This window comes from Osmerus eperlanus, chromosome 11, assembly GCF_963692335.1.
Source record: "Osmerus eperlanus chromosome 11, fOsmEpe2.1, whole genome shotgun sequence".
NCBI classification, from domain to species: domain Eukaryota; kingdom Metazoa; phylum Chordata; class Actinopteri; order Osmeriformes; family Osmeridae; genus Osmerus; species Osmerus eperlanus.
The window spans coordinates 10559493-10703671 of record NC_085028.1 but is presented as its reverse complement, the minus strand read 5'-3'; the positions used below and the strand labels follow the sequence as shown (position 1 = coordinate 10703671).

General features: G+C 42.4%; 4 protein-coding genes across 15 annotated transcripts in view; 3 read left to right on the top strand and 1 right to left on the bottom strand.

Moving 5' to 3' along the window:
• Positions 1-39705, top strand: part of myo18ab (myosin XVIIIA b) — an 84025-nt gene extending 44320 nt beyond the window's left edge. For 7 of the 12 annotated variants that reach the window (XM_062473825.1, XM_062473824.1, XM_062473823.1 and 4 more), the window contains 32 exons: positions 1-104; positions 337-427; positions 701-893; positions 1268-1354; positions 3236-3377; positions 3496-3655; positions 4056-4242; positions 4752-4959; positions 5154-5263; positions 6471-6536; positions 9489-9617; positions 14081-14224; positions 14867-14956; positions 15141-15260; positions 16378-16489; positions 17615-17742; positions 18686-18840; positions 19210-19333; positions 19527-19727; positions 20092-20202; positions 22845-22949; positions 23194-23340; positions 23573-23686; positions 26447-26563; positions 26907-26990; positions 28580-28717; positions 29882-30067; positions 30373-30512; positions 31396-31440; positions 34944-35066; positions 36206-37720; positions 38906-39047. The exon at positions 1-104 is cut by the window's left edge and continues 70 nt beyond it. In XM_062473825.1, coding sequence (XP_062329809.1) covers positions 1-104; positions 337-427; positions 701-893; positions 1268-1354; positions 3236-3377; positions 3496-3655; positions 4056-4242; positions 4752-4959; positions 5154-5263; positions 6471-6536; positions 9489-9617; positions 14081-14224; positions 14867-14956; positions 15141-15260; positions 16378-16489; positions 17615-17742; positions 18686-18840; positions 19210-19333; positions 19527-19727; positions 20092-20202; positions 22845-22949; positions 23194-23340; positions 23573-23686; positions 26447-26563; positions 26907-26990; positions 28580-28717; positions 29882-30067; positions 30373-30512; positions 31396-31440; positions 34944-35066; positions 36206-37712 — 5368 coding nt within the window. In that variant the 3' untranslated portion in view covers positions 37713-37720; positions 38906-39047. Of the gene's footprint in view, positions 105-336; positions 428-700; positions 894-1267; positions 1355-3235; positions 3378-3495; positions 3656-4055; positions 4243-4751; positions 4960-5153; positions 5264-6470; positions 6537-9488; positions 9618-14080; positions 14225-14866; positions 14957-15140; positions 15261-16377; positions 16490-17614; positions 17743-18685; positions 18841-19209; positions 19334-19526; positions 19728-20091; positions 20203-22844; positions 22950-23193; positions 23341-23572; positions 23687-26446; positions 26564-26906; positions 26991-28579; positions 28718-29881; positions 30068-30372; positions 30513-31395; positions 31441-34943; positions 35067-36205; positions 37721-38905 lie in introns of all 12 variants that reach the window. The other 5 variants (XM_062473828.1, XM_062473819.1, XM_062473817.1 and 2 more) reach the window with 4 other exon arrangements.
• Positions 39706-47043: 7338 nt separating this feature from the next.
• On the bottom strand, positions 47044-60058 carry pipox (pipecolic acid oxidase). The gene is made up of 9 exons (XM_062473423.1): positions 59960-60058; positions 59732-59917; positions 59238-59386; positions 56403-56616; positions 54293-54475; positions 52601-52753; positions 50935-51084; positions 49603-49678; positions 47044-48144 (listed from the first exon to the last, which is right to left on the bottom strand). The coding sequence occupies exons 2-9, from the start codon at positions 59837-59839 to the stop codon at positions 48014-48016; spliced, it is 1164 nt and encodes a 387-aa protein (XP_062329407.1). The 5' UTR covers positions 59840-59917; positions 59960-60058; the 3' UTR covers positions 47044-48013.
• Positions 60059-70058: 10000 nt separating this feature from the next.
• On the top strand, positions 70059-132087 carry sez6b (seizure related 6 homolog b). Its single transcript, XM_062473453.1, has 18 exons — positions 70059-70421; positions 99326-100066; positions 100902-101035; positions 111304-111496; positions 118301-118486; positions 119369-119537; positions 120468-120634; positions 120734-120928; positions 121049-121187; positions 124376-124572; positions 125466-125660; positions 126096-126287; positions 127509-127703; positions 127874-127912; positions 128117-128225; positions 128332-128431; positions 129332-129340; positions 132058-132087. The coding sequence occupies exons 1-18, from the start codon at positions 70349-70351 to the stop codon at positions 132085-132087; spliced, it is 3063 nt and encodes a 1020-aa protein (XP_062329437.1). The 5' UTR covers positions 70059-70348.
• Positions 132088-134296: 2209 nt separating this feature from the next.
• On the top strand, positions 134297-143513 carry LOC134029198 (PHD finger protein 12-like). Its single transcript, XM_062473229.1, has 15 exons — positions 134297-135085; positions 135604-135785; positions 137233-137305; positions 137746-138211; positions 138401-138521; positions 138642-138774; positions 139071-139223; positions 139329-139472; positions 139710-140376; positions 140539-140646; positions 140847-141008; positions 141260-141358; positions 141455-141537; positions 141748-141886; positions 142058-143513. Exons 1-15 carry the CDS (start codon positions 135020-135022, stop codon positions 142429-142431), a joined length of 2970 nt encoding a protein of 989 aa, XP_062329213.1. The 5' UTR covers positions 134297-135019; the 3' UTR covers positions 142432-143513.
• The last annotated feature ends 666 nt before the right edge of the window (positions 143514-144179 follow it).

Below are 144179 nucleotides of genomic sequence, written 5' to 3'. Positions count from 1 at the left end.
GGAGCTGTCCTCCTCCATCTTCAAGCACCAGGCTAAGGGGGCGCTGCAGAGGTCCACCTCCTTCCGCCAGGGGCCCGACGATGCAGGGAGCGGAGACAGCTCAGGTAGGGAAGGGTTCATGGAAAATAGTCAAGGAATGGGTGAAGTCTAAAAAAGTCACCAAAATGAATACAATCCTAAAAGCCTGGAAAAGGTTATAGAAATGCGTGTGATTAATTGAAAAATTTCCAGTTCACAGCCGCATGAAATGATGCCTAATTTTCACAAATTCCTATTGACAATCTGTTTTGGAGGACAGCAAACCCTGTAATTCCTTGACCTCTGTTTCTCCCTCAGGTCCAAAGATCACAGCTCTGGAGTGTCTGGAGGCCATGGCGTCAGGCCTGTACTCTGAGCTCTTTACACTGGTCATCTCCCTCGTCAACAGGTTAGTCAGCTCGCCTCTCTTCCTCTCTCCCGGTGTCTCCTTCTCACTGTTCATTTCACTCCCACTGCTTTGCCTGTAATAGTCTCTCCCTTCTCTGGCCCCCCTTATTTTCACCCCTTCCTTCATTCATATCTCATTATCTCTTAACATCCCCTATTTTTCCCTTTGTATCTCAACCCATCTTTTTTTCTTCTTCTTCTTTCTGTTACCATTCTCATTTGCTCCTTGTGACCCCCCCTCCCCCTCCCCCGTACCCCTCCCACCCACCCCCAGAGCTCTCAAATCCAATCAGCACTCCCTGTGCTCTCTGCTCATCGTGGACACGCCAGGCTTCCAGAACCCCCGCGTGGCCAAGCGCCAGCGAGGCGCCACCTTTGAGGAGCTGTGCCACAACTACGCCCAGGAGAGGCTGCAGACGCTGTTCCACGAGCGCACCTTTGTCCAGGAGCTGGAGAGATACAAGGAGGTGCAGACGGCCACACACACTAGCCCACAGCACACGCAGAGAAACAAGCTCCAAGCTTTAGGATGATGTTGATTTTGGAGCTACTAGACGAGTGCTTCTTCCTCTCTCTGTTTCTTTTTAAACCGACGATAATGACATATCTGTGCAGTAAATGTGTCTGTCTTTGTTAAATTACAAAATTACTATATTTTCACTGTACAGCAAATCAAGATGACAGTGTATAATTTTAATCATATTCTATTGTGATTTCAAGAATAAAAAAAGAAATTATCCCGAGAACAACCCTCACAGTAACCTGATCCACTTTACATAACTTTGAGAACTCACGGTAATCCTACTGTAGTCAACTAACCCAACCCTCTGTTCCCATCTAGGAGAATATAGAACTTGCATTAGATGACATAGAGTCCAGTACCTCACTGTCTGTAGCTGCTATTGACCAAGCCTCCACCCAAACCCTGGTAAGGAGAAGCTCTAATCTGAGCGTGTGTGTGTTTACCTGTGTATGAGTGTGTTAAATCTGAATTGGGTTGCAAGTGTGACCTCTGCCCCTCGCAATTCTTTCTTATCAGCGTACTCATTGTGACGTAACAGACATTTATTTTTTGATGGACATGAATCAGGGACACGTAGAACACACTAGGTTGCCTAAAGATGAGTTTAGCATTGATTACACCTACCTGAAGAATGACAAAGGTTGTTGTATTCTGTGCATGCTTTGATGATGGAAGAGCTGTGCTTCACACAAAATCCCAAGCCAGTTACAAACCCATGTGTTCTGTCTCACACTTGTTGTCCTCTCAGTATGTCTGTCATATAGCATATTTCCTATCAGGAGGACAGTTTGACATTACTGTACACGTTCAGAACCGGTTATTGAATATCTTCACCCTCAACCCACTTATGAGGCTCCCCTTTAAATTGAGTCAACTCGTGACACAGGCCGACAAATTACTCTTTGTAAGCCGTGTCATGCCCGTTACCTCCTGCCAAGTTACTTAGCTTTTTGATTGGTGTCATTTGTCGTTGTGTTAATTCTGCCAATTCTTGCGTTTTGGAATTCAGCCCACATCAGGGGTATTAATTGCAGTCAAGTTTTGATTCATTTCCCCTTGTTGAAGCTTTTTTTTGAGCCGGGGTTGAGCAAAGCCATCCAATTAAGTTTATTTATGAGATGAGGCTTTTGCATAGCATGCTCCCGTTTCAGAAATATGTTTCATTGATGTGTATTGGCCCGAGAAAGTGGCATTAACAAGTATTAGATTCAAACTGAATGTGAATGGGGTTGTGTAAGAATTGATTGAACAGGCAAGGATACATTTAATTTGTGTTGCAGTGCGCACATGTGTATGTAACTGTGCTTTTATGTAGCTGTGTACAGTATGCTTGTGTGTCTGTCCATGTGTGTGTGTCAATGTATAATATATGTGGGTGTGGGTGTATTCAAGCGGGCCACATAGCTTTTAACTCTGCCAACCCAAAAAAATCCAACAAACAAAACTAGTGAGTCGTCGGCATGCCGGGAACAGAACCTGCAGAGGTGGATCGATCTTAAAAGAACAACTTACACATCCCAGATGTACTGTGCCGGAGTAGTCAACACAAGTAATAACTTGGGGTCGTTCACCCTTCGTCTGCTACTGTGTTTTGGAAATACAGGAAGCAATGAGCAGTCTCTTTTGGATTTGAATAAGAAATATCTCTTTGAAAGATCTTCAGTTAAACCTGACATTTCAGCAGCACTTAATTAGTTGACTTCTACGGAAAGAAGCAACACAATACTGAATGTCCTCCACTGCTACCATGGCAAAAGGCCTTCAATATGTAGACAGTTGTTTGTTGATCAAATACTCTTTATTTAAGTCCTTCCACCCCAAACCGCAAAGTGATTTAAGAGCAACAGGGCCACGCTTCCATTGGTGCTAATTACCCCATTCACTACCTAAGCAGACAGTCAGAGTATACGGTTTAGAAAGGCCAGCCTGCCCAGGAGCAAACGTTAATTCTAGCACGTTAATGTGGAAGCTGAAGGTTAAAAGGGAAATGTTTCTATTTTCATTGCTTCTTAATTCAAAAATGGCCCGGTTACGAAGGTGAAGTAGTCATTTAAGTCAGTAATGCCTAGCCGAGTATTGAGGCAGGTGTGCCACTTCAGCCGTTCAATCGTGGCAGACATTTTTACCGTGCTACATGTTATCTGGCGTGTGTATGTTTGATTGTTTGCGGCTCACCCTGTTTTTGAATGTCTGGCTGCCACTGCCTCTCTTCATTAGTGTGTGTACATGGATGAGAGAAATACCGTTTGCAAGGCCTCAACACTGTGTGTGTTTGGGGGTTACCAGGTGCGGACCCTGGCCCGCACAGATGAGGCGCGGGGGCTGCTCTGGCTGATGGAGGAGGAGGCTGTGCAGCCCGGGGGCACAGAAGACACCCTGCTGGAGAGACTCTTCAGCTACTACGGCCCCACGCAGGGAGACAACAAGGGTGAGACAGGAGGCTCAGCGGGCGCTGCCCACACACCGCGCCACCGGCTAAGCCGTGGCCCCGAGCATAACCCTGAACGTCAACAGGGAGGATTTGATCTTCTTGTGTCTTTCTGCAGGACACACTCTGCTCCTGAAGAGCGAGAAGCCGCATCACTTCCTGCTGGGCCACAGCCACGGGACGGACTGGGTGGAGTACGACGCGCAAGGCTGGTTGAGCCACGCCAAGCAGAACCCTGCCTCCCAGAACGCTGCCACTCTCCTGCAAGACTCCCAGAAGTAAGACGTTTTTTACAAATGTTCTCGTTTCTCGCGTCTAGTTACTTCACTTTGCATTCACATTCCCTTTGCGATCTTTGGACTAACTCTCAGAACCTTGTGAAAACAAGAGTTCGAAAGCTAAGCTTTTGACAGTACACTTCTATATTGTATGATTGAGCTGTAGCTCTGTATGGTTCTATTTATTGATTTGGAGGATTCAGGTTCATCAAGATACTTCATTTCAAAGATACATCGTTGTTCTTTGATGAAGGCAGCAGGGAACTAAATAGTCAGAAAAACTGGCATGCTGGGCTCTCAGAAATGCAATTTAAGTATAGCATGACATCCAATTCTTGAATCCTCTTGTACTCTTCTCTGAACGTATTTCTCCTCTATCTGCCCCCCTCCCACACAAAAGGAAGAACATCAGCGGCCTGTTCGTGGGTCGTGGCGGGGGGGCCACTGTGCTGTCAGGCTCCATCGCAGGGCTGGAGGGGGGCTCCCAACTGGCACTGCGTCGCGCCACTAGCATGAGGAAGACCTTCACCACGGGCATGGCCGCTGTCAAGAAGAAGAACCTCTGCATTCAGATCAAGTTGCAAGTGGTGAGTGGAGGGTGGAAGAGGAGGGAAGGGGGAGTGAGGGAGTAGGAGACTTACATTTATTCATTTTTTTTATCCAAAACGCTTTTATCCAAAGCGACTTCCAAGAGAAAGCTTTACAAAAGTGCATAGGTCACTGATCATAACAACGAGATAGCCCCAAAACATTGCAGGTAGTCAAAACATGAAGCATACAAAGCAAATAATCCCAATGGGAAGAACCCCAAGAGACTTGGGGGAGGAGAGAGTAGGGAGGAAGTAAAGAAGGAGGGAGGCGGGAGAGGATGGAGTAAGTGGAGAGGAGAGAAGGAAAGATAAAAAGAGGGAGCAAATGGATTGATGGATGGTGGGGAGAAGGGAAGACAAACTGCAGATGACTCGTCAGTTCCAGCATGAAGCCTTATGATTAGTCAGTGAGTTAAGTGGACCTTCATATCAGCATGTGCAGGGCCAACAATAATAATAATGTGTTGGAGTGTGCTTTCCCTTACCCTTTCAATGCTGCTCCCTAGGACGCTCTGATTGACACTGTGCGGCGGTCCAGGGTCCACTTTGTCCACTGCCTGCTTCCCAAGGTGGAGGCAGTGGGGCTGGCCGGCGAGCCCAGGGTGGCCCACAGCGAGAGCTGCGACTCGGGCCTCATGCAGCTGGACGTGGGCCTCCTCCGGGCTCAGCTTCGTGGTTCCAAGCTGCTCGACGCCCTGCGCATCTACAGACAAGGTGAGCGCTACAGATGCTTTCAAAAAACACTTGAGGGACCGGCCATTTTGACCGCCCCGTCAGCAGAGTAATCACCAAGGGAATCGTTCCGAACCTGCAAGCTTGAAAATAACGTATTGTCGTAATGTACGCATGTTTGCATCTTGGCGTATGTCCGTATGATCTCATTGTAACCCCTGTCTCCTTCTATCAAGGTTACCCTGATCACATGGTCTTCTCAGAGTTTCGCCGGCGCTTCGACGTGCTGGCGCCCCACCTGACCAAGAAGCACGGCCGCAACTACATTGTCATGGACGAGAAGAGGGTGAGTGTCGAGGCGTTCCCTTTCCTCAGCATACATCCCCCCCCCCCCCCCACACGCATAAAACAAGGCATAGGAAAGTGTCCTCCCCCACCCTCCCCCTCCAAAAGCCGCTGTGGTGTGTAATTAATTATGATTACACGGGCTGGCAGCATACGGCCGCTGTTCTGATTAATTACATGCAGTGAAGAGAGCCCTCCTCCCTCCTCCTCACTCTTTCTCTATTTGACACTCTCCCTTTCCTCCCCTGTTTTTCTCTATCTCTTCATCTTCAGTGAATCTGGTTTAACAGTTTAGGAACAACCCTTGCGTGTAATTAATCAATGTTATGCATATATAATGTAGGCAGTACACGGTATACCCTAAATGGGAATAGGTATCACTATGGACAGACCAGTGTGTGCTGTTAAATATGGAGATAAATATTGCCTTGGACACTCGGTATTGCACATTTCCTCTCTAACCTTACTCAAGTAATTAATAGATGAAAATGCGACTTGTTCTCTGGGGATGAAAAGAGTAATGAAGGGATGGAATGAGAGAGAAAGTGGTAGTTAAGTGAGAGGTGAAAGGCAAAAGAGAGGGAGGCAGAAAGGATCTCTTCTCCTACTGTTTCAGCGTGTTCGAAGCATCTTCTTTTTCTTTTTTGTGTGTGTGTGTGTGCTAGGCAGACTTCAAACAAAGCCGCTTCTCTCAGTTGGTCCTGTCACTTTCTCTTAGCACAGGAGGTGGCCTTTAAGCCTTCATCCTCCGCTGAGCCTGTTTACCTGCGAGGCCCTGTACACCCGCTGAGAGCCTTTCAGTCTGAACCCCTTAAAATACACTGAGCTGTGTTCTGCTCTGTCCCTATGAGACACCAGCCTTGCCAGAACTTTTATTTGGTGAAACTTTGAGGTTACCTCAAGTGTATTGATGCATAGTCTACATTTAGACTAAGCTGACGGCAGGGTGGAGGGTAGCTACTAGCTTGAAAGTGCTACGTTCTGATTGCTGATATACTGTGTGCCTTGGGGTAGCTCTACTTTCTTTAGCTGTCCTATTGGATTCTGACATCCCTGGGCTGCAGTAGCTGATGTAAGTGAAGGAAGCTTATTGACGTAGTTGAACTGTTTCGGCCTTGACAGACAATGCTTGAGAGGGTTGTTCTTTGCAGCATACAGTTTTTGAGTGGTTTGCATCTGTATCTTGTTTATTTACCTTCTTTTTTTAGGCTGTGGAGGAGCTGTTGGAATCACTGGAACTGGAGAAAAGTAGTTTCCACATGGGCCTTAGCAGAGTGAGTACAACACACACACACACACACACACACCCCAACATAGAATTTTACCCTATTACTAATGTATACGTGTGTGAGTACTATGAAAAGAAAGAAAGTCATAGTTATTGACTCAAATTTGACTTGCCCTCAAATGTTGCCTTATTCCAAAAAAATGCTGGTGAAAGACAAGTTGCATGTCTTAAGCTTTGTTTTCAGTTTACGCTCTTTAAATCCCCTTTCCCCAAACGTCATTGCCTGCATTTAGTCAACCAGACACCTTGTTGTCACTTGCTCTGTCTGGGACAGCTGTTTACCCAGCATGCCCCACACACACACAAAGTCGTATCTGCCACGCGGCGCTGGCACGTAGCTACTGGTGGCTCCTTGGCAGTCAGGGTTTCTATCTCAACAAAGCCGACAATTAGGCACCTCCCCAAATCCCCTCACACACACACACTCTTTGTTTTCCTCCCTGTCGCCCTGGCGATTGATTTTGGCAGACGACGTCTGGCTTTTGTTTGCGGGCTTTACGTGTAATTGCACCCCGATAACCTTCGATAAGACACCAATCACCTAGTGAGCCTCAAACCTTTTCACCTTTAACCATGAGAGGGGGGGGTGTTTTTCCCCCTTCTAAATGTCTTTGAATGTAAGGACACTCATCATAATAAACAGTGTAGATGTATTTTCAGGGTTACATTGGCATTGAGGCTGGCACAATGTGCGTATCCTTGAGTGTGTGTCTGTGTAAATCTGGAGGTGTTCGTTCAGGTCATGTTACTGGGACGGTGGACTGAAACAATGTGGCAGCCTATTTAGTCCTAGATATTTGAACACCATCCAGAGATATGATTGGTCAGCCCATAATTTGCATTGAGATTCATCCTGAGGAGGTTCACCAGTTTCAACCAAGACCCTGTCTCATTATGATGGGTCATATCCTGTTAGCAAAGACAATGTTTTCAGTATCTGTATGACACACCATGGTCACAACTGATACATGAAAATGTCAGCCAATGGAAATGCCCCCTCTTGTGAACTTTACTGACCTTAGGAGAAACAAAGGGTCCCAATATATCCCCTGTGTCTCTCTCTCACCCACACACCGACATTGGCATTCAGAAGGGCACCCCTACTACGGAGGGAATGTGTGCGCCTTTGTAAGTGGCACAGCCCAAAACCATTGCTCAGTGGTTGCATCACCAGCACGTCGTGGTGTGTGCTGAGAGAGTGCGAGACATGGAAAATATTCTCTTTGCACTAGATTATTGTGCCTTAAGTAAATCGAGATGATGCTTGACCACAAACAATTGAGGGTCTGCTGAACATCTTCCTTTGGTGTGAATGTGCAAAGTTGGAAAGGCAGGTCTGTGTTTAGACAAAAAGTATGAATGCCAAATATTTTCTAAAACATCCATTATTGTTGGACTCCCCACAGAGCTTTCCACCACTGTATTCCTGAACCGACACAGAAACTAGATTCATAAAATGATATAATACTACTCTCTTATCACTCATATAAGGTATCAAACATGAAATATCCGTTAGGGATTCATTATGAGCTAGTATGGGGAAAACAAGAAGAAAATGTTAAGAGATATCCCCATTTAGGTGTAGTCATAATGAAAGGCAAGACTTCTGCCAGTGGGTCTGGTAATAACTTGTGCCAATGGTTAGTCCAATGTAGTCAGCAGAGACTGATGGGTAATGTGCTGGCTTTGAAGTGATGAGGTATATGAAATACTAAATTATTCTGATAAGCCGGACCCATAAATAAATAAAATGTTGAGTTTTTGTGATGTTAGAGATCCCTCAGTTGGATATCTGTCCCTAAGTACAGAAGGTGTTTATGCATAATGTGCTTATGTGTGTGTGTGAATGTTTGTGTTTATTGTTGCATACAGTATACCCTCTGTTTGCTCAACACCCACAGTTTTAACGCAATATTGAAACTTACACACTTTGTAAAGCACTGTTCTCCCTGCTACAATTGTCATGGGTGAAGTCATTTTTTCTTATCCCCGCCATCTCTAACTGGGGATAATAGGTTGTTAAGGGCCCTGGAGTAGTTCGCTAGATCAATGCGGACGCGACGTGATGCAATCGCAGCACAACACCCACACTCTCTCGTCTCGAGAAGCTGTTAATGAAATTTGAACAAAACACTCTGTGGAATTATGCACTAGGTTGTTGTTGAAATAAAATAAAGCTTTCACCAACTTTGGGTTAAATGGCGAAATAGAGCTTGCCATGAAACTTGACTTCTTGCATTGACATTGCTCAGACAACCTTCTTTTTTTCCTGTTAAGTTTCCATTTCAGCGCTGGTAGCTGAATACATACACTCGACTCAAGGGAGTTTTAATTAGGATTTTGTGAAGTTAAGCATAGCTCTTGCTACCACTAATAGCATGCTAATGCAATTAGACTGCATTCAAAGTTTCATGAGCTCTCGCCGGAGAAAAACAGTTTGAGTCCACCAGCTCCCCAGTCTCCCAGAGTAGATCAGAAAATGGAAATGACTGTAGCCTTCGAGTTAATCCAACTCAATTAAACTCCCCCGCCAATAAACGGCATTAAAATGTGCAGGAAATGGAGGACGTGAGACGGTTTATAGAAAACCTGTTGAGTGGTTTCATGAGTGCAGTTTTTACTTTTTATTCTGTTCAGGTCAGCAAAAATAGTTGTTTGGGCAAATGCAAAAAGGCAAACTCCTTCCGTGTGCCTGCTCTGTTGACAAATGAATTGGTATGCCACAGTACACTCCAGCTGCACAGGCAAGCAATAAACAGCACACTTTTAAGCTCTACATAAACAAGTCTCTCTCACTGTCTTTCTCTTTCCACACTACCAACACACACACACAAACACACACGCACGCGCGCACACACACACACACAGTTTCTCTTCTTTCTCCCTCATCTGTTCATTCACTCCAGCCATTCACCCTTTCTCCGTCCCACCCCTCTAGGTGTTCTTCAGAGCGGGCACCCTGGCCAAGCTGGAGGAGCAGAGGGATGTCCAGACCAGAAGAAACTTTACCCTCTTCCAGGCCGCCTGCAGAGGATACCTGGCCAGACAGGCCTTCAAGAAGAGAAAGGTAAAAGCTTTCTAGGTTGCTTTGGATTAAAGCCATTATAGAAATGGACAAACAACAAACCTCAACAAACTTTACCCACACAGCTTACAGTTTGTTGCAATGTGATACTGCAGAACAAATTTCCTGTGCAAAGTGGCAATGGTTTTCCTCTTGGTATATAACATGTTACAAAAGTGTCTGTGTCAAGGGACTGACTTTTAGGCTTTGACTTCTGAACTTTCAAGACCATAACCTTGAGAGAACACCAAATGGTCTTTTTCTTCCATTTTGATTGGCTCAATCAGCCGGTATAAAAAGTTGAGGTTGTTTTACCTCCAGGGAAATTCTTCAGCACAGGGACACAGTGATTCCCTGTGGAGACCCAAGATGGATGGACCCAGTGTCCTGCTCCTCTGCTGGAGGGCTCCACATCTGTCCACTGCTTTAGTGCTCACTAAATCAGAACTTCATCAGAGCACAGCCGCTCAATCAATCCATCAGGCCCCTGGCCCTCAGCCCAGGACACATGGCCTTCAGCCGGCTCCTCTTCTGGGACACTCCATTCCCCCTGTGGTCCCCTCCATCACTGCCCTCATCGATTATTGCACCAGAGTGCCTCTTTCATCCCTTGCCCCTGTTTGCGTGCTGTATCCCTCTCACTTTTTCTGATGCATCCTCTTTTTTTTTTGTCCTTTTCTTCTTCTTTTTTTTTTTACCTCTGTTTCTATCGGATACTCGCATTGTCTGTCCTGCTTTTTTGCTTTCTATCTATCTAATCATCTCTCTTAGTGTTTGTTCACATGGAGGGTAGGGGGCACTGCAAGGGGGGTAAGTAGGCGTGACACAGCTTGCGGCCCTGGCCCCTCAAGAGCATGTGACTGGTTAGAGACCATGTCATAATCCCAGCTCATAGTCATGAGGAGGGGGAGACGGACAGCAGCAGCACAGAGTCTGTATGTGTTTGTATGTGCTAGCGCCCTGGCTCATAATGGACCTTCACACACACCCTGCATGCCCCACTAGTGTGAGCATGACGACCAAGAACATCGCACCTTTCTCTGAGTGACTTCAAACTCACGGTGGGGAACTGTTCAGCTCTTTTTTTCTATTCTGTGATTGTGTGTGTGTGTGTGAGTGTGTGTACGTGTGTTTGGTGATAGTTATAAGCGTGCTCATGAGAATGAACCCCAACCAGGTTAGTTTGAGGTGTGAGTTTGAATGCACACTGTACATGTGAGTTGTTAAGTGTATGTGAGTGTGTGTGTGTGTGGCGGTTTGTGTTCGGTGAGACTGGGCCTTGACCGTAGTTTCCCTGTCCCACAACACTACCTGCTAGTAAAGTGATTTGCTGTTGTCGTACTTAGCTGCCTGGCAGCCAGCTGAAATTGCTTTTCAAGGACAGTGGAGCTTTGCTTTATTGCCTTGCCACCCTTGATGGGCTGCTGTCCATTCAGTTTGAACCTTGTCTGTCACTGTAAGTATTACAGCCCGCCGTTTGGTTTGGTTTGACTTACCGTGGGTTTGCACCTGCTTTGAATGCGGTTAGCTATTTGTTACACTGTTAACGGTGTTCTTCTTAGGGCAATTGGAATTCCTTAATGAGCTCTGGCAGGGTGTCAAGATGTATTGCTTGTGTAATGCAGCCTTGGGTGTATCTGGACTTTGTGCTCCAGAGAATAAGTTTTAACTGAAACTCTCTGAACACTCAACTCTTACATGTCTTTACGGCATAGTAGGTACATTGTTTATTGTGTTGTTCAACATGTTTGTGTTGAAAGTAGTAGGTATGTCTGTAAAACATGAACATTAATTTTAAGCTGAGACCTAACTGCTGTTCTCAAAAATAAACAGCAGAAAAAAAATCACAGCAGAGGACCAAATACTTTTTTTTAATAGCAGAATAAAAAGGTTAGAGGAATCATTTCCTAAGAGAGAAATCCTTAAAACCCTTGTATTTTTGCTTTACTGTAAATTCTTTATTGGGGATTCCAACTTCCTATTTTCCCGTTTTGTGAAAGCAACCTACAATATTCAGTGGTGTAGCTCTTCTAGTAAAAATGTTCAGACGTGACTGCAAGTGCCCTGTTGACCGAACATCAGAATACAGTGAGTGCCAGACTGTCTGTCTTTACCAGTTGAACCTCATTCCAATGCCTCCTCTTTTCCTGATGAAGACCATGAAAGTGTTGACTGCATTCTCTGAACCACTGACTTCCTTTTGGCCTAAAAAAAAATCTATTAGTTTGTTCCTGCCGTGCTCTGTTTGATCGCTCAGAGGGAAGCTCCCCACCCCTTGAAGTCTTCTCCACTGGAGCCAACTCTCGCAGGGAGGTGATTTCAAAGAGGGGTGAGAAGAGAGAGAACGAGGGAGGAGAAAGAGAAAGAGAGAGACAGCGAGTCAAGAGGAAGAAAAACTATGCCCCACCATTGGGGAATAGACAAATAGAATGGATCCGGCGCTGTTTGAAGCCCTGCAGCATCCCTCCTCTCTCTCTCTCTCTCTCTCTCTCTCTCTCTCTCTCTCTCTCTCTCTCTCTCTCTCTCTCTCTCTCTCTCTCTCTCTCTCTCTCTCTTTCTCTCTCTCTCTCTCTCTCTCTCTCTCTCTCTACCCCCCCCCCCTTCTCCTCTCCTGTTCCTCACCCTCATCTATTTGACATTCATGGCAAACTGCAGAGAATGGAGACGCGTGGGGGATTCCGTCCGTCCGCCAGTTAGCCGATGGTGTGCCTAATTAAATCGTTGCCCAAAGACTTATTTTCCTCCAACTGGGAACAGGTGTGTGAAAGCTTGCAGTAACTGCTGCGTCTTTCTGTGTGTGTGCGTGTGTGTGTGCGTGCGTGCGTGTGCATGCATCTTTGGTGAGACTGGGCCAACATCTGTGTTCAGGCTCAACAAGGACCATGTAGCTGCACAGTCACTCAAAGGGGAAGGCTAAAAAAAGATATGTCGGGGGCAAAGAGAGAGTTGTATTAATTTGCTCCCAAGACTCTCCTTTTGTCTATCCATCACTGCCAGACACACACACACTTTTTTAGAGAGATCCCATGTACCCTGAAACCAAGTTGAATTTCCAGTACAGATGTGAACAGACCTATTATTATCCTCTCAATGGAGATCCCTGTAAATATTTACTTTTCCACAACAAGCAGCCAAGCTGCGGCAGAAACATAACTGTGTTTTTTTCTTTTTCTAAAGAAAACCTTAAAGCAGGACAACTGGGAGAGATGCTTTGAGAATTCAACCCACGGCCAAAAGGTGCCATACATTGTATTCAAAAGCTTCTGAAAGCATGACATGGTGTACAAACTCCATGAAATTCAACCGGCAACCCTGTTCAGCCCATGCTAAGCTGTATTTATAGGCTTTACCAGCGTGGCTAATGCAGGGCCGCTGTTCTCAGACATGGCAAACCAGTGGATGTGTCCAATGGTGTCCCTGTAATTGGGTTGCCAGATTACCTGCGGGTATTGGAAAAGCCCATGTTGTAGCAGCATGTAGCTCTCTCTCCTCCTAATGCGTTTCTAACAGGCTTCCTAAGTGGTATTGATGCTGGATTCTTCTCTCAGTGGAACTCTCATTCGATGCTGTAATGACATGATCGGGCACACTTTTTGATTCTCTTAATTCTTGTCCCTCAGAATTGCTGTATTCTGGCGCAGAACTGAGCGGGTGAAAATGTAGCCGGGCTTTTCACTTTATTTAACAGATTTGTGCTGCTATTTATCAACCTAACATTTAGCTTTGACTGCTGAATATTTTTCATTTTACTTAACTATCATCAATTTCAGTCTGTTAAAGTTTCACATTTAGGGTAATCTTAGAATCATGATGATGTTTACTTATATAAAGAGCTTGGAGTCTTCTATAGCTATTTCGTCAAAGAGTTTGCTCTCACAAATTATTGCAAAGTAATCTTCAAATATCAGTAATTTGTTAATGTGCTATTAGTCCCTCTTAATGAAAATTTGCAGTTGATTTACTCTTGTGGTTTGTTATTGTTAGGACATGGGCCATGACAGACGGTGGTATGGTACTTTCCACTTAACCCATCTCCTTGACTACAACACCAAGTGCCCCTCTTCTACAGCATAAAAGGGATCATTCACGCGACCCATTCCCCAGAAAGAGTTCCCTTCCCTGGGCCCCTTTGAGTGCTGTAGCCCTTCCTTTCTGTAGTCCACTGGGCTGGTTGTTCTTATGCCTCTTCCCTTACCCTGTGGAGAGGGCTGTGTTTGAGTTAGGTACTGAGCTAGTGACAATTGTTGTTCAGTTGTTCTCTGGAACTGCAGGAACAGTGGTTGGTGGGGGTTCGAGAGAGAGGGCATTCTTACAGTCTCACACTTGTGAGCGCACCAACACACACGCACAGAAAACAAACCCATACACTGGAGCTCCACACAAGCTGAATACAATTGCATAAACAGACACACATACACACAAGCGCTTGTCATAAACTCGCTTCTTCTTCTCCGGGTTTTCCTCAGATTCAGGACCTGGCCATTCGCTGCATCCAGAAGAACATCCAGAAGAACCGCGGGGTGAAGGGCTGGCCCTGGTGGAAGCTCTTCACTACTGTGCGGCCACTCATTGAGGTGCAGCTCACCGAGGAGCAGATCCGTGGCAAGGATGTGAGTATTTGAGAAGTCAAAACTCATGAGCAGTGTCACAAAGGCTCGATAAATCTGTACCGTAACCAACCTAAAACCCTCAAGGAAGAAAAGGACAAACACACCACACACAGTTACAAATACACAACCACACTCAGTCATTACTACACGCACACTCAGTGATAAATATAGTAGCTGCATGCACATTATTTACACATCCTTCCCTAAAGCTGTGTGAACTTCTTCCACAGGGTGTGTTACCTCAAACTGTTTGGCGAAAGGAAATGCAAACACTCGGCCTGTCTCTCTGTCTCTCTGTCTGTCACTCTGTCTCTCTCTGTCTGTCTGTCACTCTGTCTCTCTGTCTATGTCTCTCTGTCTGTCTCTCTGTCTGTCACTCTGTCTCTCTGTCACTCTGTCTCTCTGTCTATGTCTCTCTGTCTGTCTGTCACTCTGTCTCTCTGTCACTCTGTCACTCTGTCTATGTCTCTCTGTCTATGTCTCTCTGTCTGTCTGTCACTCTGTCTCTCTGTCACTCTGTTACTCTGTCCCTCTGTCCCTTTGTCCCTCTGTCTATGTCTCTCTGTCACTCTGTCACTCTGTCCCTCTGTCTCTCTGTCTCTCTCATTCATTCTGTTTCCTGATGTCTGTCTTGTCCCCCAGGAGGAGATCCAGTCGCTGAAGGGGAGGCTGGAGAAGGTGGAGAAGGAGAGGAACGAGCTGAGACTCGGCAGCGATCGGCTGGAAGGCAGGGTGAGACAGCGCACACGTGTGTGCACACACACACACACACTGTACTTGCAGTCTGCTAACATTTACGTTTTTTTTGACGGAACTGAAAAGTCAGGTTGACGTGTTGCACACTGTGAGATTCAAACTCTTTTAAATTGCAATGTGAGTGTTTGGGTTGATTTTGTGTACTTGTGTGTGATATTAGATCACAGAGTTGTCGTCGGAGCTTGCAGACGAGAGGAACACCGGCGAGTCCGCCTCCCAGCTGCTGGAGTCCGAGACTGGAGAAAGACTCAGACTGGAGAAAGAGATGAAGGACCTACAGGTGAGAACACACAGACGCACACAGACGCACACAGACACGCACAGACACGCACAAGCACTGTTGATCGTTCTTTTTTTTCGTGCCTGCTATAGTTTGCGTCTCCCGCTAATCTCAAAGTTTCCCCTGAGTTAATGCACCATGCTCATCCTGAACATCTCTCATACACCAGATCAAAGCCCTTAAATACCTTTGGCATTCTCGTTCCTCACACCGGGGACAGTGACTTTACAGGGGACTGAACTGAGATCAGTGGAAAGCTTCTTTTTTTCCATTCTCTCTTGAAGAGTGTTTGATGCTGGAACTGTCCATGTTTGCCCTGCCAACCAAACCGCATCATAGGATACCAGGTGGACGTCTGATGTGTGGTGCTGAACCCCTATGGGGTTGGTGTCTAATGATGTGGTCTCTTTCATGGACACAGAATACTGTGTTAGAGACAGTGGAGTAATCTTCTGTATTCCATGGGGGAGGCACTTTGATGCATCCAACTTGGCTTATTGAGCACTGGGTTCAAATCCCCGCGAGGTAGATTCCTCTCCTTCCCATGCCTTCCTGTTTTCTGTTTGTTTCCCACTTACTTGGCTTTGGTCATAGACATTTGTATTCATATCATATCCATATTGTGCTCTGTAATCATTTCCTAGCCCTCAACTAACCATGACTATTGGTTAGCATCAAGCCACTTTCCATTCACAAACTTGACACCACATCAGGTATCACCACATACGGTTCTGCAGGCCAGACTGGGAAGTTATGTTGTCAGCCTCTTCCCCCAAGCTTTTAGCTTCATATTTGACATTTTGACAAGGGTGGTTGTTTGGGATGCCACTCCAAATAACTGGAATAGATTTTTTCCAATGACTGCACCATGCACACTGATGCACCATGCACACTGATTGTGCCGGACTGGAAGCAAATTGCCCTCACGCTAGGAGGGAGTGTGAGTTTTTATAGTGCCTGCTACATTAATAAAATGTCAAAATCAATTTATATATATATGTTTGTCACTTTGTGCTGTTCATTAGCGTGTTCATGTCTCCATGTAAACATTTGGGGACCACTCTGTGCATGCATGATTCATGTCATTCGGGTAATGGCCGCCGCAATTCTCTCCCAGACAAAGTTTGACTCGATGAAGAAACAGATGGAGTCCATGGAGATGGAGGTAATGGAGGCACGACTCCTCAGAGCCTCTGAGCTGAATGGCGAGTTGGATGAGGATGACACAGGTCAGGAACACACTCACCCACACATCACCATGGTAACAAGCAGCAGATAAATTCTAGAGATGTTTCCCTATATCACTTGTCATAAATGTATTTATTCAGAGTTAAAAAGTGCGAACTATCTTTTATGACTATTGTTCCATTTGAAAATGGGATTCATATCTCTAATAGGCTCAGTTGAATTGCCTTAATGCCCTGTGTTATACAGATATCTGAACAATACAGAACAACACACACACACACACTGTCAAGACTAGGATCCAACTAGGATCCATTGGCACATTACAGGGTCTCGTCAGTGGCAGTATTCAGTTTTTGTGGTCGAACCCAGACTCTGTAACTACAGGTTTCTAAAAATAAATTTAAAAAATCTAATCAATGACCAGACAAAGGAGCTCTCCAGGAAACAGCTCTCCAGAAATGGATTTCATGAAATGGCTAGAATCCGTGACGGAATAAAGTTCAACTTTACATTATGCTCCAAAAACATCCAGTCAGGCAGCAGTAATCGTTTAGAAATGTCTGAATGCCAAATATCTTTTCAACATGTTTTGTGCGTAAGCATTAACCACCCAATCTTTCACACACACACTGTGTCGAGGGCAGAGCCACGACGGTGGAAAGAGACTTTATAAAGAACTACCTCTTTTTTAAGACTATATAATATAACACATTTAGGCACAATAAGAACTAAAATATAAGACTGCATATACCTTTCCAATCAATGCATTTCCAATCAATGTAGTTCATATGAAAAATCTGTTGCATGATGTGCCACTCTGATAGGCGCTACCATTTTGCAGCACATTAGGGTTTAGAAATGTCTAGAAAGACGCCATGTATATTCAACACATTACATATAAAAAGGTTGCTTACTAGACAGACTTGCTTACTAATTGCTCCAGTGTTTTGCCCCAGAGGCTTTCTAAGAGCGGTGTGTTTTGGAGTTGAGGTCCATCCCATCCTGTTTCAGAACCAACACTGAGGAACCATGTGTAATAATACAGGTTTTGTGGTTCTTAAAGGGAATTACACAATGTTTTCAACAGATGGAGGTATTGAATTGAACAAAACCTAGCTGCCCGCACTCTGTTCATTTGACTTTTTTTCTGACTTGTTTTTTCTCAGGGGGAGAGTGGAGGCTGAAGTACAAACGGGCCATCAGAGAGATCGAGTTCACCAAGAAGAGACTCCAGCAGGAGTTTGATGACAAACTGGAGGTGGAGCAGCAGAACAAACGACAGCTGGAGAGGAGGGTAAATGTCACATGCTCCTTGTACAAGTCTCTGAAGCAAGTGCTTGTTGACACACACAGGCACGCAAAAACACACACACACACACACCTTATTCTTGTTTCAATTTGTATTTGTTTCAAACATTTCTGTCTTTGTCTGCTTGAGAGGAGGATGGAAAGCTCTTTTTGATGGCTTCTCGGCCCGTTCTCATCAACTGATAATAAAACTTTAGGTTCCCGCAGAGTTCAACCAAGTAAGACATAAAATAATCCATTGAGCAAAACTTCCTTTTCATAAAATGTTCCTCCTTTTTCTTTCTCTGTTTCACCTGTCTGAGCATTCTGGCAGTCACACTGTCAAAGGCCAACACACACTTCCATTTCTTTGAAGTTCCAGAGCAGAAATTGACTGATTTACCTGCAAGCTGCTGGTTGTTGAACAGCACGTTTGACACGTGTACAATTTTGTAACATTATTTTCACAGGACACAAGACTGCGTTCGCATGCTCAAATACACCACAATTATCCTGCATTGTCCTGTGATCAAACGTTTATAGCCCCCTATAATGCCTTGGGGGGAATTTGTGATTCGTTTAACAACCAATCACTTTCAAATAGCTGTACTCAGTCCTGGGCCTTGATCAGCAGAAGTTAGAATCCCTTTAAATTTCGTGTGATGAAACCATCAGTGCTGATTGAAAATGCCACTGAAATGGTAGGGTGTTGTTGGAGTAGCGAAAGGCATTCATATACCTTGGTTGCAAGTTTTTTAATTAAATAATGCATTATTTTAAAGGCATTCACTGTAAGGGACTCTGAGGAAAAACGTGTTTCTCAATCACAATGAAAATCTTGTGGAAGAATGTATTTGACTGTCTCTCTGTTGATTTATGTATCAACGTATCTACATCCCCTCCCTCCCCCTCCTCCTCTCTGGCTGTGTCCATGCCTCTGCCCTGCATAGCTAAGTGACCTCCAAGCAGACAACGAGGAAGTGCAGCGGACGGCGCAGCAGCTGAAGAAGAAGTGCCAGCGGCTGACGGCAGAGCTGCAGGACACCAAGCTGCACCTGGAGGGCCAGCAGAGCCGCAACCACGACCTGGAGAAGAAGCAGAGGAAGTGAGGACAGTTCCTAACACAGTCACTCAAACTGCATAGACACTATCCACATGACCCACCCCCCCACACACACATCCCCACCCCCACGAGAGATGTCAGAAACACACTCCCTCCAGACTTTGTCAATAGTCTTATTATTGCAGACCGTGGGGAGTCTGGCCACGTCTGGGCTGGGTAGAGGCCCTGCTAGCTAAGCCCCTCTAAACTCCTGGGTAAACATGTGGCCGGTACCTGTCACTGCTATGGGAAGTGTACAGCCTGTACGTGCACATTCACTATTTCTTCAGGGGAAGACGGATTCAATCCGTGTTTTTATTTCTCAAGCATCGGAGGAGCCGTGTGTGTACATGTCCATGGTTTGTGTTCCAGGTTTGACTTGGAGCAAAGCCAGTCCCAGGAGGAGGTGCAGAGAGAGAGGACCCAGAGAGAGAAGCTGAGTCGGGAGAAGGACATGCTGATTGGAGAGGCCTTCAGCCTGCGACAGCAACTAGAGGTAAACAATAGTGCACCTGTGTGTGTGTGTGTGTGTATCCACATGTGTGTGAATTATAATGTGCCCAGCAAGGACCCGGAAACATGTCAAAATCCTGGTTGTTCCAACTGAAAAGCTTGTTTAGGCCTATACACACCCACTCACACACAAACCATGCATACACTCCTATACCTATGCATCGCCTGCCTTCTAGGACAAGGACCTGGAGATGTGTGCTCAGAACCTGAAGCTGGAACAGCTAGACGCAGAGTTGCAGGACCTGTCCTCCCAGGAGACCAAGGACGAGGCATCACTTTCCAAGGTCAAGAAGCAGCTCCGTGACCTTGAGGCTAAGGTCAAAGACCAGGAGGAGGAGCTGGACGAGCAGGCTGGAACCATCCAGATGCTGGAGCAGGTACACGTTGTCTACCTTAACCAGAAGCCACACGAGGGACCAAGGTCACATCCGCCCACATAACCTTGTACTGTTTGAAAGTAATGGATGACAAGAGGGCAGTTGCACAGACATTTTACAAATCTGTTTTTGAGTAGTGCTATTTGGAAAGATAACCAGGTATGCTCTACATATGTATAGTTAGCTATATTTTGAACACACTTTACGCAGTACAGTAGAAGATATTCACCCTCAGCCGCAACTGTATGTACGGTAGTTTCTCAATATCCAGAATTACACATGACATGAGAAGAAGCCTGTTCTGATGTGAGCCGCAGTAGAAGGGGAGGAGTCACATTGTGGTGGTGGTCTCTGCTCCCTGCAGGCAAAGCTGCGTCTGGAGATGGAGACTGAGAGACTCCGGCAGACCCACTCCAAGGAGGTCGAGAGCAAAGACGAGGAGGTGGAGGAGATCAGGCAGTCCTGCAGCAAGAAGGTGAGCATGCCCTCCTGGACTGGCTGCTACACAGTATACACACACACACAGCAGAGCAAACCAAACGCTCACTCACACACTCGTTAAAGCACTCATGTTTACACGCAAACACATGCACACAAACACATTCACACATCCCAGAATTGAATGTGTGTGTTATACAGTTAGGTCCATAAATATTTGGACATTGACACAATTTTCATCATTTTGGCTCTGTATACCACCACAATGGATTTGAAATGAAACAATCAAGATGGGCTTTAAGTGCAGACTTTCAGCTTTAATGTCAGGGTATTTACATCCAAATCAGGTGAACGGTGTAGGAATTACAATACATTTTATATGTGGCCCCCCCCTTTTTAAGGGACCAAAAGTAATTGGACAATTGGCTGCTCAGCTGTTCCATGGCCAGGTGTATGTTATTCCCTCATGGGAGTTCGTTATTTCATTGACAAGGAGCAGATAAAAGGTCTAGAGTTCATTTCAAGTATGGTATTTGTGTTTGGAATCTGTTGCTGTCAACTCTCAATATGAAGTCCAAAGAGCTGTCACCATCAGTGAAGCAAGCCATCGTTAGGCTGAAAAATCAAAACAAACCTATCAGAGAGAGAGCAAAAACATTAGGTGTGGCCAAATCAACTGTTTGGTACATTCTTAAAAAGAAAGAACGCACTGGTGAGCTCAGCAACACCAAAAGACTCGGAAGACCACGGAAAACAACTGTGGTGGATGACAGAAGAATTCTTTCCCTGGTGAAGAAAAACCCCTTCACAACAGTTGGCCAGATCAAGAACACTCTCCAGGAGGTAGGCGTATCTGTGTCAAAGTCAAAAATTAAGAGAAGACTTCACCAGAGTAAATACAGAGGGTTCACCACAAGATGTAAACCATTGGTCAGTCTCAAAAACAGGAAGACCAGATTAGAGTTTGCCAAAAAACATCTAAAAGACCCTGTACAGTTCTGGAACAACATCCTATGGACAGATGAGACCAAGATCAACTTGTACCAGAATGATGGGAAGAGAAGAGTATGGAGAAGGGAAGGAACTGCTCATGATCCAAAGCATACCACCTCATCAGTGAAGCATGGTGGAGGTAGTGTTATGGCGTGGGCATGTATGGCTGCCAATGGAACTGGTTCCCTTGTATTTATCGATGATGTGACTGCTGACAAAAGCAGTAGGATGAATTCTGAAGTGTTTCTGGAAATATTATCTGCTCAGATTCAGCCAAATGCTTCAGAACTCATAGGACGGCGCTTCACAGTGCAGATGGACAATGACCCGAAGCATACTGCGAAAGCAACCAAAGAGTTTTTTAAGGCAAAGAAGTGGAATGTTCTGCAATGGCCAAGTCAATTACCTGACCTAAATCCAATTGAGCATGCATTTCACTTGCTAAAGACAAAACTGAAGGGAAAATGCCCCAAGAACAAGCAGGAACTGAAGACAGTTGCAGTAGAGGCCTGGCAGAGCATCACCAGGGACGAAACCCAGCGTCTGGTGATGTCTATGGGTTCCAGACTTCAGGCTGTCATTGACTGCAAAGGATTTGCAACCAAGTATTAAAAGTGACAATTAGATGTATGATTATGTTAGTTTGTCCAATTATTTTTGGTCCCTTAAAAAGGGGGGGGGCACATATAAAATGTGTTGTAATTCCTACACCGTTCACCTGATTTGGATGTAAATACCCTGAAATTAAAGCTGAAAGTATGCACTTAAAGCACATCTTGATTGTTTCATTTCAAATCCATTGTGGTGGTATACAGAGCCAAAATGATGAAAATTGTGTCAATGTCCAAATATTTATGGACCTAACTGTATGATAAATACAATAGTGGCTATATGAAAAAGGGGAAAAAAGGCAAGCCAAATCACCACAACGCTCATGGTAGGCGATGATTCCCTACAAGCCTCTTTTAGTTTTAAATGAATCACATTAATTTGAAAGACCGGGCTGGCTCACCGTTGCACCCCATTGGTGCGTTTTCATGTCTACTTTATTTATACCTTGAGAATGTGTCCCCTCCTGGGTGTGTGATTGTGTGGGAACAGTTTTCACTAGCCCGATATTAGATTAATATGCGTTGTTTTAATTTTGTTGTCCCATTTCCGTCACTTGACCTCCCACCCTCCCAACCAATCAAGCCCCCCACCACCACCACCAGCAAAACCCATTATAATCTCCCTTCCTACGCTTAAATTAACATCCTTGTGGTTGCATAAACTAGGAACAGTGACTGTAGAGGTTTTAAGAATATATTAGCGCAGTGATTTATTACGCTGAATAAATGTTTTTTATGAAATGAGTACTCGTATAAAGGGGTTGAAGGTTGAGCTTTGATAACCCTAAAATATGGACTACTGTTCGTGAACTCTCATTAGTAATGCAAAAAAACTCTTATACCCAAGAAGAACAGAAGTTTTCTTGCTTATTACAGTTATTATGATAATCAGATAAACCATTTGTGCACTTACACCTTTACTTATGAGTTGGCTTTTGTATTATTTATGTATTCATTAAATTGTATTTTCCATGCAACTTCCGCCTTGTCATTGGTTTTACAGTATATCTTTTTTATTTGACTTTATTTGTCTTCCCCTTATGGAATAATAATACTGTTGGGTGTGCATTTTCAGCTCAAGCAAATAGAGGTCCAGTTGGAGGAAGAGTATGATGACAAGCAGAAGGTCCTGAGAGAGAGAAGGGACCTGGAGGCCAAGCTCCTTCTGGCTCAGGACCAGGTGAGACGCCATGATGTCATCAGACGCTGTGTCACATCACAGCGTCAGCGTGTTGTGTGCTGTTCCGTATCAGTGCATTCATTGAGGTTGGGTGTACCGTACCAGTCAAAAGTTTGGACACATTTTCGAAAATGTGTCCAAACTTTAGACTGGTACTGTATCTGTTCCCCTGCTGCTTTGAGGGGACTCTATATCAAAGCCCCTGCCACCTGGTTGACCCCTGTCTCAACCCCACCTTCCCCAGGTGTGCCACAGAGACGTGGACACTGAGAAGCGCCTGAGGAAGGACCTGAAGCGCACCAAGGCCCTGCTGGCTGACGCCCAGATCATGCTGGACCACATGAAGAACAACGCCCCCAGCAAGAGAGAGATCGCCCAGCTCAAAAACCAGGTGCAGTATCGCTCATCTCCCCCTCTACTGACCTACCGACATAAAGAGGTCCACATAGATAACTGGGAAACGTAAGATCAAATAAGGTGATCGCATGGGATTTAATAGTGTTGAAGTCAGCTATTAATGTGGCAGACTTCGCCTTTCTTTACCTGAGGGGCTCAAAATACACCTTTAATCAAGTTGTATTCATGACTCGCTCCTCTCATTACTTTCTTACTGTGTGTTTTAGCTGGAGGAGTCTGAGTTCACATGCGCGGCTGCAGTCAAGGCCCGGAAGTCCATGGAGGTGGAGATAGAAGACCTGCATGTACAGATGGATGACATCTCCAAAGCCAAACAGGCTGTGAGTGGCCTGTTGTCGCCTAAACTCCACTGGTCTCTTATTGTGTAATATGGATTGGAATGAAATAGGTTTACCGCGTACGTGTTATTGAACACGTTAAATACTGAGTTCAGTAACGTAGGTTGAGATTTTAATCTGGTTTCAACATAGATTTAACTGAAGCGGAATTAAATGCCACGCCTATAATATTTCAATATAAAATCAAATATAAGTCAGTATAATAACTCAAGAACACTTAATATGGAAGGTAAACCACTTAAACGTGTCCCCCTAAATGTTTTTCTAGTCATGTGGCTAGTCAGTGTTGTTAGAAGCCCTTTATCAGAGCAGTCCCATCTGTGGTCTGCACACTGTGGCAGCAGATATGATGCCCCAAAGCTAATAGTCAGACAGGGTAAAGGTCACAACTGTCCCTTCATCCTTCTTCTCCTCCCTCCATCTCTCTGTTCCCTCTTTTTATCATCCCTTATCTCTCCTTCCCTCCTTTCTGACCGCCTTCCTCTTTCAGACAGTCTCCTTGTTCTTCCTCCACCTGTCCTTGCACCTTTCTCCCTTTCTTTTCATCTCACTCCCCCTTTTTTTCTCTCCACCTCTCATCTCTTTTGCTTGGGCGAGCTGGCGCGCCGCCTTAATCTCTCTGCCGTCCCTCTCTCCCCGACCTTTCCTCACTCCTCTGTCTTTTCGTCCAGGAGTAATCTGGGTCCCTACCCATTTCTAGTTTATCTTTCATTTTCCCCTCTTCCCCAGTCTTCTCTCTCTCTCTTTCTCTCTTCCCCACCCCCTCTCCTCGCCGTGCCGACTGCAACCCCACCGCCACTGTCCTTCCACATCAGCGCTTCGTATTGTAATTATTGACAGCGGGGGGGAATCATTTGAGCTCCATAATGGCATGTTTCCGAAACCATTTCTAATTTGAACAAGATGCATCACCTTGAAATGTGTTACAGATTAATGCTGCCATGATGAATATTATCTCCTCAGCAGAAGGGGTAGCGGAAGGGACAAAGGAGAGGGATAGATAATTGAGTTCCTACAGCAGCAGGAAGATGTTTGGGGGAGATGGAGGGGAAGATGTTTTGCATACTGGGATTGTGTAACGTTCTGTACATTATGGCTGTGCTCACACACACATTTTTCATCAGTCTAAATGTAAATTGACATGGAACTGTTTTCCGAGGCATAATTTTACTCCTGGATGTGTGGGACAAATAAACAGCCCCATACTGCAGATATTCAATTTAAGATATCATAGAAATGAGGACATTACTCAAAACTCCTCTCAGGTAAACCCCAACGGCAAATGGTTAGACATGGTTTATTATAATTTAAATGTTTTCATTCTAAAATTATAGGCAAACTTTTTATTTAAAGGAATAGACAAGAAATTATTTCTGTAGAATAGTTTCTGTAAACACCAACTGATGGTCTCTAGTCAGAATCTTCCAGTGCTCGATGCATTTTGAATGTCCCTCTTGCTGCCACTGCTACACCTTTTTCATGATCTAATGGTGAGGTAAGAGGACATTTTTGTAGGATGCTGACAACAAGAATAGCTATTACTGTGATGATGAGGCATCAGATGTACATCCATGCCACTACTGCTACAGTCATGCAAGATGGATCAAATCATGTAAATAGTATTTCCCTCGCGGATTCTCGGCTCTACTTTGTCCTCCACTGTGATTGCAGCATTTTTGGAAGATTGTTTTCCGTAGTTTGACAGCTTGTTTTTTATCATTCTCAACCCGGGCCTTTTTGATCTTTGAGACAAGGTTTTTGGGTCACAGACTGATGGAAAGCAAAAAAAAATGGACTGAAAAATAGGTTTAAGATTGGAGTGACAGGGACATATTTGGTGGGGCTTTGTAGCTGTCAAATTGTACTGGTTCTCAAGAGCCATTCACCCCCCCATCTGGGTGTTGCTTTGTCCATAAGCAGTTTCTCACAAACAAATGTGGTTCAATAAAAGGCAATTAGGAACAGGTTTTCTGTAACAGATTGCATGGGGATTGTAGTTAACTAAAATAATTAATTTGCATCCAGATGTCTACAATTAAGAATTTCCAATTTAAAAGAAAATCAAGTCATCTTTTTCAGATCTGGGGTAAAATAATAGAACTGCCTTCTTCATATGAAATAGTAAAAAAAAAAAAATCTCAAGCATGACATTAATACCTTGATGACATTGTTCACTTGGACACTCATTCTAAGAATCCTTGTCTATTCTGGTAGAATCCATCTTTGGAAGTGGTCATTATCCTTTCAGCAGTTCTGTATTTGCTCCGTGTTAATAAGATGGATGCCGCCGTGTCAGGGCGCCTTACAAGTCCTCTCACATCCCAGCTATGTACTAATGGATTCATTAGCCTTTTCTGATATCCACATTATTCATCATTTATTAATACAGCCCTGTCCCCCAGCTTCCCTCCCCTCACAAGCCGCCCCTCTGATGCACCAAGGAATTATGGAAGTAGGATTAGGCCTGTGTCGCTTCCCATAGAAGTCTGCTTCTCATGTGCAGCCTACTACTAGCTTTAGCCTCTAATTGGAGAGGATGATAATGAATATGACCCTGCTGTGCCCTTAGTATCAAGAGATACCTTGTGTGGGAGGGACAATGCGTCAGACTTCAACGCAGAGATGTCTTTCTCCCATCACAGTGTACACATACCTTATACGGAACACAATCTTGCGGGAGGGGGGGGGGGATATGTTTTCCTGTCATTGTGCTTAGAAAGCTCTCCCCCTCCCCTCCCCCAGCTGGAGGAACAGTTGAGCAGGCTGCAGAGGGAGAAGAACGACCTGCAGTCTCGTATGGAGGAGGACCAGGAAGACATGAATGAGCTGATGAAGAAGCACAAGTCAGCTGTTGCCCAGGTAACATGCTGTACACAAACACATCCATAGTACTAGTGAGTTAAATCCAGTGATTAACTGGAGAAGGAACGACATGCCATTAATGGCAGTGGAAATGGCCCAAAGTTTCCTAACAGTCTTATTGGTATTTGTCCAATTGTATTTTTTTTTAAAATGTTTATGTTGTTTAAGAAGTTGCTTGCAGATAAACACTGCTGAAGAAAACTGCAACACAAATACAATTGTAGGTGATCATAAAGAGAAGAGTGCTTTATAAAGTGAAAAACTAAGCTCCAACATTTTTTTAATAGTCTTATAGAAATTGCATTTATAGATGAGCTTTTGGTGTGTGTGTTTGGTGTAGTCCACCCAGAACCTGGCCCAGATCAGCGACCTGCAGGCCCAGCTTGAGGAGGCCCTCAAGGAGAAACAGGAGATCCAAGAGAAGGTACAGTACTTTTGTTTCAGACAGAGAAGGCAATTTGTTTGCAGATGCACTACTTACCAAATACTTAATTTAACTTAAAACGATAATAGAGGCTGGATTGACCATTTTAGGTTAGAGTTTCGAGATGGAACAATTCCCTTAACAGTAGTCCAGTGGTTGTGAATGCAGACTTGGCAACACATTATTCAACTTCAGAGAACCCCCATTCTACATCCCCTTTTTCACCAACTTGTGTTGATGTAATTGATGTGTCAATCTTGTGAGATTTGCAGTGCAAAGACATGACACAAATGATCCAGGCCATTACACAGGGTCGTAGCAGGCTGTAACATTTTGCATGACTCCTCTGGAGAGTATTAATGGTTTTGCCATAGTAGCGTGCATATGCTGTATCTGCTTTTAACACCATCAAATCAAGCTCATTCACCAGGGGGATCAGCCCTGTAATACCTTTACCTTTAGCTGTCACCGCGTTCACGACCCTGCTGACGAAAGATTATGTCACCGCAACACTTGCCGCACGCACTCCATTCTGGCGATAACCATCAGAGACCCTGGCTCAGGAACAAGTCTCCTTGCTTTCTCTCTTTCTCTTACCTTCTTCCATTTACCGTCCCGTCCCCCTCTCTCTCTCTCTCTCGCTCTCTCTCGCTCTCTCTCTCTTTCTTCGCTAGCAGACACGCTTATTACAGCAAGTTGTTGTGTTGTTGATCAAACTCCGAGCCAGGTCTGTAAGCCACTGTGGAGAGTCCTCTTCAAGCTTTAAAGAACATTTAATCCATCTAAAAACATTTAGGAACAAATTAATTGTCCAATCCACAGTTACTCGATACAGAAACTAATTTCAAAATTCTCTTTACATCCTCCTCAATTTTCTCACAGAAGTTAAGTTGTTACACAGGCATTTAAAATGTAAAAACATTTCTAAATACAAAAATGTATTTATATATTCTTTCCAGCATATCATTTTCTACAAGATTAAACAAAAGGTTGTGCAGCTACTGTACACTGTTATCCAACTCATCATTATTCAGAGTCTGCCTACTTTGAAATAGTAGTAGAACTTTTGAAAGAAATTAGTTTTGAACCTAATATAAATGCTTTGAATAATGGAAATGAAGAGGCCTGGTTATACGTTTTTGAAGGCCTGTCCTGCTTTGAACTATTGCTGTAGGCTTTGCGCAATAGAGATTTATGCCTGGCTACTAAAAAAGTTGAAGGTTAAACCAGGCGAATTTGTGTGTCTTTTTACTACCCGGCCATCAGTGAAATTTCCCCCCGACCCCCGTAGAGATGTGATGTGTTTTCAACTCTGTTGACTCAATGGTGAGAACAATGATGAAAAGCTTATTGGAGGTCAAGTGGTTGATCCCTTAAAGAAGAATATCTCCAGAATTGTGACAGCCACAGTTTATGAGGACCAGAATATTGTATATTTGGAGACGGAGAGCATGTGTCAGCTCTGAACGGTGTTTGCTCTTTAAAGATGCACTGCCAAAATAAGGGTCATCCAACCTTATGTTCAGCCTTATGGTGCATTCATGAAGATGTGTGTGTCTGTGTGTGCGTCTTTCTCTTCCCGACCGTAGCTCCAGGCCATACAGAGCCAGCTGGAGTTCCAGGAACAGTCGATGGTGGAGAAGTCCTTGGTCAGTCGGCAGGAGGCCAAGATCCGTGAAATGGAGACCAAGCTGGAGTTTGAGAAGACACAGGTCAAACGTCTGGAGGTGAGGTTAGGGCAGGAAGCTGTGAGTGTGTGTGTGTGTGAGTTCTCCCACGCCTGTATGTATGTGTATTAGAAGGTTTTGGATGGCTTTTTTTTCTTGAAGTCTTCAATTTACAGTTCTGCCATTCCCTTGGCTCTGCAAAGCCATCCCATTGTTCACAACACAAATCCTCCTCCATTTGTTCAGTCTACACTACATGGGATCTCTCCCCAGCTATCATGCAGTAACAATCACAAAATGCCCCCTGTGTCCTCCAGCTTTTTATTACTTTCGCTCCACTATATCATTTGTTATTCTGTCATTTTCAAATTACCTTCCAGTATTTCCCAAGACAAAAGTTTAAGTGAAGGATACTATAAATGTCCACAGGCTACATTACCTGGGTGTTAAAAAACAGATAAATGTGTTTATACTGGTTTTGGCACTTTTAATGCACGTTTAATGATTACAAGCTATGGAAACTTTTAACTTGTGAAAAGAAAGTAAAACAATGGGATTATGATGAATAAAGTATTGTTGCAGAATACTGTTTGCTGTAGGATTGATGGTTAAAAGTAAAGTTTGATGGAGTATCTTGGTAACCCTTAAGAACATTGGCCCAGTAGCTAAATATTTCAGGTGGCCAGACAACTAGATCTCATCAAAACCTGAGGTGCTGGAACTCAATCAATACAGATCTGAAGAGTCAGGGAGCACACCCTCTCACAGTGTGAAATATGGACATGGACGGCTGTATAATGATATACAGTAGCTTTAAAAAAGTTTTCAGTTGTCAGTTTCTTCAGTATTAGTATAGAGCCATAGTCACTCTTACAAGTCACTGGTACCATGAGGTATGATATTATGGCATCATTGGTGCACGTACCACTGATCAAACAGTATTTTGCAGGTAAACATAAATGCCTTTTGTCTTACTGATAAATAGTACCTTCTGCCAAAGCAAATTCCTTGTCTGTGCAAACTTTCATGGCGAATAAAACCCATTCTGATTCTGATTCTAGTTGGATTTTCTTTTGTGCAATAATTGAGTCGATAGGACCCTTTAGATGTCTACCATTAGTTTGACCATGGTTTACCGTACTTGCATTATTACAGTGTGCGTCTTCTTGATCTCTACTATACTTCTGCAACAATCTAATCTGGTTCTTCCCTGTGGCTCCACAGACCCTGGTAGCACGCCTGAAGGAGAACCTTGAGAAGCTGACAGAAGAACGCGACCACCGCAGCACCAGCGAGAACCGAGAGAAGGAGCAGAATAAGCGTCTTCAGAGGCAGATCCGGGACATCAAAGAGGAGATGGGAGAGCTGGCCAAGAAGGAGGCTGAAGCTAGCCGCAAGAAACATGAGCTGGTAAGGAAACTGTTGTGGCCATGGGCTGCAAGGACTTTGTATGTCATGGTAATGTTCTAGTATTGGCTGGTTTCTTCCTCTGTTTGGGTTTGGATATTTTAGTAGTAAATAATCAATAGCTAAAGTGCTATATCAAGCTGAATTTATACAAGGCTGTAATACTTGGCTAGCTTTAAAGTTAGGCTAGGTTTAGAGTCAGTCTCTTTTATAGATGCCAACCGATAGAAACCAAGCAGCTTGATATTAAATGAAACTTTTGTCTTTTGTGGTATGTTAGCTTATTCTGCCTTTCATTTTTGCAACAGGAAATGGATATAGAAAGTTTGGAGGCAGCCAATCAGAGTCTGCAGGCGGATCTCAAGTTGGCTTTTAAAAGGATTGGTGACCTTCAAGCTGCCATTGAAGATGAGATGGAGAGCGACGACAATGAAGACCTCATTAACAGGTATAGGCTGTTTATCTTTACACCTAAATGTATTCACTGTTAATTGTGAATAAATTGGATACTTTTTTATTCATAATACCCCAATTATGACCCTAATTGTTAATAGCACACATCCAGCTTATATAAGCAGTAGCACAGCTAAACTTCATATCAACCCACCACAGGGGAAAGGAATATGAAAGACAGGGAGGGGAAAGGAGAGAGAGAATCATGAAGTTAAGGATGGATGTTCAATTGAAAGGGGCTTTGGATAAAGCAATCAGCACAGAACTTTCCCCAGACTCGGTCATATCTTATTCACACACACTGAAAGATTTATGCACTGAAAACTGCTGTGCTTAATTTTTCTTGGCCTTTTTATTTAAATGATCTCCCCCCTATCAATGAGATATGCTAGCTAAAACATCGATGGTGAAATGTAGTTCCTCATCTCCACAGTTTCTTATTTATTTCCTAGTTTTCTGATTCTTGCCAAGCTTTGTCTATTTGTTTACGAACACAGTCCCAGAGAGAACACTTTCTTCCTTCTGCCTCTCCGCAGTAAATAGCTCAGTGAGTCAGGACTCGTTAGTGAACTATGCAGTCTCTCTTCGCTACACGTGAAATAAGGGGATCAGAATGAGGTGGCTTGCTGAGTCAGTGGCCCCTAAAAATGTGCAATGGTTAGATCTTTACCCCTCAGGTGATTCATATAAAACAAACGGTTATTGCAACGTCCACCATGATATACACTGTGATTTATATCCTTTGAGCGTTGTTCATCTCTTGTTTATTTTTTATGTCTTAGTATCTTGACTGTACAAACACAATTTCACTTTTTCTTCAATGTTTTTGTTTGCTTTTTTTGTTTTATTTTGTCTGTCATCTCCATCTTCATGACCAGTTTACAAGACATGGTGACAAAGTATCAGAAACGAAAGAACAGAACGTGAGGACCTGAATTTTGTGATTGCCAATATATATATATGTTTTACCTTTAACTGGAGAGGATGCAGTATTCAGTAGCAATTCAACATTTACTGAAAATAATAGTAATAATAATAATCTGATTATTGTTTTTTTAAGACATTATTTTGGAAATCTCTAAACAAACAGTAAACAATTATATCTCTAGTCTATGAACTCATGGTCTGTGTGTTGCTACAAAAGGGCAAACAGCATAGCAGCAACAGACTAGCTCAGTGATACTGCATCATAGCTCTCAACAATCTCTCTAATTTGCTCCACTTTTCATTGCATGATGCCACATGCTCAATTGCACGAACCACTGACATGCTTCTTCAACCCAAGTTTTCCCAAGATATCCATGTGTTTATCTACCCAGTAACCCTCTTTCCCAAGAGCAGCAGATGTAACATATCGTGGTTGTTAATTTAACTGATGGGATTGTTTGCTTTAGCTGAGTAAGTGTGATGCTTCTGGGTCTTTGCCCTTGGCGTTCCCCAGGGTTGTGTGCTTGGACCCCTACCACTTTTCCATGTGAACTCTACTCGCTTTCTCCCCCTATCTCTACTGCTCCACTGTGTCCTCAGGGGAATGCTGTCAGACACCTCTGTGGCTTGTATGAACAGGGTTCTGTGCCACTCGCCCCTCCGCTGAATATTTCAAAATGCTCCTCTGGTAGTGGACGTGAATGCTTCAGTGGACCTACAGTGACTACCTTCCAAGAGAGGAAAGGGAGGACATGTTCCTCATCAATATTTCACTTCCACTAGCTAAATAATGCAGAAACCTCAAATGTCCTACAAAAAGCTCTGTTGCCCGCCTGGCAAGTGGCTCTCATGCCGTGCTAACCTCTGGCTTTGATCCATGTCAGTGTTCTGTATATTGGCCCAGACTGCTGACTCTAGTCTTGGTCTTTGTTATGGGTTGGAAAGAGGACAGAAAGCTAATGATTGGCTATTACAAAATCTATGTATTGTGGTTTGTAGACATTTCAATTGACATATTTTAAACCAGTTATAGTAATCTAAGAATAATATGCTGGTGGCCATTACTAAAAGTATTTACTGATGCAAAAAAAAGAGATGAAAAATGAAACTATGAAAATCAAAGTTTGATATTCCGAGAATTGCTCAAAACTTAAGTTAGTATTCCCAATATTCTTTGAACTCATGCAGAAGTCTGTATCTGTGTAACTCCATATACTTTTCTAGGCTGAAGTACCTTTAAAACACCTCAACCATCCTGTAAACAATGCAGTCTGTAAGACCCGGGGACACTGAGCAGGTCCAACAGAGCAGGAAGATCCATAGAAGCTAATGATGAATGTAATAGTGTGTAACAGAGATGTACAACCAATGGCGGCAGATTGTCACAGACAATTAATGTCTCCCTCCACACTCTCTTTGTTTGTTTGCTTCCCCTGGGCTTTCGGCAGGGCTTAACTAATGGTATGGCGGTCAAGGACATAAATTGTGGGTGACACCAAGTGTGAAGCGCTCGATTACAAAGTGCCCGTCGTTGTTGTTTAGGCCCTGGCCAGGAGAGCCTTCTCAGAATGCATCATTTCACTGTTTATCCATTCACTCCTTTTAGAATTCACAAAGAGAAAATAAACAGTGAGAAAGCTCAGAAAGCCAACCTAAAATACTTTTCTTATGTGTTAAGAGCTTTGAGAAACTCGACTGCTGCCATCATTATCTCAACGTATTATCACTGGCCTGTATTCTGTCTGTGACCAGCCTTTTGCCTATTTTAGACACTGTTGTTTTGGGGGTGTACATGTCTAGTCTTCATGGATTGCATCATGTTGACAACATGTCGGTGGGGGTGGTGATTTGCTGCATTGATTATGTGTATACACAACTAATAGGATTTGTTCCTGGTGACTCCAGTAATGTCACCAAGGTCAAGGGAGGAAAACATGGCATCCAAATCTTTCAAAAACCAATTTCTTCCCCTTTTCCCTGCTCTAAACAACGTCAGCCCCGTTATTATTCCCAAGGCTGGAATCGTAATTCAAAGCAGTGCATTTCCAGATAAGTGAAAGGATAAAAGACTAATCTTTAAAGGCTTGGGTAAGTGTTGACTCGCAAAACCCAGACAAACGCATAAATCCTACGAGGTTTTATCTTTAAGGAGAGGAGATGAGCAAACAACCCTGGAATTGTCTAGCACGGCTAGCTAATGCGCGCGCTGGCTCTCCCGGGGCCCCTTTGGCCGTTGTTTATCTCGTCTTATTGACAAGCATGGCGTGCAAAACAACAAAGCGCTCAACCTTCACTCTTTCACAATAACAATCAGTGCCACCACATCCTCCGACTGTCTTAATAGAATGAGCTGGCCTAAAAAGCTAATTAAAGTTTGAAGAGAGAACAGCTTTTGTACATCCTTCCCAGCTCTCTTCCCTGCCTTCTAAAACAATGTGTATCCCATAGCCTTCCTCCTTTCAACGTTATTGCACATTTTATGATGGAGCAGGGTATGCACTTGGGCTTTATGGACCAGATTACCATTGGATAGCTCCCTCTCCCTCCAGGGGAGCTTTTGTTTTTTGCTCCCAGTGACTACCGTGTTTAGCCTTGCCCTGAATTAAGTGCTGGAAAAGAGAAAGCTCTTTGTGACCCCTTTCATTGTCAAGTAGATTTTGTAAACAGATGTGGAGATTTGGAGGCCTCACCCCCCAGCGTCTCAGTAGAATTATTAAACTGTAACAGCTTAATTTCCCAGCACCACACGAGCACTGGGCTTTGATGGCACATAATGAGTGTTATGCTCTTCTCATTCTTGTCAAATTTTGTGACAACCCCTCCATTTGTCCTCTATCCTCACAGTGGTCTGTCGACACAGGATGATAATTTATAGAGAAAACAATGCGGTGCCCAAGCTGTGCACCAAATCATTTTGTCAAGAGCTAAAATCAATTTTAGGGCGTATGTTCTCAAAGTGGAGAGATGTGAAAACTCCCTTTTGTACCCCCTCTCTCAGTACAGTATATCCTCTCTAGTCCATTTCAGTGCTGGGGCCTCAAAGTGGCTTTGGAGGAGAGTGATTTCAGCCCTCCTTGGAAGCTTCACACTGTTCCCCAACGCCAACTAACTACAGGACCACACTGATAACACTCCCTCTAACAGTGACAACAAGGGTGTCAGTGTGTATGTGTGAAGCATGGTGTGCTTATTTGGAGCAGAGTGTGCAGAAAGGGAGGGGTGGGGGAGGGGGTCTGTTTGTGTGTGTCGACCAAGGTTTCTGTGATCCAGTGCATGTGGCCATGCTGTTGAGTTCCCTACCAAGCAAAGATGTGGTCCTCCCGCGGCTATCCAACTAACACGTCTGAAACACAATCCTCTCTTTCTGATGCCCTCATTACTCTCCGAAAACACCAGTTCTTCTCCTCACCTCTCTCCCTCCTCTCTGTTTCCCCTTCCTTCTGCATGTGTCTCTCTCCTCTCCTCATACTGAAATGCTCTCTCCTTCCCCTCCACACAGTGAGGGTGAGTCAGACACGGACTCAGAGGTGGAGGGCCGTGTGGATGGGGTGAAGTCCTGGCTGTCCAAGAACAAGGGGTCTGCCAAGAACCTCTCAGATGACGGCAGCCTCAAGAGCTCCAGGTTAGTACCCCTTCTCCTCCTTTACCTTGGTGGCCCCATGGAGATACAGCTGTCTAAACTTGGGTTGAGTCGCTCGAGTATTTATTCCCCCCCCCCCCTCATCCATTATGGATGGTTTAGGTCCACTTCTGGAGGCAGAAAATAGCGAGAGTTCTTAGCTGAACTATCAGGATTGTTATTACCAAGTCTATTCTCCAGCCGTTTGGTCTTTATTGTCACTACCTTGATGACAGGGGCTTCTTTTTTTTAAGAGCCACCTCCCTGGCAGATTTATCGACGCACACGGTGGCCAGCTGGCATAGCCTACCTGCACACCCCCTTTCTCCCTGAGATTAATGGATGTGTCTGCCAGCTGACAGCTTCGATTGCCCTAGATTTGTCTCCTTACCAGAAGATTTAACTCTACCCTCACACTTGAGTCTCTCCCAACTTTGGAAAGTTTTTAAATTCTCCCTTAGCCGCGAGACTCCACCAATACCAGAGTTTGTATCCCACTTTGTCCCTGGCTCACACACATACACACATACATACACACTTACACACACAGGAAGTGCACATTCACACACACTACGTATGCACACGTGTACACACTAAAACGTTACGTGTCGAAGCTTAACTTTCTCGCTCTCATGCACATACACACACACACAAATGCATACATGTGAACAGCCCTCCTGCAGACTCGCTCTGAAGATTTAACCACAGTGAGAGGCTTGGCTAGAAATATAAAATGTCCACTTGAAACTCAACTTTGCATACTTCCATATTTGCATATTTCCTGGAAGCGTATACTTTTGTGTTAGAGATGGTCAGCGCATGCTTCAGAACTATGTACTTCTATAGTTTCATCTACCAGAGTAGATGAAAGAGAGTCCGCAAAGTCACCCCTACAATACATCCATTTGAATCATTTACTGTATTTTTTATTTTCTTTCTACTCAGTTCAATCTTCATTCATCTTGTCATCTTATTCCTGCTGAAGTATCATTCATCTCTATCCTATGTTTATAATTCATCCATCATTCTCTCTCTCTTTTCTCACCTCCATCCACATTGATTTTTCACTCTCCTGAAATCCTGCCTGCCTCCTTTCCTCCGTGTCTCCCGTCCCTCCCGTCCACTCTTTCCTCTCTCTGTAGATTTGCTGTAAACGTAGACGCAAAGGAAGGGAAAGAGTGGAAAGAGGGTAAGGAATGGAAAGAGGCTAATAAAGAGGGCAAAGAGGTAGAGCAGGGCAGGCCTGTGTCTGTGATGAGTTCCCTGAGCTACAGGAAGCGCACCAACCTCAAGGATTCTATTGGAGGCAAGGGGGATGACAGTTCCCTCTTCAGCACTCTGAAGGACAACTCGAACCCCCAGGAGCCCCTCTCCTCTTTCCGCAAGGCCAAGCCCAAGGCCTCGGACCCCCAGGATGACTCATACTCTGTCAGTTCCTGGAGGAAGTCACAGGCCGGAGAGGACATGGATGATAGGGGTTCGGTCATCTCCCAGGCATACTCCGAGGCCACTAGCCGAGCCAGAAAGGGTCTGGAGAGCCGCTGGGGCGATTTTGATAAGGAGTCCTCCGTGTCTTCCATCCCGCCCAGCAGGGTGTCCACGCGCCGCGGCCTCAGCCCAGACGACGACGCCAAGTCCACTTTCAGCCTCCGTCTCTCCAGCCCTCTAGGGCGCCGTCAAAGCACCTCGCGCCTGGACGTGGGGCGCGGTGGTGGCGAGTCATACACACGCAGCCCCAGCAGTCCCTGTCTAAGCAGGCGCTCAGGGGGCCGCAGCCCCGGCAGCGTGAGCCGTGTGGGGTCTCGCATGTCGCAGAGCTGCCGCCTCAGCGAGTTTGACGACATGGACGACAGCCGGAGCATGGCCTTCAGCGAACGGTCCTCAGTTTACAGTCCACACTCCTCGACCGGCCGCAGCCTCTCCATGCCTCCTCCGCGCGCTCGCTCCTCAGCCGGGGCCGGCGAACTACTGGACACCTCCGACGTGAAGCCTGTCAGCCACCGCAACTACCTGGACCCGGACCTGGAGAAGGCCATCAATGAGGTGCTGAGCTTCAAGCCCATCAAGTTCAAACGGACCAGCCTGGAGGACTCAGAGGGGGAAGTAGAGAAAGCTGCAGGTGATGATGATGACGACGACCGCAAGAGCGTGCGCACTACCGACAGCGGGCGTGGCGGCAGCAGCCTCCGACGGTCTGCGTCCGCCGTCGACTGCCGGCCCTCCAGCAGCATGAGCAGCCGCAGCCGCAGCAGCAGCAGGAAGAAAGGGAAGAGCAAGAAGAAGAAGAGGAGCCACAGTTCCGAGTCAGACAGCTCAGACGACGGCCGCCGCAAGAGGAGCAGCTCCAAGAAGAAGGGCAAGAAGTCCAGGAAGAAGTCCAGGAAGAGGGACGAGACCTCTTCGTCATCTTCCTCTTCCACCGACTCCGACTCGGAGTCTGGATCGAGCTCTGGAGCTTCCACTATCTCCTATAAGAGCACCAACAGTGTTAAGAGAGCCCCAGGTCGTCAGGCATCAAGCCCAGAGGGGGAAGGGGAGGTCGGGCTGCCAACCGAAGGGCAACCCCCTAACAAGAAGGAGGAGAAGAAGAGAAAGAAGAAAGTAGACAACCTGATGATGAAGTACCTGTACAGAGCCGACAGTGACTGAGGCACGCAGTAGGTGTTGCCTGTTGCTGAGTTAATCTTGGCAGTGTGCTGAAAGCATGGTGTGAATCTAACCAACGAGGAATATAACACAGCCGTCACTTTCTAAATGCCGTGATTCAGGGGGAGCCCTTTCAATCTAACCCAATTAGCTTCTCACCTATTGAAATTCTAATCTCACAGTTGGTTGTTTTATGAATGATGCATCACCTCGGATATGCAAAATGTCAATTAGCTTAGCATGTCATTATTCTGTTTACTACAGTATTCTCAATGTATCCACTAGATAGTTGTGTTCAATTCATCAATTCACCAGAGCTCAATTTAAATTACGAGTTTCGAATGACAATGACGTGTTTCTTTTTACATGCAGCAGCTACCGATGCTATTGTTCAGAAATATTTGAAAGACACATTAAGGGTGTGATTTTTATTACAATGAATAATCTTAGCAGCAGGGGTATGGAATAAGGCCCATGTGGGGGTAGTGCCTACGCTTATTTCTCCTGAAATGTCGGTATGATTTATAGCCTAAAATAATGTGAGTCGTCAATTTATAAAGGCCACCATATATTTTCCCCTCCAGCCTTTTAACTCCAGGCATAATTAGACCCAGTGCATCGATTTACACAAGCAGCAAGTTCGTTTAGGATGCACAAATGACAGTAATTAACCCAAGGTTTGCATTATTTAGGTGACTTAAGCGTTAAATACCGTTCCCTACAGGAAGTAGCCAGTGTTGTTTCTTATGTTTACTGAAGAAGTGTTAATAGGGATTAGACAAATTATCACTCACATAAGGGGGGTTTATTATTATCAAATTTGATTCAGCTGGCAGTGCAATTTATCACACACAAAGCCGAATGCCATTCATCACGGTACACACAGGAAGACATACACATTGCTAGGGTTGTGGCAGGAAGCCACTGCGAAATTTTTATCATTTTAATATTGTCATTCCTTTCAGTTTAGGTCATTGTATTGCATTACACTAATTGAATGTATCATGTTTATTCTGTTTTACATTGTGGTAGAATTAGTGCATGAGCTTGTGTTTATGTTGGTTCAAAAACAATATGTTGGTGAAAATCATGTACTAATGCAATGTTACTGTGCTGTAGAGTATGTTTTAGTGTTTTGGTCTAACTTTTCTGTGTAACCATGCACATGGTTTGGTGCTAACTTTCTTCTCTTTCAGTCCGCCTAGCAGAAGACGCTTCTGCCAAGACAGATCTGACGAAGAAGAGGAGGAAGAAAAAGAAGGCGGGGCGTCTCGAGTGGGGTACCGTTCCCGTTACACACGCGGCAGCTATCTAAACAACAGCGACGACGAGGACAAGCCTTCAGAGATGACAGCGTAGCTGCACACATACTATAGCCCCTAGTGCTCTCCCAATGTAACTCGCTAAGTTTTCACAATAATTGGCCTTGCATGTGGAGATGAATGAATCCAACTCACTGTGCTCTGATCACAGTCAAACAGTCACACACCACACACCCATACAAACTAACCAATACACATGCACACCCTCACATCCATTTTACAGTAGCTCTTCAATAAAGTATTGACACTATTATAATTGAACCTGTTACCAATACTCTTCCACAAAGTTTGCTATGCTGAGCTCCTCAATGGGTTTGAGTGCCATATTGCATCACTTGTTTCAACACTGATGCCTTCTCCCGCTTTACACTCCAGTACTCTTTGTCTTTCAGCTCTGAAGTAACGTTTCAACGGTCTCCTCCATTTGAACACAATTGGTAATGACTTGTCTACTGGCTGCATGCAGAAAAGTCTTCTTGGTATAGGCCTCTCTTTCTCTCACTCTCTTTTTCTTGCCATTGTGGTTGTACCTGAGCCAAAGAACTGCAGGTTCCCCTGTGTTTTTTTGTTGTTGTTTTTTTTGAAGCATAAGATGACAAAAAAAGAACACAAGAAGTACCAAAAAAAAGCCTTGGTTGCAAGTATGTGCTGTATACGCTGACTCCTGGTAAAAAGCCTATATTTTTTTGGACAAATGCCATTGATTTAAGTCGTCCTCAACAGCTGGCTTCCTCAACAGCTGTGTTTGGAGCCCTGTTGTTTTGCAGCTATACCGCACACTTAATACTGAGTACTAAGTTTATATATTTTTTTCATGGATTTAGCTTTTAAATTTTTAGAAAGGGGTAAGAAGAGATGAGGCAGCCTTACTAACTGCTCAATGATAAAAGTTGGGATTTATTTAATTTTTTTCCCAAAAGGACTGCTTGAGAAGCATAATGTGTTTGGATAGTGCCACTGTAAATGTAAAGTAAAAAAAAAGGCATTTCCGAGGTTTGAGCTTACCCTAGAGAAATGCCTTGTCTTGAATTGATGAAGTACAATACTTTGCTCAAATACTTTGAAGATAAAGAGTCTTTGGCTCAGCTGTTTTTTTCAGTCTTTCTAGTTGTTATCTTGTTTTCTGCTTTCCCCCCCACTTCATGCACTCTGGTATCCAAAGGGAATGTGGTCTACTTGACACTAGGCACCAACCTGTTTGATAATCTCTAACTCCTAACTGCACCTTTTCACTGACAAGACAATAGGGTATCATTAGCTTGGATTTTAAAGGTCTTCTGGTAATGACATCACCCCCTTAACTGGACACACTCTCAGTAATGAGCATTTCATTTGCGCCTTTCATGATACCCCAAGGACGCTTGTCGTAAAATCATAATACTGGATATCTGTTACTAAACTGATACTATGAAATGATCTTCAGTGTCTTGATTATTTGTGCAGGATTCATCAGTATTTTAGTCCAACCCATGTGATACCCTCAGCATAGGAGGACGATTTAACAAAAGGGGATTCAAATAAACCATGCTTTTATGATTGCTTAGTGATTGATTAAACTCTTTGGCGCACACTATAGTATTTATGAATTAGCAATTAATAAATTGAGTTGGCTTGCCAAAGTCCATATTATCTCTACGTGCTGTTTAGGTCTTCGAGTATTTTGTTGAAGGGAGAAGTTTTGTCAGATTGTATATGCTTTTTATAGACACACGCGTCTATCACTCGACATATTCTCTATGCAGTCACATACCATTATTTTAAAGGAGTTTATGAGCTTGTCAACTCTCAGGTTTCTAACTAATTGAAACACCGGTCAAAATTAAAAATTAACAAAAAATGTCATGTGCAAACATTACATGCTGACTGTACACATTCATATTTATATATAAATATCTTTATGATTCATGCTAGCTTTCAAAATAGTTCATGTTTATTTTCGTTATTGAACAAATGACCCTTTGTTATAAGTAATAATTTTGCATTACAGTTTAATATATTGTAAATAAATGATGGTGATTGTTTTAAAATGCCTCCAAACCTCAGTTTTATTGTGTGGGTGTTCGCATTATTATATCAACTGAGGTGTTAATAAGCATTCTCTATGGGAATTTTCATGCTTTTATTTTCTAGACCTGCAATATGCATATTAGTAGTAGTATCACCCGTAAACATTGCTGGAGGGCTTGCAGCCGATGAAAAGAAATGTAACGACTTCTGTTGTCCTCTGATGCATACACTTTGATGTTTTCACTAGCTTGGAAAAATTGTGAAAGGTACACCTGACTCTGACTTTAAGCTCTCCCCAGTCTCAACATGAGAGTTCCTCTTCAACATTGTCTTTGTCTTGTTCTCCAATAAACACTCTGACAACTCACAGTTTTTGTTTTCATATCTGAGATGAAAACTTCAAGGCAGACACTACTAACTGATGCAGGACATTGTTTTTATCAAAAAATTCCTAAGGGTTGAAACTCATTAGATTGTGTCGAATTATTTACCTAACACAGGGTTCCCGCTGGGTCTTAAAAAGTCTAAAATTCGGAACTTTAAATTTAAGGCATTAAAACGTTTAAAAACAGAGATTTTCATCCGATTCTCATAAAACTCGACTTATAAATAAAACTTGACTCGTAAATACAACTGATAAAAGGTACATTTCTTTTCAGACTCTTGGTTGAGTCTTTCCTGGTGGGACAGTTGGGTACCTGGAAAGGCAGTTGGTAGGGGGGTATCTGGACAGTCGGCGAGTGCGCTGCGGTTACAGGGCCCATGGATGTTTGGCTGTGCTGGTTTTGAACTCAGGTTGTTGTGGTGTAGGCCATTGTTCTCAACCAACTACACCACGGGGTCCCCCTTCTATATACTTGGAAATAACATATATATTACTTAACTGATATCAGTTAAATTAATTATCAATTGGTTTGAGTGAGATTTGAACCAGGGGTACCGTGTTTGGCAGTACAGATGGTACACATGCTTACCCAATGAGCCACAGAGGTTTCCTGCAAAGTTACTTTCTAAAAGACGGTGTAATTGCTCTTATGACTCTACTAAATGCCAAAGGACAACGTACGTTTTGTTTCTGCTAATGCAAAGTTATAAAACAGAATACTCTGCCTTCTAATCATACTTACAAAACAAGTAAAAGTTTGCGTGCTGCATTTCTAAGAACTCGTTCACAAAATACAGTGATGATAAGTAGTCTTTTCTTGAATAGACATTTATTTCTGCAACACGTATAAATATAAAAAACAGAAATGTACAGCTTAGCAATGACTGAATTCATTGAAATAAAAAGATTTTTTCAGAATTTCTTAGATTTTTTTTTTTGGTAATGCGTCATGTAGGTCTTAAATTTCAATCTTTATGGTCTTAAAATTTCTGAAAAAGATCTTAAATTTGACTTACTGAAACCTGCAGGAACCCTGCTAACATTCATTGACCGTAAGCAGAAATAAAGATTTTGCTCCCAGTGCTCCCAGGGAAGTGACAGAAATGTATCACATTAAGCATCCAGTCCCCCCCCTGGAAGTATGGCAAGGGCTCTCAGCTCTGCACATGCAATATTTGGTATGTTTCACAAGGTCTTAACATCCAAGTGTCTGTGGCCATATTATCAAGGTGACCTTTCCAATCCAACACCTTCAAAATACCACAGGCCTTCAGAATCAATACACGTTTCTTCTACACAGCCACTTTTTTCTTATTCATAAAGTAGCCACTCTATCTCTGTCTCTGTTGGAGAGATAGAGTTGTGAGTAACTATTTGCAAACGGGTCACGCTGTCCTTCAGACTAAAAAGATTAGAATCTACTTCATCACAAACTATTCCTTTTCCTTTTAATTGTAACACAATACTCCTGTAAGACATTCTTTCTTAATAATGTAAAACAAGGTAAGGTTTCAATAATTCATCACAATGAACAGCTTTTGTCAATCTGTATTGTAACGACTGACAGGAAAAAATACATTTTACTGTACTTTTAGTTTTTTGTACTTGAACCGACAGTTGGTTGGGTCAAGATCTAATCTATAACATAAATCAATATCCAATCTCAAATTTTGATATTGCATGGGAATGTCACGTGCATTTTACCCTCCATTTAACTCGTCCGGCTCTCCTGCTGTGGACATAAATTGACTCATTAAATGTTTGTTCCGGGATAGAACATCTATCTATCCTGTCTATTCCTATAAAGAAACAGCATATATCAAAGCCTGGCATTGATAACCACACAAATCTGTTTTGAATAATGTAAATTTCATACATTAATTAAGATCTACGTAGGTCCACGCTACCCACCCATATTTATTCTAGATATTCCTGTCAAAATAAGTTAAAGTGGTTGCTCATATGTTATTAAATCTTTTAAATTGGTGAACCTCAAATGGTCTTATAAAGCAGAAAAAAAACTGTCTAGGGATTTTTCAACTATGGGTTTTGACAGATACATTCACAGGTTCATGTGTGTGAAAAAGCAAATGGAGATCTCTAAAATTAAAAAATTATTAAAGATAATCATGCACGCATTACAATCTAACATAAACTGAAGGGCCAAAAACATAATGTCTTTCCGCAGTCTCTCTGGGAAACATCACCTTTACACAACCCATCTATTTAACATCCAAACCTAGGGATTGACATTGTGTAGGTACTAGATAATTGCCTCACACATAGATCAGCCCTTTGATTTCTAGCGCACATTTGGCCATCCATTCCGTTGGAGGTTATAAGGTCAGTCATATGCTAATTACAAGGTCACGGGTCATAAACGTTTATCTCAGTTGAGTGCCTGTATCCACAGTATTCACACCTATAGCCAGCTTGCAAAACCAGGAAATGACTGGAGGCAAGGTCAAATCTGTCTGTGTTTCGTAAGTGATGTTTCCTGCAACGCGGTGGGAGTGCTATGGGAGACTTCCCAAAAGCAGCGGGCATTGAGTCTCTTCAAATCAGGGGAAGGACTCACTCACCTCTTAGCTTCAGTAACTTGAGGCAGTAGAGGATGTGAGAAACACTGTGATGCCTCAGCAGTTGAAAGCAAGGTCGACTGACAATTTCAGGAAATAATTATCCATTGTAGCCTCTTCACAGTCATTTTAATATAAGATATTTTTGCCAGGAAACTAAATCTTCATAGATAACTGCTGTCGTTTTTGAATAAATTGTTGGTTAATAATTTATTTTACCATTGCATCAGACTGCAAAGTTTTCAGTCTCCAGCACCTCCAGTGAACTAAATTACTGACCTAAGACCTCTGTCCAAAATGCTTGAGGCATTCTTTGATACAAAATGGATGAAAATTGCTTCTTCTTTTTTTCATTTGCTAGCCTTGCAAAAGTGGAAGGAGGGAGAGATGGAAGGGAGGATTGCGGGGAACGGGAGGCAAGCATACTGTACCTTTTTCCCTGGAGAGGATGTGACAAGGAGATGTAAACGCATCCAGCCTTCAGTGTGCTCTCGGCAACCACACCACCAAGCTCATTACACTTCCAAATGTAGCTGCTGGTTCGCACTCTTCCCTCTGGGTTCACCCTCTATGACAGTCCGTCTTGTCTTTTGGCTGGTCTGCGGCCCCTGCCTCTGACCCTCTGTGTGACAAACGGCAGATTGCCCGGCTGAACTGCCATCCGCTCTGGCAGGCAAGCTGTTCAATAATGTTTGTTTCCCAACAAGAGGAAAGCATGACAACCACTGTGACATCAATGTGAGGTACTGTCTGCAGAACTCCTTTTACTTGACTATTTGGTTCCTTCCATTCTTGTGTAAATGGAATTAAGCAACCACTTAATTGAGCTATAAACCAATTATCTGTAGCTGCTGATGAAAATGTCTTCCTTAAATACCTTCCATATCTTGATTTTAATGTTATTGACTTCTCTTCTGCCAAGTGAGCAGATCAATGTATTTTTATTGAACGGCCCTGTCTTTTTTCAAACGCCCACCCCTCTGCTCTGCTGACCTTGCCCTGCTCACTCATGCCCTCATGGCGGTTCCCCTACAAGCACAGTAAGGGCATTGCGGGTGTAAGTTCTGCCGGTCAGCTTTGGCGCCTGGCGCCAGTGGCATGATGACCCCTACATGCTGATAAAATCGGTGAAACAGGTGGTCAGCCTGCTTGGGCTTTGCATGGAAGACTGGGCCCTTTGGGGTTGTGTGGGAGTCTTGAGGGTGTTGAGCCCTAGTTCCTATGTATGAAAAGGATATTAAACAAGTGGAAAATGGTTTTCATTGGTATTGTATGACGGTGAGATTCCAGACATCGCAAGACAAATATAAACATCCACATGCATAGTAAAATGATCCTTACATTGTATTGAATTATCTTTAGTAGCATTTGCTTGTGATGAAAGTAAATTCAATTAGTTCCTTTTTCTATCGCAGATGATGGTAAAAAGAAAATGCATGGTGTATTGGGCATCATTTCTAATGCTTTGTGCAACATAGTTAATTACAACTTTGATCTACAAAGAGATGCAATTTGCTATCCAGTTAATTGCTATGCCATATCACTTATTAATGTTACTGGGATATTAGCCAGGAAGACAAAAATAGAGGCATTAGCCCCCTAGCAAGCTAAATATCAATTAAAACTAATGTCTGACACGTAAACCTTTGCTGTTAACGAATGAAATGAAAACTCATGTAACCTAGAACCTACAGAGGGTACTTCCATTAACTGAAGTGGACCCTGAAACAGCCAAACACAAGGCCATTTGAATATTAATAACTTCAAAGTGGAATAACCAAGGCTCAGAGTACATAAGGTCAATTCACATACCACACACAATAAACACAACTGAATGCTTTTACATAGACTAGACATATACTTTGAAATGGTCAATTTATTATGGAGTACAGCAGCTGCAATGACTAAAGGCACTGGTATTGTAATTCTCTTTCAATTTTAGGAGGACTGAGGGGAATGATAGTCAATAACATGTGTTACTGTTTAATCAGATAAGACGACAGTGTTCCTTTTTTATACAAGAATAAAAAATAAAGAGATGCACTTAAACAGGTGCTGACAAAGACAAATATATTTTGTGTGGAAAACACATATTTAACATCTGTGTTTATTTTTTCACCAACATGATCAATCTGCTATCTTTGCTTGGTTGTCAATTTCTCCACAAGCTTGTAAACCCCCCTCATTACAGATCTCCGGAAAAACCTCAGCAGCAGATCAAGATGTTTTTTCATGGTGACCTGTCTGCCACAGGCAATATTAGTTGCACAATCTTGTCAAATTTTTGTAGTTTACCTTATACTGTGATGAGGCTTCACCATAGCTATCTCTGCAAGGTACTCATTCAGAATTCATACAGAATTCCAATGATGAGTCATTCATCACAGCACCTTTTCTTAGACTGACTGCTGAGACAAGATGCATTTACCTGAGGGGGAAATTCGGTCCTCCACCAAGGAAATTTTTTTGACAAATGGATGCACCTAATGCATTTCCTTTAACTACCTGTTAAGCTAAACACATCTGGACCTTGGAGGTGGCTGATATATTATTGTCCAAATCCACACAGCAGTTTGTGCTTTCAGTGATGGAATTGATGGTTGAGGTGATGTTGTTGTGCTGAATATTATTCATTGAACATTTTGCTTTTGCTCATGTTTTAATGTCCGCCTAATTTAGTAATTTGTATAATGGTGCCTTTTTTTCTATCAATCCAAAGTCACTTAGAGGCAAGGATAGCAAAATAGTATTCTGATCTCTGGCGTCTCACTGTATAATTTTCCCATTCCTGCTGATGGCTGTGGTTGGCAACCATTGTAACTGGCTGGGTGAATAGTAATTAAAATGTTTACATGGGAAATAGGTACAGAAAGAGGCCCGCCAATGAAGACTGAGCTTGCAGCTGGCTGCACAGAGACAAATGGCTACACGGCTGATGTCTTTTTAACTATGTGCTTCGTTTGCAAAAAGGCCTCACTCTGGGGGCTGGAGAGACGAAGGGTTAGGTAGTGATGCATAAAAATCATACAAGGCAATAAGGGTAATTTTTATTTACGTTTAATACAATTTGTCATGGATGAAGGCATTAACAAACATACAGCACTTGTTTGAGTAGCAAGATGGGTCCAAGTTCGAACCTGTGGTAGCATCCCCGTTAACAACTTATTGCATGAAAAGCAAGAAATAGGAAAATGACCGGTCCCGCCCATTAAAATGAATATATTTTGCCCTGCATAGCATTGCGTTTTACCAATCTTTGGTGTACACCAATACAAATCTTCAGTTTTAGCATATACTTTTCTGAGATAAGATTAATACCCTCAAAAAGTAGTGACATAACTAGGGTTGCCACACGTCCCTTAAAATATGGAATCGTCCCATATTTGAGAATAAAGTAGCGCGTCCCGTTTGGAATCAATACGGGCCGGGTTTTTTCACATATTTTCTGAGTTGTCTTTAATGCAGCATCCCATGCAAATCATCCCATCCAAATTCTGGGAAGACTCATCCTATTCTGCCCTTGATTGGGTAATACTCGCTGCCATTGTTGGTTTGATAGTTTTTTTTCAGGTTCATGGCCAATCAGAGTCAGAGAAGGGCGGGTCTCTTGGTGGAGAGTCGATTTGAAAGAATGGCGGAGGCAGCTCCAGATACCCCCCGCGTAATAAGAAGTACACTTCTAAAAGGAAGTAGGCTTGACATGCTTCAATACTGCACACTACTACTTCTGGTCCACTGATGTTAAAAGCCTTTTTTTGTGGTCTCACTGTCAAACTTTGTTGGCCTATGGTTATTAACACAGCTATGACGATATGACCACTTGAGTTGTGATAGAGAGACGCATCTGTTCACACTGATTTCAATAGAAGATATCTTTTTATAATGTCCATGTATCAATCTTAGTATTTTTATGAAAACATGTTTTAAGTTGTTTTTTACCCCTCCCCCCCCCCTAGTTATGTCTAGGTGGCAACCCTAGACATAACTGATAATTTAAAATGGATTCTGACTCTACAAAGCAGATTTGGAATGAGTCTGAAAGCGTCTAATTCTGAAAGGCGAAAGGTCATAAGAAGGCACTTCACCTTGGCTGAGCTCACATAGCAGCTTCCCCACAATCGGTCCAAACTTGAACCCATGACCTGTGGGAAGAGAACCCATCACTGTGAACAAAACAGGTCAGTCATCCAACACAATTACTTCATGAGGCTTTATTTGCAAAAAAAATACAATATGCGCCTTGTAATAACCTTGTGAATAACCTTCCTGTCCCCTGGTCTATCTGAGTGAGGCAATCCATTGAGCTGTGCATGAGTGAGCACATAAAAGAGAAGAGGAACAATTGCTCTAGCTGTCACTGTGGATCTAAGTGGACCTGGGCCAGACTTTAAATTAGGAAGATTTGTCTTTCTTTTCGGGATGAGCTGATGCCACAAGCTCAGGAGTGATATCTGAAAGGGGGTACTTCTGAAAGCAAGATCTATACACTTCTTTTTGCTAGGCGGTTTGAGTGAAAAATGGGGAATGTCAGCTGGGTTTTTGGAATGCTGTGTGTTTGCTTCTTGACAAAGGTCTTGGAGCCCTGAGGATTTTGCCTGGCTTTAGACTCATAAAAGACCAGCTCTGACAGTTTGGGCACGTGCCCCCCCATCCCCTCCGCCTTGTCTTCAATGGTTGGCAAAACCTGCTGGGTGACTTTGTAACCATGGTAACCACTAGCACTTGTGCCTTGCTTTGATGACAAGGGTAGAAGGAGGAGGAAATGCTAACAGCTTTTTTTATTTTTTCTTCTAAAATATTAGCCTCAGTAACTGCTCTCATACAGCACTGCACACTTATCAAAGCAGAGAGGCTAGAACACAAATGATTGTTAAGAGCAAATCCTGTATCACGTGACTCAAATTAATCATTTAAATGAACACATCTGTAATGCTCCTGATTTCACTAGTGAAAGGCAAGTGGGGTCAGGATGTAAACCACTCGGTTCAAATCCTACTTGCCCTTATATTGATTGCAAGGCTTCTCTGACCCACAGAATAAATCTCCAGAAGAAAATATCCTTTAGTCCAGCTGCCCCTCACTGCATTGCATGCCACTGCCAGGTCCTTTAAAAGCTATTAAGAGCTAAAATTAATTACACATATAATTAGCTCTAGGAGGCGGCTACAGGAACAGATGGAACAAATGCCTGGAGACCCCATAGGCCCTCTGGGAAAACAGCTTCTGTCACACTGAAGTTAGGGACAAAGAGATGGAGATGAATCCCAACTGCACTTGGCCAACACTAATTAGAGAGTAAAAAAGGCCTGGACCCCAATCCCAAGTCTTCACCCTTTACAACAGACTTTGAATTAAAATCGAATTAAAAGTTTGGTGACATTTCCTTGTGTACTGTAGCTATAAGGTTGAGCGCAAGGCTTTGGTAATGTGCTGAACAACCTGCCAACTTGTTCCCTGACCATGGCATGTCTAATACAATATTCACATGTAATGCACTGGCCTTACAGGTGTCATGGAATGTAATAGGTTGTTGAATTGGGGCAGTGTCTTACTACATACGATTTCTCATTACACATAACAAAATATTTTCTATCGCTAACCTGAGAACCCTGCTCCAATTACAATGTTACTGTAGGTGGGATGGGAGTCCAGTATGAAATGCTGGTCTGGTGTCATCTGTGAAAGAAAGAAAAAGATTACAGAGGAGAAATAGTGGAGTGAGTCATAGTAATGAAAAAATGGGGAGTAGAAGAGAAAGAGTGAGACACAAAAGTCTCACAATAAGTGTACTCAAGGTTTCTGGAGAAAAACCCCCACTCCATTTCGGAATCTCCACAGGGCTTGAAAATGACACACTATGACTTTATAAAAACTCCACATGAAGCACTGAAGTAAATAAGGTGACCTTTGTGGTATCCGATGTTGTTCAGGGACTGCAGTCAGTGCAGCATTCCCAGTAATGTTTTTACTTTAATGTGCCAAGTTGAGAAAGGTGATGCTTGCTATTACAGCACAAAGCCTTACTTAATCATAATGTTCCACAGTTTTCTACTCAATATCTTATTTACATTAACATGAGTACTTTAATATGTTAGTTGTATCACATGCATATGGTCACTATTGTTTTCTGTTGTGCCAAATGCTTTTATAGTCATCTTCATATACTCAGAAAAGATCTACATTAAAACAAATATTGTATTGCAATTCACCACTGAGTTCTATCCAAAGATTTTGCAAAATCTTTTAGGTACACTAGGAAAACAATATCTCTAAAAATTACTCAGAAGAAAACCCCTAGAAACATCCTTTTTAAAACAATTTACAGTGCGTGTCAGAGTAAGAACAGGTCACATGGATCAGACTCTCCTGTGAGTTACATAAAAGCAGTGAGCTTTACGGCTGGAAGGGCGATGGAACCCCAGCCCACACCACCAAACTCCACCGTTATAACTTTGGAGAGTTGATTGTTCTGCCTTGCCATGGGAATGACAAAAAAGACTGTGAATGAGCTGTGAGTAAAACAAACTGGATGGATGTTTACATCGAGTATATTAACAAAGAAAAAAAATGCTTTTAACGAAAGGTTATAGTCTTTCCTGACAATTCTATGGTAGTTGCTTGTTGTAAATAATAGGATGTACCTCAACCACAAAAATATTTTCTCTTCTTCCTGGAATAAAAAATATTTGTAAGCACAGGCTGTTGAAACAATAAGTAAAGAAGCATTTCATATGGACTGAAACAACAAGAACATTAAACAGTTGCTCACTGTTTTACAGATGCACAGACCTGAGCAAAATGTCAAAACAAGAGAAAGAGAGTGGGTGAAAGAGACATGGGGAGAAAGAGTGACTGAGAGGGAACAAAGAAAATAAAGCAAAAGGTGGCAGGAGGGAAGGACTATGTTGCTGGTTTAGGCTAGCACCACTGACCGTGTACATGCAGCTCTCCACCACGGCGGGCACAGGCACCAGGCCAGGGAAACAGCGGGCGACGTAGCGCTGCAGGATATCAATATCCCCTCTGTCCGTCTGTCTGTCCCTCTCATCTGGCTCGATCTCAGGGCCTATGTGGTAGCACAACTGCAGGTACAGACACACAAAGGATGGGATATCGAACAGATAAAAGACAAGATAGGACATTTGACACCGCATTATGCTGTAGAACTCAAAAGTATTATGTAATATGAGTCAGACACCAATAGAAATAACTTGTTTTTCATGGTCAGAATGAATGGAGGGTGATTTTAGGAAGCTACAGTATGAATCAACTGAGCCACAGAGTAAAAAAAATAGCTTTTTAAAACATGTCTTCAGCTTATTCAACACAGTTGATAGTAGTCAATAGTACCATACATACCAGAGAAAATACAAACTAAGTTCAAAATGAATACTGTAATACCTGGAGGAGCCTGCCGGTGGTCTGGAGTAGAGTTCTAACTGGATCATTGGTTTCACCTGTTGCTTGTCTACCCTTTTTTGCTATTTAAACCCCTCTGTTCATTAGTTTTGTGGTGAAGCGTTTGTCTATGAGAGTCCAGTCCATTCGTGTTTAGATCTTTTGCCTGCCTTTCCCAACCATATCTTTGGCTAACTCTGCAATGTTTTCCTGTTATTACGACCCTTGCCTGTACCTTTGACTATGATTCTGGATTATATTGCCCTGTCTTGCAAGGTTATGGATATCTGGTTGTACCTTGACTGCCCTGTGATTAATAAACCCTTGGATCCCTTTTGGAGTCTGTTCTTGTTACATACATGAACTACAAATACATATGTTATTGTATTGTATTTTTTGTGGAAGTATTGAAGTATATTTTTATACATGAACAAATATTCAAAACAGTTTATGGTCAACAGTAGCTCAGTTTCTTCTTAGATTTGGTAAGAAATATGTCAAATATGAGGTAAGAACTACCTGTTTATGACAAAGTCACACCCTTTACAGGTACGCCAGACTGAACTGATTAGAAGTGTATTCTGACACAATAGCGTGAAGCAACATACATGTACAGTACATGTACTGTAGCTTTCCCTCACATAAAGTATAAAATGCCCGAGCCTTGCACATCTACATGGGGCCATCTCCACGGTGACTTTAGCTCATGGTGAATAATGTGATGTGGCTCAGCCATCTGTCCCCCCCTCCTCTGCAAGCATGTTAGGTGCTATTAGTCTCCAAAACTCCTGCTGGCTTGCCATCATGCCCAAAAATAGAGATGCAATGTATAAAATAACCCCACAATCGCAAAGACAACACCTCACAAAATATCAAGATTCTTCTTAAAATAATTTGAGTGGGTAAACTATTTCTGATTCTGATTTCTATGGTATATTATTGTGTTGCCTGGAGTCAATGCTACAGTACACACACATACTCTCTGAATCAGTAATACCTTTCAAAGTGTATAATTATCTTCACTAATTTTGAGTGTAAAATAAAATGGCAGACAATTGTATTTATAATCTGTGCACAATGTAATGTAATAATCGTCCCTGAATAGGGAAAACATGGGAAGGAGTGGGCAGGTAGAAAAGACAGTAACAATGTGTAAAGGATCAGTAACGCGGCGCTAGACTAGGCAAAAGCCACACTCACCTTCATTAGCCCTGGGTACTCATTGGATGGTAAGCCATAGATGTGATGATTGGACTCTTCGGACTCAACTTGAATGAAGCAAGGGAAGCGGCGCTGGACGCTGTAGGATCCAGGGACCTTCTCCTTCCAGTAGCACACGTTGATTTTAAACACCTAGTTGGGGTAGGACCTCTCTTAGAACAAAATACCAAGCTAAAGATAACTGCATTTGGAGGATGTTACACACTTACTGCCCATAACTGCACACATCATTACCATATTTATATAGATCTACCACCATTACCATATTTATTCCCTTCTACTCTAATTCAACAGCAATTACTAAAGTGACACTGTAGCAACTGGCCAAGAATGAGGTGTTAATGAAACGCATACCGAATCCTGCCTTCTCAGAGAGAAGGTAATAATAAAGACACAATGACAGAGAGCTTTCGGTTAAATGAACTAACAGAGACAGCGTCATTCCAGGGGACCATGAAAATTCAGCAGGCACAGCAGAGGAGTGGACCATACAGTGTTCTCATATACCTCATACTTTTCTATGAGCTCACTCAAGCATGGCATTCCCTGGGCCTCTCACTATCCTGAATAATGCAATTCCAATACAAACTCCATTTTTTTCCTTTAATAACTGCCAAGAATTTCCATCATCTTTTCTTTTTAGGTGGGTAACATATTGCAAGATTGGTTAGCTGGCTTGGTCTCTCCCAAAACCAGAATAAAAATATATTATTCTTGGGATAGTTGATTTGTGAGTCTGTTCTGTCTGTGGTGAAGCTTCTTCCCCCTGCTTTGCTAAAGGAATCAAAGGAGTGGCAAGTCCTTGCTAGTCATAGTCTGGGGATATGAATCTCAATTTAGTAAGTTCTGAGTTGTTTTTCAGTTTTGGTCTAACTGTTAATTTACTAGCTTCCCATTCATCAAGAAGTACAAGTATATGAGGAGGGCATACTCTTCTTTTTTGGAAGCTTTAGCATTTTGATCAACACAGTCTCCACCTTGGCAGAGCTTCATAAGTATGTTCATAAATACATTGTGTGTATAGCCTGGTAAAGTGTAGGAGTTCTCCATTGTATGCTATGTGTGAATATGAGCTAGTAAGTTAGTTCTCTGCAAAATCATTGGCAAAGGAGATGAAGTTTGGAGTCTACAATGTGAATGCACATTCCTAACCAGCAATGAATTTCATTTACATACACAATGCTTGTATGCAGTTGTTTGCATCCAACCTTCAGTGGAATTCACCCTAACACTAACCTGAACCCTTATCAAGTATGCACAATTAAAAAAACTGATATCATTTGTCTTTCCTTAAACAGAGAAACACAGATGACTGCAACTACATGAGGGTGTGAATGGCTGTAAGTGCTTGTGGATGGATATTAGTGAACTGCCAATAGGATTAAGTAGATGTGTAGGCAAAATGCATTTGCATGCCACACTTCATATGGTTTACATTGTATTGGGGTCTACCTCATCAGTCATGTTATATGGTCAGGACTCAATCCATTAATTTCTGCATCAGTTACTTAAGGGAAGGCTAGCTGCAATACCTCTCCTAATTCCAGAAGACAGGGGTCTCACACTGAGCCCTTACGCTAAACCAAGTAAACAATGTTAGTTTGCAGCTTACTTACTGATGCACTAGCCTGGCATTGACCAAGGCTTGGGCTATTGTTTGATTTAGGCTACCTGTAGTGGGAGGTGTAGCCCAGTGTGGGAGAGCAGGTTGTTGGCCCAGGATCCTGCTGTGATCACCAGGCTCTTTGCACTGTACGTTCCGCTGGCTGTCGTCACGGTAACCACTGAGCCCGGCTTGATGGCGTTCACCTCCTCGCCATCCTTTATGACGCCACCCATTCTCTGAAAAAGGCCCTGGCAACATATACAGTCAATATTTAATGAACTATAGGTAAATCTGTTGGTGTATTTTCACCTTCAAAACGACCTTGTCATCTTACATTGTGTGCATCCAGTGAGTGGATACAAATCCAAAATGATGGCCTTCTTTAGACATTTAGTCTTAGCATACATATTAGAATCAACCAATGTTAACTAAGGAAATCAAGATACTCGCAATGAAGTTGGAGAGAATCCTGCATCCATCTTAATAACCTAAATAGACAGCACATGTTTAATTTACATAGCTACACCAAAGCATTTCCAGCACCAAATATTCTAAAGTTACCCTTTTTCCCTAGAGCAAGGGTCAGTTAAAGTTTAACAAGAAGCCACATGCACCCATGAGGTCAGTCCAGAAGAGGGTTAGCCCAGGATAGGGCATCTCAAACCGGACTGGAGCGGGTTCTTTTCTACTGGATTACAGCGTTATCTACTACGGCATCTGAGCTCTTAGATAGTTTCTTTATAGGTGAAGTGTTCTGGGCACAAAGGTCGGTCTTGAATAATCTACAAGTGACCCATAGTCTGTTATCAAGACTAGGGCTGAAATGGAGGAACCTGCATCCATCCAGACACCAACAGATCTCAGATTGTATGTAGTAGGTTTAATAACAGTTCAGACAGCCAACAACACCATTCATTTTAAGTGTTGGACCTAGCTTTCTGCTTGTCTGGTGAAATGTCAAGTTGAGTAAACACACATTCAGAAGAGAGCATGGACACAACACTTGTTTTCACAAATTTGGAGACAGTGAAACATGGAGAAAATGTTAAGAGCCTGGTCAATGCTAGTAGATACTGAGACAGACTATTGATGTAGAATTTAGATATTCACATGATGCACAGTGGTAACTATTGAGGCCTCTATTATTACAACTATTGACACATTGAAATGTATGCATCATCTGCAGTTGGCTCAAAAGAGGAAAAAGCTGTCTAATCAATACATAGAAGACAGGATAATGGTTTTGAGTCTGCAACTGAAACAAAACATTTGTGTTGCTATTTTGTGCTTGATCTGGCAGTGACTGAAGGCTGTATCTGTAGAGCTTTTTTCTAATTTCTGTCTGAACCTGAATACATTTTATTAAATGTTTCTATGCAGTTTATTAGAACAGTGAAACACTAGATTTTAGGTTATGGTTAAGTTTTAGGTTAAGTATATCAGATAAGCATTCATCTGATACTAAAAAGTCTTTCTTATTTCTGATTATGTCTATTGGCTAGTTTTATAATTGGGCCTTAGATAACAATGAACCGAGGTGACATCATTGATATACTAGTACTTGATGCTTCCATGTAATATATTATTTCAATATGTTAGTATTGACTCTTGTAACAGCCATTATTAGGCTTGATGAGCAAGAGATTGCATCTGGCTCAGATGTCCAAATAATGGGTGCTAATGAGTGTAATTCCTAATTACAAGGAATATCTAACGTCTAATTGGATACAGATAAGTGGATAAATGGGCAATTCACAGGTACATGTAAGGGTAATTTGTAAGAAAAAAGATGACAAAATCCAATCCTTCCTTGAATAAAGATACTTTACCACAGCATGTGGTTTTTATCAAGAATTGCTCAATTGCTTGCAGCCACAGCCAAGTAGAAGTCCATGAACCTGAAATCAAATATATTTGAGTGTCTATGGGAGAAACTAACGCTGTAGCTTTTCTTGTCTCCGGTTTTTGAAGCACAATGCCTTTTAAGTGCTCCCTGATTTCTTAAATAACTAGAGGAATAACCAGAGGTATGTCACCTCTTCTCCAACATCTACAAAGTTGCAGATAAAGTAAGTAAGCCCTTCCCTTTGAGCATTTTGAGTTTTTAACTGAATTCTAATATAATTGTGTCTCAACATGACTATAAGAAAAGATGGCCACCACTCTTCAACCCACCTGCACAGTTTTGAGGGCGCGGTCAGCATACAGCACCCCAGCTGTGGTGTCGACAAGAGCTCCGTTTCCCTTGGTCAGGTTGACAAGGGGGATATGCTTGCTGAACTCATCACCCGGGAGGTTCACAGTAGGTACGTGGTTTCTCTCTAGAGTGGTCTTGAGGAGCTGGAACTCCTTCCCGTTCTCTGGACCCATGACGAGAAGCCCTGTGCGTCTGCAAGAGGGATCCTCTCGTTAAAAGTAGACTCAGAGATGTCCCATTCACAATGCCGTTTATTTGTGTTTCACATTCAGTAAGATATTAGTGTTGGTTCTATGAGCTGAGCGGACTAGAATTATCAGAGTTTGCTAACGTTAAAAAACGTTAGATTTCTATTACAAAACCACTGAAAACATGAATTAATTTTTGTAAAAAAATATCGTTGGCAAGTGACCATGGTATAAGCGGGATAATGCCCTTCGAGGTGTCCATTATCAGGCTGATAATGGACTCCGCCGAACCGTCCGACGCGCAGCGGTTCACGCCCCTGCATCGTCCATTATCAGGTGATATTGGACACCTCGTCGGGCATTATCCAGCTACTCGCAACAATGTTTTACATACTGGGGTAAGATGAAATTAAATGTTAGTTTTCATTTCACATTTATTTTCACTTGTTATGAGTTTTTCATTGAACAGTTGTAATATTTTATGCAAAAAAAATAGTTGTATAGAAAAAAAACTACAAATAATTTCTACAAATTCAAAAGCATGCCATACACCTGCTTTGAATGCAATAACTAACTACCAACAATCTGAAGACAGATCTTAAAGTGAATGTGACTTAGTATAATTACCATTGTAAAATACAAGAGTTATTTGACAAGAGTTTAAAGATCCTGTAAAGTGGAATTAAAAACGAGTTTCAAGTTCACCACACCACAGAATGTGTTATTAACTACCCATCCAAATTTGAATGAAAAAAAACACAGACAAGTATGTTAAATTAGGCTTTGAAATCTAAGAAAATCAGCAGTCTTCTCTGTTCGAGACTGGGGGGGCATGTCGCCTGAAGGAGCTGAAGCTCGGCCCCCTCGCTGGAAGGCGCCGCCTCTCTCAAGTAAGTAGTGATGGGAAGTTCGGATCATTTTACTGATTCGGTTCTTTGAATCTCGTTCAGTAAATTGAACGAATCTTTTTTCGAGTCATTCGTTCATTTCAACGGGGGGGGGGGGGGGGGGCTATCCATCCACTGCAAACACGTATCATATTCTCATGTAGGTTAGTGCATTACATGCACACAGAACTGAGTGATGAACTGCTGGCGGCGGTGGATGGTCCAGGTGCGACCGGAGGATGAACGGCCGGGGGGGCGATGCTCGGTACGGCTCCGCGCTGCAAGAGAAGCCGTGTGTTGGTGAACCCCGTCTGTCTCCGGTCCATGTTAAAACTGTCCGCCGTGAAATGGTCAGTGGCGCAGAGGCGGCTGTTGGAGTTTATCCGAAGCTTTCCATGAGCGTGGCTCTTCACAAAATCTATCCACCTATTTTTCCTTTCATTATCAACAGGGAACTTAAATGGTGTTGCAGCGCAGCTGGAGTTCTTGCATCCAGGGAAGCAGTTGCGGGTGGTGGGAGACATCCTGAAGCTAGCTAGCTAGCTGATGTAAGCTACAATAACAGTACAGCAGGAGGAGCCATTCAGTGATCTGACGTAGATGGGGCGAAATGACGTAGATAGGGCATTTTTCAGGAACTCATTTCACACGTATATAATGTACTTAGAAGCAAAACATGGAATTTACTTTACAGGATCTTTTTAAGGTTCACAATTACAGGGCCCTGTTCCCTCATCTGCTTGATTTGTGGTTGGGTTGGCCTTTTCCTTCAGTGGCAGACACTGCTCCAACATCTGTCGATAACCATAAGGCTCAGTCAACACCGCTTGACATCTATCTCCCTCATTAGACTTGTGCATGTATATGTGTGTATGTCTACATGTGTGTACACATACATTGTGAATGACAGTGTCAAACCCAGGTAATTGAGCGCATGTCAGATCATAAAATGTGATATATGATTCCATACAGCATGTTGTGAATGAGCAAGTTATGAGGTGGGTTATTATGAAGGTTGAAACCTCGTGGGTTTTTGTGTTTGTGCGTAAGATACAACTGTGCTCTTGTGTGTCCGTGTGGTTCCAATGAAGGGAGTTTGTTGGTTGGGGTCCAGATCATCTCTGGCATGATTGGCAGAAAGCATTGCTCAAAAAAGTTTCACACAGCCCTATCCTCAGTACAGTGAACTCTGTATTTCTCACTGTAGTGCAGTTTTTTGCCTGGCCAAGGGCATCGGTGGACTTCAAATCACAAACCCTCAGTCAGGCACCATTGCTGACTGTTTCAGGTGTGTATGTGTGCTTGTGAATATAACCTAGATACTGCTGGTCTACTGTATTAACCACCTCCATACATAATAAGTCATTTGTTTTGCAGTTCACTGATTGTTGCATTTGTGTTCACTGATAGTTGTTGGAATGCAATATTTCTCAAACACTTTTAAGTTGCTGAAAGCTCGCTTTGATCCTACTGTTGTATTTACAAGCACGAACCTCTTTTCTCAGGAAATTAAAGAGTTTGAGATGAAAAATCCTTGTTCCATATTCAGCGTCAGAGGTTTTGTCTGGGGTGATTCGCTGACGTAGAAAGTAATGAGAAAGTCATCCATCTATGGCTAGCACAGATTGAGTTGCAGCTCGTACAAACAAAGCACATCAAATGTGACAAATCTCAGTGTTCTGTTAAAGCTATTGTGATGTTCCATTAACACTTTGCTGAGACAGAGCTTACCGCTCACCTGTACAGTTGAACATTGGTTTCTTTCTCCAGCTGGGACCAGAGCTGATAGCTCTCCTCCATCATATGGACGTAGAAGTCGTGTTCATAGGCCTTTCGTATAACGCGTGTCTGGCCATGAGAGCTTCCTCGAGAGTGAGGCAGAGGAAACTGACACAAACAAGAGCACATTATATTTTAATACGTTGTGTTGATGTGTTCGTGTTTATGACATTTAGGTTAAATACCTAAATTCTCTATATTGTATAGATTTATTAACTCCATCTCCCTTGACAGTACCGCTTAAATTCAAAATCTAGGTCGTCTAGCAAACAGGTGTCCCAATCTTCTGAACCTGTCGCCAAGCCCACTTGATTTGGTTTCATTAAAGTAGAAGTTAATGAGTCGAAGTTTAATGCTATAAGCCTACTATACGATCTGCAAAACTTAATATAGCTTACTTTTTCGGGGTAAATCACAGAACATAACACAACAAACAAGGAATAGCCTACTAACCTGCTCAAGTAGGAGAGTTTTCTTGTTCTTTTTCGCCAGATGATAGGATGTAAAAGAACCCTGTATACCGGCTCCAATTACTATACAATCGTATAACTCTTGTGACATGTTTGAGGTCTAATTCGTAGTAGCCATATGCAACTTCTTTGCTTCCCTTGGCGCGGGGGATCAAAAATAGCTTCTCTACTCCGAATGTGAGACGAATGTCGAATATGAAACTAACTTCACCTCGCTTCTCTGGCTCGGCTCCAGAATGAATCAGGTGGGAGGGGGGAGTGGGGGCATTTTGTTTCCACAAGAGGGCATTTTGTATATAGCTGTTGTGGAAACTTATACCATGGTCCAGAGCCATATAAATAGAAAAATGTCTATGATTCTGGCTCTGCCATGGTCTGGGTGAATACTCGATTCTGATTGGCTGCATTATCAGGTGATATATGGACACCTACTACGTAATTCCAGCAAAACTGTTTGTTCACCGTTCTAAATAAACCTTCATATTGATTTTGGGACAGTGACATGGCTGGTTAGCTAGCTAATCTTCTTGTCAAACATACTGTAAAATTATATTTACTGTTTGTCAACCATACACAATGTTATTGCCTTTGAATCTTGATAGCATAACGTTAGCTTTCGGCTAATAGCTCAACCAAAGGAAAGCCGGTGTTGGTTCTATGAGCTTAGCGGTCTAGAAATATCAGAGTTGGCTAACGTTAAAAAGAAACGTTAGATTTCTATTGCAAAACGCATGAAAACAAATTAATGTTTGAAAAAAAAAATCGTTGGCAAGTGACCATGGTATAAGCGGATAATGCCCTTCGGGTTGTACAATATCACCTGATAATGGACTTACATATCGCATTGGAGCCGACCCTGTCCCTACTTTGCAACATAGTCCAAAGAACGCAAAAGACTCTTGCGTAACAGGGAATGTGGAATGCAGGGCTGCCAACTCTCACGCATTGGCCGTGAGACACGCATTCAGAGGTGGCACCACAGGTCCAAAAAGGGGCAACATTTGGGAAGTTGGAAACCATCTGCACTGACTCGTGTGAAGCAACATAGATGCACGAACACCCGTGAAAACTTGTCGGTTGGCAGCCCTGCGAATGGCTCCACTCGTCTCCGCGGGCCTGTCTGTCCAAATTGAGCATTTTTAAAAAGAAAATCGGCTATGCTACATCTAAAACATAACCAGTACCACAAATACCAGCAGCAGTTATAACTATTAGATTAGACTATTAAAAAACTATTTGTATTACTATTAATTAGACAGAGGAAAAAATGAATGCATGGTATTCATTTAGTTGAAATACAACATCCTGCATTAAGTATTATTCTATGGTCTTTGCCTTTTTTTAATTTGGCCGTGTGCATTGCAGAGTTACTTTTTTTTGGTATTCTTAAAACCCTCTTCAGCCTGTTCTGCACAGCTCAGAATAGGTCTTTATCTTTGCTGTGTGAGAGACTTAGGCATCCCATTGATTTCTCTCTCCCTATGTGTGGACAGGCAGAACATCTCTGAATGAGTCTCATTTGCAATCGATCAGCGCATAGATAGCTCATCCCCACCGACCTCTGACAGGACAATAAAGAACTATGTGGCCCGGTGAGTCAGAATCTCCTCTGAAACTCAAACTGCACCCAACCAAACTGTGGTACTTTTAACCCTTGTGTTATCTTCGGGTCATTCTGACCCATCAGTCATTGTGACCCACCGTCGTATTGCGACAAATTTACCGCATACAAAGACAAAGTGAAGCATTTTCTTTTAACAGCTAGGCTGTCTCAGACCCCCCACATTGCAAAGGTTAAAAGAAAATTATTTTAATTTGTTTTTGTATTGGGTAAAATTGGGTAAACACAACGATGGTTCGTTATGAACCTTTGGGTCATGTGACCCGAAGGCAGCACGAGGGTTAAAATAGTTACTACACCTGTAGACTTTCCAGACACCTTTTAAAAAAAGAGCCATGGCAGCATGTATTATTTGTACTCTTTGCAGCCTGAGAAAACGGCTGCCCTATGTAAAGGTAGTAAAAGTAGTATAGCTTTGCTATAGGGGTTTGGCTTTACTGTAGCTGTGTTCCTGCATGTAAAACAGGGGTCTGTGGACAGCAGGCATAGCAGATGCTTCTTGTGGTATGTCAGGCCTGGAGAGGGTCAGCCGGTCACACACCCCACCGTTTTGGCCTGTCACACACAAATGAAGTGTGAGCCTCCTCACAGACCCTGTCCTGCCATATCACACTACATTAACCAGAGAGCCCACATCCATCCTTTTCATAGCAGACACACCTGATGGTGGTCACGTCTCACAGCATCAATTCTAAAATGGCTGAAACAATCTCACCAGCCCGGGTATTTATTTGAATTATTTTACATTTACATTTATCCAAAGCGACTTCCAAGAGAGAGCTTTACAAAAGAGCATAGGTCACTGATCATAACAACGAGAGAGCCCCAAACATTGCTAGCAGCCAAAACATGAAGCATACATTGTGGAAAACCAAATAAGTGCCAAAGGGAAGAACCATAAGAGCATGCAGTTTAACAAGTTACAATTGAACAACATGAAACTCCCCACAAGAGTGTACCTATAGAAAAAACAATGAACAGTAAAATATTTCACAGCGAGTACAAGAATTTGAAACCGTTACAACTAACCAACAAGAGCAACAAGTCTCTCAATACGAGTCATTGTGATCCTGGAGGAAACTAACATCAGGTCCAGCCAAGCATTCCTAAGTGCCGTTGTACTCCCGGAACAAGTGCGTCTTCAGCCTTTTCTTGAAGATGGGGAGACAGTCAGTGTACCTGATTGAGGTGGGGAGTTGATTCCACCATTGGGGGCCAGACAGGAGAAGATCTTGTGTTGGGACCGGGCGCTCTTGAGCGGTGGTATTTTGCTGTTTTGAACCCATACATTTACTGTAAGCCTCAACCTCTTTGTCATTGATACACTTTTCAGAAAGGGCATTCCATTCATCAAATTATTTTTATTTTAATTACTTGTGTTGGCTTTGTTATTTAACGATTGACAAAACCAACTTTTAAAAAATCTACTTTTGATTTCCCCAATTAAGGTTAACCCCCCTGCTCAATGCCTGGACCTCAGCTGACCTCAACATTTCACTTTCCTGGAACTATATTATGGAAAGGTCTTCTCAATTATGTTTTCCCTGAAATATAGCAGTTGTATCTGCTTGTCTTAGTTTTATCATAAAGACCAAAGAACTGTAGGCAGCCAGACATGCACCAGTTAGCCTCTTGTTAGTTTAGATCCTTTGATCTCAGCTCCTCTGACTTGTTAGAGGCAATCCTACCACAGACCAGACCTATGTCTGTAGCTTAGTTTTCTGACTGTGTTTTAAATGTAGGAATCTGTGTTTCCTTCCCATACACTATGGAGTTATATACTTGCTTGTTGAAGTTGTCCACAGGATTTGTTTCGCAGCCCAGCGTGCTGCAAACTAAACTCCCCAAAGGGTGGGATTGAGCCATCCGTGTGTTGTTTATGACTGGTGAGCCTTACTGGGACACTGAAGTCACCATCTGCCAGCAGGGAAAGTTTATTCCCTCGGAGCACATGGCAAAGGATTGCTGCTGAGGCCCAGCAGTTCTGCCTCCCCCCGCCCACAATATGATGAACGGCGTGCCTTTTGCTTTAAAAGACCGCTGCTCTGCAGCAGTATACACACTGCTGAGTCGGGATGTTCTAGCAAGCATTACCATGTCTCAACATCAGGAACTCTGAATGGAGAAAATTGATGCTGTACAGGTTTTTGTGACTCATGAATAAAAAAATTGTCAACATCTGTTTTTGAGTCATTTTGCATAAACATGTACATTTGTGTGAAGGCCATGGCATTATAATTGTTTTTATGTAGAGCCTCACAGCCTTTAGAAAGTAGTATAGCTTGACTTATAGGATTTCTGTTAAATGTCTAAAATGGGACCTCTGTCATGCCTGTGAATGTTCTCTATGTTTGCTATGTAGATTTCCACATATATAGATACATTGTCACCCTGATCTTTGAAAGAAACACATCTCCTTTAAAAAAATTTTTAGAGGTCTACATAATTACAACTGCCAACATCGGTAGACGTCAAGTACTACTCTAGTGTTATTTACCTGACATTTACTGCAAGCAATTTATTCCAAGTCATGTTTAAATATCAAGTACCTCTTTTAAATATTCATGATTGCCCTTACCAACAGCAGAGGATGCTCGGGTCTGTCTAATGAATAACTGAAGACTCATGAATATTAAATTGCTTGTGCTTTTCTCTACTTGGCTCACTGAGGCAGTTTCAGGTAGGAGCTTTGCCAGGAACTTTGGTTTAGGGAATTAGGTATTCAGTAAATCTTGAACATTGTTCGTTGACCTAGTGCCTATGATGATTCATAAGGCAATGTACACAAGACAAGTAGAATGTCTCTGGACGGTTTCTGACCTATATACGGGTATTGTCATCCCCAATGGTTTCTACATTCTGGTAAACTCATTTGACCAGTAAATTTAAACCATCAATTGTGAAGATTTGGTGGAATGTCCTTGCTGTGTCCTCATTGGTAGCCATTCAGATGGCTGCTCTTTGGAGCACAAGTACTGTATGTGTGACCACTGAGGGAGAATGGGATTACCTTTACATCTGGAGTGTGAATAACTGGATAAAGGCTCTTGTTGCTGTTTGTGGAGGTGGTCTTGTGTATGTTGTTTTTGCTCACAACATCAGGCATCGACAGAGAAGCATTCCTGACCCTTTAAGCAAGGGTAACTAGCTATTTTGTTCACAAAGGACTGCAAAGCTCCAGCAGTTAATCTGTCTCCTGGTGTCTTCCTCAAAAACCATAGATAAAGATTATGCACATCAATGCAGGCACAAACACAAACAAACACACATATTCATGTAAAATTTGTGATGTATATAAATATCTGAAATATTTATTAGCCAATAGTATTAACTGCATGTATTACATATATACTGGAATGCTGCACAGTCCATCACCCGCACTGAATTTCATATATCATGGTAGCTGGAGTCTCAATTGGGGGATGGGTAAGACAGATGTCAATATCTCTCCCTCTGGAACCCCCCACTCCCCCACACAGGCAAAGACTCATGAAAAAGGCGGAACCCAAGGTAGGCTATGTCCCTGCCTGATTTATGAAGCTTGGAAGTCTTCATTTAATCACGTTGACCAGTCCCAGTTAAATCCTATCACAGTATAGTTTGGTACTAAATTACAATAACATTGTTACTTGCACATAAAAGCACTAACCTTTCACACAATATTGTAATGCGCAAGCCCATGATTTAGGATTCATATATTTTTTTAACCATAAATGTAATCTATAAGAGTTTGAAGCTTAATTTTATGAAACCTGAATGTAAGTGACCACTGTACACTGCTTACATGGCTTATTTCAGTCAATGCATTAGTGCTTCAAGACAATCATGTAGCGCAGCCTGTTTCAGTTTTTAAAGTGGAAGTATAATTAAAAGTGCAACAAGATGGGCAGCAGTTTGTGAACAGCAGAGTCTTCTTGCTGTGCTGAATAATGCCATAGGCTGGTCCAAAAGGTCAACTGTGAACTTTGGCCTTTGTCTTTGATATGTAGCTGAAGCATGTTGTTGCAGATGAGATTTTTGTAGTGTGTGCTGTATACCAAGACACTTGTGGAGATAAACTCCCAATTAGGAATATTTCAAATGTAAGGGGGAGGAAGAAGTGTGTGAATGCAACAATGTTGTTGATGTATCGGGTAACTGCTTTACAAGATGTAAAATACTGTCAAAAAGCAACGTATACAATATATTTATAATAGTATTCTGTATAGAGATATTTCTTCATGTCTGATGAAGAATGTATCATTTCTGTAGGACATAATTAGCAGGGACTGTAGCAGTTTATTTTGGGTTTGGGATATGGGTCTGGGTATAATGTTTGAACTCTTTCTTGATACTTTGTCTTGTAAAATTATATATTTAGCAAAACAAGAATCGTGACCAGATTCTCTTTTCCATGCTCATTTAGGATTTCAGGGAAAACGGATGCACTGGAGGTGAGCATCCATTGTATTTTGCATGTGCACTTGTGTTGAGGTTGTGAAACTGTTGGCCATGCGAAATGAATAAATTAAACAAAATGTATTTGTCTGAAACAGATTCTTTTTTGTACAAAGAAGTTGCAGGTTCAGAGGTTTCCATTTTTTTCTCAATCACATTTTTTTGTTGAACCAGTCACACAGCACAGAGTCACCATGTGAAACAATTATTCTTTGGGACAGGTGTCACCATGGTGCAAGGCTCTCCATTCCCCTAAGCTAAATGGTTTTTGCCACCCCTTGCATTTATCTGAGAGACAAAGCATTCGCACGTCTGTAGAACAAATATCCGGCCAGTGGTGACAAATGTATCCCTGGGGATGGTGGGAGATTTTTGTGGATGTGAGATTAGGGTTTGAGGCCTTTGGACTCCCCTTTCCCAGCCCAGGATCAGGGACCCTAGAACAGGCATCTCTCCTGACTAATGGCAGTAGCGAAATCTGGCTATGCAGGTCACAATATGACTTGCATAATGTGACGTGTGGTCAAGGTGTAGTAAGCCATGTGCTGACCAAGTGAGAGAGAGAAAATTAGCAATCCTCCCATTGTAAAACACAAGTGGATTTCGAACTTCATACATTTGTGATAGACTGCAGAGTTGTTGATGTAACAACAATTGATTTGAGTCTTTTTCCATCTGATTTTAATAGTTGGTATTCATAAAAAAACATTTCTGATTTTGAATCATCTGTAAATATGTGTTTAATTTACAATATTTTTTTCCTGGATTAGTGTCACCATTGATCCCCATGTTATCAGGTTTAACTGAAACATCAATTTCACCTAAATGTACTAGTGAAATACAACCTTTGCCATTAAACAAGAAAGCCATGTATGTTGAGGCATAAAGAAAAGCTAGTAAATGAATGCATGTGAATTTTCCATGTTTTATAATACACTGTGGAGAATAGACCCTTGCCTAGATGGCTTGCCCCCCCTGTTATTTCCTTGTCCTGCCTGACAGGCCTTGCAGCTAGAGTAACTTCATCAGGAAGTGATGGTTAATCTATCCTTGGTGCTGAAATGTATTCGGGGCCTAGAATGCCTAATAGAGTTGGCGAGAACACTTTTGCTTATTAAGACAAATAAGCCCCTGTGGCAGGGGAGCTGTGATTCAGGACTGTTTTTCTCCTGCTGAAAGAAAATTGGGAAAAGTCATGCATTATATATTATAGTGATATATCTCATTCACTCTTTCTGTTCTGCATTTGTTGTCAAAACCAGGTTGTGTCCCATGTCATAAAACATGCATGTGACCACAGATAGCAAAATTGTGACAGTCCATATTCTCGCAAACGCTCTCCCTGTCTCACAAAAGAATACCTTGTTGCTACTATGATTTGTAGTAGCATTTCCAATTTCCCCTTTGTTTACTGGTTTACTAGATTGTCTTGATGCATGCAGATGAAAAACAGTGAGTAGACGTGTTTCCGGTTTGTCAAACGTCCATTTATTGTGTTACGGATACATTTACATTTATGCATTTAGCAGACGCTTTTATCCAAAGCGACTTCCAAGAGAGAGTTTTACAAAAGTGCATAGGTCACTGATCATTACAACGAGATAGCCCCAAACATTGCGGGTAGCCAAACATGAAGCATACATTGTGAAACCAAATAAGTTCCAAAGGGAAGAACCATAAGAGCATGCAGTTAAACAAGTTACAATTGAACAACATGAAACTCCCCACAAGAGTGCAAGAGTGTACCTATAGAAAAAACTATCAACAGTAAAATATTTCACAGCGAGTACAAGAATTTGAAACCGTTACAAATAACGAACAAGAGCAACAAGTCTCTCAATACGAGTCATTGTGATCCTGGAGGAAACTAACATCAGGTCCAGCCAAGCATTCCTAAGTGCCGTTGTACTCCCGGAACAAGTGCGTCTTGAGCCTTTTCTTGAAGGTGGGGAGACAGTCAGTGTCCCTGATGGAGGTGGGGAGTTGATTCCACCATTGGGGGGCCAGACAGGAGAAGAGCTTGTGTTCGGGCGCTCTTGAGCGGTGGGACCACCAGACGGTTGTCAGAAGAAGACCGTAGGTGGCGGGTGGGGGTGTAAGGCTGGAGGAAAGACTTGATGTAGTCGGGTGCAGTCCCGTTCACCGCTCGGAAGGTCAGTCTTGAATCTGATACGGGCCGTGATGGGAAGCCAGTGGAGGAAGATGAGGAGGGGGGTAACATGGGAGCGTCTGGGTAGATTGAAGACCAGACGGGCTGCCACGTTCTAAATCCTCTGGAAAGGGCGGGTTGCGCATGCTGGGAGACCGGCGAGCAGCGAGTTGCAGTAGTCCAACTTTGAGAGGATAAGTGCTTGAACTAGCAGCTGGGTGGAATGCTCAGACAGGTATCTCCTGATCTTCCGGATGTTGTAGAGGGTGAATCTACACGACCGGGAGACCGCAGCAATGTGGGCTGTGAGGGAGAGCTCGTCATCCATGGCCACCCCGAGGTTCCTGGCAGAGGATGAAGGGGTCACCGTCGCTGATCCCAGGGTGATTGAGAGATCGTGGGAGATGGAGGGTTTGGCCGGGATGATGAGGAGTTCTGTTTTGGCTAGGTTCAGCTGGAGGTGGTGCTTGGTCATCCAGACAGAGATGTCTGTGAAGCAGGCCTCGATCTTAGCTGAGATCCCCGGATCAGTCAGGGGGAACGACAGGTACAGCTGCGTGTCATCAGCATAGCAGTGGTAGGAGAAGCCATGGGAGGTGATGATTGGTCCAAGCGAGGTGGTGTACAGGGAGAAGAGGAGGGGTCCAAGGACGGAGCCCTGTGGGACACCAGTGGAGAGCTGGCAAGGGCCTGATGACTCAAAAATATCCAAATAAAATAAACATTTGAAGTAGTTCGGAAGTGTCTCAGCCACATCCAGCCACAGCCAAGCACACTTACTCACAAACTAACAACAGCAAAGAAAGCATGAAAATCAGCTAAAGACAGTATCTTGCTCCTACATAATTGTTTATTCAATGGAAGGAAGTGGGTAGGACACTATATATAGTCAAGATCAACTAAGTTAAAGTCACATATTAAAACTCTGATCAATAAACTGCTATTTAATTATTAAACTAGTGTATGCACGGCCATGACATTATTTACATGTGGATTTCCTCTTTTTTTGGTTGCTTTGAGTTAATGAGCAGATGGAATCCAGTCTCTATAGTCAGCAACAGTATAATACGTGCATGGAATAAAAATAAGGGGTACTAGATTGTTTTTTGATTTGAATGTTGTCCTAATATATAATTGCCTCTTAGCAGGTTTTGTATATCATGATGAAAGTAACAATGGATGGTTGTGATGTTTGGCAATGGGGAACGGCACTCAGAAGTGGAAGGTGCATTGGAACTGCAAACACAGACAGTTAGATCATTTCTCCAGACCAGCCGCTCCCCTGCAGAGTCAGCGAGCCTCTGCTGCTTAGCGAGCTGTGTCCTCTCAGCCAAAACAGAACAAACATCAGCCAAGCTTTACAGCCACCTGTCACACACACACATACACACACACACACACACACACATAGTACAATAAACACATATCCAGAGCTTTGAAAATAAAGCTCTAACACTGATTACAGGCTTAAAACAAACCCCAACTACCACTTTCATTGACAAGCATTGAATGTTAATGAATCTGAGGCCCTTTGCTTGCTGCGTGTAGCTGTAAACAAGCTTGAGGGGAAAACAACTCTCACACCAAGATGAATACGGTACACTCCGAAAGGAAGCACACAGATGGACACATGCATCAGCATTCAATGCATAACATTTGTGACGCCTTAGCCCTGGCACCATCTCTTAACATGTCTATAGTATTTCCATAATACCCTTCATCTGGTCTATGTATGATTCATAAGCGCAATCCCTTTTTTGCACATTTGGCTCTTTCCATGGAACAAACATGGCACTAAGAGGTCATTGAGTCTCATTTCCTTTTCAACAGTAGACTACTTATACATGTGTTTTTGAAGGATTATGTGACAGGGAATGACGCAATAAGAATGATTGCCTGTTCTTAAACTAATTTCGTTGATTTGGCTGTTTAAATAGTTATTTCAGTTTGTTATTATTAAATCGTGTTACAACAAATCCCTCTATTGTTTTACGTATATTTACACACTTCCACACTCCTTATTTCACAACACTCCAATCTTAATGCTTCAAACTTTCGCAAACGCTGAAGTGGTTCCAGTAGCAAACGCTAGGAGCTGTCCGTGGTACTGAATTAAAGGCTGAGCGCTGTCCTTAAAAAAGAACGGTACACGCAACGGGCAATCGGCTTCACAAGCATTTAAAATTGTGCCCAGTGTCACAGTGGGCTGAGCTTATACAGTTTACAGAGCAGGACACTGGTCAACAAACGCGTGGAGATCCCGTGCTGCGTATGCAAACCCTTGGTCTCTCTGCAACTGGCTGACGGAGCGCTCTTCCTTTCATTTTTTCAAGGAAAAAGTGTTGATCCCAAGGACATTTATTTCTACTATTGAGGACTCCAACACCGAAAACATGAGTAATTCAAGCAATTACATTGGCACTGTGTTGATTCTCCTTGCTGTGGTCACGGATATAGGTGCTAAAGGTAAGATAGCCCTATCAATTGTTTGGATTTTTGGTCACTCACAGTAGATTCTGCTAGCAATTCATTTTTCGTGCCGTTTTGGTGATGTTGTTTGGCTCTTGTTCTTTCGCACGATAAAGAGGATCTCAATTCATTAATAAGTCACACAACTCCTTTAGATCACCCACTTGTGTTAGACAAAAAAAATGGGATGTGGAGACGATGGTTGCACAAATCGTGCATCACTTTAAGCTAAAAAGAGGACTTCTCGAAGGCAAGCTATTCACACAGTAGCCTACTTTTTCTAGGCTTTGTAAATTCTGTAACATGGAATTATGTTAGACATTTCAATCAACTTTGCAGTGACATTTCAAACTTCAAAAAATATAATTTAACCTACTGCTATCATTCTCTGCTACAGTCGATATTTTGAGACATTAAATTACTCTGTTTAATAGTCTATATGCGTCCCATTACAACAAGGTGAAATTGGCTAGGCCAGCAATACAATTAAAAAACAACTAACCATGGACATCAATGGTTTCCAAACCAAAATAATTTGTATACTATAATTCAATTTATATTGACTAAGGTATGCTGAATAAAGATGCATAAGAAATCTTCAGTCTTGGTAATTTAACAAAAAACGTCTCTGAACATATTCATTTATTCTGTCCCGCTCTTTGTCCTCTGGAATTCCTCATCCTGTTGAGGGGACTGTGAAAGTTATGGCATTACTGAATTATCATCACCTTTTTTCCTTCTCACAAAGCTTTTCCCTTAAAACTCACGTTCCATTTGAGCATCCAAAGTAATACTTTAGGTACAGTACACCTTTAAAAGCAATAAAGCTAATGTGAGGCTTCAACAATTACAATTGAGCACAGAGAGACTTGGTAAGCTAAAAGCCAGAGCTCATAATAAATTGAAGATATTGTATAAGAACTGAGTGTCAGAGATGGATGGGGTCAGCAGATTGAATTTGGGCTGTCCATCTGTAACCCACTTTTTGACTGTAAATCATACTTCCTAACACAAAGCATTCTGGTGGACTGTGTTGACTTACATGGTGTGTGGGTATACATAAATCATGTATATAAGTCTGGCTTTATTTGGTTCAAATTATTCCGTTCCAATTCTACACATTACTGTTTTATTTTAGTGTTCTTGCAAAAGCATAGGTATGATATTTTGTACTATGTAAATATTAAAGGGGGACGATGTCTCCTTGCAATGAGAATAAATACCCCCTGCTCTTCTACAGTAGAAGAGCTTTTCCAGAACATCTCTGCTAATCAGGGCAGGGTGCTATCCCTTGTAGTGACAGGTAGAGGGAGTTTGCTATTAATGCTACAGTTTTACAGCAGACCTCCCTTGATCTCCCCTAAGTGGACCGTAGGAGTACCAGAATTAAATACTGTCCATTCCTGGTGCCTCTTGTTCTCTTCAGAATCCAAACCAACATGTTTTCCATGCAGGAGTAACCCTGCTTGGAAAACCTCTACAAGCTCCCAGCAGCTCTCAGAGGGACCCACCTATATCCTCCCCAACCGGTCGTGGTTGATTGTCATGTGGCGAACCACATGGGGTGACAACCACATGCTAAGCTATTTCACCCGTGTTTTTAGGGTTAGATTTTCATGGGAAGGCAGGTGATTAACACCCCTGTTCTTAATTCCTCAGGCTGAGGGTCATACTGTAAACACTCTGGAGACGCTGTGCTGGTGCAGCTGTACATTGATGATCCCAGAGTCTTGTGACAAGTCAGCATGTCTGAGAGGTCTTCATCCAAAAGTCTCAGAAATGATGCTTCTGTCTAAAAACAGAAGTATAGTTGCGGTTAATGTTTATGTTTTTAAAATAAAATGTACTTACAGTATCACTGTGTAGGCACTTGTACTGTAACATGCATCCTATTTTGTGTTCAGTGTTTGTGTGTCCGCGGATGTGTGTGGTTTTTCTGTTAGTCACTGTGTTGGTTTGATTGGTCAGATTGGAGCAAAAGCTTCATTAATCTCAAACGTTATTACCAGGGTTTGGATGAGGTTACCATTTTTAAGAACTTTTTTCCCTATTATGTTTATTTTGTCAAACTTCCATAGCAAAGCTTGACCTAAATATGCCACAATCTGTAAGCTACAGTATGCTTTTCCAATTATAGAAGTTGTTTTCGTTCTGTCTGTGATTGTGCAGTGCGTGGAAACAGTTGGCTTCCTCATTCGCTCATTGTGAGCATGAAATCATCACAAAATTATTGTAGCATTATTCTTTACAATTAATATTTCTTCAGATTGAACATTCTGACATAATGTTTTGTGTATTAATATAGCCAATGTCTTCTAGATCATAAAGACAGAATTTTGAATTGATTTGGTGCCTTAAAACATCATATTTCATATGCCGGCTGTCCTTGACATGTTGCTGTTTGTGATGTAGATGTGACATTTTTGTAGGACACTGACATGGAACCCTCTAGAAATGGTTAGTCTATATTGTGGGCTGTGAGAGGGGTTCCAAAGATTTATGTTCTTCTACATTTTCAAATTGAAGTGAGTGACCTTCTGAGCCATCCTTCCTCCTCCCCCTGCACGATAGCATTCGCCTTGAGTGCTGCAGAGGGTCCCTTTCACAACAATTCCAGATTGAACTCATTATTATGGAGAGAGACCCTGTGATAAGGCAAGAACCCCACCCCACTCCAACCTTCCCAGTGGAGAAAAAGCAATTGTTCCCGTTGCTGTGAAGTAATCAGGATGATTACTTTTAAATTAAAAGCTGTGCGCTAATATTATTGTAATTACGATACGATGTGTTATGATTTGGGATGAATGTCACCTTTTTCACGATTTATGCATGATTGACCTATCAGACATAAATCTCCTTTTGCGCCTCGTTCTCATCAAGGACTATTCAGAGCAGTGGGTAGTCTGTCCTAATTGTTTCAGAGTTCTTTCATACGTGCTCAATTGAAAACGAGTGTTGTTCAGACACATCCGCCTCCTCAGTCTCTGGAAAGGGTCCTCTGATTCAGAATAAATCTTGACACATCCCAAGTGGTGCTGAGGGGGAGGATTGCTCTTATTTTCTCCCCCCTTTCGTCTTTTTCCATTGGCATCACCTGTAAATTGAGCAAGAGAGCGTGTGAAGTGTTTACCCCAGTTGCTGTCAGTCAGAACAGTTTTTTTCTACGGTGGTGATTATTTGCTTTATAAATCTTAATCTCTCCTGGATGGATATCTCCACGGTGACAAAAGAGAGGGAAAGATATACACTGTGCCATCTTTATATATAATCATGGTTCATTCTGTCCACTGTCACCCTACAGCCTTGTTTGAGCTATTTCTTATTTGAATTTCAATTCAAATTCATTTTCAGGAAGCCTCACTCACCAAACAACCTATTCCCTCTTTTTCTTCAACATCCTCCAAACATACCTTCCTCTGATGCCATTCCTGCCCTAGGGTCTTGTGTGAAAACATAGTCATATTAACACTCTCAGCCATTTTACACCCCTGATGTCATAGAACAGCTTTCACTCAACATGCTCTCCAGGGACTGGGGTTTTGTATTTATTATTAATCAATGACCAATCGAGGCTGCTATAAAGTTTAATGTCCAAAGACTGCCTACATGCTTTTGACTTATGTCTTCACTGCATAACATGTATAAATCATGTTTCGCATTAGTAAGGTGTTTAAGTGTGGATATGGCACTCAGAGATTCCATTTATGATTCCATACCAAGATGAGCGAGGCTCCATTTGGGCTGATTGGTTTTAGCTCAATAACACATCCTGATATCCATCCATCCACATCAGAATCCATCTAAACTTATCTGGTCATCAAAACGTGATTCTCATTTCATGTCATGTATCTGGTATAACCACACCACCAGCTTATACTCTCTTCAACGTGACGTAACATTCATTTCAGCCCTCTCTCTCTCTCTCTCTCTCTCTCTCTCTCTCTCTCTCTCTCTCTCTCTCTCTCTCTCTCTCTCTCTCTCTCTCTCTCTCTCTCTCTCTCTCTCTCTCTCTCTCTCTCTCTCTCTCTCTCTCTCTCTCTCTCTCTCTCTCTCTCTCTGAGTTCCGTTGTCTTCATCGATCGGCCGTAGCAGAAGAAAGCAAACGTTAGCACAGCGAATCGGCCCTGTCCGATCTCCTCTCATGGACTGGCACCCTGTGTACACCCGGCTAATTGGTGCTGGCGTCTGCTACACATGCAGAGCTAAGGGCCTCTCCAGAACTATTAGGCCTTTGACAACCCCAGCCCTCTTCTCTCTTTGTCCAGACAGCCAGCTCCTGTCTGGAGGGCACCTAATCAGTATGGGTGGACCGGTGCTGTCTGAGCTGGGTGCAAAGCAATAGGTAAACACTTAACATGGATGAAGGGACAGAGGACGTTAAATAAAACAATATCTTATCTTTGCATCTGTTGCAATTGGAATGAGTACACCAGAACATTTGAGTTAATCTGAAAACCAGGCTGTATTTGAGAAGGGGGCATAGATGGAGATTACAGAAGGCTGTGCTAGCACTGTAATTCCTTTCATCCCACCAAATGGTTATCCTACAACTGATTCTCATGAAGGAAGCTTGTAGGTAAGTACGTTTTTTTTTTGTCTCATAATGACATAGTTAATAGTAGACAAACTTGAAAAAAATGGATGTAGAACCAAAATGAAAGTACAGACTTGATAACATCATTTAGGAGCTGTCAATAAGCTGCTGTAATATGGCCACCACCACTGTAGGGTCATAATTCCTCTCATATATTATGCATAACTTTCAATATACCGTAAAGCACTGATAAATGAAAGACACTTACATAAACAACAGTTCATTCATATGTGTACAGTAGGTTCTCTGATTGGCATGAAGGCTTGTCTGCATGGTGCTGTCTGTGCTCTGTTGTTCCTTGAAGGATTGTGTGTGTAACCATATGTTTTGTACTTAAGATTCGACAAGCACGCTGCTTCATAAATGTTTGCTTGCTCTGTTAGCCAAGCCATTTGCTCTCATTGAGCATGAAATGAAAGCAGAACCAAAAAATCTGCTGTTAGCTGACTACCCATTCAACTGCTATTATACTGTAGGCCGTGTAAATGAAAAACTTTTTTTTAAAGCATACAAAATTGTGCATGTATAATATATAAAAGCAACATATATATTGCATGCTTTTTAGGATGCAAATGAGTATAGGATAAAGTGTATGATGAATCTGTTCAGTTTGTTTCTATTAATCAGAGCTATTGGCCTATCAGATTGACAGATATAGTTAGGAATGGAAAAGCGTAAATATCCCTGCTCTCAGGGCTGTGGTGCCGTCACAGTGAGCGGGTAATGAACTGACCATGTGAGACGCCAGTGTCAGTATCCTCGGAGGCCTGTCTCAGCGATAATAAAGATGAATAATGCAAATTTAAGGCAAACGGCGCAGGATCCTGTCGGCTGAAATCAGCAGTGTCGTTATTTACCTTTACCGAGATGCCAGTGGGGGAATGCTGCAGAACCCTGAGCACTAGAAAGATCGACGCTGAAGGTTTTGAGCTGTAAAACTGCAGAAATAACAAAATGCCTCAGCATTAGAGGCGTTAACGTTAAACTTTCTGTTAAGTGTAGTTCCACCTATTAAATAGGCATGTATGTTTGTAAGTGTCATATTTTAATAGTTAATGGATTTCCTAACAAAATGGAATGAAACCTTAAGTTTGAAGTTTGCAAAAAGAAAAAAACATATGTGAATAATAACTAGTTCTGAATGCATGTGACCTCTGGGTGAATAGGTTCTGCCTGGAATAGTTGCTAATTTATGTGAAAAGTTGGATACGACTTTGGTGCAACTGGGTTTAATATGAATACCATCACTGCTGGTGACCTTCCTTAGAGCCATATTTCCACTGTGAGCCCAGATCCATTCTATTAAAGACATCTGCTGACAGATGCCATCTCAAATATTGATTGCTTTGGAGGGGACACATGTCTTTGCCCTTTCAGCCTCCAAAATGCTGAATGCCCCAGAATATGCCAACAGTCAAAGCAATGCGCCACGCAAGCTAAAACTAGCTTAGTTGGCACTTTACGGTTGATCTAATATCAGGTTTGTTGTGTGGTAAGGGTTAATCTTGAGGAAATTGAATGCCAGATGGTAACTTCTCGCAAGTTCGACAGATCTGAGTATGCAATCCTTTCACTTGAAAGAGCTCTTATCGCATTTCAATATGCACTTTTAATCAAACCATTATGAGGAAATGTTAATTCAACAGTAATGACAAATTAATTGTCCTCATTTTCTGCTTGCATTTTCTGCTGCACATTGACGCTGCACATGGAAGTGTACTGAGCTGAAGGAAACGTTACGCCTCTCTGGACCCATATATAAATGGTGGCTGACATGTTATCAATCATAAGTGCAGGGTGAAATTGGGCAGGCGTAGCACATCCAGTTAAGAAGCCTCATCAGCAGAGCAGCAATTTTATTTGGCCTTGCAGTACGTCACACCAACTAAACCCTTCCCCCTCCACCACCCCCACCTCACACACAGCTCTACCAGAAGGCCCCAATTTATTCTGTGGGAATCAACCGTGTCTGATGTACGACTTGATATTAGTGATATCTTGGAGGGGAAACATTTTAATTTCAGAACATCTTCAGGACTTGAGTCTTGCATTAGATAAATTATGCTGAAAGAATGTAATTTGGTTTTATTTTTATAAATATTCAAATGCCTGCTTGATCTCCATATAACAAAAGGCTTTTTTACTTACAAAAAACATTAAATATTTGACCAGCATTGGGTTTCTTAGAACCTAAGGGGCTCTCCAATCAACTGTGCACCAATAGCAGGCAGTCAACCTCCGGTTCCCCTCCAGAAATCCAGTTCAGTCAAGACAATCACGTATTAGATTTGAGCATTTATTGTTACATGACATGGACATGTAGATTAACTTTGGCGGAGTGGATGATCTAAGGGAAGCACTCCCTGCCTCCTCGATGCAACACATACATACATGTCATATGAGGCAGGGAGCAATAGAGATATAATCCCCCTGGTGGATAGAACATACAGACAGCATGGGGGAGAAGGGGATGGTGGAGGGCGGCAGCAGCACTGATCATACAACAACCGGGGTGAGTGTGTGCGCGTGTGTGCGTATCCACGGGTCTTTTAAAGACGACATATCGGACGTGGCCCAATGGATATGCGCTGCTAACATGGGTGTGGTAGTGGGCGGAGGAAAGGAAGGTGGAGTAAGACGCCTTACGTAACTGATAAATGGATGACGCGCGCTGCCCGATTGCCCTTCCTGAACTAGCTGCGCTTATGGCCTGAGCAGTTCAGCTCCTAGGGAAATTGGGCCAGCTGCTCACAAATCCCTGCGCCCCACAGCTTCCCCCTAGTAGAACTTCCATTAAACAATGTGTCTGTCCTCAATCCCTGCCCTCTTCACACAGTGACCGAGTCGTAATGCAATCTACTTCCAGTGTGTTGACCGTGCTGCAGCTGGCCCTCACCTCTGTCAGTAAAGATTGGAGGCGTAGAGCTCTCTACTCTGATTTAAGAGTTGCTCTAGTGGAAACGATGGAAGATGCTCTCTCACGGCTGTTCTGTGTGAAGATCAGGCGCGTCCTTTGAAGATGGCGTGTACCGAGTCGGGTGTGTTTTTCGCAAGATCTGTTTGACATAAACTCTTTGGGATTAACTCCAGAAATCTAAAGGTATTCTGTTTACTTTGCACTAATAGATTTTGTTTGATAAAATACTAGTATGTACTGGTCTAGAAAAGAAAAGAAACTAGGAGCAGAACAGAAGATTGCATCCTTCGATGAACAATCTCACTTAGAGACTGATGTGCCAATATTTCATCTTTCTTATAGCTTCACTTAGCTGTTAGACTTTCCCGTTTACTGAAGTTTCACCTGCAATCCTTCTGCATCCAAGCAAAGACAATATGCAGGCCAGACACGAGGCAGACACCCATTTAAACCTCATTGAGACTGTCAGGGTGTGTTGGACTTCATTGTGGCTGCTTGTAAACATACTGTGTCATGGCTGAAAGGTACCTTGTGGCTCTGAGGAAAATGAATGATGTTTTATGGCTCATAGAGCAGCAGCTGTGTGAAAAGTCATATTCCCTACCATTCTTACAATGAAATATCTTGCTTTGCACTTTACTGTATGCACACCAAAACAATGAAAGACTCCATTCAGTGAATATTTCTTCAGTCCTTGATGCAGAATCCTGTTCTTGATTACATTGCATATAAAGAAAAAGAGAATGGACTGGACTCCATATAAATCCTAAGCAATAAATATGTCATAGGATGGAGAAACCCCTAATCATATCAGAAGTTGATAGAGAGAGACATGACACTAACACTATATTGTGTTCATTTAAATGCTACTTTAACATATTTATAGATAATAGACCCACAATTAATCAATGATGATTTCAACATTACATAATGTTATCAGTGATTTATGTAGACGACTTCATAAACCGTCATAAATAACATTCGTCCATGGGCTTTTTAATCAATGCATGCATTGAGGCTTTGAGAGAAAGAACATGTCAGTCAGTGAAGATTGGCAGAAAAAGCCCAAAAGAGAGAAAGAGGGAGTATATGTTAACCCAAGGATTCTTAGAAATGTTTTATAAAAATTTTCTGCTACTATTATTCCATGCAGCTATCCTTGGCCCATTGTTTGTAAAGTAGTAATGTTTTTTAAAGGACTCCAACTGTGAACAGATGTGTAAACACACAAAAATGCACTAAGTGTGTGGTGTATTACTTTCATGAAATTGTTTATTGTTACATTTTGAATATGACATTTGAATTTTGTTTCTGAAGTATTTGAACTCTGTGTTTCACATGCAATAACCTATGGACATTTCACATATGGCAGGTGAAATATATATGGCATAGGCTAAGCAGAGTCTCCCTAGAGAAAGGCTATTCAGTGACTCAGTTTAATTAGGTGAACACAAGTCTTCTTCGCCCTTTTTTCATTATCATGCTTTGAGATTCCCATTTGCTCCCTATCTTGTCCATTCCCCCCACCTCTGTCACCCGGTCTCCTCACTTCTCTCTCTAGTCTTGACAGAGGAGAATCTGGAAGGAAAGGCAATTTGAAGCAGTGTTAACTGTAGCCTTGCCTCTGACCTGCACCATGGCATTAAGCCTCCTACAGTGAAGGTGGCTCTAGTCCTTTGCAGACACACACATGCGCACACAAACGTACACGCACACTCAATCCTGTATGGTGAGGCAAGCTCTCATTTTCTTTCTCTCCAGCAATTGGGATCTAGCTCACTGAAACACATACACAAACCCAGGCTCACTTGTACAGGCACACACACGTACACACACCCTCGGGAGTCCTTCACCTACTGACCTCACATAGAGGAAGAGATTATCACAGACTGTGGGTGGAATGTGAGAGCGCTGACCTTGCTCTGGAACTTTCTTGCTTTCCTTTCTGAAACATTCATGTTAACCTGTGTGAATGTTCTAGTCAATATCTGCACACAGTCATATTGCCAATAATAAACAGCAGTTGGTAAAACTGTAACACACAAGCCCAGCAGTGCTTATAAACGTATCTTGGAAACTTTTGTTTTGATACACAATGGTCAACCATCCGTAAGAATGTAACTATTGTGGTTTGGGTTAGGTCTCCATTTACAGGACACACTGGTCAGAAACTTTCAGTTTGCGGAAAGGAAACACTCAATAGTCTCCCATTGTCCTTAAAAATATCTTATTTATGGCCAGAAGCTAAATTAAGGAATACTATGGCAAAAAGATATGACCGGATCAGCCTAGTTTGTTCAAAGAGGTATGTGTGAAAAAATACAGAGGAGACTGTTATTAATTAATGAAATTCCTTATACATGGTCTTTTTTTATATCTGTTTTAAATACATTTTCAAGGTTTGTGGTTGTGCTTTTGTTTTTTGTTTTTTATTTTTGTTTTTTGAAAACTCCAGTTGGCCCATATGGTCCCAGCTTGGTGCTGATGAAAGTGAGGAAGTGGCATAATGACTGTTTTTACACAGCCATGTGAACTGCAATTAGTATGTTTCTCCTGCCTCATTGGCCTCCTGCGCACTCTTTAGAGTTGGACACTATTGGAACCTTTAACCCACTGTGGTTCATCGCCAATCTAAACCCATTAGCTCTCTATGAAATTGCCAGTGCATTAAATTGCCAGTAGATAGACAACACATAGCCCAACTGTGATGGACAGAGCACAAGGAAGGGGGGGATTACATTTACAAAGTTTCTATTGTGACCTGTTTCAGCAGCTGGTGCCCTCTGCAGCTCAGAACTACACACACAAAGACTAACCACCAATCAGAATGCAGCTGTTGGCTTGCAGCGGTGTTGCAGTTCCTGTTCCATTGTTCAATCCCAATGAAAAAAAGTCTTCTGAAATCACCAGTGTTGCATCTCTCCTGCACCATAGGTTTCCACAACCTTTCCAGATGTGTGTAGCTCTTACATTTTGCAATCATAACTGGCCCTCTAATGGTCCTCTAATGTGTGTCTGTTTGGAAAAGTATTGATCTAGTTGCCCAAACGGCTTGACAATGGGATCAAGAGACCGGATTTTGTATTTGATATGTACCCTAATTCCATCCATTTGCTTGAATATGAAAGAGCATGTCCTTGAATTGTTACCATGGAGATCCGGAGGAAAGTAATGGACAACAGCAGGGAAGTGAGCATCATCACAAAGGCTTCAAAGGCCAAGCAAAGCCAACTCATAATATATCACTGATACACACGCGGGCCCAGCCCAGGTGCCTTTCAAGGTAAAAAAAAAAAGCCTCCCCATTGATCTGAGTTTACAAAGAGGAGTGGGCTACTAACAGGGACAGCACGGGTCGGCAGGAAGATCAAAGGCTGCTTCCTCCTCCATGCAGAGGTGAAGAGAGGCGGCAGAGGGAGCTGTATATGTAGGGACCTTACTCTCTCTCTCTCTCTCTCTTTCTCTCTCTTTACCTCTCAGTGTCTCTCTCTCTCTGTGTGTCTATGAGAGGGCAGGTGTAGTTGTTTTAAGAATCATGGGCACACTGCCATTATAATCCACATACCAAAACATATGTTTTTTTAACACTTACAGTTGTGATGTCCCACTCTGTCCTCTTCACTGTTTACCTTTTCCCTACTTACAAAAGTCTTATTCTGGCACTGGTTTGGAGAATTACATGACACTGCTCATCAACTGCTGGAGTGCATTATGTCATTGTTTTCAAAAGCACAACTGGCAGTTGATGGAGACCACAGAATTACCTTTAGCTGACTCTCTCCATAATGGTGGGTGACAGAAACAAGGGATTGCTGGTTAAGAACTTTGCGTTCATACTCAATCTTTTCTTGCTAGTCTATTGCAGTGACTTGGTAAGTGCTATGTGCCCATATTTGACTCCCACACACACAGTGTCCTGACATGAGACAGGGAAATCCAATTAGTGTATCAGTTCTATGTAGTTCAGTGTTTACAGCTGGAGGCATCGTTGCACTCTGCGTTACTTATAAATGCTTTCATGGCGCACTCCTCTAGAGCTTCTTCTATACTTAGAAGAACCCTATCAGATTGTCTTCTTTTGGCAACGTAAATGTTTGAAGGTCACTTGTAGGTTGTGAAGTCTGAGAGCAGGGGATCAAAATATTGTTGACTTCCTTTGATGGGATGTTTACATACAGATTATAGTAGGGAGAGAACAGCAGAGAGCAGATCTTGGGATTCTCACAGTTAATGCTACTACACCTCCCATATATTACTGCACATGTAGCAGTGGCCCACAGTCATGGTAAAACAGAGTTTCCTGCAGGGGAGAGTGTGTTAAGCAGGCAGGCCAGCTCCATACGCCTCTCCTCGGTGCTCTTTAATCCCTGCCATAGGAGTCATTAGACATAGCAGACACATAAATAACTGAAAACTTAATTGTGTTTTAATGTGGCTACTGGAGCTTGTTTATAAGAGGGTGCTGGATTGTCATCGCTCACATTTTGATGATCAAGGGAGCTATGCTAATGCTTCACAGTAGTACCGAAATGATTTTCTTTATTAATTATAAAACGCCTCAAATCTTTCTGTAGAGCTGTTGAATCTTTACATGATGACAGGAGTGCATCCTGATCCTACTGTGACACATACTTAACACTGCCCACAGTGACGGTAAAAAAGGACCCAGGATACATGTGTGTTTCAGTTATGTGTTCAGTGTTGCAAACGCCACAAAGAACTGAAGTCAAATGAATCCATTTTGATGTGGTGTTATTTCCATTCTGTTTTGCAAATTTAGCTGAATGATCAAATACCATGTTGCCTTTTAAGGCCTTTCTGTAATGTGTGCACAATGTGCACAAAATCATTTTCTTTCCGTAGCTGGACAAGCAGTATAGCGAGTATTAGAACCTATTACTAATGAATACATTGGAGTGGTGTCAGAAGACTTGACAGCGTACAACATAAATTAATTATTTTTGTCACTGTCTAGTGGTTGTTACATTAACACGAAGGAGGCAGAGAGAGTTCGCTCCTTGTTTCAGACAGTTATAGTTTTATCCCATATCTTTCCATGCAAGAGTGCCTGACCAAGCTAACGTACTACACAGTGATATTGATTGGTTCTGTCAAGTACATTAGCAGTGATGGAGGATTCTCTCATAGTGCTCTCTCTGTCATTAAGGGGCCAGCCTTGAGTGAATTGGAGGGAGAGGAAACATGGGCTCCCAAGGTAAAACGGATGTCACTCTTCTCCATTTACATTTGACAGGAAGCAACCTTGAAGAAGGCATCAGCTCCAATATGAAATGGGCCCTCCAGAGGTCTCTACAGAAATAATCCTTCAAAGCTAGGCTGGTTGTGTATAAGAGTGTGTGTGCGCTCTGTTGAATGTTCTTCTGGTAGTGCATGTACGTGCGCAATTCCGGTGCTTGTGTTTGTCCATGGGGGAGTTATCGACCATTCTCTAATGTCTTTCAGTTTTATGAGGGCAGATGGGAGGTGCCTTACCCAGAGCTATCACTCTGGAAAGCATTCCATTAGGAGGTGAAATCCCCTCTCACCCCTCTACTGGCATGTTAGTTCAATCTACTCAAGGTCAGACAGTTTCATTTGCCTCCCCATAGAGCCAGCTTGACAGCTGATCAGGAAGCGGATTGGCACACACTGGGGGCTTGAAGGAAGAAGAGCCCATATCTTTTTGGTGTAGCTCTGTACCTTAGAGGCCAGGATTACGTCACATGACTCATGACTGATTGCCCATTCAAAGACCCAAAACCAGCTTCAGTTCACCTCCTTCTCATTGGCTTTGGACAGCAGGACTATAGAGTGTTTTTTCTGAAGCCCTGCAGCATCTTCACTTGCAGCCCCACTGCTGCGTGGACAGTTTGCTACATTTACAGAGAGAAGCTCGCCATTAGTTAAACTCAGTTTTAGTTTCAGTATAGTTTAGATACATTGTACAGTTATTTATAAAGGTACCAAATGGTTGTGACGTTGTACATATTATGGTTTGGGGGGGGGGGAGGTTTGTCATTTGTCTGAAAGGTAGGAAATTTGAGGTTTGCTTACACTACTTCATATACACTTTAGTGAATAGTAGCAATATTACTTAGGGAATATCAACCTTACAAAGTATTTTCTAAAACTCCAGGGAGCTGCTGGTGAAATAGCCTGACTCTGTATTAATGAGCTTTAAAGTGATCTGTGACTTCTGCTTCCCTTTGCCTGTTGCAGCCGGTGTGACTGGACTCTCTCAAGGGACCCCTGCTCGGCTCCAAGCACCCTGTAATTAAGGGAAATCTTCGCATGCAGACGGATCAGTGAGGTCTTTACTTAATGCCTTAAACACAGCTCAATAGTCCCGCCAGAATTCTCACAGAATCTATGGATCTACAATCTCGCTGTACATATGATATGCCAGTGTGTGTACACACACACGTAATATACTGTTCGGTAGTTTTGTTGGAATTATTTTATTTTTCTTTCAGAGTAGAATTGGGAAGTAATCATATATTTTCCACTGCAGTTGCTAAAAGTACCCACACAGTTTCTCAATAACCTGACTGTTGGTCCAACATTTATATTGATACATCGACAGTCTACACAAAATCAGTGTGGGATTATTTGTTCTGGTTAACTAACCCTTTCATAAATTGTATGTCTAGAAGTGGTAAGCAGACAATGGGAGTGGAGCAGCCCATTGAACAGTCAGATGAATCAGACCACACAGCTCCTAATCATTGAGGCAATGATTAGGAGTCATCATCTATCCTTATGTTAGCCCCACATTTGCAAAGGAGCTTCGCCTGTAGAAATGTTTGGGTGTACTTAGGCTAAGAAAGAAAAGGACAGTTATTCTGATATATTTCAAGCAGACAGCTGCAGGAAGAAAGATGCTCTCAGTGCCCGTAATGAGATCAGGCACCACTGGAGCCAACACCCCCTAGGCTCAGGAATCGTATGTGTAGCCAACCAGAGAGGAGCTCAACAAGTCACTGCTCAGCAAGGAGGGAAGGACTGGTTAAACTGGTTGTACTGGATAATTTACCATTCTTGCTAGTAGCTTATATTTTATAATCTACAGTAAAATATATGGGTTGTTATTTACTGAACAGAATAAAACTGGCCAAAATCCTATTATATGACAAGTTTTATATTTCTGTATATGTTATTCATTTCTGTGTAATCGGTCTTCATTGCCTTTACTATCCCTTTATTTGGTGCAGCCATTATTGTAATTAAGTGACAAGAAGCATGCTGAGTTGAAAGAGACTAGGACAGTGTAATAACTTCCCTCACAATTGCTAATGGGGTGCATTCAGAGCCTGTTTTCTTTTACTATCCCTGATGTTCTGTAAGACACACACACGCAAATAATGCACCTTCTAAATGGAACATAAAAATGCAACCCAAAACCTCCTTCACTTGTGAACAGTGCTGGGTCCCTTTTGTGAGAGCTGCTATGCAGAATTGATCGTCCCCGGGCCAGGAACAGACAGTCCAGACAAGCACTCCACAACTGTCCCTGTATATCCAATGCAACTCCCTGACCTGATGACACGTACACAACACACGCATGCCAACAACCTCAACAACCACGTAACTAAACTACGGTTTGGTAATGCAGAGCTATTGTCAGTGCTACAAAAGAACAAACACATACACTATTGTTGAACCATACGGCCTGGCAGGGATTCATAAGCTTGGCTTATTTATCATGCATCTAATGTACACAGTAACTGACCGGTCCACAGGTTCACCGGCCCAGAATTCTGTGCTCCAGGTAATCAGGTGGTCATACTGTGGTTTCTAGGATCCACTTGTTTTGCGTGGTCCGTGTTCGGTGTTTCAATCTCTATTGATTATTCAAATCTTCTGTGGGATTCACAGGGGGATTCGTTGCATCATGCCTTCGAGGGTCATTGTGAAATCCCATTAAGATTTCTGGATTTCCTGAGAAAACACAAGACAAAACACCATCCTTTCAAAAGACTTCCCTCTATTTCAACAACTCTGTACTCGATTTGGAGATAGGTACAAACTTTAATATTAGTCTATCCATCAGGATAAAAATCGAAAACAACATCTTGTGTATCAGATCATTTTTAACAAGTTCCCTCCTCCAGATATTAGGAAGATAGGATTTATTGTCCAAGGTGCTCTTCTGTCTTTTTGCTTGTTTGCTTGATATAGAGCCGAATATATCGTTTGATTACATGAATAGATTCAGAAGGTTGGTTATTGAAGTAAAAGTGAGCTTTTTTTTTTATAGCAAATCATTATTATTACAGGCTGGCCATAATATTTAATCTGCAGTTTGCTAAAAAAAAATGATGGGTTTCATTTGAAGTAAAAAAAAAAAAAAACGTTTTATTCTCCAAGAAAACTGATCATAAACCACAACACCAGATACTGTACTGTTCAGTGTTTGGCTTTACAACTCCAGAGATAAACAGTAAAGTGCCGTAGCCTCCTCACACCTCTCTCCCCTGATATCGCGCTATGTGGAGCAGCACAGTGTCTGAAAGCTAACCTAAGGATAATCTGTCTGGCTCTGCTAGGCTTGGACTGAACCTCTCCTGTACACTCTTATCAGTATCACCTCTCCAACCTGTCTGAATGTTTACCCCTGAAAAGTTGAAAAGCAAGGAAACATGTCCTGTGATTTTATCCTCCTAATATGTTGTTGTAGCAGATGAGTATGTGTGTCAAAGTGTGTGGTGTTAACTCTCAACTCTCGGCTCTCCCTGCTGGATGTAGTGTGGGTCTTTAGGCCATTGCTGTTTCTCTGCTCCTGTAACGGGGGAGAGTTGATTAATAAAATATTGCATGGAGTACATGCCTCTCTATCTTGTTGCATTCGTAGAGGGCAGGGTGGAGGGGATTAAAGGGATGCTGGTAGTGGAGCTTTGCCCAAGCTAAGCCTACCCAGTGTTGATCACAAGGATGTCACAACCCCTCCCCCTTCCAATAGAAGCTGGTATTTTGTCGTTTTCCAGTTGGTTGACAGTGTGACTCAGTTCAGGAGTCGAGGGAATTAACATACCGACCCAGGGCATCTGACATGGAAGGTAATGGGAGAGACAATAGAGGTCAGCACCCGCGACCCATCTCTCACAGTGATGCCTACATGGCCTTTTCAGAACAAGGGTGTTGAACTGCTGGGGTGATGGGAGGACAAACAAGTGTACTGTCACTTTGCTTGGTTTCTCTGACTCTACTCTTGTAACCAACCCCATTCTCAAGAGTCAGAGGTAGGAAAAATGTACTTGTGTATCTCACCATCCCTCCCCGACCACCCATACTGTTGTAACAGTTGTTGCTGTATGTACTATAATGGAGAGCTCAGCACCAGCTTCAGGGTGGGTGCACGTGGAGATCTGGTGCTCCAACACAAATTAGCCATGACAATTTAATGTAATGGCGTTCCTTTGTGGTTACAACTCCATTTGCAAGAGCAATGTAGCTCTGGAACGTCAAATGTGTACAGTGCACGGTTGGTTGAGCAAAGGCGTGTGAGCTAAATTCCTTTTGTTGTCTGTAGCATATCTCATCTTACAGACCTGGACTGCTTTATCTAAGATTTACCAGATTGTTGTAACTAGGATGTAACTATACAGGTTTTTTGTTCCCACACTGTGTTTTTTCCATACTTTCTGTTTAACGTTGGTAGTCTGGATGATTGCTTGGTTCTTTGTAGGTTCCTTGTTGTGATTGCAAAAAGTGGTTGTCTCACTTTTTTCTATGCTGTACAGTAGTGTTGTGATGAGTCACCATCTGCAATGGAACCCCTGCAGTGCCATGGACCTACAGTACTGGAATAAAGTTAGCTGTGATCTATTCATGCTGTTTTGAAAGGACACCGCTCTCTCTTGTTTGTTTGAACAAAAATCTCAACAATGACTAGTACAGTATGTGAAAAGACTGGAGATTAAGATTTATATTATCGATAGGTATCGACTCCACCCCCATGGTGTGACATTTGTATGGTGTGATGTTTATAATAGCTCCTCTGCATGTTAACTAGCGATATACTGTGATTCATATCACAAATATTAATTCCTGAGATGTTTGTGGTGTGTTTTTGTGAGGACAGACTATGTACCAAGGTTACAGCCAGTGTGAATTCCGATAGTGGATAGGTTAGGATCTTCTTTCCATACTTTATCAATTTCTGTTAAAGAACTTTGGGGTGTTTATTACTTAAGCTTAAACTTTGGTCCTGTTACGCAATCTTTTCATCACCAATCCTGAGGACAGGTTACATGGTGGGCATTAAAAGTCAGTTTAAATAGTGGAGAGCTGGGCACGAGGGCATAGCATTTGGTTCTGGGATGTGACGGCTGTGACCATTTCTGTGTTTTTGGAAAATGATTTTTTCTCATTGTAAACTTCTTTTCAGTGCTGTCAGATTGAGAACCTATTAGAATTCGGTGCCCTGTAAGAAGCTCTCCCTTCAACCTCCTGTCTTTGTCTGCAACCTGGCAGGTTCAAAGACTTAAATTACACATTGTGCAGTGGCAAAATGTATCTCAAATCAATGGAATACGCTTTACAAATGCATAAGTAGGAACATAATGAGTCTGAGCTTGTGACCTTGAGCTGAATGTCTGGGTATGCGCATGGCAGGTTTTTTCTGACATCTAAGGTAGTAAAAATATCCCCAGTCGACATGATAATTTTAACCTTTTTTTGGTAATGAGTATGCTGTCAATCTTTGGCATTATTTTTTCTTTTCATACTTTTTTCAACCCCTATCTGGAGCCTGCCAAAAAGATGTTAGGTCTGTTATCACTTGCACATCACTCATCGGCACCTGCTGGTCAGTGTATCTTTTAAATAAATCCGCTTATCAGCTCACCTTCATATCCTTGTTTAGGCTCAAGAACTCTCTACCCCACTGGAGTCAAGTTGGCAGTCACATCATTTATGGCTCAGTCCGTTGACCTATTGTTTAAGTGACAATTATTGTTGTCCTAACAGGTCGATTGATTTAAACTAAAATGTTTTCCTGTATCAGTGGAAGCAATACTGTACCTCCCTATGAACCCTCCAACATTTAATCACCTTAACCTTTTACCAACAACGCGCAATTGAATAACCATAACCTTTTCAAATTCACAAAACCGTTGGTTTCGCAAATTTTTCGTGACCGCCAAATTGATCGTAATCTTGGGCGACATATTATGTCAAAACTCAAAAGAGGCATTTCATGGATTTTCTCAGGGGAGCTGTGGAGAATCTTCATCAAGCTCGTCTGAAGTTAAGAAACAATAGCACCTTTCATTCCCAGGCATGCCATTTAAAGGTGTTGTCTCTCACCTCCCTGGTGTGAAGACTTCAGAGGTGGTCTGAGAGGTGTCCATGAGAAAGGGAAACGCTCACACCTCGCTTTAAACCTGCATGCAACAGCCGCAGTGTCTTTGTGAACAAGTCTGTGATGCTTCGGTGTGTTAGAGATGACGTTTGACTCACAGAGACAAAAAAAGAAGGGGGAAAGGGGGAGACGTGGCAGGGGACATGCACCTGCTGTGCTACCTCACACAAACAGGCAGCTGCAAGCCACCGGCAATCACAAACAAGCTTACTGAATTAATGTTAAAAGCCAACCAGGCTCCAAGCTCGGGAATTATAAATCAAGAGTAATCAGAGGAGTATAATTGATTCCGAAAACTGGTTGCTGTCTTCAGCCAACACAAACTGCAAATGGATTTATTAAGGTGTAATATGTTGTCACAAAACAGACATGCCACTTACTGTGTCAGTGCTAAAATAACATTTGTCATTTCTGGTCACTGATTGGGTATAGCAACAATAAGGATTATGGTTTGTCTAAGAGAAAGTTCAATGCAATGGCAGACACAAAGAATCTATTCTGTACAACATCCGTTCTGGAATCAGGATCTGCACTTAGCAGCAACCCAGGGACCACAGAGGGGGTTCATTATTTTCGTAGGAAGAGATTCATGCTCCTGTTCTGTTTCAGGAGAGTTGTGTACCTCACCATGAGCAGTAGTAACAGTTTCCCTCTTGCTTTCTTCAAACCAACCGTCAACTCATACCTCACACTTTTCTGGCTCACCCATTCAATCCAGCTCAGCAGTATACTGTAATGTTGCATTTGGTATTATGTCTCATGTCTTTTTGTTCATTACCGCCACAAACATCAGGGAGTTGTTTTTTTTGTGCCAGGGAGTAAAACTGACAGTGAGTTAAAGCTGGGTTAGGTGAGATGTAGACCTGAAAATAAAAAGCATCATACCGTATTTGCCAATTGACATCAGGAAAAACATAGTTTTGTTTTAAGGGAAAACTGACATTGAGGATTGTTGCTCTGGTTGTATCAATAGTAGTTGGCTGAATGAAAAACCAGGTCTGTCTCAGTAGGTCGGCTGTCATGGGGAGATTCAATGCTGGAGGCGGCAGAAACGCGTGCCCATCTGTGATTGAATCAGTGACCAGCTCGTCTCAGTTATCTAGATGTGTCAGAGAGAGCTGCTCTGGGTGGCTGTCTTCCTGATAAGGCAGGTCACAACTGCCACAAGAAACAAACACACCTCACAGGTGATGCCAACACCGATGGGATCCTCTCAGATTAGAGGCCTTATCCTTTGCTGTGATTGTGTTCACTTTATTTATGACCATATAAGTTTAACATAATATACCAACCCCCTAACTAATATCAAATTAAAATGATAAAATGTTGAAGAATTTAAGGATGGGCCTAATAATAAAAACTACACTGGATAAGCAATTGGATTTATTAACATTATCAGAATTGGTACATGTTGCCAGGCACAAATTAATGAATAAATCAGTATAAATCTGAGTATTTTATTAGTTCTCATTGGACCAGTCTGCACATTACATGCTTTGGAGTTTATTTTCTGTGTGCCACAAGCTGCAGAGGTCTGTCTACTTTGCTGACTTGATATTGCACATTAACAGTCTGTTGATTTGCTGACGTTCATATTGTTTTGTGGTGGAGTTTTTAATCGCATCAGTATATAACTTGTCCCTTGTCATCCAGCTTCCATTTTCATTGCTTAATAGTGTTTCTACTTGTAGATGGAACATGGCCCGCAGACACACTGTATTTTGAGATGTTTGTGTTTCTTGATGAATTCCCCCATGTCTGTCTCTTTTTCAGTCTCCTATAATTAAGCATGCATTTGGGAAATCAACAACTAACACACTTTGGCATGAAGAGTAAATAAGAAGTGGATTTTCTTCACTGACAACACCAGCAGCCATAAATTGGAAGTTCAGAGGTTGAGAAATGTTGTCTGCCGGCTGTCTCTCATGTTTGATTTTCATGTTGGCTTCTTCTCTGTTCCTCTCTGCTGCACTCGTTTCACACCTTCTTGCCTTGCTGAGAGCTCTCGGTGTTGTGCCCTGTCTCAATCGGCTAAGTCTCTGTGTGGGGTCGAGTGTGTGGCTGAAATGGGTAATCAGCTCTTAAATGTAACCAACCTTGTCCTGTACACTTGAGTTCAATTACAAGAAACGCTTCTGTACCAAATGTCACAGAAATGTAAGATATTGCAACGTTATCACCAAGCCTCTGGGACGAAAAATACAATTCATACATAATCTTACTGGTTTTATTGTTACAGTTATTTTTGTTCAAATCTCCACACTGTTGCCCTTTATCAGAAGCTTTCTAAACGTTCAGATAATGTGACTATTTTCTATATCAGTCCTGCAGACATTTTTAGTGCTTGAGGAAAGGCAGTCACTGTATACTTTACGTTATTCTGCGCTAACTGTGTTTGCATTCAAATGTAATAGTATTACTAAATTGTTCTACATTAAAAGCACATTAGTCCTCTTCCCTATCCATACCCATATCTTGCAAATAATCATCCGTCCTCTCTGTCTGTTTCTGCCACAGTATGTCTCTCCCCTCCCTCCTCTCAGCGGCTGGTTCTGAGATCTCTCTGGACCTGTTGAAATAGCAAGTCTATCTGTAGGCTTATCTTGTTCCGTCTGAGAGCAGTAAACTCTCATCTTTGTGTCTGTCAGTTTAGGGAAGGCACGCAGCCAAGTGTAACTGCACTGCAATATTTGCTTCATTCCAAACTGTGAAAATAGAGCTGGCTCCAAAACTGTTGAATAGTTTGCTTCAAAGCTATGAAATTGTTCTGTCTTCCCTGAGAACATTGCTTATATTTCCTGCTAACCCCTACCACTCATTGATTTCAGTGGTATTGTTATTTGTATATGCCTGCATTTCTTGTCCTTGAAGTTTGTGAAAAAAAGAAAATTCTCTGCACTTGTACCGTACTTGAAATGAAAATAAATGCCTTTGCTCGCCACTATTGAATTCTTGAAGGGTGAATGGATTGAGATTGTCCTTGCTTTAGTTTCAAAACGTCCAATTAGAGATAACCTTAGAACAAGAACATCCTTTTTAAAACGTTGATCTTGAAAGTGTCAGCCATACATATGTGAACCGTATAGATCAGTGGCGGCTGCTGGTCTTTCAAACAGGGGAAGCTCATTTTCGGCCTACATCATATAGCTACATTTTCCGTTCACTGGCTAGTTCACCCCTACGACACTAGCCTAGCCTACTGTATGAATGAATGAACGATCTAACGAAAAAATATTTAAACCCGAATGTGGGAATTAGGTTGAACTGAAAACAAGGAATGTGATGTATAATTGTATGAAATGTATGATGAAAATTGGCTAGCAACTTCGCCAAGCAAATACCAAGAAATAGGTTGCAGCAGTTTGTCTTTCATCTACAGTTGCAAAATCAGCGTTGGGACTGAGCTTGAATAGCTTCGGCGACTTTTTATAGTACAAAATCGCTGTCAATCAAAAGGAGACGCAGTCTTTCGACAGACCCTCCAATCATCACGCGGAAGCCCAGCGTCCAGGCCAGCCCACTCCTCCATTCAACCCCAGAGACGCTGAGCGTCCAGGGTGGGACATAATCGCAGCATTTATCCAATGACCGTATAGTTTCGAAGCACTGAAAAAAACGGGGAAAAGCAGCCCCATTGAAGTCCATGGAAGCTGAGCTTCAACAGGGAAATGCACTGTGGCGCTACGGGAATGTATGAGATGGAAATCAGTCAGTCGACCTGCTAATATATGTAGCTGATTCTGAACGAACTCGTCTTGAATATGAACGTGTTCTAACGCATTTAAAATGTTAACACAATAGTAAATATTTGACCATGAACTTTTTGAAATGTTAGGGGAAGCTGAGCTTCCCTTGCAGTCTTAAAGAAATCGCCACTGGTATAGATATATTCTATATTTATTGTGAAGTTGGTTAAGGATAAGATTAACTGTTGCTAAATAATTGATTTGATTACTTTTATCGACAGTGTCAATTTTTTCTACATGAGCCCAGTTCAAATGAATAATAATGAGAACTGCAATGCTGTGGGTTGGTCTGGTCAGAGTAGGATGATGATCTCTTTGATTGAAGGGGGGTGGCTGCAGCATGCAATCCATCAGGGATGCAGACCACAGGCAGCGGCAACTGCAGCGACAAGGTCCTTGATCTTCCCTAAAGCTGCCAGGCAGTGATAGGTCCCATGACTCCATGGGTCCGCCCCCATATTTCTTAATCTAATTGGATTGTGAGCTGTCAGCAGCTCATTTGTAACACAGAGGTCCCTGTCTCCAGTATCCCAGCTTCATCTGCCATGTGTTCCACTCAGGGCTCCCTAGTTGGAGAAGACAGAACATTGAACAGAGGTCTCTCTCTCGCACCCGTCTTTCTGTCCCGATTGTTAACGTCCCCAGTCCTGTCATGTGTTTTGTGTGTGCGTGTTTGTTTTGCTCTGTTTCCATTCTCTACAGGTGGCGCCCTCTTTACCACTCATCAACCAACGACTCCTCCCTCCCGTTACCCGTTGTCCAGCTGGTTCTTGTTATCCGTTATCCAATCCCGTCGTCCCCTCAGCTGTATATCTATCACTGTTTGTCTTGTCAAGGGAGGCAGCCTTTTTGTCCTTTGGAGAGCTCCTTCTTGGTGTGTTTGGCTGTGCTGGCTGTGAAGGTTGTGGAAACCTGAGACCCGTTAGTTGATAACTGTTTTGTGTTGTACTGTAATTCACTCTTGTTTGATAATCCTTTTTTTTGTTAACCTTATTTCTTCCCAGGGAGGAGGGGAAGCACCTTGTGTGTTAGGCAAGACACCCTGGGCTTACATCACCCGTAGGGTAACTTCCTTGTCTAAACACATCAGGTTAGATCTGGGCGGACCACCCCCTGTATTTTGGTTAGGGTGTTCTGCTCGAGCGCCAGTTAGTCAGTATTGTTTGGTTGGTAGTTAGGACAGGTAAAGGTGGGCTGTCTTTTGTTTTCTTTGCTTTGGTCCCGTCCAGCCCCTTCTCCCTACTATCGCCGTGGCTAATAAACGCCCTTATTTTGACGGTGACCTTGTGTCTGTGCCCTTGCTTGCACCACGACTCCATGCCTCTTTTTCTGACCGCTGGGGGATCTTGAGCGGCGGGGTGTAGCTTCCCCTCCCTAACGGGAGTAGTGCGTAACACTGATCCATCAATATTTTACCACCTCTCCTCATCTTCCACCTACCAGTTCTTTCCTTTATTTGTCTGCTTATTAGCACCCTACAGTCCCTCTTTTTCTCGATATACATTCCACCTTTTTGCCTCTCACCCCTTCATTTCTTTCTGTTCTGCTTCCTGTACCACTGAGCTATCCCATCATGCCTCATCGGTCCAGTTGAGTTTGATGTTTCGCTAGCAGGTGCCCACTGTTGCCAAGACTCAGTTGGAGCAGAATGTCTCTGCTTGTTTGGTTTTGATGTCTAGACATACGATTGGTAGAGATGGGGTAGGATGGAGATTTAGAGAGACAAGTATAGCTATGACTGGACGCAGACCTCCCACTGCACTGTGCCGTGACTGACAGACCACTCCAGCACCTCAAGAGGATCAGTTCAACCATGTGGGATTCAATCTGATATAGGAAGAATGAAGCTGAACAAGCTGTGACAGTCAAGATGATAGAGAGATCTAAATAGTGTGTGTGTGCGTCTGTTTGTGTGTGGGTGATGGGTTATTGGAATTGCTACTACTAAACTGGGGTACTAATTACATATTATGTTTCATACATTGTAGTATGTAGAGTAATCTTAACCCTCATTTTGACTTAAAAAATGTCACATTAACAGCCCTAAAAAAGCTTCCCTTCGCCAAAACCCTTCTCTGCATTCATTCACAACTGACAGAAATGTGTACAATGGGTGTCCACACATAGCATTTATCTTTAAACTAGGTCTACACATCCTATTCAATTTCACCATAATCCTGTGTGTTTGTTTTGTGAGGCTGCAAAACCAGATGCTTCTATTATGTAGTGAACTGAGCCCATTCACAGCTTATAACCAAAAAGCCTTTATGCTGATGTGATGGTGGTGGATTTTACAGCGCTGCCAGACATTGTTCCTTCACTGTCTCCATTCAACACAGACATGCTAGCATGAAGTCAGAAATGGCACCTGGCTGCTGTAAAAACCTAGGCATCCAAAACAATCATCTCCTCCTTAAAGGTTCATGTTCTACACCTCATGTGATAATGACAAGAACCTGCACAGAGATGCTGTTCTAAACCCTAAAGATTCCTTTTCAGTTAATGCCAGCTGCTCATGTTCAGCTGTCTATTCTTTATCCACGCCAGACCCTTTAAAAACTGTATGCAGTAACTCAGTCCTGACCTGGGGATGCATCACCTATGGCCCAACATGGACACCTGCTGTTATTCAAATGTATTCTCCTACTTGGTTCAGTCTGACATGGATTTAAAAGCAAGTGTTAGGTCATGTTTCACTCGACTTACTTTCATTGTACATCCCTGGGTAGAAACAAGTACAGGGAAGGCTGAAAAGGAATCATTCGGGGAGGTTACACGACGAGCATCCTCCTGATTTGAGATTTGTTTCTATTTTCCCCTCTCAGGATAATGAGATAATGAGGCCTGCAAATGAGAAGCGTAATGTTATCCATGTCTCCTCCTGAGCCTCACACCAAGAGCATGATTAGACTGCAAAGTGCTTGTTGATGACTCCTTTCCTCTGATGCCAGTGGGTGGTGCAAAACCTGCTGCGTGATGTCAGGAAAACAAAAAGACTTTGAGAACGTTTTTTTTAATATTGATGGATTTAAAAGATTGCAGTCATTTGTTATTGACTGTAGCACTTTGTCTTTTTCACACCAACCCAATTGTTGTAGTGTTGTAATTGTGTTGTTACATACAGCAAGAAGGGGCAGAATACTTTTTCAAGAAGTTACGTTTACTAGAATATAGCAAAAAAAAATGTGTATGCTCTGTTAAATGGTTAAGATAATTTATTGAAGTACAACCTCATTTTATTACAACAATTTATGCACTGCATAAATCACTGCCCTGTCATTTGGTGTGCTGTACACTTTATGGCATTGCTGTGTGGTAGGGCTGCCAAACAAACTCCCATCACCTCTATTCCTGAGGGAATTCATTTGTTCACAGTTGTCCGTGTGAGCCTCCTTGGCTGTGAACATGACAGGGCCTCCAGCGTGCAGTTCTGAGACGAGTCTCTGAATCCTTATTGATGATTGTCCACAGTGAGCTCTTGCAGGCCCTGTCTCTCAGCAGTTGGCACAGAGAGCGAGGAAAAACTGAAAGCATGTCTGGATTAGAGCTTGTTTAAGGGGGGAGAAGAGACTTTAATTGCTCTGGCGTTGTATTGCCTCACAAAGAGCCAGTAAAGCTAATCTGCAGCTCAGGGGTGAGTGTTTGTAGCAAACAAATAAGAAGACATACTGTATCTGGGGTAAAAGGCATAACAGGGGAAGGATTTAGGAAAAAATGGTGTAGAATTGCCGGATTTCAATTAGAGAAGCTGCTGAATGAAGTAGATTTTGAAATCCCATTAGGAAATTGAGGGAGTACGTTCCTTGCCATTACTGTATGTCTGAGCGGGGTCAAAGTGGAGTGAAAATCTGCTTATGAACACAATTAATAGTTAATCTAGGGAGCTGTACATGTTGGCTTCTGAAGGGATTATAAACCTTGTTTATCTGAGCCCAATAATGTAACCTCCCCTTTGAGACTATTGAACACAAGACAATTGTTGTTGAGAGTGACCACTGTACTTTTGCCTGCATCCATTATACCTGGGTAGACTTCTCTGGTCCTGTATTGAGGGAAAGCAGACTCACATCAGCAGAGTGCATCACTTGGCGCCTCTCAGCTACAGATCAATGCAGCTCCACTGATAGCCAGTGTCCCTGTATCGATCCGCCCTGTCTTCTCTTTGTCCCCGGTCATTATGGAGATGGTAGATTGACCTTTTCCAAAGGCGTCTGACCGCAGGATAGGGGGGAGGGGGGTTGGGGGCAGGCCAACCGACATTCTTAAATTAGAATCTGGCTCTTTATCTCATAGCTGCTCGTGTGAAGTTTTGCAGTGGAGCTTCCGGGTGATGCGTTTATTCACCTTGCAGCAGTTCTGTACTGGTTTTCCGTCTGCTATTGCGAGGTCTGATCTCTCACTAACATTGGTAGTACCACCACATTGCTATGATAAAGCTTCCCATTTCATGATAGAAAAGAAAGAAAAAAATAGTGGTCAATTATTAATGCAAAATAGCAGATAATCTAACTCTTTACATTATCTCTCCATCTATTTTTTGCCTGTGTGTATTGGCTAGGCTGGACTATATAGAGGCATGTGCTGTACTGTACAAATACAGGATAGATGTCAAGCCCTTGGGGGGGTGGGTGGGTTCAGACTTAATTCAAGTGGATTGACAATGCTTACCTGATGTTCTTGGATGGAATCCCATGGCAATTGTTTGGGGGGTTCTCAAAAGCGTAAAAAAAAGGTGTAGAGTTATTTTACTGTATTGATCCTTAACTCAAGATAAGACTAATCCTGTTGTGGGTCTTAGAAAACCCAAGTGATTAACATCAAAGTACCCCTCAAGGAAATTCCCCTCTCTTTTTTTCCTTTGTATCAGCAAGGTGGTGTGAAAAGGTGTGAACTTGAAGATTAGAAACTTAAAAAGAAACGTAAAATACTACAATACAGTATCCCTATTTAATATTGAGGCTGTTTAGTGCTACAGTCTGCTAGAGTCTGTCTGGCAGCCAGTCTGTTGACTGACTGCTTCTTTCCCCTGTCTTGTGTCATTTGTGTCATTTGCATAAGTATGACTGACAAGTGTTAGTGTAGGTTTGATGTAATCCCAGCAGTCGAGTCAATCCTGCTGCCTTGGTAAGGATAGATACGCTCCTTGCAATTGTGACACCTCAGAGAACCAGGAAGAAATACAGTCAGTCAGTTCCGTTCAATTGGAGATATGATCTTTTTTCATGACTTCCCATCGTGTCGGATGTCTTTCGTTGCGCTGAACAATGCTGCCAAAAGGAAGAGTTTCTGGGTAGAGAATGTGATGCTGGTACAATAAGCCCTGATTGTTTGAAGCAGATTGCTATTAGCTCTCAGAGAGGGGGGAGCTATTATTGCGGAAATGAAGCATTGTTGAAGAACACTTCCCAAGGTAGATGACACCCTCCTGAAGGGCCTCAGATTAGATTTGACCAGGTGTGGGTAGAAAGAAAGCCACCCTCTCTACCTACACACATTACATTTGTTCATTAAATCTGCTCAGGATTGAGCATTAAGTCCCATTAACATGGATGGGGGTGGAGCAGGATCACTAAAATGAGCAATTATGGAGTGTCAAAGCCATTATTATTGGTACTGCTGCCTGGGTTTCCAAAGAATGACTCTCATAGCACTGGTTCCACATCGCTATCAGTGCTCTTAGTGCCTCCAGTACTGTTACTTTGTGTGGATTCCAATGATAATGTCACTGTTGACAGCAAGGTGTCTGGAACCCACTCAGGGCTCAGTGTTTGTAAGCAGCACCACCACTGCTTGGCTTATTGAATTTTTATCAGTGCCATGAAATAAACAGTGGGAGCGACAGATGTATGGTCTGCAAAGGTTTGTGAGGTTCCGGGTTCCCGGTTGTGACGCAAATCCGTTATCAGCCTACTGTGGTGTGCTGGCTCATAGCTTTCACTGATCTGATCGTGGTACGCACCTCCTGGGATGTATTCCATCATTTCTAAACCGGTTTAAATGGCCCCCGTCAAACACTTATTGTTAATGGTTTAACTTATGGATTTCTCAATTTGGCAATTAAAGCATTCAGAAAAACAGTAAATAAATTCTCACATTCAAATAAATGAGTCAGCTTTATACACTTGAATTAACAGTTACTCAAACTCTGCTCTCGAAAAATCACAAAAGAAGAAAAGCTATGGAAAAACTTTCACATAGAAATGTTGCCCATAGAAAAATATTCTATTGGTTGATATTACCGATGTGTCACTAATGTGTTTTTTTACTTGGGCTTTCTTACAGGCTCCCTGACTGAAGATGGTATACCCTTCACCCAGAGTGGCCAGTCTCAGAGAGGAGCCGGGCCCTACCCAACCACACAGGACACAGAGAGAAATCACCAGCTTCTTACTACAGCCCCGCCGCTTAACGTCCCCAACCACCACCCTCTTTTTGATGGCTTCCTTGTGCACCAGCCCCAAAAGGCTCAGACCATCAGTGAAAGGCAACATGACTTTGAGGACAGTGGGGGAGCGGGCCATGATCCCACAATGGCAGCCCTGAACTCTCCCTTCACAAATGACCCTTCTACTCATGATACACTGGCTTTCTCCAATGTTGCCACAACCGCCGTTACTACAGCATCTACAGCGACAAAACAAGTTGACCCAGGAGTTGAGAACGGGGTACTGTCCGATGGAAAAAAGACTGTCCCGGTTAGAGGAGATGGCACCCTGGATATCCTGACCACGCAGGTCATGCACACATCTGCACCCCCCCCACGCACCTTCACCCCCGACTTCGCCACTCCAATTGCATCTCAACAGTTAGACATCCCAACCACAACCACCCCTGCTCCCTCTGCCATGACCACTCCAGCTGAGAAAGATGCAGTGAGTACAGTTCAATCCTTGACAGAGCGTGAACTTATCCCATCTGACAACTGTTCATCGGTGTCACCACGGATATCTGTCGATATGAATGAAGAAACCACTACAACCACTATAACTACAACCACCATTACCACCACCATACAGACCCCAGGTAAAACCACTCTGTCACCCTCAGTAATTTACTTGAGATATTTATGTGAGTATAAAAATGCTGTGCTCCTGAAAATGTACAATTGTGGCTTTGTTTTGCAATCTCACGTTACTAAACAGCAAGGGGGACTGAAATTAATTCTAACATTAGTATTCCTGTTCCACACACTCAGACAAGAGCTCCTGGAGTGGTGAGGGGCTGGGGGCCCCAGATTGCTGCAAGAGATCTTCAGACACTTTGTTATTGCAAGGAGGCAGAGGAGGGAGAGAGGAAGAGTCCCAGCTTAATTTATGGCAAACCCACAGACACCCCCTCAGAATTGATTGGTTATATCCTTTGCAGGGATATTTTATCATGCTTACATGCGCACATCACTATTCAGGGTACAATGATGTCACCTTGATATTTGGTGATGCAGTAGAGGCCAGTCTAATGAGACGGTTGGCAAAGGGAGTGTGTGGTCACTGGTCTAATAAGTTCTTCCTGTGAGGAACGTCTCCAGTGTATTCTGCTTATCAGGAAGAGATAAAGAATGACGGTCAAGCTGAAAAAACCTCAAGGTGACCCCTTTTACCTTATCTAATTCTTTAGCACACATCTGAGGGGAAATGTGTCGATCTTAACACAAAATTAAGAAAAGGATAGAAAGAAAGGGAGATTGACGTTGTGTTGAAGTTTGTGTGTGTGTATGTGTGTTGTAACGCTGTGGGGGAGGTCTGGCTCTGATTGGCTCAGAGTCAGAAGTTGACAAGAGACCTTTTAAGGAAGGAAGCTTTTAGCAAGAATTGCTTTCATATTCATGTTTTCTATTTGTGTTCTGTTGTTGTCTTTGCAGTACCTTGCCACTTCAACCTGACAGCACCAGATGGCTACATAGAGACTCCGCAGCCACCGGGTTCCTGGTATTATTCCACTGAGGACTGCGTCTACACTGTTACTGTCTACATGGGCTATGGTGTGGAGATACAGGTCAGAGTCCATTTTAAATATCTAGTTCCATGGTAGTAGTAGACGGAATGAGTATCTTCTCTGAATCTCTAGAGGCTGTGGATCACTCACTTGCTTTGATGTTCGTTTCTTCATTTAATTATCACAGAGTGTCACATGCTAACACATTTAGAAACATGCGCAGTGCATCAGTTGTATGGCTGTCAATGCAAGGCCTTGACCACTTTTAATAAATTAGAGCTATTTAAATAACGAAAATTTGCAAATGTTTAGTGGCTGAGAACGAGACAAATCTGCGAGCTCATGTCTATTTGCTCTGGCAGATTGGTCTCTGGCCGCCCTCCCATTCAACCAGATTTCCACCCAGCATTCTCGGCCATTTCCTGAAATGTTCTCTTTCCTACATTTCCTGTCATTCTGCACTATATCTGTCACAATACAGCTGAAAGCCCCCCCACACACACACACTCCCCCCACCCCCTAAAAAAGTCATTGGCTGACAAAAAATACCGGGCCAATTGCAACCATTCATCTGATATGAGGTGTTTTATATACAATGACTTTAGAGAGGAGCATCGATGAGGCGTAAATAACCAATATGACGTTTTGTTGCTCTGATTGGTTGTGTCCAATTCTATCCACTTGCGTCCAGGGGCATTCGGGTCTGGGCCCATTGATAACACCCCTTTGAAATCATAAATGAACTGAGAGGTTCCAGACTAATACACATTTGCTAATTGGTCTGGTGATGCCAGGCTATTAGTGCCTCTGCCCAGCACCACAAATTATTATGATCTCCCCTCCCCATCTGTACGCTATTTACTGTCATTGTACGGCAACTGACCTTTGGCGGGCTGGCTCAATGATTTAAAGAGTAAGTCTGTCTCTACCTGAATAAGCTCATCCTCAATGATTAAGTTCTGAGCTAGTCATTCTGCACTCATAAACTATACAATAGCCATTACCCTGCTGACCTTCCAGCTGCCCGGGCTAATATATTTTGCCTGAAAATTTATATGCAGCAGCAAATCATCCTCAATGATGCATCACAACGTTAATATTTTCAGTAAGGGGGGGGGGGGAGAGATGAGCAAAGGGGTGGGTACCAAGGCGTCCTCTCCTTACCAAGGCTTGTTAATGCCAGGTACAATGTATCTGAATGCTCTCTTCTTCACTTCAATTATTCAAAGTGATGTACAGACAGCGCAATTCCACCTCCTAATGAATTGCTTATGGATTACCCGTCTCCTTGCTTTTGTTTGTTTACAGGTCTCTTGAAATGCCCTTCTGTTGAACTGTCTCCCAAGTTCCTCTTTACCTAATTAAAGGAGCCTCATCATCATGCTGATTGACAAAATTCAGACAGAGAGGGACACTTAAAATGTTTTAAGACCTTACTCTATAGTCAACAGATGTCCCTGTGCTTCTAGCATTCATGATACCAATTCTTCTTTTTCTGGAATGATGTGGAATAAAGTACTTCAAAGGTTTTTGCTGGACCAGGCGGCTTGACAGAATCTTAGAGCCCCTTTTTTGCGATCAAGTAGCCTACATGAAAAAGGATATTTCTTTTCTTAGACTGGGTTGGATTATTTTTTGAGGCAGCATTTGTCTCTTTCTTACGGAGCTTTATTGTGTGACCTCCTACACATGCTGCGGTGGCACAGTTGCTTTGGGCATCAGAGTATTTTATAATGACTGTACTTGGGGCGGACAATAAAGAGGCCATGGTTACTTTTACACCAAGTAGAAAAGTCTCAAGACTCGGAGTAATAACACAACTAATTTAAGCCTCACTTCAAATTCACACACAGACTTTTCCAGGGAATGTAGGTCTCAGCTTGTGGTGGACTGTGGCAAGGAGCGTGCATGGGACCAGGTGTGTTCACACACTCTTGTCTTTCAAGATTTATAGGAAGGCAATAGAGAAAGAGAATGGGTAAAAGGTGTATATGGAGAAAGGGAATTGGTTGAGAGGAGGAGGTGCAGAAAAGAAATGGGGTTGTGTGAAAGGAGACACACCAGGAGAGCGGGCTCGGCTTCAAGACAGGTGTGACCCTGAGGTGAGCCCTGATCTCAAGTGTTCCACCTGGCCACTTCTGTCTCTATCTCTCTCTCTCTGTCTGCCAGTCTTTCTCTTTCTATATATATATATCCTCTCTATCTTTCTTACTCTCTAGAGGGGTATTTTATAATGGCATAGTGCTACTCATCAGCACAAGCTGTGGTGCACTATAGCTGTCAAGACAGCCTACGAATGGCAGTCATTTCCTGACTAATAAAGTGTCTATGAAACAGATTGGGATGAACTTTTGTCATTTGCTTCATCTCTGGTCCCTGCTACCTTAAAAGGTTATGATTTTGCAATGCGAGCAGAGTATTTATTTATACGTCTACATTTTTTGTGCAGCCTTGGTTGATTTTATTTTTTTCTCAGCATCATACACCTTTCAAGATGCCTTGAAGGGCTTAGGCAGTAAGCACAGTGCTTTGACTCAGCTTACTGTGGGTTTTCACACTCAGTTCATCACAAATCCACATCTTTTTTCTCTCTATGGCTTTGGTTATTCCCTGAGATGGGCTTGGAAGAACATGGATTTTTATTGTGTTTCAGACTTAAAACCCTAAAGGGGGAGGCAACCAACACTTGAATCAGAACATTGCGTTGAGAGAAAATCTATTCACCTTCCCTGAAGCCAAGCTAAAGATCCAACTAGACGTACCATAAAGTTCGACATCAAATTTCTGCCTGGATTGATATAATTTGTTTAGGAGGCTTTCGTATGTAGTTGTATGTTAGTGTTTCTTCAGAGAAGAGAGGCTTGTTTCACTTTGGCATACATTTAGAAGTGTTAAATCTCCGTACTTAAATGCATGTTCAAGAAAAAAAGAACTGTAAAATGTGATCAGCTGCACTGATGTCAATTAAAGAAGGTCACTAAGAGGAGGAAGCTAGAGATAACTTCTTTGAATGAAGCTGCCCACTATGAGCATGACCATCATCCATGGGGATAATTCTGTGTCTATGGCCTTTGGCTCATTCATTAATGGGTCGCTGAGACAGAGGACGACATTAAGTCTGCAGAGTCAACGATGGGGAGAGCTGGTCACACTTTACTGGATGCAAATGATGGTGTTGAAACCAAGTTTAAGATTAGAAAAGACCAGGGGCATGTTTGGTATATTACATGATCAAAGCTCAAGACCTGATTACATCGCTAACACCGTAACACACAGCTCAAGTGGATTTATCTGTCTGATAGCCTGCCACAAGACACAGCCAGGTTTGTGTGCCTGTAGGTGTGTGTGTACCTCATGGAAATGTGTTTGTTGTAAACTGGTACACAGTGAGAAAGAAACTAATGTTACCTATCCTGTGTGAGAAGTGCATGCAGTATATGATATCAGATTGCACTTTTATTTTGAAAATGCCTTTCTGTATATGCTGAATAATTGTGTCAGTTATGACTCATAGTTCCAAACACATGTAGACAATGGCTTAATTATTATGTTTTAAGATGTCTTAAAGCTGATAAATTATGTTCTTGTCATTGTTTCCCTCTCCTATCCTGAATACTGGATATCAGTCAAAGAAGCGCAATGATAGGTCCTTCAAATGAACCACGCAGCTTAAAGCTCCATGCCTAAAACGACTACAGGTATTAAAAGTGTCATGCGCTTGGTGTTTGCCTCTCCCTGGAAGGGAATTCGAAGGTGGCAAAAGATTGGATCTGCGGATTAGAGCAAGGAGGTATTCTGAATAGATAGCAAGAGCTTGCCAAGATTTCACTGACTTTTGGGAGGAAGATGTTTTTGGGTTGTCCATGCAACGGTTCCACAAAAGTACTCGCTCTGTTTGTATTCAAACAGCCTAGTCCTTTTTTATGCCACACCAAAATTATTATATATTCTAAACCAAACAGTTAGATGGGTTACCCACAAAGACAACTTTGTGTTTTTGACGTGTTTGCTTATTTCCATGAAGGCCGTATTCTTATTTCAACGTTTAACAAAAACCTAAACTATAACTGTATAAGTATTGAGCATTTTAACATTTGGCTCTTAGTTCTCTCACACACCAGGAAGTCTCAATACAGAGCAAGTCTAACATAATACAACATAGACCACTAACCTCAATACAGTCACTAGCTAAAAAAGAACATCCCATAATATCCCATAAGCCCCAAGTAGGCTGCTGGAGGGTCCTGGTACTTTAAATGATGTTCCCTATCTCTGTCTAAAGTGTCGGGTAAGCCCTCTGCTATAATCCAGCAGAGCACCTACATCTCTCTTCCAAAAATAAAATGCTTCTGCCTCTCCCTCATGACTGGGATGAACTCACTCTGCCAGGAACCAGACACATTGAATGACAGCAGAGCCTCGCATCAGCCCCATGTGGTCGAAGAAAGACAACCACTTTTGCTTTTCTTTTACATTTGTATCTTGATGTCAGACAGACCTCACCTTCTCCGGGTCTTCCCTTTACAGCCAGCTGCTATTCCTGGCCTGAAAACTTGGTCTTCTCAATTTCATTGATTGATTTTCCCCCTTTCTGCTTTTTTTCCGTGAAAATGTTCTTGTCATTGTTTCCCTCTCCTATCCTGAATACTGGATATCAGTCAAATAAGCGCATAAGGTCCTTCAAAAACAAAGTTACAAGACGTGAAATGACAACGGGTTCCCTCCAGAATCTTTGTTAACATCACACCAGGGAACAGAGAAACACAGTTATGCACTTCGGATGGCATCGCAGCCTCTCTGGTCACCATGTAATTGTCCACTTGTCCACACTACTCGCATCCCAAGACTCAGAGCTCAGGCCTCTTCCCATTAAGACAGGAGGATGGTCAAACATGCAAGAGTAGTTTTTGACGCACACCACCGTGACTAGGACCAATGCTGCTACTTTCTGACAGAGTATGACATATTATTGTACTACTCAGTCTACATAGTTTGGCTGAAAATGGAGATCTCACTAATTGTACATCAGTTTGGATAAAAGCGTCTGCTAAATTTCCAACAGGTGGAACTACTACATAGATGCAGTCTAACTTGGTTCTCGGTGCTTCTTGTTTCCTCGTCAGCATACGTGTCAGCATACATCCTGGGTGTCCTGCCACATTCTGCCATGTGTATAATGTGATGACTAGGGGCGTAGGTACAGTAGCATATGTGAGCACTGTTCTCTCTCACTGACACATGTGACACCAAAGCCAGCATTTGGGAATAGTTGTTGGCTTCATTCTCCACCTCCATGGCATTCTGTCACACAGGGAGGGAAGGACAGGGAAATAAAGACAAAGGGAAATTGAAAGGGAATAGACTAAATCCTTTTTTCCCCAACGTGTGTTACTTTTCTATCCCTCTGCCTTGCACTTTTGTACTGCTTTATTGTAAGGAGCCACATGTGCAGTTATGAGTACTGCTGAGCTGAAGGTTTTTAAATGATTAAAGGAGACCGCGGCTCCTCAGACTTTTGATGAGTGTGTTTTTTTTGTTTGAGGTTTTCGCCAGTCTTCAATCGTCACTTTTTGTAGACTCCCGCTCTCGTTTTGCTGAAATGTAGTCTGAAATTTGAAATATGAGGAGGAGGATGATAAAGAGAATTGAAAGAAATTGAATAAGTGGAGTCTACCTCAAGAAAGACTGAAATAACGGAAAGAATAGCTCCTTGTAAATAGAGCCTGCATCTGAACCCTACTTGAAAGGAGTTGTTCAATCAATATGTGTTCTTAGGATAATTCACCTCATTCCATTCAAAGCTAGCTATATTGTTAGCTATTAACCTCTGTATGACAAAAAGGAAAAAACTATTAAATCAATCTTGGGGGAAGTTGTTTTAGTTTTAAGACTTGGAAAGGCTATAAGATTATACAAATATTTGTTTCTTTCTGGAAATAGAAGACTCAGGTTGTACACAATTTATTTCAGTGCATTTGACCATAATGACACAGATACAGTACATAATGCAGACTCAGTAGATACTGGCAAGTGTAATGATGTTGATGAAGATGAAGATGGTGATGGTGATAAAGGTGACAAGGGGGGGGTGATGTGGTGGTGGTGGATAAAACTACACTTTATTTATGTGTGTATTTTTCTTATTATTGATAATTATAAGAGAATTCAATATATTCTCATTGAACCAATTAGCAGTCCTTCTTGTTACAATGCTGGTACAGTAAACATTTTTTATTTTATGGAACAGGCCACTTTGTCATATTGTATACTGCAGCACATCTAAATGTTATTAATTTACCCTATATACCTTCTGTTGTTGTTTTACATTGCTTGCTTTTCTTCCTCTGCCATTATTCTTCCTTCACAATTCTCCAGCTTCACTCGGGCATATTGCATAAAACCAATTTTAGCGACTGGCGTTCAGCTAGGTGAGGTGACTGTTAAAATGAGTTAAATGGAGACAAGGAGAGCATGTGAATGTGTTGTGTCACAGGAGGAAACTAATGATGGGAAGAACAAAACTCTACCATATGGCTATTTTACGTTGTAGTTTACTCCCATTTATTTTGAGCATTTTTGGCTTTCCTTTGCCCCATCTCACCCACTAGCGGAATTTTTCACATACAACTTGAATTATCTGCAACTTAAGACTTTATCTTACAAAATCAAATACATACAGTACATCACCACATGGTTTTAGCATAAAATTGACATTTTAGCTTCCAGAAGTCTTTACATAGTCTCTCTCATGACTGTGAGTGCAAAGTGTGTTTTTTCTTGCCATTCTGAGCTTCTTACTTTACAGATGTACAGTACAAGCACTTAGCTCTTGGCCTTCATTTTTTGTGTGGTACAGCCAGGATGACCTCCTACAGATCGACATTAAAGCTACCCCTGGAACAAGGATTACTCTTGTGTTGGAATACAAAAGGGCTCCAATATAAGACTGACTCAGCTGAATCTGACACAATGTTCAATTTAATTTCAAAGAGGCCAAGTAATTAAAGTGCTTTTCTCTGTTGTTCATCTGGCTTCAGAGAGGGACTGTTGGGTACTTCAAGGACTACAGACGAATGCAAGATTTTTTTCCCCACCTCTAGTGCTTCCTTTTGCATGCTCTGCCAAGAGAGTAGGCTGGCTGTGTTAAACATAATTTCCGACTTGTCTCTCTCCATCAGTAGATGTGGCAGCAACACACCACTAAAATGGTCTATGATCCTCTCTGAAGTTGTATACATCTAACCAGGAAGCCTATTTTTTCCTTATCAGATACACTGATCTTTATTTCCACAGGTCTCTCTTCGAATAGAATCTAGAATAGTATTGCTTCATCCAATGGCTCAGACATTTCCTTAATACAAAATACTGTGGATGATGCTAGTTTCCGCACAGGCAGCCCCCTCTGTGGGGCGGGAGGGACCACGTCTGTGTTTCTTCCTATATCTGTCTCTGCTTACCATGGCCCCGCTCTTCTGTCTGGAACAGATGTTCTGTCTAGTGCTCGATCATTTCCTCACCTCCTCTTAATCAGTACTTTTAATTAGCAAGCCTCACATGCACGCACACACACACACATATATTGTACCGTAGATACACATACCAACACACACACACACAGAAGTGGGCCACTAAGATAGGGGATGAGCCACCTAATTAGAGTAGACTCCTTCTTGTTTTCTGTCTCTCTTTCCTGCAGCACTGTACACCATGGGGAGCCTGAGAGGAGGACAAAGAACATTAGTTAGAGGCTGGGGGTGCTCTATGTTGCTACATGTTGTTGGTAGTATCATGTACTTGGGTGTGTGTGTGTGTATGGGAGGGGGAGAAGACAAAGGAAGCTGCTTTGTTTAGTGGTAGTGTCACATTTACGACACTCACACATGCATACAGACACACACCCTTCTCATGCTCCCTCTCATGAACACAGAATTGAAGATGCTCTTCATTCATAAACATGTTAAAAAAGAAACAGTGTTGTTATCAGTGGTATGAATTACGTAATTGAATTCTCTATTCTCTTTGAAATAAAGTTTTTGAATCAATTGAATTGTTTGAATCCAACTTAAGGTTAAAATTGCTGAACTAATTGGTTTAAATCACTTAATTGAGATTTGAGAAATATAATACATTTCATGGAGTAGTTTGATACATTTAATTGGGATTCTAATTAATTATTCTATTCAAATTAATAAATGAAAGAATTTAAAACCAATACATCTAATTACATTTCCAATTTGACCTTGTTAAATATAACCAGAGCCAGTAAAATGTCAAACATTATTATTATTTAACATGTTTTGACTCCCTCTGTATACTGCATGTTACACATGCATAACACGTCTGTCAGGAACACAGATTTCAGTTTTTCTTGACTTCAATGTAAAGCAAATTAAAATGTTATTCTGACCAAGTTAAATAAGTAGCTAGTTAAGTTATAACACGACTACTACCCATCCACAGATCATTTATGAATCAAGTTGTTTTAGCTAGCTGTAGTATTGCCATTCTGCCTAATTAGCCTATATGGTTGTAATGTCAACTAGGGATGTTTTGGCTAGATACTGCAATTAGCTAGTGGCTTGAATCACAAAAAGTAAGGAAAAGAATAGTAAAATATGAACCCTTGCAGTCAATATGTGGATCCCATACTTCACTGTCACCTTCTCTCATGGTACAAGGTGTGGTTGTAGGGTACATGAATTTGGGTTCTACCAAAAAGTCCTGAAAAAAAGATCAGATGGCAGAATGATTTTATTGAGTTTGTTGTATTATATTTTCTTTCCAAGGTATGCCACACTTATGTTGAGTAAAATAAATAAATAGGCTATTCATTGACGGTGCCATTTTGTTTACCCCTTGGTCATTTTAACATTAAGGTATAATTGGTATTTTAAGGTGCTGTTGACCTTGTGATTGCATGTTAATTAAGCAATAACATTGTTGTGGTTGTTCTTACAGTCTGACGTGTGTATTCATCTTGGGGATTATGCATGTTTGAGGTACTGTAGGGGTTTGGGACTCGTGCCAGCACAAATTGGATTAAGTCTCTCAATGTTATGGAATTGCTTTATTATCATGGGGTGCTCTGCATAATGTGATTACTCAGTGATGCCCCTTGTCTGGCTGTGTATTACCCACTAGCCTGTTCATGAATCCATTAACATTCTGTTATAGGTTGGTGTTGTGCATGGCTCCATCTTGATATTTGGTCATGTACATGACATGCTGATGGTAGATCCCAAATTAATGAAGAACATTGTCCCTGTTGCTTTGGACAAATAAACTCAGTCTGTAGTGCAATGGAAATCAGTCTTTCAGTCTTTTAATGTGTTTTTGGGAAACAGCCATCGAGTGAGTGATGGCTACTGTCTGCTACCTGTCTGCACACACTTAATAAACCCATGTCCGACTGTCCCTCCTGTCGTCCTCGCTCACTGCAACCAGGCAGCTTGGACAGGGCATATTTCACATTCTTTGTTCTCCCATTTGACCCAGGTCAATCCAATTCTTCTCGTTCTGCTGGCTTTCATTTTCTTCGTTGCCCTAACTGCTACGTCAATTCCCCTGAGGAAAACCAGGCTGCACAAGACAGTGGTATTCCTTCACTCACAGGTCAAGCCCAGGATCTGTCAACCGCACCACACAGCAGTGCATTCTGATAGCCCAGACTCAGAACTTGCCAGATCTTTCATTCCCTAAAAACATAACCCTGACACTTTTTCACTTCCTCCGAGATGTAAAAGTGCCAAGTACTGAATAGCTACTCATACTGTATGTGTCTCCTCGGCTGGGGACGGGCTAACTGATTCCATCTAGTGTGTGGTGAAAGAGACGAAGGGATATCTTTTAAGTGGTTTTACATGTGTTAACCCAGCGGAGAGACATGGAGCTATATCTCACAGGATGTGTGGCCCATATGATGGGAATCTTTATGTGGGGGGATAGGTGTGCTCCTGCCACTAAGCTAAGCGACTGTGTAATCCCCATTATCATGAGGTGAGAAAACAGACGGTTTATCACAACACATAGTAGCGTTTGTTCTTATCACTTGTTGTCACTGATGTGCTTTCTGATCCCATAAATATCTCTGTCGAAATGTTGGTTATTTGTCTTGGCAAAGTGATTTTCTCAAATGCTGTACAGTATGCAGCACGTCTACTTAGAACAGGGAATGGCTGTGTGTCATCACATACACATGTACAGACGTCCTCTAATATTGGCTTCTGATCGTCGTACCCACCCGGCCCACCTCAAGTGTGTGTCTCCATTGCTGAACCAGTCCTCTCTCCCTTTCTCTGTCTCTCTTTCTCTGCCTCTCTCACCCCCAGATTATGAACGTGAGTCTGTCCGAGGGTGACAGAGTGACATTTGAAGACCTGGGAGGAAGGGAGCCTGTCATGTTGGCCAACGAGTCCATCCTGATGAAGGGTCTGGTGGTACGGAGTCACAGCAACCAGATCACCCTCCGTTTCCACAGCGCACGGCAGGACACCGCCTGCTCCCTCCTGCTACGCTACCAAGGTGCGTTCCAGACAGCACATTCGTAATACGGCAACGAGCACATGAATGCCACGTGGTTAGGTCAGCAACCAACAAGCAATGTCACAATACCTGCATTGCAAACAGATAAGAAGAACTGCTATAATTGTGACAAGTCAAAAAACGAAACACGGGTGTCAAGGGTGTTGCAGTTTGGAGAAGATGGAGATGAATGTCAGTTGAGTTTAGCTTAGACCATGCACAGGATACAAACACTACATTACACCAACAGTGGACCAGCTACCTTGATTGCTGGCGAGTCCTACTCCCTGCCTGTCACTAAAGGCAGATGGAAGAAACATAAATGACTTATGCCCTCTGTGCTCCAATTCCATCTGCACATTTGGCCCAACTCCTCCTCCGCACCTGTTTTCTCTTGTCAACATAACGTGTTCATGTCAGCCTGAAAATGACAACAGTTGTCAATTGGCCGTGTAATTAGATGGGCAAATTGCTGTGATAATCTGTTTCTAATTGTATTCAACCAGATATTTCAAAAGGAGAATTAATAGTCTTGGAAAGGTTATGAGCCTATTTAAACATTACTGTAATAACATGATTTTGTTTATTTTTTCCTAACCCAGATTCTTTTTGTCTTTAGGAACTAATGACGCGTGGTGTTATTGTAGTGCAAAGAGAACTTGTTGAATGCCATGCAAAATGTTCATGCTTCCCGTCCGTTCTCCGTAGCCATAATGTCTCCATATTTCTCCCTTCTTTTCATCTCTCCCCCAGGGAAGTGTGTGGGTGGCATATGCCACCAGAAAATGTGAGAGGTCCTCTATTAAGGAACATAGTCATGATACACACTGTACTGTGTTTGACAGAGTATGGCAACATATTGCCTGTAATAACTTCCTGTTTCTAAGCACAACCATTGATGGCTTCACCTCGCTCATGCAGAGGATAAATGAAAAGCATACGCAGTCTTGTGAGATAATGATGATGGCTGTTAACAAGGTCTGTTTGCCATGTGCCACTATGCAGCAATGCACCACAGTGTGCTGTAAAGTTTGGTAAAGTTTCAATTACATTTTCTGCAAACCATGTTTGTCATCATGCAAACCCTCTTTGAAGCCTGCTCATAAAATTCATGATGATCATCATGCAATCATGGATTGACATAACCTGTAGCAGCTAACTGAGATTAGAATTTGATGATAGCCGAAAACCTCCATCATAGACAGAAGTAATTGTAATCAGACTCCATGCAGGGAGAGAACCCCACAGGGCTCCTTTCCACTAAGGAGGAGCAGATTGACCCACCCGCCAAATTTGACTGAAAACCTTGAAACCAATGAAATCCTGACAAATGCCAGATCCTGGCTAGACTACTGTGTTTCTCAGACTGATTAGGAAATGACAAGTTAAGGACATTCTTGGATTACAACTTCTATATTTCCCATTTTCTTTTTGACATTATCCCCCGCTCTCCCTTTATTTATTTCCTTCTTTATTTATTTGTTCTCTTTCCACATCTCCCTCTCTCTCACCTCCCCCATCACCTCCCCCATCCTATGCCTGTGCACTCTTCATGTCTTTCAAATTAAATACAATATTATTACTCCACTAGGGTAAACTTGGTTGCAGATAATCTCTTATCTATATTCTCTTCCTTTTTCTCCTTGTGTCTTTCTCTCTAACTCTCTCTGTCACTTTCTCTCTTTCAATGTGTGATAGTGTCAAACTACGTAAACTCCTGCTCTGCTACTGAACAAATACTTCAAGCAATCTATATTTGTTCTCAGTACTGCTATTTTTGCAAGTCTATTTCTGGCGTATATATTTATTGGCAAAGAGACACAGTGATTGGAGTAGCTTGTCCTGCAGTTCTGAAAGCTGAAATAGGATGCAGATGGTTTCAACTCAGTATGTAATAAACTTAAGTCAGCATTTATTACAGGCAAGGTTGTCTTTACCAGAAACCCAATAAGACAGAACTTTGAGGTGATAGAACATTCTTAAAGCACTTACTTGAACACATTTTTAAGATTTAAGTGGACAATTAAGAGCTTGTTCCAAAACCTCCTTTTGGCAGCTGTTCATTAGAAAATGCTTCAAACAAAAATAGCTCATCTTGCATTTCTGTTCGGCTTCACTTGAAAGCAGAACACTGGGAAGTGATGTTCTACAGTGTTCTCACCCTTGCGGTCTAAGTGAGTGAATGAATGAGTGACTGAGTGAAAGTGAGAAGAAACAAAAGGAGTGAGCGAGCGAGCTAGTGGGAGAGAGAAAGCCATTTGATGAAAAACAAGAATTAAGTCAAAACAATCATCCATCCCCATGAGTCTGTCACCCCCAGCAAGGCTTCAGTCTTGACAGTCACATCTGTGTGTGTCATCACCCCGTCTCAGAGCCCCACAGGCAGTCTCCAGAGCTGGGGTGCCAAGCTGCTGCCTCTGTCACATTTCAGTTTAATAGTAGGTACTTGTTTTCCCCGACTGAGACGGCAGTGCTTGTCCAGTGAGGGTCTGAATCAATGACAGAGCGAGGAACTATCCAAGACCTTTGTCAGCACATGTAGGTGCATGCACGTACACATTAACACACACACACACACACACAAGCTCAACATCTGTGTGTCACTGCCCTTTTGCCCTCGTGGATTGATCGGAAGGAATATAACGCATCGCCTCTCTCCCTTCCTCTCTCTGTCTCGAACGTCCGTCTTCCCCTGCCGTTTGTCAACTGGCAGATGATGCTCTTTGTCTGCCTGCGTTTCCCGTCAGTAAATACTACATCTCAATTAATCCACGGATGAAATATGATGGAGGGCATAGTCCATTGGAAAACCAGTCGTAACTTGGCTCGATTTTAAAACCAGAAACCAATGTCAAAAAAGAAAGAAAAATGCACTAGGATATTGGTATCAGTGTTAATAATAGTAATGGCTTTTGCATGTCAGTGAAGGGCAATGTGAGTTTCATACCAGCTGTTTTTCACTAGATCATGAGATCACTGCCCCTCCATCTCCACTAGCAGTCCAAGTATTCCAGTTTTCTCAAATGTTGCTTTTCAAACGATATTCCTGAAAGTCTGTATTCTGACAATCTGGTTTCTGCAAGATGGTGCTCTGTGATGCAGGGGCTAGTCTCACCATAATCCTTATTGGATGAAAATCACTCAAGTGTGAGAAATTGATTTCAAACTTGGATGTGTTTAATGACCTTTATGACTCCTCTTCCAGTAATAGTGACCATCTCTACTATAGAAAAGTCATTACAGTTAAATGATTCTCCTTAAGCTAATTAGAGGAGACAGAATAGATTATTTACTCAATTAAATTACCTCCATATTAGTCTTTAATAGGAAATACATTGCTTAAATTGCTGCAGCTGCAAACTGGATTAAGTAAGTAAGCGTGTCAGAAAAGAACAAGACATGATTGTCTGTGAACTACAGGGAAAGGAATACATTGTTATTAGCAAGTACTACAAGTTGGATTTTGCGAGTTACATGAAAATCACTGGGTTTTTCAGCAACTCATTATATTCTGCTGGAACTGACCATGTGTTAGATTCGACTGTAAATTTGAAGCTTAAAGGTGACACAACACGTGATGAAACCAGCGCTTGTGATGAAACCAGGGCTTGCCAAATTGTTACCTTTGTGTTTTGCCACTTTGTATAGCTTTTAAAATAGAAGGTGTTGATGTTATTTCCATGGAAACAAGGGTTTTTGCGTCTCAGGAGAATGTATACAGCTTTGTCTGTGTTTATTGTTCATTGCAATAATGAGCCTCATCCAATCCTTACTTTAACTGTCTCCCATCATTAAATGTATTATGCTACATCAAAACAGCAGACCAAAAGTCATATGACAAATGATATTTCTTACAATGTGACTTGATGTGACAAAGGGCTTTGTGATCGGTTGTGATACAGCTGAAACATTATCAACCTTTTGGGTAATTTTTTATGGAAGTGCCAACCAAACAACACATATGGACGATCAATGCTTTGTGTTTTGAAACGTCGTTTTTTATATATGTTTTTAGAGGCATTACTGCTTTTTTTAAATTATTGACAGACACAGTAATTATGGAGATAACAGGAAACGTGGGAGAGAGAGAGAATGATATGCGGTGAAGGGCTTGGGCTGGATTTGAACCCAGACCTCAGACTACATGGGGCATGCATCAGTATCAATATCATCTATTTTAAAATATTTAGCATATAAATCAACATGGGGGCCAACAATAGGCTAGCATAATCAATCCTCACTGGTTGAAACCTGTTAAGTAGACATGAAGTAGGTGGGACGAGTGTTCCCTTGAGCAAGCAGTGACTGCAAGTGGGAAGCCTGCATCCCAACCTACAAATTCTTATGCTTGACACTATCGCAGCGTGAAATCCAAACTTATCACTAAAAGAGATTTTTCCATATGCCAATGTGCTCTCTGAGTGAGCTTGTCACAGATCGTTATTCTCAATGAGCTCTGATGAGCCAAGCACAAATGAATCCCCTCTGTGCTTCATAATTAATGTCAGGGCATGAAGGAGGATGTATCTTTCATCTGGTCATGTAAAATACAGGAGACTTAATAGACCATTCGTCTCTGTTAGCGGGCAAACTCGAGAGCGAGATGACGCCGAGCCAAGCACGTCACGTGTCACTTCCCTTTCTCGCAGCCACATAAGCGTGTCTGGCTACAGCAGGACAATGACAATCCACCAAAATGTGGGATTTGCTAGGTCAAGTATTGTTTTGTCTCTTGCGCTCAGCTAGTTTGTGTGTCACTACCAACCTGGCATGTTCATCTGAAGGCTTTTTAAGCGGGACACAAAAGCCTTTTTTTATATATTTTCTTTACTATATACAATTTCAAAGTGTTGTGCAATTTGGGAAACTATAGGCTACAAAGTATAAAAAACAAAGTATTGCCGTAAAGTGTCCACCATTTTGCCATTGAGGGATGACGGCCAAAGTCTACATAAGATTAAGGCCTACCTTACTGGGTTTGTGATCAGTTAACCAAGAAGAAGCTGGACAGTCTCTGTGATAGGCGTCCTCAATGGGTATTTTCCTCGACATTACAACAAGTCAACGGTACCCAAGAGTGCCACACATAATTTGCAATAAATTATTGTGGTGCTCCTAAAGACATTTGAAAACCATTTCTTGATAGCCAGGACGTCTGCTAATCTCTCTGACGCCAGCTGCTGCTACAAGGTTATAGCCCCAGTGAAACCATCTCCATTAGTTGAGCCCTCAGCACACATTTCAGCATGACACCAAGGAGTGTGGAGTGAGGAGACAGAGCTGGAAGTGCCAGTGATTTAGTATAAGCGGGTCTTATGTCTCTCTATAAGGCTGGCGTCCAGTGTCCCCTCTGTATTTGTTTAATAGAACCAAGAACGACAGGGTGATAATGCTGTAACAACACCCCCACGCCTTCGGCCCCAAGCCCCGCTGCGCTGATACGCAACCGCAATAAAGCATAAATAAAATGGATGGCCGGGGGAGTGTCTGGGCCCTACTCATTGGCTCATTGACTCTGAAAGAGGAGCGCTGTGGAAAGATTAGAAAGCAGTCAGCAGGCCCCGTCGCTCTTTCTCTCAATTTCACTGTACTGCTCTGCTTCCTGCCTTTACTTGTTGTTGTTCTTCCGGGGGGATAATTCAGCCCCAGCAGGCTCTCCTTAAGAATGACAGGTCCCTCTCTCCTGCTCCCTCATCCTCCTTCTTCCTCCACCTCCTCCCCTCTGAATAGCTGTCTCTATCTCTACCACCTAGTCAGCAGGGATCCTAGGATTACAGGGCTTTTCTCACTCACGTAGGTGTCCCAAACAAAATGTGATGAAAGAAGATGGCGCTTAAACAACCTTGAGCTCGGGGAAAGGCGCTATGAAAATGTAACATATTATTATTTATTATTTTTATTCTGTAAGGAAAAGGGTCAAGATACTGCAAACCAAGTGTAACCAAGTAACACGTTACAGATATGTGCTCATTTTGGTGTATTTTACATGCAGGTTATTTTGGTTGGGTGTTCTTGGAGGAATGCCATTAACTTCTGTCTGCCTGACCTCAGGAGCCAGGCACTTTATTGCACTGCCTGGTGTTCCTCCCTAGGGAAACATTCTGGCACCAGGACAATAATAAAAATTAAGTCTCTGTGACGTTGCCATCTGCAATTGTTAATGGTAACAGGGTGTTGCTGTAATAGGTGATGGTACATGCAGACATACTCATGTACCACATTCTGTTTATCTCTCTGTTATCTGAGCAGAAATGTCCTCAACAGTAAGCGTGACAGAGCTGTGGCAGGTCAAAGGTTATGATTTATTGTCCTCTTTAAGCCCTGTACATATTTTCTCACCCGAGGCACAGCGATGTCTTCTCTACACAAAATCAATATGATGGTCCCAAAGCCGTTTTTCAAACCAGCGGTGCACAATAAAGCAGCAACAATTATAGAAAGATCAGATGAACTAACAGAAATATCTTTGCTCCGAATGGCCAAAAACACCTGGAGGATGAAGGAAGAACGATTGTTGGTTGTAATAGAGTAATGGTCACTTGTGGGCCAGCCTGGATATAATCCTTGCAGCCCTTGTTATGTAAAATGATTGCTAAATCTCTGTTGAAGTAAAGTCACAGTAGCCTACAAATGCTTCAGTATATAAACTATCTCTCTCTCTCTCTCTCTCTCTCTCTCTCTCTCTCTCTCTCTCTCTCTCTCTCTCTCTCTCTCTCTCTCTCTCTCTCTGTCTCTCTCTCTCTCTCTCTCTCTCTCTCTCTCTCTGTCTCTCTCTCTCTGTCTCTCTCTGTCTGCCCCACCCAGCCTTTGTGCTGAGCTGTACCTTCCCTCAACGTCCGGCCTATGGGGATGTGTCGGTGAGCAGCCTGCACTCAGGGGGAGAGGCCTACTTTTCCTGCCTAATAGGCTACCAGCTACAGGGCCCCAATACCCTCACCTGTCGCAACGCTAGCACCCCCTATTGGAGCGGCAATGAACCACGGTGCCTAGGTAAGTGCGACAGCTACGACATTCCTCCTAACTATATTATAGATAACCGGAGCAAAGGACCTTTTTACAGTGTGCTGTAAAAGCTGTGTGACTTAGGAAATCGTCCTGGCTTCATGAATCGGAAATACCGTAGATAAAGTATCCGCTTTAGAGTGCCATGTGTTTCTGTGTGTCTTGAGACTCTGCGGAGGAATTAATCTATACAATGTGACCTACTCACACATGACTTGGATTTTTGATCATTTTGGGATTCACTGTTTGGTTTGGTTGGCAGTGAATCCTAAACAAAATCCCCTCCAAAAGCAGTGTGGAATGGCATCAAAGAATATAACCTTGAGAGTGTTGCCTTTACCTGCACAGTAATTCTGGGGAGAAGATTTAGTTTAGTTTTCTAATCACAGTTAGAATGCAGTTTTGCATTGTTCCCCAATGATGAATAGTAAGAAGCCATGTCAAAAGTCTACTTTACAAATAATCGTTCATTTTAAGCATGCAAGGGTCTCCATTCCATATTCTAAATGATGTGTCTATATGTGTGTGGGAGGAGGGAGAGCGCTGGATGCTGATTTGGTCTGGTCGCTTTAGAGCTCTGCGGGTGTCTGTCGGGGTCTGATTACTGAAGCATGGGCACCGTGCCACAGGGCAAAAGCACCTGCTCAGCTTTAATTAAGCTTTGTCTGCAGCCCTAACCTTTCCCTGATCTCCTGTGATACCAATACCTGAACCACTGCCAAGACCTCTGCTTTTACTCCTATTAATCCCCTGCCTCTTTCCTTCCTTCTTCCTTTCTCTGGTTCTTTCCTTCTTTCTTCATTTATTTTGTTCTATGTTTCTTGTTCTTCTTTGGTTTTTCAAAATGTTCTCTCTCTCTCTCCCTTTCAGCTGCTTGCGGTGGCATGGTCAAGAATGCCACAGTCGGCCGTATCGTGTCACCCGGCTTTCCGAGCAACTACAGCAACAACCTTACCTGCCATTGGTTGCTGGAGGCCCCTGAGGGACAGCGGCTTCACGTCCACTTTGAGAAGGTGGCCCTCGCCGAAGACGATGACAGGTGAGGGGCCACAGTCATTACATTATTGTATGAGTTGTTCACTTTAAATGAGAGTTTATGGACATATTTTTGAAGGCGGTAAAGTAGGTAGGTAGTAAGTTCACTGACTAACTAGCGTAGGGACTCTAAATAAAGTATAATAATGAATGAGCATGTAGCATGAAAGATGTATTTAATTGTTATGTTCGTGCAATCTAGGCAACCTCCATCTTAATGACATTGACAAGCTTCGCTACAACTATAATTTCTATTACATTTTTAACAGGGCAATTATGTGATGTGGTAATGACAACATGTAGTAATAATATTGAATACCATTTGATAATATGGTAATTCTCAAGAAGGTATGTCAGTGCTGAAAAAGGAACAAAAAATCCACCAATAAAGATGATCCTTCAGATTAGCTGGTTTGGTTTTGATGGAGCGCTTCAGTGGATTGTCAGACTCGTACTGTCAGCTATGTGACAGCTGGACACAAGATCCCACCCAAGGCTCGGGTGCTGCTGTCAGAGAGCCATTAGAAAACCATTCTTTAGTTACACTTCAGGGCATTGTCTCATCTTTGGAATGAAGAGAACATCTGTGTGTCTGTCTGAGAAAGTGAAACACACTTGGAAGAAACAGAGAGAGGAATGTCAAGAAGACGATTCCCCTTGTCTAATTCAAGGAGAGTGGGGAAGGCAGGGAGAAGAAAATTGTGAATTAAAGTTATTTTCTCATGAACTTTTATCAGGTACTTTACCACCAAGCACTAGCAGCAGAGCTCACTAACAGTGATATCATTAGCTTTTATGAAAATCAGCCAGTCCTCTGTTATTATATTCCTGGTGCTTTTCTGAATTAATGGCAGAAGTCCAGATGGCTCAAAGTTATTTGACAAAGTGAGCTGCACAATAAAGCTGCAGTTTAGGACTTGCATTGGGCTTTCAGGTTGATGATCAAAAACGGGAACAGCATCGACTCCCCAACCATGTACGACTCGTACGAGGTGGAATACCTCCCCAACGAGGGTTTGGTGAGCACGTTCAGACACCTCTTCATAGAACTCACCACGGACGCTTCCGGAACCTCCACGGGCGTCGCCATCAGATACCAAGGTATAGAACCTCTCCATAGACCTACATACATTAGTCCACCAAATAGGGTGGCAATGGATCAAAATCTCAACCTAACCCCAATCCTCCAACTGTTCTCAGCGTATGCGGCCGGTCACTGCTACGAGCCGTTTGTCAAGTATGGGAACTTCACCAGCAGTGACAGCACCTGGGCGGTGGGGACAGTGGTGGAGTTCACCTGCGAGCCTGGCTACACACTGGAGCAGGGCTCGGTCATCATCGAGTGCATGGACCCCAGCAACCCCCAATGGAATGAGACAGAGCCGGCTTGTAGAGGTGTGTGAGATAAGTCTTCTCTGTTGGTTTTGTATGATTTTGTGGGTCTTCTGGCTGTCTGCTGTTCTTTTCTCTAACATGTGTGCATGCATGCGTGTGTGTGTACTGTACGTGTTGCAGCTGTGTGCAGTGGAGAGATGACAGACTCTGCAGGGGTGGTCCTATCCCCTAACTGGCCTGAGGCTTATGACAAGGGGCAGGATTGCATCTGGGGCATCCATGTGGAGGAGGACAAGAGGATCATGCTGGACATCCAAGTGTAGGTACATCTGAGCAGGAGTGTGTATCTCAGCCAGAAGACTACCAGAGCACACTGACTGAGTCATCACTGACAGCGTCTGAGCTACAGACAGTGCCCACTTTTTGTGCTTTTGTGTGAGTTTGATTGTGTCTTTCCAAAGCTCACTGGAGTGGTCACTGACCTACATTGAGTGCACACAAGACAGTAAAATGATTTTTTTGTGTGTAGAAGATAATGTTTGATAATGAATAATTGTATCACAAGTCATTTTTTTGTAGAAGCATATCTTGAAGTGATCCAAATCCTCTCTCTCCTCATGTTTAGCATCTTACTCTATGTGAACCTGGCTTTAGATCGTTACCTGGCTAAAAAAATCAAAGGTGTTAAAAGCCATCCTCTGTGACTGGTTGAACCACATCAATAGAAAAGGCAAAGGACAAAAGAACATTTTTTGTACTTGGATGAGACACATAAGTACGACCAGACAAAGGTTAATTACTAGTTTATGAGAAAACTAATTATTTCAGAAGGGTTCAGCTGAAGGTTGTTTTTTTCCCCAAGTCTGTTATGTCAAGCAGGGAAGCGAGTGTTCTTTGTGATAGTGGTGTCAGGTACGGCGGGAGAACAGAAGATGCTGCCATGTCAGGACCTGATAGATTATTCATGCGCGCAATCATTCGGCTTCTTTAATTAAGAACCACTCATTTGCATACGTATCCTTCCTTGTTCTCCGCGCTTTTCTCTGGTATTTCTGGCTCCTGCTCTGGTTGTATTGTTAGAACTGTCATCCCTCGAAGTTCAATACACAATGCTGTCACAATAATGAATTTCCTGGTCACTGAGAGGACTGAGTGACACGTGCGTTCTGTGTGCATGTGTGTGACAGAAATTGAGCGTATGTGTGCACTGTGTTCTTAATGCAGCTCGTGTTCAGCCCTAATCCTTCTTCACTATCACGGTCAAATAAGAGATTTTTTTTGTCGTTGTCTACTGCTAAAAGCAGATCACACAAGTCCTGTTGTAATCCTTCTGGACTTGTAGTCAGACCCTGGAAGCTTAGCTTCTGCCATTGCACCAGCCTGTGTTGCGTGCCTGTCTGCTGTACTGACATTCCCCTTTTTACCACCCAACAACAGGCTCTATGTGCCTCAGGCTCATTCCTGAGGTTACGGAACCCTCCACTGCAGTAATGAGAACATTCTAACTCGCCCCATAATAATTCATCAGTGCCGTCTGGTACGAACACTGAGTAACACCATTTCTAATGACGACTGATTCCTTCATTCAGCCTAGTCTAGCCTAATCTAGCTAGTGGGGCATTGTGACGAGGTTGTGAACCAAAGATGGTAGCTTTTACATATTCAATGCATTGCATATGGAAATTGTGATTGAAGACTTATGCATGGTAGCTGGTGATTGTCTATATTGCAGATGTATGTATTCAGTGAGTAAACGTCAGTGATGGAAAATATAGATGTTGGCCTTCTCATGACACATATATACAAGTATACTGTATACAAACATAAATAGCACTGTACATTCAGACAACCATACTTAAGAAGCCCCATACATGTCAATCTCAGTAAGAATTGTTGCTGCTAGGTCGTATGTAAATCATAAGCCATTCACAAGGAACCAAATATGTACACAATTATATAACAGTCCATGGAAGTGTGAAATTCTATATATTGTACTTTGCAAGTCAAAATGGATTGTATTGTTGGATGGTATTCTGAGCACAAACGCAAGACTTTTCTTTATCTCTCACCACTTTGGGAAGAGAAAATGCCATTGCAGATCAAGAGCCGTTAAGAATAATGCTTTCTGAAGGCACAGGGAGCAAGCTGAGCCTGTGGGCCAAGCCAAGCTGAGCCTGTTTTTCAGATTAAACTAAATTGAATTAGTGTCAGCAATTGGAAAGCATGATTGATTTTTCTGCGCACATGCAAGGCGAGGCTATGCAAAGGCTTGTTTAATTTAACACATATGACCCTTCCAAGCCGACAACATTTCTCTGTCTGGCTTGCCCTTAAAGCAGGTGTGAGGTTTTTGTTGATCAGATCTTTTTTTTCCTACACCTGAGTAGACGTAAAGCATTGTAGGTGTAAATGTGTTTACTCTTCTTAGGGAAGTAGCCCCATGAGTATCCACACCAGTGACCCGTGAGAGTATTTATTCTCGTTAAAAGAAAAACTCTAATTCTCATTCCAAAAGATCAGAATATCTATGCACTTTAATCGTTTATTTTACTTCACAGCCGGGAAGGTTATGGGGGTTAGCTGCTCTTTTTTGTCCCTATTGGAATTATAAATGCCATTACCGTAAACATACATGATAATAAATATAGTCCGTTTCTGAATTGATTTCCCTATATTCTATCTGGATTTCAGCTGTCTCCAAAGTGATTTATAGTCCCATTTCTTGCCTTTTAATGAGTTTTATCAGGCGCCACTTGTGATTAATTAGAGACAGGAAAGAGGTTTCATGTCTCTTCATTCTGGCTGAGTCATTTCCTTTACGCTGTAAATCCTCCCTGTGCTAAAGCAGAGATCTCTGTCCCAGGTGACATCTGATTGTTAAAGATAGTAGTTTCAGTTTCAGCTGGAAATAAATAGATACAATTGAGTAAAATAATATTCCTTGCAATGCTTTCAATTTACACCGTATTTTGACACTCTTTCCTGTGGTTCTGACACAGCTTGTGGAGTCGAGCACTGACTCTTAAAGAAAGGAGAATTTCAGTTTTTGATGAAGTAGTGCCATAAGTCCTAACACTCCCACTCTGAATGGTTAAGCCACTTAACAGCCAATAGAGTTGTGGAGGCTTCATGGCAAAATGATCGACAAAACAGAATGTGCCAACACTAGAAAAACCCACAGTGACTGAGGCTTTGTGGAGATGGTTGCACAATAGAGTGACAGACAGGCTTTTAAAGAACTTGTGTAAAGAATATAATTATTTTCTGTAGCAGTACAGAGGCAGGGGAGAGAAGGTCTTGTGTTCCACAGAAATTGGAACTGAACAGTCCTCATGAACTTGTTCATTTTTGATTATGGAGGGGCAGGATTTGACTTTCATAAATTTCCAAATGGAACAAAATGTGTTGGATAATTACAAAACATAAGGGATACCTAATGAAACCAATGTGGTTAGAATATACATACATAATTTATTAATAATTGATTTGCTTGTTATCTTGTTTCAGACTCAATGTTGGCAAGAACGACTTGCTGACATTCTATGACGGAGATGACCTGACAGCCAAAGTGCTGGGCCAGTACGGTGGCACTCGGCCCCGCTTCAAACTCTACACCTCCATGGGTGACGTGACTATCCAGTTCCAGTCTGACCCTGCCACCAACATATACGGCTACAACAATGGCTTTGTGGTGCACTTCTTTGGTAAGGACAGAAGGGAGAGAGTAAGGCGAAGAGAGGGAGAATAATGGAAGCATGACTGAAGAAGAATAGCGTATAAGGAGGCATTAGTATGAAGGCAGGGAGAGGAGGAGTGGGAGTGCTTGAGCATAAAGAGGCTTTTGGAGGTCTGGGAAACCATTTCATCAGCACAGTAACATGCCAGAGCCAAACCATAAAGCAGCGATCAGATAAGCCGTAACGAATTCCATGCAGACAGAGGACAAGAAGGGCGGCTGCATGCAGATGACTAGTAAGGAGAACGAAAGAACTACATTTGTAGTTTCTTCACACCCCTCGCTGAAGGAAGGAAAACAAGACCTGGCCAAGTGATCCAGGTGTCTCCGATATTACCTGATGGGGTGCCCAAACACAATTACTGTGTGTGTTTGTCTACATTAGCCTCGTTTTGCGCCAAGACCTGGCCTTGGTTGCTTCTGCCATCGGAAGAGCATGGCACCCGCCCAGCTCCCTGGCAGGAAGCCATCCCAACAGCACTTGTCAAACAGAGAAATCCCCACAAATATTGAAACAAATAAACTGCAGTTTATTTCAGAAACCAAGCTTGGCAATTTATTTTAGATGCATGTTGTGTACATTTATGTTGTTGTCCATATCGTTTTTACATTGTCTTCTATCGTGCACCTTGGAAAAGTATTTGCACTTTGTTACACTTAACCTGTAAGTGTCCTGGTAATGCCCCACAAATTATTTCCATCTGACATATTTCCTTTCTCTCTTTCTCATCCATCTCCATCCAGTCGCTCTGACTAAATGTATGTCTTTGTCTCTCTCCAAATCTCTTGCTCTATTGGTCTCTATTGATCTCCCTCCCTGCCCTCTCTCGCTCCCTTTCTTCCTCCTTGTCGTGGGCACAGAGGTTCCTCGTAACGACACGTGTCCTGAGCTCCCAGAGATCACCAATGGCTGGAAAAGCACGTCCCACCCCGAGCTAGTCCATGGCACCGTGGTGACATACCAGTGCTACCCGGGGTACCAGCTGGTTGGCACAGAGCTGCTCATGTGCCAGTGGGACTTGACCTGGAGTGGAGATCTGCCCAGCTGTGAAAGAGGTGAAACATTGACATGAAAACACACACATACACAAAGGTACAAACACAACACACATGCAATCACATGACCTCTGCACCCTCCCTTTCTGTTGATCTTTTTTTCCATCCAAGCAGTCAGGCTGTGCTTATCAAAAAATTGGGTGAACGGGGTTCAGATCCTCTCTCTCAAACAGTGACAACAATCTATAGAGCAGTGTCCAAAATGGTTGACTCACAGTGTTGTCATTAACATACTGCCCTCTTTCCTACTGTGCCCAGAATTGGGTTTGTGAAACCCTGCTGGGAGAGGCAGACGCAGAGCCAGTGTCTTAAGTCTGTAGCCCTGCGGGTTTGTGTTTCCGGGTTCAGGGAAAGGATAGACTCTTATCAATGCATCAGGATGGCAGTGAGATTTCAGATTCTAAATATAATCCCTATGTGTGTTTTGTTGAGCAGTTATGTCCTGTGCTGATCCTGGAACTGTGGAGCACAGTCGCAGGGTGATGTCTGGACTGCACCTGACCGTGGGTTCCTCCGTCCAGTACATCTGCAACCAGGGCTACAGCCTCTCTGGAAACAGCCTGCTCACCTGCTACAAACACGGCTCCTCTGAGCCCAAGTGGAGCCAAAGGCTACCCAGATGTGTCCGTACGTAACTCTTCTGGGGACTTGGGGGTGGCCACTGATCAAGTGCTAGGGAGTTTTTTCCCAAAATATACTTTAATGCATGCAGGAAGTGCAAAGTGCATCCAGCAATGACAAGAATCTGTATAGAAATTAGGTACAGTTATTTAGATATTCCTTTTTTATTCACGCCTGTTTTCTTAGTTTGATTTGAATTCAGTCCTACCCCTATAAGGTTAAGTAAGGACCTTGTAAAGTGATGTGTGGGCTTGAAAGAGCTTGAGATATGAGGAGGTTTTGAGCAGCTTGACTGAAAAGCGAAGTGCTGGAGGTCAGGGGAGCCTGACGAGCAACATGATGCTGCCCTTCCAGACTTGGGGTTAGCACACTCAAGAGTGCAGGAGTTTTGAAACATCTGTGCTCTGATTGGTCTTACACATCTGTATAGAGAACCAAAAGTTGAGCCTTTATGTGACCATGTGACCATGTGAAAATATGAATTTCCTACTTGTGGATAATAAAGTTTACCTTGACCTTGACCTTTAGAGTAAAACCCAAGTGCAAAAGGATTGCAATGAAATGCTCCGTACAGTGCCAAAACAATTCCCAATAGTGAGTGTATTGGGTAAGTTTGTAAAAAGAGTCTAAATAACTTCAAGATGCTAAAGTCTACAAAGAAATGTGTAGCTTGTACAACCCTACTACTTTCTTTCATGCACATATTCTTGCTATGAGGCTTGACTGACAAGACAGACACTCAAAATTACTTTGAGACGCTTCCCCCAGTTTGTATTTAATCACTTTAATCACAATCTCATGCATAATAATGCCTTGTGGTTATAGCCTCTCAAGCTACACACATTCCTGAATTGATGTAATTTTAACAGCATTGTCCTCAATAAATTATTTTTTTCTGTCAGATTAGCTTCAAATGTATGGTACCGTCTGCTTGCTTACTACAGATAGGACCTGATCCAATTATACAATGCAAAGAAAGTTGTCCAGGCTGTTAAATGAGGACATTATGTTCTCATCATATTCTTAGGTTTATCTTTGGATAGCCTTACTTTCACATGAAGGCCAGTTTGTTATTTCAAATCTGTGTTGGAAGACTGGTTTGTTTACGTGTAGTTTTACACATGTGTGGGGTGTGGGTTAGCATTTAGAATGCCTGTTATTGTGTCTGTACTGTATGTATGTGTCTGGTTTGTAGGTATTCATCCTTACTCTTCTGTCCTCCCTCAGTGGAGACCTATGAGCCCTGCAGGAACCCAGGCACTCCCACCTTCGGTATCCCCAGCTCAGATAAGCCCTTCTACCAGGCCGATGAGATACTGCGCTTCTCCTGCCTCACTGGCCATGAGCTGCTGGGGGAGCCTGTCCTCCGCTGCGTCCCTGGACACCCGTCTCAGTGGAGCAGCCTGCCCCCTGTCTGCAGAGGTAGTGATTGCATTACTGTTTATGGCTGGCATTTGTTTTCAATTCACAAGTAAATTATCTGATTTATTTAGGTAGAAATCAGTTGCTTGTTAAAATGCAAGACTACGTCTAAGCATATGCTTTGTGTTGTGCCATTGAGTGTGATTTTAGGCAATTTCTTTCTTTTTTAGCCGACACACTGGAGTATATCAATGAGCGCAGGCTAGACCGTAAGTGCCATCATGCCCAGAATAAAAACGAATGCTATTGATTACATGTTCACAGCAGAATCATTCTCAACCAAAGTGCCCATGTAGTTAAAAATGTTTTCAACAGTTATGTCAAGTATTCTCAATTAAAGAGTGCAAGTATGGCTTACAGGAGCCTTCGAGGATAAATCCCTTCTGAATATTTTTACCCTTTCTCTTTACTAGTTGCCGATGCAGACCTCAGGATGGATTCGGCCAATGTAGCCATAGCAGTCCTCATCCCAGTTGCTCTCATCTTGGTCCTTATCTTAGGGATCTACCTGTATATTTCAAAGTAGGTATAATATATATCCTTATGAGTGAGCCTTATATTTTGTCTAAGTTCTACCAAGCATACTTTGTTGATGACGTGTGTGTGTGTTCACTGTGGTGCTCTGCAGGGTTCAAGGGAAGTCTATACGTCTCCCCATTGCCTCCACCTTGCCATACAACCACATTGCAGCAGAATCTACCTTTGACAACTCTGTCTATGAGACTGCAGTAAGTGTACACTGGGCATGGAAAATATGTTTGCGTAAGCATGTGTGTGCTGTCAAAAATTTAAGGGCGGCTTAGTCAATATCAGTACAGACTGATGTACAAAATTTATTAATGAATAAATATGTAGATAAAAGCCTAAACAACATTATATTGGCATTAAGTGAGAAGCCCTCAGCAATATCTTCCACCTGTTCTTCCAGAACATATCCATTGGCCCAATACCAGGTTAGGTTTAGTTGCTGTCAGTTTTCTTTTTTTATACATACAAAAAAAGAGTCCATGCATATGAAGTACCATCTGTGTTTCAGATTGCATGTTTATTCTCCAAACCTAATCTACTGTAAAGTGACAATATGGAAATTGAACAGAGTGGCATACAACCACAGTCCGTTCACCTTCAGTTACTGACAAGGGATGTGTCATTTAATCTGATGGTTCCAACGTGTTGCTCTTGCACTTGAAACCGTAGCCGTAACAACGTATAGTGATACATTTTATTGTGTAGCAAAGAGTGACCTGTTCATTCACCTTGCTTTCATACTGGGTGGTTGCCTCCAAAACATCTTTATGACAAGAGGGTATTTTAATGTACAAGGGGCAAAGTTGGACAAAATCCCTTCATATTCGGAATAAGCCTCACTTCATGATATATCAGATGACACTGTGCTCTTCTCTTTCAGAGTGATTAACTGATTATTCACTGACAGCTTTTTTTATAGAAACACCTGCAGAATATCATGTATTTCTTGTCCAGTACAGCTTGCAACAACTTCACAATATTCAAGTGATACATCATTATAACAGTGTATGATGATACCAGCTGGTTCATGCCTCAATAAGTCGAGTAATTTTGTCTCTCTCCATTTCTTTTTTGTTCATGACATGATTGCCCTCCTAAAGAACAATGAGGTGAGAACCCTCCATTTATATATTTCATCTGTTTCATCCCACTGAATAAATGCATGTTTATATAAGTTTACAAATCAGTTTAGTCCATCATGCTTCATTTTCATGTTTAGTGCAATAACGAAGGACCAAAATCCCCATTATCACTTACAGTAATAGCAGTAACATTGTTGTCCATATATACCCACACATGTGTGTGGGTATATATGGACAGGGAAGCAGTCCCAGCAGAATGCATTAAGCGATGCAGAGCCCTCTGGAACTATGCTGCTTTAAAACGGATTAGGATTTTGCAGCCTGAACCTCAAAGCTCATTTCATTAAGACCCTAGTGTCAGATAGACCATATTCTAGGGGGTCAGTGAGGAATGTGGAACTGCATTTAATATGTCACCTCTGCCTAGTGAAAATAGAAATGTCTGAAGGTTTGAACCGACCACCTCCTCTTCTCTGCTGTAATTATGTATCTCTGTCATATTCCTCATTCAAACAGCCATGGGTGTTCATAGGACAGACAGTGGATGTTTTTTTTATCCTGCATTAGTAGAAATGTCAGTCTGGACACTTATTGTAAGATATCTATATTGCAAAATCTAGTTAACTTTTCTTTACAAGGGTTACCTTAATAATACCTGTTGAATCACAATACAGTGAGGAATAAAATGTACTGAAAACCCCTTATAGTAATAAGGTAGGGCTTCTTTGGGATAAAGGGTCAGGGAAGCAAGGACATATATTGAGAATTTAACTGTGCGAGTACTTAAATGGTCAACCAAAACAAATGAGGAAATTTAAATAAAATAGCATTTTTCTGAGTGTATGTGTGAACTAGAGAGGGTACAATTTCTGGGGAAATTGTAGGGTGTGCTTGCTTGCGTCGGTTGCACAGGGGTCCGTTTTTGAATGATATTTTTACAACTGATTTCTGTATATTTTATATGAAAATGCATAGTTATTATTTATAAAGATTAAATAGAAAAAAAACAGACAAAAATGCTGCTCATTTACAACTGAAAATACGAGTGAAGCGCAGAATGAAATAGATGTCTTCTCATTTCCCCTGCAAGAGGCAGCCTCATCGTTGAATCAAAACGAATACATTTGGCAGACCGGTGTAAAAATTGACCTAATCTCTATGACTTAAACGTCATTTTAAGTTTTTCCCTTCTCGTGATATTTTCAGGCATGTAGCCTACTCATTGCATTCATTCATTAATAAAGAACCCCCTTTGAAGATTATTCTACGACGTTACCCGGCAGTAGAAGATGGAATCGCGATTCAAACAGTACCATCTGCTAACTGAAAATATGCCCCCCAAAACGTAAATAAGCTTGACATTTATTTAGTGGAAAATCGCTCATTTATAAAAAGCTCACTGGTAGCGATCATTGTCAGTAACAACGCAAAATGCGATATAGCCCTGTGTGGAGAAGCTGCCCCGGTAAATTGTACTACTACGGTACAGTACTAGACTACTGCTGTGTTCGTCTTGGTAGCGATTGCGTTGGTTGAATTGGATTTAACGTTCCGTTGTACGGTTTAAGCTGAAATTAATTATTTTCATGAACAGATTGACAACGTTTAGGCTGTGGCAATGAAGTTCAGGTTAGTAGTTAGATAGACTTTTGATTTAAGTAAGGGGAGTGCCGAACATGTTCTGTCGCCGTTTGACTTCCTAAACAGCTGTGTAAGTTAGATGTTTTTGTCGTGTGTCTCGCGTAAGCTACAACGTTGCAGTGAGCTACACTGGTTTGAAACCACAGGTAATGGTAATTTCACCAACAAATCGTTTACTAATGTCAGAATAAATCCTACAACGAAAATGTATATGTGAGGAATGTTTATTTTAACGATTGAAAACAGATAACTAAACCACTGTAGTATGTGTTGCCCGGGCAACACAGGCTAATGTCATGATGCTAATACTTCAGTGAAATAGTAGACTACTGTTTCCGAAAGTAGATGTACTTCCTTAATAATATCAGCTTATACTGTACATTACACATCACAATTGTGTGTCATATCACAAAGTAAAATGAGTAAATAGTTATCACTCTGGCCTCTTTGCTTGTGGCGTTTCTGCAGCTGCCTTGCAGTAAAGCTATAGTTAGCCTAGCTATCCCCCAAGTTAACAGATGCGAAACGAATGTTCTGCCAAAGGTAGTCACGCGTGTTTTCGTGACGTTAGTGACGTAGCGACGTTAGTAACGTCAGTGACTGTGGCTAGCAAATTAGCCACCGTTAGCTTCACTTTTCGCCACAAAAACTTAACTTCAGCCTAAACCATGCAACGGAAAGTAAATTCCAATAGAAGCAACTCAATCGCTACCAAGACGAAACTTTTGACACCTACGTTGTCTATGTAGGCCAAATATTGACTGAGTTTTAGGGGGGCGAAAATAAACAATAATAAATAATAATATATATGTGAGAGAACAAAGGTTGTGCTCTCGCCGAAGGCTTGAGCACACCCAATAAGTCTGGTCTGGTTTAACCAAGCATCAGCAGTGATATGATGTTCAATTGTTGGACACCTCTATATTTAATCAAATACTGCCCTCTGCTGGTATGATCAAATACATATAAACTGTTGTTCCATATTCTGTTTCTCATCAAAGTTTGCATTGTTGTCTATTAATTGAATTGCAATACATTCACTGACAGTATTTATTATATATTCTTGAATTTCAGTAATAAAATACCTTGTATTTATTTCACAGGAGATACGAGAGTATGAGGTTTCTATCTAGAGGCCCATTGAAGCATGGACAGATATCAAGCCTGTTTGCCTTTTGGAATTTTCTCTGCACTTCTCAACCCTCCGAAGATTTATGAGTCCTACAACTTTTCCAACCCCTTCCTCCACCATGTCCTCTCCACTGAACGTTGTCTTCGAGGGCCACACCACTGCAGAGACTGGGCCACAGTATTATTTTTCTATAGCATCAACAGCAACGGCCTAGCAGCCGCATTTATACAGTTTTTATCCTGTAAAATTAAAGACTTAAGTACATTATGTCGTCACAGAAAAAGAAGAAGGCAAAGCTAGTGGAACAAATGTAAGCTTGTACCCAATAGTCCCAAATGCAAAAGTGTTTTTTCCTCCTGTGTGTCTGACACAAAAATATAGCTAAAATATGTTGTTTAAACTGTGTTTCATTGGATATACAGTATTGTTTACTCTATATAATAAGCTTCAAATAAGCTTTGTATGTCACGATCATAATAATTTAAAAACATTGTTGTTTGATTTTTTTTTTTATCAGAATGTGCCTTAAATGTAAGGCACTAACTAAGCAATGCTTGCATCAGTTGCAGTCTGTTCTATAAATTTCAAACATGTGTTTTATTGTTTTTGTTTGCATAAGGATAATGGTGGAGGTGGAAGCCAGAATTGTGTTCAATTTACAACCTTACCACTTTTCTGTACATTACCAAACTGTGTTATTAGTGTTGTAAATTTTTCCTACAGCTTAGCCACCATTGTGATCATCAAAGGGATTCTGCATATTGATGCAATATATTGGTTTGATACAACCAAGCTGAATCTATTAGGATATTGCATCACCATTCAAATTATCAGTCTTCTAACATTGCCACATGTGAATATTTATTATTGCAAGATGGTGTGATGACAATGATGATTCTGTAATCTATTTTTGATTCATTGTATATAGTGTGCTGATGAAGCCACGTCATGAACAAACACATCTTCAATAAAAATTATTATTCAAAAAATGGGAAATTGACAAATGCCTTGTTTCATTTGTTGAAGGAGATGTGTACACAAGAGGGGCGTAGCCCCCACCCCTCCACCCCCCCCCACCCCCAAACTAGATTCTGATTGCTTACAATAAAAACTAAAGGGATTGTTGATGCATGATATATAGGCTATGTATACGGTTATACATTATTGTGACCTTTTTCACGCCCTCTGCCTTTCTTGAAAATTAAGCCAAATCTACCAGCAGGTGGCCATGTGGACACGAATGCATAGTTTGTAAAACATATGGAAATACTATTATGTGTATATATTGAGTCCTCGCAACTGGACATTATTGGATTTTACACGAATTTTCAGTACTGCATTAAAGCTGGCGTAGGCAAGTTTTGCAAGCTAGCTATTTTAGCTTATTTTCCAAACGATTCAAACCATAATATCCCACCCCCTCCCTTCAAAGCCGGTACCACAAAACACATGAACGAGCTGCCTGACTACAGAACTGCCGAGAGACTAGTCCACGAGTTACCCCATGTCACATTCGCTTGTAAGAACACACAGCACTATCATAATGAATAAAAAGCTAACGTTAGTAGGCCTACTCATTACTTTCAAGATAGCATGTTAGTATTGGGAAATTATATCATAGAGTTTTAACTGTTAAATCTGGAACTGAATTTATTGCCTGCTTTTTCTCTGCTATTCCTGTGCCTCCAGCTTGGTTGTTAAAAAAAGCTGACCTCTGCCAAGCCACTGAAGCCAGGTTGAAAACTACAGTAACGCGCATTGAGTGCAGGGGCAGAGTGCGCGCAGTAGACAGACAGGCAGTCAGTCCAATCATTAGTCTCGGTCTGAATGATTTGTCATGTTTATTACAGTCCTATGACGCCCACAGATGTCGGATTGTTTTCATATTGCCATCACAACCTTTTCGGTTGTGAAGTTCATTTTGGCAAATATGACAAAAAAGTGCTTCCCAACAGCATTGCCTACACCATCTTTAATCAGGCTGTGGCATTTATCTTTTAGAAGGAGTAAAATAAAACTGTTTGATATAGTAGCCTAGTTAGAATAGACGAATGATATGCTTAATTTGCGCAGAAAAATGCTTTCTTATTTTACATATTATTTGTTTCGATTAAGTTTACGAGCGAAAACTGCGAGGCTATGGTGATCGTTTTTGATTCTCCACTGCGCAGTGTTGATCCTTCCGACATCTTTCGCGCATGCCGAAACGACATTTCCTGTTGCGCCAACTCAGTGGAGGATGTTGCTAGCTTTCAATGTTGATGCTTAATGCACAGGATTTTTCACAACAATAGCAACATCTCTTGAGATACCTGCCTTATATACCTATTAACAAATGCTTGTCAAAAACCGTGCACCGCAAGTGGCTCGCAGATTGTTTTAGTTTGCTTGATTTTGTGGATCCTTTTGTTCGACAATGAAATCTGACGGGTTTACAATTTTTCCAAGTCTATTCGAGCAGCTACTGCAGGAGCAGAAACAAGTACCATGGCTAGCTAACGATAACAAGTGGTTTTGCTGGCTAGCAAAAATCTGATTTCATGCTTTCGTGCAATCGACAACTGTTACGAGAAGAAACTAGACTGTTTGCATTGCTGAAGTAACGTGGATGTTTGTTGACGTTTGTTTTTGCTGGGCAGCGGTGCATCGTGAATACTGCTGGTTTGCCTGCTATCCTAATACTGCCATCTGAAGGAGCTGAGCTAGCTAGCCATATAGTCTGTGTGTAGTAGAAGCCGGGTGGCAGTTCGATGATTTTCAGCCCTCAACCTTTGACTGGTGTGTTTTTACTCACAATAATAGCCAAGTTAGACAACGTCAACAAATTGGCGTAGTTGCTCATTGAAACAATCCCTGATACAGTGTCACGCACGGATATATTTGCATAGCAAGTTAGCTAGTTAACTGGTGAGAAGTCATCGACTGCTGGATGAATGTGGGACAAAATGGAGACCCCAACGATTGTGTACGACTTGGATACCTCTGGGGGTTTAATGGAGGTGAGGCTATGTAGCTCCTATAGGCCTGACTATACCGTCTAAAGTAACAAGCATGTCACCTCGTTTAATGTCAATGTCAACTACCTTCCTGCAAAGCAATTGTCCCAACCGTGAATGTTTCTTAGGCTAGCTATATTATTTAGTTCCAGCATGTACTGGGTGTAAAATTGTAACTCGCCCCGTTATGAGATGCAGTTACCATCACAGTAAACGTAAACATTTGCCAGGACTGGATAGTGCCACTTGGAACTGCAACGTACGATAAACCAGACTGACAAATGCCGGGCGGATGTCAGGGCCGTTTCAAGACAGAGTCAAATTGTCAGGCCAAATGTCAAATTGTAATAGCCTACACATGCCAAATGTTTTTAACAAACGGTAATGCATTCTAATGGTTTGACGAACCTATCTAAGTTAATGGTGATATGCAGTCATACTACTTATTATATACCTAGAACTGGGGTAGTAATTGACAACTGATCAAGTATGTTGTTATAAAGGCAAGTTTGCTTTTCCAGCAAATCCAAACGCTGCTCTCGCCCCCTAAGTCGATGGACGGGCAGAACACTAGTCGGAAGTCCGAAAGAGAGACCAGAAAAAGCGGCAGGGCTACCAACCACAACACCTGTGATAGTTGCCGAGAGGGAGGGGACTTATTGTGCTGTGACCATTGTCCTGCTGCCTTCCATCCACAATGTTGGTGAGTATTTTATTGTTAACTGTAACTATGCTGTTGCAATAATCATGCAGTAATTTGATTACCACTTTAGCAACAATGAGACGTTGGAGGGTCTTTTTCGCTGGAGATACTTGATAAAGGCGAATTAATGTGCTCCCAGACAAGCTTCTTAGTGGTTCTGACAGTCAGCACCTGGTGGTTAAAATTTGCCGCGGAATGATTGCAACCAGTTCCTCCCCCGCCTCTCGCGGTCGGCAAGATTGAACGCAGGCATTCCGTCTCCCTCGTACTAGGGAACGGGCAGCTAAAAATGGAGTCGGACGAAGCTTCTCCTCTCTCGTGTGCCTCTGTTTACAATATGGCGATCCCCTGAAAATGTTTTCTGTCAGCGCCATCTTGCCGAAATTGTATTTGCCAGCGTTTTCTCCGTTTTTCAGCATTTTGTTAAACGGTTTGCACCATGCTGTCTTAATTGCTGTGGTAAGATGCAAACAGTCGAATGGTCTACAATATATTAATTTAAAATCATTCAGATGACATAATCCAGTGCTGTGTTATATGGCAATGTCAGATTTAAGAGTAACAAAAACACATTGAATGTAGCCAAATTAATTTGACTGTAAGAAAAGGAGAAAATACATTCTGAAATGAATCCTTCAATACATTGGGTCTCATATACAGTACGGTCATCTTGACTGATCTAGACATACGAGGGATATGCTGTAAGGATTCCAAAATGTATTGTTACATGTACGGGGGCAAACAGTGACGGCAACAAAACAACCTGACTATATGGCTAGCCTAAACTATACGTAACACAGTTCCTAAGCCGCCGAATACAAAAGAGCGCATGAAACATCAACTTGTATCCTAAATGCAGCCACTCCCCCTTGACCCCTGTCAAGCAAACCCTCCTAGTTCACCCAGCCTTGAACTAAGTAGTATCAATAGCAACTTTTCTTATATACGTATTAAATCCTCATAACGTTCCTCAGTATCCCTTACCTGTAGTTGTAGCTAAACATCAGTGACTAGATTGCACATTGCCACTTTATTAATCTCTAATAGTGCATTATAGGACAACCTCAGACTAAAACATACCAGTTTGTGAGTTAGTGGACTGTGGACATTGCAGTTGTACTAGACTGGTGAAAGCCAATTTGATGGTTACATAACTGTCCAACTTAACACTAAGCTGTGCAAGCCATCCATTGTGATTATTTATTGGTTTCACATGTGCTACCACCACACTTGTGACTTATGGACTGGTGCAAATGTAGTGCTTCTTGTTTAGGTCTGGACCTTATGAATAATCCAATTGCATTGTTCTCAATTCATTTCCTTGGACAAAAGCAAAACAGAAATTTTGGGAAAACTTTTCTGAATATGACCAGAAGCCTTGGGCACTGGTGACAACAGAGCCATGTTTGATTTGAACGCTAATTATAGTTTATTCTTCTTCCCGTAGTAATCCACCATTAAGTGAAGAGAATCTGCCCCCTGGTGACTGGATTTGTCATCGCTGTAATGTCAGAAGCAAGGTAAGCAGTCTTCAATATTAAGCTTCTTTATTCTTTTCTTTTTTACATGCTACTCTTCAATTTCCTGTCTTAATGTTTTTTTGCTTTATTTGCAAATATGTTGAGTGTATAGTAGAAATCTGGTGTAACCCCAACCACAACATTAGGGTGTACAGGTTAAAGAAACAACACCCTGAGTGCTGCTCAGTTGCTAGAGAGACTACATCAGGCTACATTGTTTTATCAGAATTAGTTGCTTTACTGTAAACTTACTTTAATATACTTAAATGTTGACCACTAGCTACAAAAAATAACAACAGTCATTTTTGGTGTGTCCAAAAATCAATAACTAGTACTGTAAGTGCTGCAGTTAGTAACTTATTCACCTTTTTGTTTATACAAACACTACTTAAGGGGTGATGCTATTACTTATAGACCATGTCGCACTCTCTCACTTCCAGAAGCGGGATCAGAAGGCAGAACAGACCAATGGACTCTTAGAGAGGCCCAACTCCAAGCGTTCCTCTTCCCCAGCGCTAGAACTGAACCATGGACCCGGTCCACTGCATCTTGACGGGTTAACCACTGAAGCTGGCGCTGCAGGACCTGTACTGAGGATGGCAGCCGTGGCCCAGGTCCGCCTCCTAGAGCGCAGATGCAGTAGCCGGACCAACAGCCGACCCGGCACGCCCACCTCCAATGCCTCCTCCACACCTACTCCCTCGGAGGAGCAGAATGAGGTGGTGGAGGACATGGCAGAGACTGAAGAGGAGGCACACGGCTCTGAACCGGAGGGCTTAACCCCCTCAACACCCACTCCACGCCTCCTTAAGAGGCCCTTTCAACTGCTGATTGCTGCAGCCATGGAGAGAAACCCCACGCAATTCCAGCTGCCAAACGAGTTCACCTGCTCCAGTGCACTACCAGGTTAGTTAGTCCATCAGTGCCTTACTTCAAAACAAGGACATAGGGGTTTTAGTTAGGCTAGATCCCCAACTCCCCAACAGTTTTATTGGTTGCAACTATGAGTTTGAGACAGTTAGCAAAAGTGTGTCAGTATAGCCCTGCTTAGAAACACATGTCTGTAGTTAAATAATCTATACTGTGTGTCTTTAGGCAGTAGCAAAAGGAGGAAGAGAGAGGAGTTGATTGAAAAGGTTTTCAAGAAGCCCCAGCCTGAATCAGACCCCAATGGGCCGATCCCCCTGCCCGTAAAAGTATGCTTCAACTGCACCAGGTAAATAAGTGTTATCATTAGGGGGGGGTGCTTGTTTATGTTTCTGCGTCTACATGGGTATGAAGAAGTATGTCTCTTGCTCTGTTTGACCCAAACTCTGCATCCCTCTTCTTCTAATAGGAGCTGCAGAATGGCCCCTCTGATCCAGTGTGACTACTGCCCCCTCCTCTTCCACATGGAGTGTCTCGACCCACCACTCTCTGCAATGCCAGCAGGGAGTTGGATGTGTCCCAACCACATGGAGCATTTGGTGGTAAGAGCCGGGCATTTTACATCACTCAGCCGGGTTTCCAAGCGGTTCCCAGGCAAATCAGTGTGTGTTTAGTGAAGGTTACATTTGACATGCATAGCATGTTATTTCCCTGTCTTATCATCTTTGGGATAAACAGCACTTGAGTGTGAATGGGAGTGGGTAGTAGGAGCGTTTGATTGACGATATAACAAATTACTTTATTTGCACACAAAAAATGTGAACGTCAGTGGATCTCCATTCCCAGCCTCTGATTTGGGTTGACCCAAACCCAACAAACATGCTTTCTTGTTCACCAGCTGAACCAGAGGAACCCAAACCTCACCAACCGCTGCCAGCTCTTCGACCAGTTTCAGGACCGGATGTCCCAGCATGCTGTTAAGGTGGACTTCCTGCGAAGGGTCCATAGACAAAACCCGCCCAACCACCAGCACAGGAAAAAGACAATCAAGGTTCACACAGAATAATAAACTAATCTGCATTAAATCCTAGATCAACAAAGAGTTATCTATAATGATAACATTCCCCCTATTTATTTGTAATGTCTGCCCACCTAGGTACCAGATGGCATTAAATCCCAATACAACAGCCCTCCTGTGTTGGCCCCCAGAGGTGTCCGTAATGGGGAGCTGGTATGCAACGGAAATCCTAAACAAGACAACCCTACACAACATTTCACCAGCGAGGTTGAGCAACAGGAGGTAGGTACCCCTGCTTATAGCACCTACAGTATATCTCATTATTTATTGATCTTATCTATGATTCAACACAATTTGAATGTATTGTTAAAATGTCGGCCAATGATCTCTTGTTTTAACACGGCACACTTGTGGCAAATAGACACCCATAGCGCAAATAGTCTGTAGAGGGATATTCTCTAGACTATATTGGACATAATTTGTACATGATTTATCAAAACATCCTTTTGCCTTGTTTAGTGGCTACAAGACGTCATTGCTCTCCAATGCAGCATCATGCGACATCTATCATCCGAGCAGAAGTTGTCGTTGTCAGACTGGGAACATACAGAGAAAGCTGACCTGAAACCCTGCTTAGGGACAGGGGAGCAGAGCTCGCTGCCTCCCCCAGCAAGAACAGCTTGTTTCAAACCATGCAGTACCCTTGGCCACCCCCAGGGTGCTTCTGAACTGAATAGCCCCATGGAGGAAGGACATTGTCAAAATTATTACAGGAAACCGAATGGCCCCCTTGCCGAACAGTCACTTGCTAAAGGCTGCAGGTCTGTAACGGGTGATTCTGTTGCTGATTCGAGTAGCCAGGCTGAGCTCCATAACAGACTGAAACCCTCGCAAACCCCACCTTCATCAACTCATAGCCCTTCCCAAGGCCTCTCCAACCACATAGGAGACGTGGCTGTTAAAATGGAGAGTACGAACCGCTTAGGGTCATGTGCTTTGAGAGACTGGACCACTTCCCTCACAATACGCCCAGACATTGGGCAAATCGACCAAACTCAGATCCGAGGCCTAGGTCAAATAATACATGTTGAGAGGCCCTCTTTTGATGGCGCCCCTATCTTCACCCCACCCAGAGCTGTCAGTGATGTCAGTGCATCCAAGCTAGTCACATTCTCACCTTCCCCCGGTAAGAAACGCAGACATCTTCCTTCCTTAATGAATGGGATCTTTTAGTATGGTCACCAAAATACGAACAATAATTGTATTTTGAATAAATGGCTTAATTTAATTAAATGGTTTCAGCCAATTGAATACATCATTTTAGTGACTTTCTACAATCTGTGCACAGGTTCCACCCCAGGCATAAAGACCAGCCCCGAGGTGGTTGTCTCTCCGCCCCCCAGCTCTCTCCTTCCCTCCATTACCGACCTCTCTGGACGCATGATGACCGCAATAGGTGGGGATGAATGTACAGCTTGAGAATCCTGTAGTGTTTTGTATACACACTCCCATCATTTTTGAGCCTCTAAACAAATGCACAAACAGTATATTGTCCCAAAAGACACATCAACACACAAAACCGTGTGGATGATTTGGAAGACTTGCTTTAGGCTTCAACGAATTTACATCAGTTCATTTTTTGTTTTTTCCCCCCAGAATTTGAGATGGGCAAGCTAGATGAGGAGTTGGTCAAACTTTTAGCCTTGCAGAGAATACAGCAGCTATTTCCCCCCAAAGCACCACCCACCCTTCCAAGCAGCTTGGCAGCCCCTGCACCCACCACCGTCGCACTCAAACCTCAGACGCCACCCGAAGAACGTAAGGCTGTCTCCTTTAACCTGCACTTCCTCTTCTGGTTCTTAATGCAAATTGGTATCATGTGTAGCATGTCAGAATCTTACTTTTGAAATGAAAGCCCAAAAGTCATTTTGAAAAAATGTGTCCGATATAGGTATACTGCAATTGTAAATCTAAAATAATTTGAAAACAAATCCGATCTAAAAGTGAGACCTCAATCTAATGTGTGTGGATGTGCATAGGTTGAGATGTGTGTTCTGTTCCTCTCACAGCCCAGAAGAAGGAAGTGCAGGCCAGAGCTATGTTCTACCCCCTGATGGGAAAGGGAGGAGCCGTCAGCATGTGTTACAGGGCTCTGTACATCGGCTCTGGTGAGGAGATGTCAAATTAGCATTTGGGGGGGGAGTCACAGCATCAGATTTCCCTGAGGTCTTGAGTCTAACTGAACTGACTTCAACCTTCTGCAGGTGCTGACATGGATGTGTGCCTTACAAACTATGGACAATGCAATTATGTGTCGGGGAAACACGCATGTATCTTCTATGATGAGGTACAGTGATGAATTTGTGTTTTTTCTCATCGCACCATTATCATCAGTACATGATGCAAACAAATATTTTAGACACATTGATTGCAAAGAATATCCAATGTGTCTGATATTTACTATTTGGCTTTTTGCCGTTGTTATCAACGATCATAGTGTTGAATTCTTCCTGTGTTTTTGTGTCTTCTGTGTAAATCGCTCGGTTTGTTTGTCCAGAATACGAAGCATTACGAGTTGCTCAACTACAGCGAGCACGGGACTACAGTGGACAACGTCCTCTACTCCTGTGACTTTTCTGAGAAGCCTCCGCCATCTCCGGCCAGCAGTCCAGTGGCAAAAGTGCCAGGCGTTGTTCGTGAGTACTGCTTAAATGCACTCGGTCACATATTGTTGGCACCCATGCACTAATTTCTTTTTGCTATCTCACCAAATGACAATACGTTGTGTACACACACATTGTATCAGCAGAAGGACCTTGCTTGTAGAGCGCGGTATTATGCTTTCCTCTCCCTTGTTGTCTTTGCAGGCCGCTGTAAGGTTAAGGAGCAGGAGGAGAGGTCTGGTGCCCTTGTAGGGCTGATGCCAGCAGGGGGAGTGATGAGCAGCCAGCCCCAGGGAGGATCCAGGCTCTCCTGCAACTGCAAGGCCAGTAGCTCGAGCCTAATCGGGGGCAGTGGAGCGGGTTGGGAGGGCACGGCTCTGCTCCACCACGGCAGCTACATTAAACTGGGCTGCTTGCAGTTTGTCTTCAGTATCGCTGAGTTAGCCAGCAAGCTGCCAAAAGAGGAGACTGTCAACAAAGCCACTGGTACAGACAGTACCACGCCTGACCAAGAGGGGGCAGACAAAACGACTCTCTCACACAAAGTGCCCGTACAGAGCGCCAATCCCATTCCGTAGCCCCCCCCCTTTCCCCCCTTTTATCTCTTTTCAGTCAAAACAAAGGGAATTTTAAAGAGACGTTTGCTTAACAGGGAATGGAAAAACCCCTTTGACTCTATTTAAACTCTTTATATGTTTGCATGAAACTGAAGTATTATTGAAATCTCATGAACAGACAGAAAACATTTATTCACATTGCACCGTGACCACCGGACTGAATTTATCCGTACTCTATATCTTTTGCCAGGGCAATTATATTTTCTATAACATTTTCTTAGTTCTTAAACCAGCTAATTTATCCCAGGCCTTTTTTTTATTTTTTAGATCATGTTATTGTAGTACAGTGAAACGTGTTCATACATACATAGCTACCTGTTGGTTCATAAGTATACACTCATACTTGTTCATATGCCTCTTTATGTACAGTAAAAAAAAGTCTGAGACCACATTGAACATTTTAATGGGGGAATTGAATACTGAGAAAGCCAAGAATTTAGTTATATCAAAATGAGCTCTTTGTAACATTGTGAGATTGTGCTGGGATAACTTGAGTGATCAGGTATTGAACAAACTTGTGAAGACCATGCATACTGTCATTAAAGCAAAAAGAGGGGGAACATGCCAAAAACTGAGATATTCTGAAATTCGTGTATATTTGTCAGAGATTCAACTTTTCACTGACATTTAGTCCATATTATTTGTAATAAAAACATTTGTCTTACTTTCAAATGCAAAATAGAAGTATCTTGACTAGTGGTCTCAGACTAACCCAGACTGTCTGTCTATACATAATTGTGAACTTAAGTGCTTTTATGTTGGACAAAGATATGCCTGGGCATACACACACCATTGTGTTTTTAGTGTACAACTATTTAAAGACTCTCTATGTGATACCTGCTAGTATGACTTATAAGTTGTAATGCTTGTTTAAAGTCTTGTCCTCAATGCTGTAGTCATTTTGTATATAGACCTGGCATTTTAGCACTCATTTCAAATGTCTTTTTGTACCTATAATCCTGTATATATGCGTTCTATATTGTGTTTTGTCTGTTAAATGTAAATACAGAAAGATTTTTTTAAGAACATTTTAAAACTGCTATAAATTCTGCGTTATTTGAATGACTGTAAAAGTCATATGCCACCATGCAACAATATACATTTAAGTAACATTTGTTAAATACTCCAAAAATGAAAACTTTTAATATTCACCATGCAGTATTACTACTCAGTTGATTAATTCATTAATGGGTTATACTTTTCAGAATACGAGTATTTGGCTCTTAAAACAAAAACAAAAAACAACAAAAAAAATAATGATACAGACCTTTGATGTTGATGTACTTTCACTGAGTGCAGGTAAGTAACACAATGATTTAAGAAATTACAAGTTCTTTATCACTGACTAAATAGAAATGTTCTTGGTGGTTGAAAGTAGCAATTGACTATTGAAAGTGTCGATCAAATATGTCATTATGCACAGTAATTAGACATTCCACAAGACAGTAGGTAAAGGTGTAACTAATGCACTGTAATATCAGACACCCAAAATACAAAGGAATCATAGATACCTAATATCTTTAATATAATTTGTTCACACTTGTCAGTAGCTTATGTGCCATGGAGTGTAAGAATTCAATTTCTTTCAATTCAAATTTTCTACAGCTGTAAAGGGCATCGCCCTCATCATCTCCGCAGTGCAAGGGTCTATGGTGAGCACAGAGTTGCATTCTGGGAGGGCCCTGATTAGCGTTTGGATGGAATGGTGG

Excerpts from the sequence above, each read along its gene's own strand:
- sez6b (XM_062473453.1), top strand. The coding sequence starts at position 70,349 with ATGAGTAATTCAAGCAATTACATTGGCACTGTGTTGATTCTCCTTGCT. Across the intron at positions 121,188-124,375 it reads ATCATGCTGGACATCCAAGT|ACTCAATGTTGGCAAGAACG; the intron begins GTAGGTACATCT and ends ATCTTGTTTCAG. Across the intron at positions 124,573-125,465 it reads CTTTGTGGTGCACTTCTTTG|AGGTTCCTCGTAACGACACG; the intron begins GTAAGGACAGAA and ends TCGTGGGCACAG.
- LOC134029198 (XM_062473229.1), top strand. The coding sequence starts at position 135,020 with ATGTGGGACAAAATGGAGACCCCAACGATTGTGTACGACTTGGATACC. Across the intron at positions 137,306-137,745 it reads GCTGTAATGTCAGAAGCAAG|AAGCGGGATCAGAAGGCAGA; the intron begins GTAAGCAGTCTT and ends TCTCACTTCCAG. Across the intron at positions 139,473-139,709 it reads GCGAGGTTGAGCAACAGGAG|TGGCTACAAGACGTCATTGC; the intron begins GTAGGTACCCCT and ends TGCCTTGTTTAG.
- pipox (XM_062473423.1), bottom strand. The coding sequence starts at position 59,839 with ATGTCACAAGAGTTATACGATTGTATAGTAATTGGAGCCGGTATACAG. Across the intron at positions 59,387-59,731 it reads AAACTCTCCTACTTGAGCAG|TTTCCTCTGCCTCACTCTCG; the intron begins GTTAGTAGGCTA and ends TGTTTGTGTCAG. Across the intron at positions 52,754-54,292 it reads GGCTACACCTCCCACTACAG|GTGTTTAAAATCAACGTGTG; the intron begins GTAGCCTAAATC and ends TACCCCAACTAG.